The following is a 144,179-nucleotide window of genomic DNA, read 5'->3' on the forward strand; positions in this document are numbered from 1 at the left end:
AATTGAGATCTTTAGTATTCGCTTGAAAGGAGGAAAACATCGTGAGGAAATCGGCTTTAGAACCAAATTGTCCCCGGCATGCGTCAGGCTTAGTTGTTTGACAAATGATTATGAAACATAGATCTGAGGCCAAACCGAATAATCAGGTACTAATTTATTAAACAGAGATCTCAGTTATGTCCTCGGTATAGTAGGGCATTAGACGATTACAAAAAAAAAACTAAATAAAACTCAGTGATGACTGTAACGCAGTTTTGCAGACGTAAATAATGTTACTGTCTGATTACATTAATATATTTTTGTAATTACTTATGCACTTCTTGTACTTTACCTTCTGTAGGTATTTCTTTTTTTATTAGTTCCATATTGGGGTTGCCTGAAAGAAATCGCTTGTTAGCGATAAGGCCGCCCGTTCCCAAATAACTTATGTAGCCTACTTACTTTTTGATTTTTTAATATGTATGTGTATTATCGTAACAAAGTATAAATAAATAAAACAATAATATAGTTAATTGTATAAATTCACTATTAGATTTTTATAGTCAATTCACTGTCATATACGTATTTGTTAGTGAACTATGTTAATGAAATATTTGTCTGCAAGACTTCTAAGTCAATGATTTTCCCTTTTAAGAAGTCCCTTCTAAGTATTGAATTTTGTCATACGGGTGGTACGCGTTACGTCTCGTTTGTGATACTCTCATCTCCTTACACTGTGATATCAGAAACCATTTCATCCGAAGAACCATCCGCGCCCCATAAGTCCTCCATTCATCACGGCGCGAAATTCAACGAAAATTTTAACATTTAACAAATTCCGTGATCGAAAATAAAGAAAAATTTTAATTTAGTGGAAAAAGCAACGAACCGTTTCCTTTTTTATAGCTGGCCAATTGAAACGTTTCCAGCTCTTTGAATAATTCATCTTTCGTTTGAACAAAGACGAAGTGGGCCGCGCGGCGATGCTTTGATCTTTTGTAATTGGAATCGATGCTCATATTAAAAAGAGAAATTCTTTAGATGAAATGCATTGGAGACGATTATTTCCACTGATTTCGCTAAGATGTTTTCTCTTTGTTCGATATAGATGCTAAATATAAGCTGTGTAGCGAGTGAGGGTTTGTTTGGCTCTGTCGAGTTGTTGACGTATCACGCGTCGATGTCAAGGTCAAGTAGGAACCGTAGGAGAGTAATAAAGTGATATAGCCATCACGATATTAGCTTGTGAAATCGAAACGGTGAATGGCTTTAAAAAATGCTGGTCTGGTTTGCCTACATTAACCTTTCTGCATGTACCAACAGTATGAAATTTATCACTTTTTAATGTATGGATTTTATTTATGTTACGGTAATTTGTGTGATAATAATGTTTGTGTTAAGATACTTGCTTATTGCCAGGATGAACATAACTCAACCAAGAACGGATTAAAGAAGCGTGAAATAAATAAAGAGAGGTTAGAGGAACAAAGCTCTCCGCATCATTATTATGAAGCGTGGTGACTTGATGGCTTGCGTATTGATCAAAAATGCACTTCTATATATTTACTCGTATGGTGAAGGAAACATCGTGAGGAAACCTATATATCTTAAGTCTGTTATGGCGTGGGTCGGCCATTATGTCACCTATAAGTTAAAAAATATACATAACATTATAACCTTTATATTAAGCGTAACACGCCACTAAGCCATTCAAAGACGCACTAGAGGCCGAGTACATAACATTATAGAATGATACTTCTTCTTTTTGAGACTAACTCTTTTCTTTTTGTATTATTGGCGCTGCACCCCTTTCTCCATTCTCCCCCGTCTTCGGCAAGCCGCTGATGGTAAGACTAGTAAGGGCTCGGATTGAGTTTTCAAATGTAGAATGATAGGAAAGTATATTTTATTTTTCTTTATTAGAAAGTATATAACAGTGAGGTGGAATCACAAACTGTCCACCAGGATGTCGAACGGATTTACGAGTAAATAATTGACTTATGTACTAATGGCAAAGACATATAGATCATAACAAGAGTATCATTCAATTGCGCCATTCAAACGTCACAAACCAATTGAAACATCGAACTCCATGAAAGTCTCTGATGAAGAAACTTGTTTTCGACGAGAATTCTCAATTGAATACAGGTTGTATTCTTGTATTCGATTCAATTTATTGATGATTATGTTTGATTAGTATTATTTATATACCATTTTAAATTTAAAATTAACATTGCCTCTTGTTATATCAGTAAGAAGTGCAGTTGGTAGCATGTTTATTAAATTAATGATAAAATGTAATGTTTCTTTTCGGATATAGTTTGTATTCCTATATTCGAATTAGGATTTAATGAAGATGATGTTTGATTAGTAGAATTTATATGCATAATTTATAATTTTTGATTTATGTATAAATTTTAAAATTAAATTTCATATGGCTTCTTGTTATATCAGTAAATAGTGTAGCGAGTTTAATCAATTTTGGATAAGATAGTCTAACGTTTTTATATCATATAGATTATAGTATTTTGGTAATAGGTATTTTGATTTTCTACGTGTTTTATTAGGTTCTGTAAAGTAGCCATCATTCAATCATTCTAGCTGCACATGTTCTTGTAGCTTGAAATGCAAATAGCAAAATAAATGTTTAATTCATTCATATGTGAATTAAATTAAGTTATTTATTAAGAGAGAAATCGCGGGCGAAAATACGGAACGTATATGTAAAAACAATTTCAGTATAAGAATACTCAAGACGTCTCCAATAATATAAATAGCAAACACATTGCTCTATCGAAATTACTTTGGCAACTCTATCAATAAAGTCGCGAACTTGTGCAATAACGCCAATCCATTATGTAATAGTTGATTGTCCGAGTTGCCTTGCTTCGAATATCAAAGGTTATTTCTTTTGAGGATTAATATTTTATTTGCGATACTCAGTGATCTATAATCATACATGAAATGCCAAGTTCAAACATATATTGTCTTCTGACAGAAGAAGGGAATTTTAAAGTGTTTAGAACTTGCCAGTTAGAAGCATAGCTAATGAAAACTTTTTGAATTTTAGTTTTAGAACTCTTTGGTAACCTTATGTAGTGCATTCATTTGTCATTTGTTTTTGTGGATTGACGGCAAATCTAAAACTCTACAAGTGAAAATGACCTAACGCGACAATATTTTCGGTCAATGATTTATTATGACTTTTAAGTCGTATTATTTTAGATTATTATTAGAATTTCTTAATGAAGGCCGATCTCGTGCCATTATTTACAATTGGTTTAACGAGAGTAAGCGTGAATACTAAACAAAGTTTTATAATAAAACCATAAATATTTGTGTCTAAAAAAACTTGAACATATTTCAATTAGTTATTTATTTCTATTTCAAAAACAGCAATAACATTAACGGTACGAAATTATTACTGAAAATGTTTAAAAATATCCAAGCATAAATTTTATCCGTCAACTTTATGTGGATAGTCCGCAGAAGTTTAAAATTTAATCCCCGGTACGGGTAAGAGACCAGAAAAGTTAACCGCCCAAAACTTCGTAGAATTCCTAACATGTGTTCGCTGGAATATTTTCGTGTTTTAGTATAATTTGCTAAGTAAGTAAGCGTTAGATTAACATTCTTTATAAGGTTCGTTACTTTTGTATCCAAAATATTATGATACTACACTAGAAATATCAGCGACTCTACAACTTTAGAATTCTGGTTTTCAGATTTGTTTATCTACTTTATGATCATTTGTTCAGCTAATAGGCAAGTTGGTGATCAGCCTCCTGTGCCTGACCCTCGCCGACGGGTCTAAGGTATGCCCGTATCCTCATGATGTTTACCTTCATATTTTGAATGTTAAATGCGCATATATAAAGAAAGTCTATTGATGCACAGTCGGGATCGAACCTACGATCTTAGGGATGAGAGTCGCTCGCCGAAGCCACTTGGCCAACATTGATCAACACTACAGCTGTGTATCTGATTAATCTGATCCTGTTGTCTTTATTCTAACAAGCAAGTAGATTATCACCTTTCTGCCACACGCCATCTAAATTTAAACGAATATCTTTATTCATATAGGTACACAAGCACACTTATGAACTTCAAAATAAAAAAAACAAAGTAATTGTAAATTTACATTTACTACCAGTTTTATTTATTCCACTACATTATTCTACCTCAACCGTTATTCGATAGAACCCCAGTTCGTATGTCAAAAGCGTAGAGTGGGCAAGAAGAACTGGTAAGAAACTTTCCGCCACTCTTTTTAATCGCAAAGTCGAGTCGTCGAGTCGAGTCGATTGAGTCGTCGGGTTTAGTCTAAGTTCCTCAAATAAATATGTACCACAAATGTATGTAAAAATCATAAATTGCTGAAGTTTCCGACAGTGCTTAATTCCAATTCACTAAACTCGTGGGTGTATGATACCGAGGGGATAAATGTTACAAAAGCCTCTTCATGTTAAATGGTAATAATAAATAAATGGGCAAATAAAGGCCTATTTATTTATTATTATCATTTAACATTGTTGGTCTGGAGATATCTAAGCTATCTTCTTTTTATTGCGACTGCGGCGCAAACTAGCTCCTGTGGTCTCTGGCAGAATGACCAGCGCTGTGGAACACTCTGCTCCTCAGCATAATGCTGAGCCAGGGCCATTTACAGCCACAGCACACACGCAATATATGATTGAGACGAACCGAATGAAAAAAGGAAAACCTCTCATTATATCTTTTATTTAATTTTTTCTCTTTGAGTACTGCTATGTTGTGTGTGTATGTGTGTGTTTTATTTGTAATAAATAATATGGCTATGTCTATAATATATTGTCAGTAAATGTACATTAAATTATATATAAAGTATTATGTGAAGTTAGAAATCATATTCTTTATCAGAAGAAATTCATCCATATATTACACTCGGCACGATTTTCAAAGAAAACTCGGCTACAGGATTAAGGGGCGACAAAACTTGTTCGACGCTGTCAATTCGAACGTTAAAGTGATACAAGATTTTCACGATCTCAATACATTATACTTCCGAAGCTAGCTTTGCACTGAAGTCTTTTGAGAGTCCTACTAACATGTGACTTTACAATAGTTAAATCTGACTCTGCTGAATTTTACTGAGGCAAAATGTACTTGTTATTTAAGAGTTCTAATGCCGTAGTAGGTTTAACGAGATATATGGATAATAAGAATCTTTTTATGCTGAATAAGAAATATAATAAGGTTGAACAATTTGGAAGCCCTATCCAGAACTAGGCCGCATCTTAGAATTATTAAAATAACAAAAAATAAAATATGTTTATTATGTAAGATTAGATACAGGTATCACTTATTCCAACGCCATTAAATTTAATAACACTTAAATTGTATATCGATAAATAAAGGCTCATTATTTTTACACAGCACGGCCAGGCACTTTCAATTGTACTGTATGGAGAATAGACCCCAGTACTACGGAACTTCAGTTCCAGTATTAAGCTACAACTAAATGGCAACAAAATGATAACAGCAACCTTCACACTCCCCCTTATTATCCTCCTCCATCCTTATTATATGGTTACCATGGTTACCATGTTGATGTAAAAATAATTGAAATTAATCAAAGTTTTATTAGAAATTAGGCGTTCCCTAAATTTCTTCTTATAAAATATATAATCACTATATATTAACGATACGTTTCCTTTATGATAGTATATTTTAACACGCGTCCCAGGCGTTATTAAGTTAAATTATTTAGTTTAATGGTGCAAGGAGGTGTCCGTAATCCAATCACTATAATATCATTTTTATGGACTTGGAAGGGAATTTATTACTATTATTATTTTTTATAGAATAGAGGGCAAACGGGCAGGAGGCTCATCTGATGTTAAGTAATACCGCCGCCCATGGACACTCTCAACGCGAATGGGTTTCCCGCCTTTTTTTAATTTATTAAGAATCCGATTATGAGTAATCAAGTGTTGCACTATAAAATATTTTTTTATAAATAAACACTTATAAAGTATAGCATCGAGAAATCGGACAGAGACCCAAAAATGTCATTATTGGAAGTGGAATTCTTCTATAATGCTAATTAACGCAGCCTCTTGGTTGGGGAAACGAAAAGCCATAATTAATATATTGTTTAGCTTAGTTTAACTTATTATAGTTAATAACAAAAGTCAGAAGCACTACAACCTTTTTAGGTCTGGGCTTCAGATTTCTGTATAATATTATGTTCTTGAATTTTTTTGTTCTATCATCATTAGCTAGTTTTTGCGCATGCGATGAAAGATATTTCATAGGCATTTTTACACTTTGTGTAACATAATTGTAGTGTAACGTAGCCTATATAAATTTGCAATAATGTATTGAATTAAAAAAAAAAACTTTTCGATCAATTTCGTAACATACTTACATAAAAAATCTGTCCTCTTTGTAATATTAGTATAGATAATAGACGATTCGCTTTAACGTGCTATCAGTTGTTTTAGCTTAATAAGCTTCACCGCCTCATTTACATCAAATAACTAAAAGGATTGTAAAGCACACGATCTCTGTAACAAGAATTTCGCAGACAAATCGCTCGAGGGCACAATGAACTACGTTTATGGGCTAACTGTATTTTCTTTTCTGAAGTTAATTTCGCAAGGTGCTAGAATTGATCCTTTTACACGGTGTATAAAAAAATATAAATAAAAAAAATCGTACACTTTCTGAAGAACCATGAATTGATAACCAAGATTCAGTCAAAGTCTATTATAACGACATCCAAGGCATCTACTTAATTACTATTTCATCGAATATTTGTTTCTCTTTAGGTCTTGGCCTCAGATTTCTAAATCTGTTTCATGATCATTTTTAATCTAATAGGCAAGTAGGTGATCAGCCTCCAGTGTATGGCACACGTCGTCGACTTTTTAGGTCTAAGACATGTCGGTTTCCCCACGATATTTTCCTTTACCGTTCGAGGAAATGTTAAATCCGACATAGTAAGAAACTTCATTGGTTCACAGCCGGGGATCGAACCTATGACCTCAGGTATAAGAGTCGCACGATAAAGCCACTAGGCCAACACTGCGCACTATTTATTTTTACTACTACATTTTATTTATATATTATATTATGATATTACGTACCTACTATAATTATCATATTTCTACATTAACAAAATCTGAATATTTTTTTAGGCAGTCTAAATAGAATTTAGTCTTTGGTTTTGGTCAATATAACCGGTATGTCTAAACTATGCCGTCGTAAACGGTTTAGACATAGTAACTTTTAGTCTATATTCTATTTTTATATTAATTATTATTTTTTGGCTAATATTTTTTGTGATTCGACCGAATTCAAATGTCATACAAACCGAAGGGCAAAGTTTTGTATCAGTATAGTCATACGTTTTATGCATTGAAAAATATAACAACAGATGGCATAACAGATCACAAATGTCACGTTCGAAACGATTCCATATACCTACACATATACACGTCATTTATGGATTTCTTTATTTTTATTTTTAGGTATTCTTGTCTACACATATTATCGAGAATAGAACCTAAAAATACGCAATAAGTTGATAAAATAGAAATTATTGATTGAAAATAATGATTAAATAAATAGCTATTGGTTGATGGAAAGCGTTTATGTCCACTGTATTGAAATACATATTTTTTCAAGTATTATAAATAGGAAATAAAAAAGAACATAACTACACGAATAATTTGAAGAATTATAGCACCATTTAAAAGTCGTTATCCTTAATTACCATGTGCTATAGAATCTGTGCCAAAAATGATGGAGTTCGATATAAAATTACGATCTCACCCAAGGTATGAAAAAGACAAATAATATTTATAAAACTTTATTTCTCATAACAAAATTGTATATCATTTACATGCGAAACAATTTATATACAAGCGAGATATACGTCGCTATTAGCCGTGCAAATTTCAATCTACTAGCTTCAAACATGTATCTTTAATCCGCTTTTGAATTTGTTAAACGCGCTAATATTGCGAATTTTAGACGTTAATTGATAAATAATTAATAATAATTTAGCAAATTCATGTAGTACTACAGTTATATAGAAGACGTCATCAGCTACAAAATTACGATACATGTCTAACAAAATAATTTTTGTTAGACATTTATCGTAAAGTGTATATATTGTAATGTTCAATCGCATATCGATTTACAAGTCTGTAATATGCTATTGAACATCGTGCTACGACCGAAAGAGCGCAACGGTTTTAAAATAAAATGTTTTACTTCGTAAGTAAAATTTAAAAATGCAATTCCCCTTAGAGCATTTAGTTCTAAAAGTATATATTTGTTAATAGCTATCACCAGGTATTGAACACAAGATTTCATTACGCGTAGTGGCCGTATCGTCTTTATAGTGTCATAAACGGGAAAATAACATTAAATTGAAGCATAAAAAGACTTGTGGCATCGCATTCCTGCGTTAAGGTCTGCTTTGAACTTTCATTTTAACTGTATATTAAAATTGGCTGGGAAAATTAAAGAGTTTACTTAGATTATTTATTATTTGTACTACAATAAACTATTTTTGGTTCAACTTCGCATAGTTCATACATGTAATTCTAACTTTTTTTATTGTATGTTAAATAGTGTTTTGCTATATAGTGTAAATGTTAAGATTTAATGGAAACAAATTGGTTTATATGTGGAAAATAACGTAGACTTTATTTAGTTTGAAAAATAATACATCGGCTAGTAATGTTCATAGAGTAGAGAGAACGGCAAAACAAATGAGTAACAGACTTGACATAAAATACAACACAAGTCAATGGAGCAAAAGGCGCGAATTTTAAATATTACAACAGTAAATATAGTATAACATTTATGTGATTAATAGGGCCTAGGTTTTTTTTTCAAGGTCGTCGACAACTTCACTTGCCATCGCAGCCTCGATCTACTGGATTTTCTTGCCACTTGTAGTCCGCCATTCGTTGCTCATGCCCCAACCACTACAGAAATTACCAATTAATGTATTGTACGTATACAGTTTGGCTTACATTTTCTTGTTTTATTGTTATGATCCTAAATTGGGGTATTATAATTCGTAAAAGTACAATTATAAATGTGGTAAAAATAACTTCAAAAATGTCTATCAAAAAATTTAATTAGTAATAAATGACCGATGTACTCTTTGACCGGTATTTCTTGTGCAATTATTATTACATTTAAATAATATAACAACGATAAACATTTCATTAAAGATTTGTTTTTTTTAAACTCCATGTAACTTGGTAACATATACTGTATGTGTTGCCATATTTTATTATTGAAAATCATTACAAAAAAAGTGTGTTAATGCGTTAGAGGTTATACTTTTTGGCGTGACAAGATAAATCTCTTTTCAAATATTGTTATATTACGTTTGTAGAAAGCGACACTAACAATAGCAAAAAGACATTTAATACGTAGTAAGGTATTGACTACAGCTAACTTCAGGGTGTCGGTTTTTTGTGATGTTTTGCGCGCGTATCATAAAAAAAAATACTCCTATCATTTACTCCTAAAGCGCCAAAAGAAGTTAAACTTCAAAAATTATACAAAAATCATTACGTTTGAAATTGTTGTACTTCTGTCTGTTTATAGTTTTTTTTTTTCAATTTATCCCTAATGGGAAAGGCAAAGGACTTTAGTCCATACAGCCAAGTTTATAGTTGTTTCATCCGTGACAGATGACACTGTGGCTTGTCTCTAGGTCCAGTCATCGTGCAAAGCTCCTTGCATTTTTTATTTTGACGTCTCTCAGAGCACAAACCTGAGAATAGACAATAAGTCAAAGTGATGTAACTTTTTACACAAGTCGTACTAACTCTGTGATTCACGGGCCAAAATTCATATTGAATTGTAGCTCCATAAAATAGTTATCATTTTAAATTTCCTATATTGTATTACCACGAAGCTTAATTGATGTAAACAACTCCTAATGGAAGTAAGGTATCTCTTTAATTGTCCATATATGCTGAGGTTACCGCGGTAATTGGAACTAATAATGTTACCGCGCCCCTTTTATACTAAATAAACAGTTGAGTGTATGCAATTTAACGCTTTTAATATAAAACTTGTAAATGGAAATGTAATATTTTAATAGAGTACGATTACTTAATATGGTGCTTGAGTATTATTTCAAAACTGTTTAGTTAAATATCTATAATGTGAAAAATAGTTTCACTTTTACCGTGGTTTCATAAAACCACACAATATTTATTTATACTAAGTATTACAAATTTCAAACACCCCTTTATTTAAGTATTTGGTTAAACGCATTATAAGATTGCTTAGTAATTTAACTAAAGTTCCGCACAGCAAACACGAGTCGTAGATTTAGTTAAGGAACGTAGCTAATATGTTAGTCTGCAGAATAAAGTGCCTCGTTTGCACCAAGACCAATAGTCGGACAATGCATTAGTTAAATGCATACCCGTCTAAGTTATTCCACAATCCCCAGCAACTTGGAACTGTGTTGAAGCAAACAATGTCGGCTGCGAAATGAAACGTCAATGAAACGTCACTATTTCAAATTAACAATCCACAGATTATATTGTCCAGATGGTCGATGGTTTGCTTTGTGTATCACGATAATTGCACAAGGTAGACGCTGTAATTTTTGCCTATAAATTACTAAAGTCACGAGTTATGAATTAATTTGACTATTTATTTATACTATTACTATATACGGAAATACAGTACGATTAAAATAATTAAATTAAAATAAGAGCAGCGGTGACTGCAGAAGTACATACATATACTTATATACAACGAATGGAACAAAGAAAAGTAATAAATCCTTTATACAAGATTTATTCAATACGCCAATTTTAAATAAAAAATTGTTAGTAAAAAAATGTTTAAGGTAGCAATTTTACTTCACTAAGTTTTACTTATCAATTTATTTTTTAAATCACTAACAAATGGCACTACGACTTTTCTGTCTGGGCCTCAGATGGATTTGTTTCGTCATAAGATAGGTTTTAAATGCGCACATAGACGGAAAGTCCATGTTGCACAACCAGGGTTCGAATCTTCAACTTCAGGGAAGTCAATATGACATTGCCATTGCATTATATGGTAAGAAATGCCTTCACTAAAATACTTGAACTAAACTACTTGTTTTTATATAAAATCTTCAGATTTCCGAACCGAGACATGAAAAATTCGTATTAACACTTTGCCGACAAAATATTCCGAAAAATGGGCTCACAGATGAAATAATGAAACACAATCATACTTCAGTATGAGATTGTCAAGTGTAGAGGGCCGACAGGGAGACGATGCTAAATGTAATATTCACAGCTCTCCTATGGTTCGCAGGGGACGCATATACAAACATATATGTTGCTGATTGCTACGAGAATATCCTTATTTCTCGTACTTTGTTCTACAAAAAAGACATTTTTTATTTGCATTCACTGAGCACTTACACAAAATGAAACTGAGATTCTATTTCGTTTTATGTTGAAGACCTGACGGTATTAAATGGCTCGATAAAGTATTATCAACCAGACCATTTCCAAAGCATGTTTCTCATTCTTTATTGTTATTCTATTAAAATATTAGCAGACTCGGCCAAGCGTTGGTGTGGCTACGGTTTATCCGTGTATGTGGATAGACCTTTGTATGAAAATGACAGTTCAACTCTGCCAATATCCGATCCTAAGATTTTAACTTATACCAGTTTTTTTAAATGAGTACAAAGCTGTTTGATATGTTTTAAACATACACATGTATATTTAAATATTATTTGTACGATTTTACTTTATAGGCCTTTGACACTTATGAACGTCAAAAAAGAAATATTTATTAAATGTTTCACATCTGCTACCAATAAATTACTAGTAAGTGTAATATTTTTATTGTATATTTATTTTTTTGTAAAATTTATGTTCACGTAAATATTGTATTTTAGAATAGATTGCAGCTTGTAAAGAGTGTCTCAGCACCGGTTAAACTTTAAATATTTGTTAAAAAACAAATTGTATTTGTAATATTATAATTGCAATAATAGAAATGTATTAGTGCGGATTTTATAAACGGAATATTACACCGGTAAGATGTCTTCCATCGTTGAATGCACTCCTCAAAGCAGACTAGCGAATTTGCAAAAACACAGAGAGACGTTAACTGATATGACTCATACCTCTGTCGTTATTTTAGTCTTCGACTGCTAAAAATTCGTAAGAGATTATTATAAACCCTTGCTTTTAGATAACCCCATAGAAAATCAGCTACGAAAATCTGATGTGATATGAGTTTCTAATTTCAGTAGTAAACAACATTACATACACTATTTGAATAAATGTGGACCAAGAACCAGACATTACATCATTTTATAAACTGATTTTGCCTTTAACAATCTATTAAATGCTACGCTTTTCTGAGAGGGCTTAAGAGGTATTGATTCGTAAATAGCTCTCTCGTTAGCTCTCATAGTCGGAGGATCATGTATTCTACCTCTAAAATGTAAGAATAGGAAAATAAAATCTTCAATCTTAATTTTTATTTTAGCAGCAAAAATGAATATTGTCTTTTTTATAGAACAAATAATGTCGCCCATGAACACTCTCAATGTGCTCGTGCGTTGGCGGCCTTTTAAGTTTAGTGCTGTATTTTTGCAGCTCAAGTTATGTATATGGACTTCATTAATGTTCATCATCATACATATGTTATTTAATTGATAATATTTTTTCCGACTCATTGCCAAATTATCGAAGGGAAACATTGAAAGAATTCTTTGTCGCTTCTGCAACGCAAACGCTGATTTTTATTTAGTTATATAATCATTAGAATGTATGCAGTGTGTAAACAGTGTGAATATAGATATACAAAGGCATGGAGTGATCATATACTGGTACATGATCATCTATCGGGGATTTTCCCTTAGTAATAATTAATTTACAAAGAAGTTTCACTTCTGACATGTGTACTTTGTACGCACGCACTTTTTTTAATTTGTTACTTGATTACTTGAGGGACTAGGTTCGTAAGTAATCGTTAAAACTATTAAATCTTATTTATTTATTTAATTATAAGTAATCTAACAGCTACTTAATACATATTATTATACAAAATACAAATACAATACACAAAGCCAAAACAGATTACACAGATTAAATAAAAAACAGAAAACAAGCATTGAAAGACAAAGTTACATTTAAAAGAAAAACAAAAGGATAAAATTAAAAATTGCAAAATTAAAAAAAAGCAACAAATAATACTAAGAATTTATTAATATCTACTTAAAAAACAACTACTACTTAAAAAAATCGGAGTCTAAAAAATAAAAAATCTTATATTATAAAGAATTAAATATTTTATTTAATGCAAAACTTGTGAGATTAGGTCTGGGTATCAAGTTGATTGATATTAAAAAAAAAGTGCTAAATAACCAACTGAATTATTATTCCTAAAAATACTTGTCATGTAAGGGCCTGCTACATATAATTATTGTATCCGTAAAGCCAAGAAATCGCCAAGCTCTTCCAAGAATTTCATTCGCAGTAAAAACAATATTTTAAATGAAGACATTCTCTTGACGCTCGGGAAGTAATAATCCGACTAGAAAAAGGTGCAATTTGAAAGGAAATGATTCTTACCCAAAGGTCGTGAGTTGTCAAGCGTACATATTTGTTCACACAGGCCAACACATGCATGAAATCCTATTTTACGACCCGTATCCTTCCGTTTAGAGTGCCTTTTGAATGGCCCCTTGAAGCTTACGAGAAAATCTTGCCCGATGCTTTCGAACATTGAAGACATATGCAACCTGATTCTTCAGAGCATGCTTGGTACAAAGCTAGAGAAAAATAAAAGATTATTTACAATAGATATAAGGTAGTCGTGGGTACAATTAATGAATTACTGTTGATGGAATAGGATTGAGAATGCTGTCAGACAAATCAATGATTCGGGCACACATGTCAGTCACTTAACCGGGATAATTTAAATGATACTAAATGGGGTAAGGTAGTGTTAGCCTACTGGCTATAGCGTGCGACTCTCAACACTGAAGTAGTAGGTTCGATCCGCGGCAGAGACATTAACTTATATATAACAAAATTATATTATTTTGACATAAATGGTGGCAAATAAATCCGTATACAACTTGTTTCGATCTAGTGACTAAGTAATATGCATATAAGGATTTCTGCACGATGATAACACTCAAAAATCGTTCAAGGTCAGAACGTCTACGTAATAAGTTTTAGTGTTGTAACATCGCTGAATATAATTAGATACAAACATAAATATCTCTTTTAAAACTCTGTTCAATTCATTGAGCGAATACTGAGTTGATTCAATGATGTATTGAATCTGTTTTGACAGCGTCCATTCAGTGTATACTTAGGACTTCTGAATGATAAGTTTTCTTTGTCGATATGGAACTGTAATTTTTCTTTTAAAACGAGTGGTGCATTTATGTATAATAATTTCAGTTCCATATTGGATGCAACCGCTATTTTTCTGCAAAAACTTTGGTTCTAGTTTTGATATAAATATGTAATAAATAAAGTCTATACTATCGAAACATAATATTTTTTTTTACTCACGTGATTTTTCAAAAAATATTAGTGAAGCCAAGCCAACATTTTGCCCATTTCTGGCTTAGTTTTATAAGCATTGCGATTTCCTTTATCGTTAGAGTTTAGTCGTAGGCACTATTTTCGACGCTTACATTGCATTCATTCGTTACATAGCAATTAACATTTCACTTATATTCTATTGTTTTACGTGAGTGGTTGATATAAAATAAACGTGTATGTACATATGTACACGGGTTAGAATACTTCTTTGGCGTAACAAGATTTTTTCTAAATTTTTATCGTTCGTATTAATCTACGTTTGAAGAAAAACGACATTAACAATAAAAAAAAATTAAAATGTAAAAATTTATTCTCATAACGCGCCTAAAGAATAACATATAACTCCAGAAACTAAAATGTTGACTATAGCTAACTTCATTGTGTCGGTTTTTTTGTGACACCGCACGCATCGTCAAAAGTTACTCATCAGTTTTCCCTATTGCGCCAAAAGAAGTATCAAAAGTCTTTCTATTAAATAAAACACCCAGATAATCCAGCACTGTAAAATTAGTGAAAATATATATAAAACTGCATTTCTGCGTCTGTTTATTTATTTATAAGACTTGCTCATGTTCGTCACACAACATTGGTACAAGAAAAATATAATATTGTACTAATGTGACACTGACTTATAAGCAATGCACATGATATAGTAAATTAGATTTCAAAGTGTGAGGGGAGCAACTTTACATTGATTACATTGTGAGATGACATGAGATTACATTAATGCAAAAATTCAAGTTTTTTTTACCCAGAAAACGAACCTAAAACCTAATAGTACTACTTGAACCAATGATAAATGTCTTAAACAAATTTTATCTCTGTCGTCTACATTATTATTTATAGAAAAGCCTGTAGTGGAATGTGGGAAATATGTTAATATGGATGTGAAATAAGGCTGTAGATATCAGAAACATGGCCTGGGCGTCACAGCGGCTTTAATGTGGTTAATTGCATCGAATTAAATATTAACCTGTTAATATACCAGCGGAATATACAGGTTAATTAATATATATACTATAGAACAGGGACAGAAGGTTCACCTCATGTTAATTGATATATGGACACTTAAAATTGCAAAAGGAAATCCAAAAAAAATCGGTTCTTTTCTTGAAGGAACTATATTTAATTAAACTAATATATAAAATTCTCGTGTCATGTTTGAATTGAACTCCAAATTTATGTGCATATTGGTTAGGTCTGTAGGTGGTTCACAACTATTTTTTATTTTTTAGACAAAATTATTGTTTTATTTTATGACAGCATACAAAAATACATCTACGATCAAACCCTTTTTTTTTATTTGTTCATCAAAAACTATGAACTGGCTATGTATAATTTTGTGGTTAATAAATAATTGTATACAATTGGGTAAGTGACATACATATTAATTAATATAAAATACATCCGATTGAAATGCGGTGGAAACTGTGGCCCCAGGAGGGCAGCGTTTATTGTTGGTCGAATTTTAATGAACCGTTCCCTGTCGCGATGAATACCGATAGAAACGTGGTTCACTGACGAATGCAATATTTCCGTATCTCCGAAATAATATTATAGCAATATGATTAATTCTTGTTGTTTATTTAGTTATACAAACGTATAATGAGCGTCTGAATGCACTTGACCTTACTTATTTAGGAAATAGGCGATTAATCTCGCCATCGCCATCGACATCAATCAACAGTTTGTTTAAATAATGTTTTATAATATGTTTGTAAAAGTATATGTAGCATAAGTTTGAAATTAACGTGGGGAACATTTCAAATGTTATTAAGTACTAAGTACTATAAATGATTGGCCCAAGGCATAGCTTAAATGGGAATAGTATTAAAAATCATTGTATTTTGTATTTAAGAACGAATATCAACAATGTAATGTAATAATAAATAAATAAATAAATTGTCCATGTTTTGATAAACAAAAAAAAAGAAAATCAAGTTTTAGATTAAAAAGCAAGTGGCTCATCTGATGTTAGTGATACCGTCGCCCATGGACACATTGCCAGAAGGTTCGCAAATGTGGCGTTATTTAAAGATTTGGTATGCCCTTTTCTTGAAGGACCTAAATCGTATTGGGTCGGAAATACAACAGCAGAATATTGTTTGTCTAAAACCGATAATGTTTGTCTCCTTAGGCGAATAAAGGAGTGTAGCGCTATTCAATGTATCGCTTTAAACCTACGTAAAACACACAACGATACGTAATTAAAAGTAATAAATCTCTCAGCAGGTACAAAAACTGAAAAGCTTAATAAACGTCTCATGTTGCGGCGTAGCCGTGGGAGCTTTCACACGTGCCATCTTGCTTTTACATGAGATTAGAATGGACAGGCCGACCCCATAATTATTATTTAATTACATTCTATTGTTCTTAATCTCTCAAATATTTACTGTGGTTTTTTGGGGAAATTTACGGGTATAAAAGTTTGTGTTTGACAACAATACATCGACAAGATGAAATATATAGATCAAGTTTTATATAATAGAAAAATTATTGACTTCACCCGAAGTAATATGCAGTCATCTATAATAGATGAAATATGCTGCTAAACCCATTAAGTGCTTTTTTCTCGGATCCGTGCGAGCTTCCCGTTCATTTTTAAAAGCATTGCCATCCCTGGATGTCATGTCCGCGTATTCGGCACTCGACATGCTGTAAGCCGACCACTCGGATACGAAACATGTTGTTTTTTATAAAAATAATAAGGTACATTTATACATATTTCCAAACATTCATATTTTCTTAATCATCATTCGCCAGAAAAAGTTATATATTTATATAAACTTTAATTGTAACACAATTATAATGTATCATAATGCTAAGGTGCATTTAAAACTAGTTGCAAAAAACAATTAATAGCAGTATTATGCCACTAGTACAACAAATAAACTTTATCATTATTAAACTTTACTTAGGAATACACTGAAAAAATAGTACACAAACAGAGTATCTTCCCTTTGATATAATATGTAGTAGTAGACAATTTATTATGTTAAACATCCATAAATTTATTTATTAAATAAAACCTAAGCATAACAATCATATACAGTATTTTTCTTAACCTACATATATATAATAATGATTAAAAATAAAAAAACCTATTTAAAATGTTTCGTATTTATGTAAGTTTACCTTTAACATTGGCCGCATTTCCTCGCTGTATTGCGATACTATTTCTTTGAGCGAGTGAAGCATCATCTCTAGGGTCACCGGTACTATCTACCAGGCACCAATTTAAATCTTTAATTGGCGCCTATGCATTTTCACCGCAGCCCTACTTTCCTCCCTCAATGAATAAGTATCGTAATACAGCGGGGAAATTCTGCCGGCTTTAAAGATACACCGCCACCAAAACGGGGAACCACCGGGACCAAACGTTTTAAACTAATTTTATATTTCTACTAGCTGACCCGGCAAACGTTGTTTTACCATGTTTTTGTGACAAAAAATTAAAGTTTATAATTAACAAAAAAAACATAAGGGATGATTGTAGAGGGGTTTGTAGGGAGATTGAAAATTTAGGGTTGCATGTATCTTTGTATGGTGTATCGTTAATAATTTTGTCTAAAAAATAAATAAAAAAATTTTGGGGTGGACCACCCTTAACATTTAAGGGGATGAAAAATAGATGTTGTTCGATTCTCAGACTTACCCAATACGCACACAAAATTTCATGAGAATCGGTCGAGCCGTTTCGGAGGAGTTCGGTTACTAACCTCGTGACACAAGAATTTTATATATAAGATTAATTTTAAATAAAGTAAAGAAAATTGTGTATACTGTATATTTGATTGATATGTTTAGGTTTTAATAAGCGATAAATTGTAATGTAACATATAATGGGTAATGCGGTGAGATATAATAAATAAACTTTAATGTTAGTAAAGTAGTAATGCTTAAAATTATGCCATAAAACAGAAAAGGTATAGGGCGGGGATGTACCAAGATATTCAGATAATAGCCATGGATAAGAGTAAGGTGGATACAGCTGGAGGAGGCCTGAAGGTAGCTAGGATATAGGATATTTAGGAAGACAAGAAAAAAAGTATGCGTACAAAGTACACTTGTCAAAAGTGAAACTTCTTTGTAAATTAATTATTAGCACTGTGCCCCAATATATGACCATTCCATTTAATTGTATGTCTGTGTTCAGACTGTATACGTGCTACTTTTAACTTAAATAAATTAAAAAATCTGCGTTTACTGCACAAGACGTTATTCTACGGCCATCTGAAATTGTAATATGTAACTACTAAATGAATACCATCAACCAATAGCGTGTATTTTTCGCGATCTCGATTTCGAACTATCTCGCAAATGGTCTTTTCAGTCTTTTCTTCGACAAAAACACTCCTAAAGAAGTTTCACTTAAAAAATGTATATACCAAATCTGACCGGTATATTCTTTATACTTATAGGAAATTAAAAATGGATATAATTGAAAGAAAACACTTTTTTACGGATTATAGTAATGTATTATTGTATTTAAACTTATAATTATTTATACATAATTTTAAATTTAACCGATGTTTCGCGTGCTTTACAACGTCGGTCACGGTGATGGTGGTAAGTTTAAATACAATAATATATAACCATAATCCGTCAAAAAGTATTTTCTTTAAATGTGTAAAAGTTATGTTAATAAAAGACAATACTAGGGATATAATTGTTATTATAATTATAAAGTTTTAAAGTCGCGTAATAATAATAAAAAATCCTATACGAAAACTCACTTAACGAAGTTATTGGAGTGCGAACTTATATGCCGGTATATTGCAAAATCACTATAAAGACACTAGACAGCAAGATAATAAGTGTTATAGTGCGCCGCGGCGAAGAAGTTTGCATAATAATATGATTGTCTATCGGCGTATGGCCTTATACATTATGCATTTTAATAATATACTTGAAGTAAAACGTTTAATAGAAATAGCGATTCAAAAATAGCTGAAATGAAATGAAATAATTTAAATTTGAGGTCCTCAGAGAGTGCCTTTCATTTGATTTTTATTGGACGGGTCGTGTCACGTAAAACGCGCAAAGATGCTGTTCACCAATTATTTTTATTTTTCAAAGTACAGAAATACTTATATCTCTTTCACTACTAGGTCATAGTTTTGAACGATACTAAAGTCATGATTACTATTTACTGAAGAAATAAAATATTATTTATTATATTTATTTATTTATCCTTTATTGCCTTATACAAAAACACACATAACAAAAAAAAATATTAATTAATATTATATTTATTTAGAGAAAAAATATATTGTTTCATTAAATAAAATAAAATTATAATTCATAAACGCTTATGAATAATATAATTAAAAATGATAAATTTCAAAATAAAGTGACAGTGTTGACATCTGATATTTGACAAATCTGTTTCAGATATGTCACAGTCTGGCCTTGAAAGCTGTCATGTCTACAGAAAATAATAGTTTCGCTGGAGTCTAGATTAGTTTTTGCAATATTTTATATTCTAATAATTGTTACAAACTACAAATTACACGTGATAAAAGTGCTTGCAAATGCTATTTATGGCTGCCACTGGATAAAATTAAGTAGCGTAGTGTTAATATTGCCGGGATAAACCCTCACGTGCCGTTCTTCCCACGGAAGCGTTCCCATTCCCGATATTGTACTGTGAATCTTGAATGCAATGCATGCTTTTAAAAATGCAAACTTAGAAGTCTTATTGGTCATTAAGTAGAAAAAGCAGTATCTTTTTAAATGTAAATAATTATTAAGTATTTTTTGTACACACAAGATAACAAGATTGTTTAATATTTTTATTGTTTGTACTTCTACGTTGGTGCTCACAACTTGCAGCTTGTATATTTATTAGGATTACATGCTAGGTGATAGGTTTGATTTCGTTTAAAAATTTGGTAAATTCACAAAAATATGTTTATATTTTTTAAATTAGTTTTTCGCCTTTTTGCGCAAAAAAGTATTTGTTAATAATACATAGTATAGTATACACAATTAAAAACTTACACGTGAAGCTACACTTGAAATATCCAATAAAAATAGGGAAATATAATAAATTTCGGGTGATTTGTAGGCGAATGTGAAGATGTTTATAAAGTCTGCTAAACACTTGTGAAGAGGGGCGCGACTTGAGTGCTCACTCGAGTACGAGTGTGAGCTTCAATGTACTTGAGTGTCGGGTTATTTGCGTTATACATTCATTGAGTGACAGAGATTGTGCATCGTTTGGAGGCTTACAAATCTACTACATATGTCGTCGGCATTTAAAATGACTACTACGTTGTGTACTAAGTAGATTTAAAAAGCTTACTTGTATTATTTTAGAATCCTGTTTTATTTAAAAAAAACCTTGCCAAAGCTCACTACATATTGGTGAAAAAATACAAGATTTATTGTGATTTGTGCTTATAGGCAAACACGAAGAGTAAATACCTCGAACTATTAATATCCTACATTTTATACGCCATAATTTTTAACCTCCTCTAATCGTGTTTAATACTTTGGATAAAATTATCAGCTTGTCGTTTTTAGGTTTTGAATGAAACGAAAAACGTTCAAAAACTTGGTTATTAATATATATAGTAATAATATGGATAAGGAAATGTTATAGATTAGGAATTATTTCTAGCCTAAATGTATGTAGAAATAAAATTTATATAACCCATGAACCTTGGATATTAAGATTCATGAGACACTGGAACTATAACCATAACTTAGGTTATAGGTTTATTATAAATTATAAAACATAATTATTTACAAATAATTATATAAAGATGGTAACAATTGTATTTAAAATTAAATCTTTTTATTATAATGTATCATGTATTCCATTTGTGGCTATGTTCTCGGTGTATTTGTTTGTTATTATATGTATTTTGTGTTAGCTGTAGGAGTACAATATAAATAAATAAATAAATAAAACTATGTTCGTAGTTGCGGCTATGTTTATAACTTAATAAAAGATATTATACGCGATTAAAAGGCCGGCAATGCACCGGCGAGCTCTCTGACATTGAGAGTCTCCATGGGCGGTGGTATCACTAGGTGAGAGTCCTGCCCGTGTAACAATTATTCCCTTTAAATTCTTTAAAGTCTGGTTGCGTAGATCAGTTCGCGCACCAGCAAATATTCATTTTAGCATCATCAGTCCCAGCAACATTCCAAAAACCTTACCACGCTGTTTGTGTCAAAAGATAAGATATTTCAAATAATATACGATAAAACTAAAAGCAATACATAAATTATGAGTCTATAAAACTTTGAAACTTCACACGACAAAGGGATCTGGCGCTGGCATCAAGAGTTGCGAACTCAAAAAATATTTGAAAAGAATTTCACCTCAGCCTAACTCTTTATTTGTACCCTCGAGGAAAGAAGTTAAAAACAGCTTTCACCGGCCGACGCGTTTGAATAAGTTTCGCCGAAGTTTTATTGAAGTTGTAGCTTTGACTGTTTGATATATGTACTTCGGCCGTGGCCCGAAGTTGCACTCATAAATTATTCAATCCCTCCTACACACTTGTCATAACCAACTGCTGCAAGTGTAATTTTTGAGGTTTCATTTTTGGTACGCTTACATGGCTATAGCCGAGTTTTCCTGGGTGCTATATATAATGTGATTGTAAGGTTTATATAAGATCTTGCTTCCTTCATAATAAAACTTTAATAAAGCAAACCAATACTATAATTACTACTTATCTTACTTACGGATGGTCGACGGTACTTTGTCTGTACTGGTTTTATAAACTATATTAAACATAAATTTCTTTGTAGTAGAAAGAACATTTTGACATTAATAAATAACATAAAAAACACCATTATTGTTTTTTAACGAAATCGTATTGATCCTTAACTTGTTCAGTGAAACGTACCTATACAAATATTATTTCCCTTGTAAAATAAATATTTTAGTTCTCCTGGTCTGGTCATGAATAAAATGAAAAATAAATCAGTGGCGCAGCAACCTATTTAGGTCTTGGCCTCAGATTTCTGAATCTGTTTAATGATCATTTTTAAATCTAATAGGCAAGTAGGTGATCAGCCTCCAGTGCCTGACACACGTCGGCGACTTTTTGGGTCTAAAACATGTCGGCTTCCTCACGATGTTTTCCTTCACCGTTCGAGCAAATGTTAAATGCGGACATAGAAAGAAAGCCCGGTATCGAACTTACGACCTCAGGTATGAGAGTCGCACGCTGAAGCCACTAGACTTATAATATTATTACTACTTATCCTACGTATGGACGGTCTTAATTCGTGCCGTCGTCCATACAGGTTTTAAAGCTTGTTATTAGTAGATCCCTATTGATTTAAAAAAACTGTATGGTGTTTAATTGTATGTAATGTGCTTATGAAATCGTATTGATCGTTAATTTGTTCAGTGAAACGTAAACAAGTATTCTTTGCTAAGTAAAATAAATATTACAAATGAAAGCTTACTGTGTTTGCAACTTCCGTTCAGCAACTTTTAAATATAATAAACGCGGCTAGATAAAATAATTTTTAATGAACTCAATTTGTGTAAGTCTATTAAGGTAGATCGAAAGGAAACTTTTCCAATAACGCGGGGTCGAGTTTTCCGGCGTGGAAAATCGAGCGATTTATAGATCTTAATTAGAAGTTTATTACCTTAGTTTTTTCTATAAACACCTGTCTTTTAATAAGTTGATTTAACTGTTCGGAAATTTTGTCCTATGTAAAGAGGTTCTTATCTCCAAAGTTTTTGAAAGTTGAATATCTATTGGATATTTTCACGCTTGACCCATTGTTCGCGCTAATTATTCTGAATCTTTTCTTAACACGGAGAGTCATAAGGCTGCTATGGGTACGCTAGAAAAGGAATAAAGGAAAATATGGAAAGGATGTATGGACTGTTATTCCTTTTTTAACTTTAGTTTTATCACTCAAAGCATTTATCTTTCTCAACACACGTGAATATTTAGTATAAAGCCACGTTTATAAATGACTTAATAAAATGTTAACATCGTTGAGAGGAAAATATATTTTCCTTATTTATTTATTTATTTCCAGTAAATTTTCCTATCTTTACAGTTACAACTAATGCGATAGAATTCCATTATATTACCCACACCAACTAACCTACATACAAACATTAAAAAATTAAACTTAAATTCCTAAATCTTATAACTAACAATATAGCAAGCAACTCTTGTGAACTCAGCCAGCGTACAAACAAATAGGTCCACCTCAATGGAAATTTTGTTAATGATCTGTATTGCTCGCGTGAGTGGCGCTTTGCTAACCAAGTTGGAATGTGCGCTAGGTACATCCAAAAGCTTAGACGTAAGCCTCAGGTTTCTACTTGGTACCCGTAGACCCAGTCTCGTAAGTATTTTAAATATATAAACTGTCACAGCTAACTCTCTTCTGAGGCGTAGCTGGTTGTACCCCACCATACCCAGAACAAACAGGGTCGGGTACATAAGCGGCTACAAGGGATACACTCCATACAGTCTCTTGTAGAGGTAGCGAGTAAATTTATTTTGTACTCGCTCTAACATGAGACTGTATTTAGCCTCATATGGGGCCCACACCATTGCGTTGCACTCCAAGTGACTTCTCACTAGCGCGTTGTGTAAGATTTTGATCGCACCGATGTTCTCAAAGCCACAAGCTGTTCTTAATACGAACCCCAGATTTCTGTAGGCCTTTTTGCATACCATCTCTACATGTCGCGCGAAACCAAGATTCGTATCAAAATAAACTCCCAAATCCTTGACCTCTGAGACTTGAGCCAACGTTAGCCCACTAATGGTATAATTGTACCGAGTGATTTATGTAAAAGATAACGCGTCAAAAGAAGTAAAACTTAAAAAACTAAAGTGTTGACAATCTAGCTAACTTCAGAGTGTCGGTATTTTGTGACGGTGTGCGTACACATCTTAAAAATTTACTTTCATCATTTTTTCCTAATGCGCCAAAAGAAAGTTAACAAAACTAAAATATTGACTATAGCTAACTACAGGGTGTCGGTTTTTTATGACGGTGTTCGTGCGCATCGTAAAAATTCCTTTCATTTTTCTCTCATTTTCACGATAGATGAAATATGTCAAACCTGTTTCTGATATAAATAAAGTTTTAATTATTAAATATTGAATCTACAAAACAAGACCATACTGTAAACAATAAAAAAGGACACATGAAAAAGGTTTCTTAAAAAATATTAAAATTAGAAATATAGAACATGTCAGAAATTGCAAACGACTACATTGTCGAATCGTAAAAGGCTATTCAGAGAAACGTCAGCCAAACAGCAATTTTCTGATATCTAATCCAAAAGACATCGCAAGTACTCGTTAAATTAAGTTACTACAGCGAAAAGCGGGACAATTTCGATTCTCATAGAATTTAAATGAGCTTTTTATTCAAACACAAGTGGAAGGTACACTAACAGACTGTTTCACTCCATTGCGACAGAAACGTATTAGATGTTATGTAAGTCTTACCTGTATTATCTTTTACTGGATACATTATGGATACGAATTCTCGATAAGCAAGGTTGCGTATATATTTATTGAAGTTCACATCATTATATCTAGAGTGTCTAAAAATATTAAATAAATCAGTGGCACTACAACTTCTTTAGGTCTTGACCAAAGTATTCTGAATCTATTTCATGATCAATTTCATAAATCTAATAGCAAGTAGGTAATCAGCCTCCAGTGCCTGACACACGTCGAGTTTTTAGGTCTACGGTATGTCGGTTTCCTCACGATGTTTTCCGTTCGAGCAAATGTTAAATGCGCACATAGAAGAAACTCCATTGGTGCACACCCGGGGATCGAACTTACGACCTCTGGTATGAGAGACGCACGCTTAAGCCACTAGGCAACACTACTCAAGAGTAGAGTATCTAAAGCTATATTTTAAAAAATATTACTTTTCCAATTTAATATTTCATTAGCTTAATGTTTGACTATAATTTAAAATGTTTTGTTAGGAACTGCCCTCTTTATATATTTGAGTTTTATATAGTCTGAAGGTTCATTAAAATATAAATTTCGAGGATACAATTACAATTTCGTACTCTCTGGAGGAATCCAAGTAACATTGAAGCAAGCCAAAAGGAAACGTGGCCAAAACAAACCTGGTAACGAAGCATCATTGCAGATGTGAAGGAGGCTGTGGAATGAAATTTAGAGAGCCCAGATCGATCAGATTCTCACTTGAGGGACTTTCAGTCAAAGGTTTCGTTATTAAAACAACCAGCAAAGGAATTAGAAGTTATTATTTAATTAAATAAATTACACTTTTGAAGCCGGAACTTTAACAATAATTCGATAGATTTATAAAACTAATCTACAAATTATACATTGATATGATTTTCTAAATTCATTTTAAGTTTTGCTACATTATTACTTATCAATACATAGTTGGGAATACTCAATACATTTTATTACGCGCTGAATAATCTATCCGAAAATATGTCTTACTTTAAGAGGCCGTTACATTTCTATTATCTATGGAATTACCTAAATCAACTACGTAATACAGACTATATTATTATTATCTATCATAAGCAGGTTACGTCTGTACAAAATATACAAAGTCTTCTACAGTTTTATTAATATTGTGTCCATGTTTTCGCTGAAACAAAAAAAAACATGTTTTATTTCATATTTATACATAAACAGGTTCAGAGACTTCTTTCTGTATACAATCACTATATAGCGATATTTTTCTTCTTATTATTATTTTTTTGATTTAGCAAACTAATAGTGAATAAATAATTATATTTTTACACGTTGAAATATTGTTATTACCTTTATAATGCATATTTCTGTTCATACTAGGACACGTCTTTCCAGGATACTGAAATAAACAAAAGTGCGATAAATCTCCAACTTCCAATATATTTTGCCGCGTATTTGTGTACGCGTAGTCGACTGATAAGTTTAATTTTTCTTTCTAGAATTTTCCTTTATTTTACCAGGGGACTGGACCTGACGTTAAGTGATACCATCGCCCATGGACGCTTTCAATGGCAAAGGGCTTGCTAACGCGTTACTAGCCTTCAAGGTTGCTCTTTTCTTGAAAGGCTCTTAGTCGAATTGGCTCGACAATATAAATATATAAAAAAAATCTGCGTTTTCCGCACAAGACATGCGACAAAATTGCTATCTAATATTGTAATATGTACTAAACGAATACATTAATTAACCAATAGCGAGCATTTTGTCTCGATCTCTCTTTCTCTTAATCGGTCTCAATCGCTCTCTCCCTTTTCTTCGACAAAAACGCTGCATATCTCCGTGATGTTTCATTATAAAAAATTACCTTCATGCCTAAAGAAGTTTCACTTCAATAATAATTAATTGCAATTCAATAATATTATTCATACCTTGCTCAAGTCAAAGTCGATGTTGGTCCTCACAGCCCGATGGTGTAAAGGCTGTGGTGGGCGGAAGTTGTTCCCGAGGGGAGCTTTCGGGTGCCGAGCGTCACCTTGCATCAAACGCCTCAGGCCATGCAACTAGGGTCAAAGCTCCGTGTAAGTCATAATAATATTCATAAAGTCATTCGTAAAAGCGAATGCTACGTGTTCGTTAATAATAGAATGATTATTTTAAGAAATTATTAATGATTGCGGAATATACAATATCCCGTAAGATTTGAGAAGCTGTCAAAAATTGAAAGGCTGGCAACGCACTTGCATGCCTTCTGTGTCCATGGACGGCGGAATCAAATAACAACAGAAGTCCCTCTTGCCCGTTTGCCATATAAAAAAAAAACAAAATTCGACTGTAGTATCGACAAAAAATATTTTTTTTCATTCGCAATTATAAATCGCATAACATCTAATATTTATTAGGCATTGAACATTTTTATTTTGTTTAGTTTTAATGACCTTTATTAAAAAGTTACAAATCGAGGTATGAACAACACGAGATTACACAAATTTTAAGTCATCACGGCCAAAATAATTGCGAGCCCACTGGCAATCTGAGTGTTTATGGGCGGCGGTTATTACTTAACATCAGGTGAGTGCCCCTATTACATAAAGAAACGAATCAGTCCCATCACCGCTTCTGTGAATTAATGTGCTTTTGTTTAATACGTTTCGTAGATTTATTGGGAACGAGGTCATTCGAGGTCAAAGAAGACTGTTTTACGTATATGACAGTGAAGGGAGACAACCTGTAAAATCTAAAGAATAAGTTTTTTTGAAAATTGCATTTTCTCATATTTTATATTAAGTTTTTTATGTGATTACTAGCGGATCCGACAGACGTTGTCCTGTCTACACGTCTTTAATTTCAAAATTTCAATTTTTAATAAGCCATTTTGATGAAAATTATTATTCAAATGTTATGACAATATCTAACGATCCAGCACATGGTCACACACGATATAACACAATGATAACAAAACTTTTTTTTAATTTCGGGACAGACTAAAATTAAAATTCGAATATTATTTAAAATTTGACACTGCGATGGTAGCGCCGTCTGTCGGATCCAATGTAAAACATTCCAAAATCAACAACAACTAATAAATTGAAAATTAATTAAAAAAACATTGTCCAGCGGACAAAATTGTGAATCTAAACCATTCCCAGATCCCCTTGAACACACACACAAAAAATTTCGTCTAAATCGGTCCAGTCGTTTAGGAGGAGTTCAGTCACATACACACGCACACAAGAAATATATATATTAAGATATTTAATTATAATAAAAAATTTTTTTTCAATATGGTTGAAATTTTGTGTATATAATGTATATAGCTGTCCAAGATTGTATGTCGTTCACTCAAATCAGTGCCGATGTAAGTCAAACCATGATGGCCCATTTTTGTGTTTGTATTTATTTTATACAAATATATTTAAACACGTACGCACTTACACCTAGTTTAATATTATATACTTCGTCCACCGGGTATCTTGGTAATATAGAGCTATTTGCATAGTCACAAGTATATAACTTCTAAACTGAATTCCATTTTAAAGTACAATAGCACAATTTGGAATTGAAAATTCTGTTTGTATAGCGGGCGAGATTAACGGCCCCAGCGCACGCTACCGCTATCTGCGACCCATCGCCATTTCCACATAACACCGATTCCGATTATAGACACCTAAAGGCGAAGTTTGAGATTGTAAAACCATCACTGCCATTCGCAAATTGCGTTTCGAGTTAAGACTCATTTTCACGTACAACTTGGAACAATATTGTAGGAAAGTTTTTGATAATTTGAAGTTATTGTTCACGCGCGAGATTGGATTGTTTTTAAATTTAATATTTTTAGTGTTTTGACTTGTGATGTGGTAATTGTTTAAGTAACAAAGTAAAACATTATGATTATGCATATAGCTCACGTAGTTTTAGCTGTCACTGTCAATGTCATATATAATAATTGTAAGTCAATGTTAAATTATGTTTAAATAATTATAAGTTTACAATAATACATAACTTTAATCCGTTAAAAAAGTGTTTTCTTTAAACATCTGGATAATCAATCCCGTTGTAACCTCAGGGATGAGTCGGAAGCGAACTCTACAAAATAGTTTTTCAAAAATCGAACACAAGAGGAACGAACGAGCGGATCGAAACAAACACAGAAGCAACGAAGCGGTTTAAAAACTTTACTAGCACTTAATTTCCCCAACAAACGGAAAACATAAACAATGATTTATAATACCAACCATACAACGCTACTTTAACTTTTAACACGTACATAATTCACGGAGTCTTTGTCTAAGGGACGCGAGGAGTTTATTGTTACAACAAAACGGCCTGAAACCATGACTTAAGGCCACAATCTAATGTAATAATAATAATAAAGTCTTTATTCATTTTAATGTAGGTTCTATTATATGTTTTGGATTTTCAAATAAAACTATATTAATTTATGAGCAGTGTTTTAATGTGCGACTCTCATCCATGGGTAGGTTCAATATCCGGCTGTGAACACCTACGGTATATGTGCACTTTTTCTGGTTGATCAAATTTTGACAAAGTAGATCTTTTTTTTTATAGAACAGGGGTCAAACGGGCAGGAGGTTCACCTGAAGTGAGTCGCCGCCCATGGACACTCAATGCAAGAGGGCTCGCGAATGCGTGCTTTAAAATCTCCAATAACACAACTCGATTTAATTTGGGACGTTTCTATTATTAAATATTTATGGATGGTACGATACGTGTCAACGCAGAGGCAAACACATGATCACTCGCCCGTATGCTGGAGGAAAATATAGTGATGAGACCGACACTGGTTGATCATCAACTTTCTTATTAGAGGAGCACATACAGAAACGTGCCGCATAGACTAAAAAGTTGGTAATATATATTATGTAGGTTTTATTACTTTTTAAGTTTTATATATCTATGGAGTTAAAGGTAAAAGGGTTGATGATTCGTGACGAGGCCGAGTTGATCAATCACAAAACGCGTTAGACATGCTGCATTAGAGTGGTAAAACTTCCCAGGCATATTCGAAACAGGTCCACTGCTATTATTTCCAGTATCTGAGATCACATTCTTATCACTGTATATTAAAAAGAAAGCAGTCCGAAATTTACAGTAATATCTAATTTACAGTCTCCGCACTGCTGAGTCCACAAACACGCCCTGGATGCGACCGCGAGGGGAACGCTCTTTGCATCTCTATATCTTGTCTGGTACGATCTGATAAAAGCCTTTTGAGAACGCGCTTGAAGATATAGTCCTATTTCAATCTAATTTATACAGCTAATCCATTAACGCTATTAATAGTATTAAAATTTTTACGTACAGACGCAGCGCATTCTTCTAAAACTCTTCAAGGTACACAACGAGTATAGAAAATGTTTTATAGTACAAAATTATTTTTATATATATGTATGAATCTGTTTTTAAGAACAGGTGGCAGACGTGAAGAAGCTCAACTGATTTTAAGTGATAATGCCAGTTGGCAAGTGCGTAACCGGCCTCTTAAACAAAAGCACAAAAGTGTTTGTGATTGTCGTTTCTATCAAAATAAGTATCAATATATCGTGATTCATCGAACATTAAGCTTTGTGTTTTATAAAATTTGATTTGATTCAGCAATTGTGTGTTAAAATATTTTGTACTGGGTGCGCCATCAATGACTTTCATTACCCATGAATTTATGTACTACCATATGATTAAAAAGTAATAGATGGCGCACCCTATATAATAGTTAGTATTCAGATTATATTTCAGGTTCATTCTTCTTATATTTCAAGTCAAAATTTTAATAACATTTTCGTTCCACGTTGGGGACTTCAATGAACAAAGCGATTTCATTTATGTATTTAAAAACAACTGTACAATTGTTTTATGGGTACATAAAAATTATTCAGATTTAAAACACCCTTGAGAAATTTGCAATTTTAAATTAGCGTGTTTATATGAGCAGTGCTATTCTTAATTTAAAATTAACTGAGTTCTTGTTTATGAATATTACCGGTAGGCTTACGCTCACGTGAGCTTTGAACGACTTTTCAGTATAATTTAAAGCACCGTTTGTAGCAGTGAATTTTGAGTTAAGGGCAAAGGATTTTTTTGCACAAACCGTTAAGCGCTTAACCGCAAACCGCTTTGAAAACGTAACGTTTTATTCATGAAAATAAAATTGCAATACCAATTCACCAATTCTTTTTTTAAATCTCGTTTTTTTTTAATATCAGTTTCTTATCATGTTACCTTCAGTCTTCTTTCTTTACTCACTGTTTGATAAAACAAAAATGAGACTGCGTACTTCTATGTACCTACATAAGCCTACAAAAGTGTTATTATTATTTTTAATACAAATAAATACATGGAAACCATTGCACCTTATTCAATATACTTTGTTAGGTATTGTTTTTTCGAATATGTGTATGATGCATATAATACAATATTAAATTGCTTATTTATGATTACTTTCTTTTTTCTTGAAATTTGAAAATTCTTTACCCGGCTTGATTACTCTCAAACACGGAAATTGATGAATTTTGCGTTAGTGTATTATTTGTTACTCATTCGCAGTTATCGCATAACAGTAGCGGTTTAACCGCAGTGCGTTTTCGTGTTGCGCTTGACGTTAAAATTTTCAAGCCATTTTGATGTTTCAATAGGTTTTATGTTTTAATGGTGGTTCTGCCAGGTTATACCTACATATTATAATTTAAACTTATCCATATACATTTATTTTTTATTGCGTATTAATTCAGAAATTTCATTAAATTCATGAAAGTCGGTTTATTTAATTTGTCCATAAAGGTTATAATTCATAGCTTTCCTAATAATTCTTGTTGAAATTTTTATTTTTAATGCTAAAATATCCAATCAAATACATATAATCTTTTGAAACTGAGAAACCATAAGCTACAATCATTGAAAAGTACTCCGGTTGGTAAGTTCTTGGCAAAGAGATTAATCACGATATCACAAAGTGAGAGATAAGAGTTTGATAACGACATTAATAGATGCTAATGTGGAAGTTAATAAAATAGTCACAGGGAGGGACTTTTGTACACGAAGGCATCTTTTAGCTGTGTAACGCAAGATTTTTGTATGGTCATACGATGGCTTTAATTTTACTCTGTAATCTTTTGACCACAAAACTAGGACAGTCGAATGATACAAACAAACAAATTAACGAATATACTTGCAAAAATATATAAAACTTTGCCGTCCTTACAACATGCGCACAACCAGTATAATTGTCCTGATATTTCAGACTAGTCCCGTAGTGAACACACATACAGACATTTACCCTGTATTAAAAACTGATAGTATATAAAAGACATATTACTGAAGATTTTCAAAATTGTTTCTCTAAAAATATATATATATAAAATATGTGTCAGCTGACAACAGGAGTCATCGACAGAGCACAGGAGGACCCGATGCAGCTGTAAGCAAATAAATGGCGGGAGGATGCACAGGATAGGCAGCTCTTGAATTTACAGGTTGCATTGTAATACATTTTTTGGGTTGCAGTGACGGGGTAAGTGTATTATTATTTAATGATTATTTTTATCTCACCTGTTGCTTTGTTATGTAAATTGGTTTGTTAATAACAACCCAGGTGACAGTTTCGTAGCACGCAGGCGCGGTGGTAGACCCATCATACGTCATATAATAGTCTGTATCAGGAAGCAGTCCGCGTACCGAAAGACGATTCACTGGCATTTCAGCACCTGTACGAATAATAATAAAACTTGATACATGACATAAATATAGGTGTGACAATATTAATCTAACTACACATGGTGCATCTTTAAAATATTTACGAAAACCTAGTTCATTGCAAACAAAAGTCGTATACGACCTTCAGTATCCGTAAATGTTTGAGTATGTGTGTTTATGTGTGTGTGCGTATTATACGCTCAGTATCACATATTTATTACGAATATATGGAGTACAGAGTAGAATGGATTATATACATATTTGGCTGTTATCTGTGTGGACATTACTGTCATTGAAATTTAATGTGACTAGTGAATAGTTTTTTTATAGAACAGAGGGCAAACGGGCTAGATACTCACCTGATGTTAAGTGATACCGGGAGGTGTTATGTGGTCCCCACTACATTATTAATATTTCTATTAACCTAATTACTATTTCTTTTAACAATCTGTTTACGATATAAGTTAAGATTAATGAGCTTGTTCGACTCAATGTATCCCTATTCTTAAACGACAAAACCCAAACCTTTAAGTATCAAGTTACTATTTCTTTTAACCATCTGTTTACGCCCATGGATACTGTGAGAGGGCTCGGGAGTGCGTTGCCGGCCTTTTAAGAAATGGTTTAAAGTATCTTACAGCTAACATCATTATTGTAAAACAAAACAGATTACATAGATAAACAATATATATGTATATATATATGACATAAAACAAGAAAGTACATTAATAACAAAAAAATAATGTATTTTAAATAATATAATTAATTAAATTTAAGCTATGTTTTTATAACGGTATTACAGAATTTGTCCCAGAAAATGAAAAAGCGTAGATATTATTATTGAAGTTTAATATAGAAGGTTACATAATATAAATAATAATAAATTAATAAAAAAGTCTTTATTCATTTAAGTACATTTTCTTTTCTAAGTGTAAGATTTGGAAACCCTTTTAAGTAAAAAATACCTGTGTCAGGGTTCCCAACTCTTCCATAAACAAACTTAATTACTGACTTAATATAATAATAGTTATAAGATATAAACTAACCTCCATATTTGATATTTTCCAATTCCTCCGTTAAGACTCTAAGCTCTGGATTTGATAAGTCACCAAGCTAAAAATTTAAATTTAATTTAATTTACTTTCTTCCTTTACACAGTATTACCGAGGGAAATCTGGCCTTTATGATATGTAAACTAATACACAAATCAATATCAAACAAAGTTATAAAGAAAATATTCGACAATTAATAATTTTAAATATTTATAAAAAATGAAGGATTATGGGTCGTTTATCAAAGAAACGATAGTAATTAGCACAAATATAACTTTTATTTGGTAAGAAGATGAATGACAGCAAGAACACTTAGTTACAATCAAACTTCATATAATATAGTGTTGCCACCTAGTTAAATTTTCAAAAACTATTTTACTTAAATTGCTCAATACTCCCACTAAAATTTAAACTAGGTACAAATATAAAAAAAAAATAAACTCCTACTGAAATTAGAGTTGTGAAAAGAAAAACAAAATGTGATCTCTTAAATAGATAAAAGCTTGAGTTGGTAACGCTTTAGTTAACATATCTGCTAATTGACTGTTACTAGGAATATAATTTAGTTTAATTACACCCAACTCAACCTTTTCCCTTATAAAATTAAATTTCACATCTATGTGTTTGGTTTTCTTATGATAAACAGGATTGCTAATTAACTTAATTGCACTCTGATTATCAACATACAATGGAACAGATGTAATATTTTCACCTAAATCTAATAATAATTGCTGTAACCATAATATCTCTTTTGCAGCTTCACAAGCAGCTACAAATTCTGCTTCAGTTGTGGAGAGAGCAGTAGTCTTCTGTTTCTGGCTACACCATGTTATAGGTCCCCCATTCATATTAAAAATATAACCTGTAGTAGACTTACGCGTGTCTACATCACCTGCAAAATCTGAATCCGAATAGCCAGTGAGATCACTACTTTCTCCATAACATATACATAAATCTTTAGTATTTATTAGGTATCTAATAACACGTTTAATTGCATTTACATGTTGTTGACTTGGATCGTTTACATATCTACTCAAAACATTTATAGCAAAAGAAATGTCAGGCCTTGAAACAGAGCTCAAAAATAACAAGGACCCTATAGCTTCTCTGTATGGAAAATTAATAATATTTTCATCCATTTTCTTTGAAATAACAACATTTACATCTGCAGGGGTACTGGCAGGATTTGAATCACTCATACAAAACTTCTCTATTAATTTTTCAATGTAATCTCTTTGATAAATACAGATACAATTATTTACTCTCTCTATTTCCATTCCCACAAAATATTTCAATTTTAATTCTTTTATTTTAAATGTTTGTTTCAAATATTCTATAACTCTTTTAATCATTGAGGAACTGGAAGAGACTACAAGTGCATCATCAACATAAATTATTATGAATACTTTCACCCCATTGAAAATACCTACATAAACACAACTGTCAGCCTGAGATTGCACAAAACCATATTTTATTAAAAACTCAGTGAATCTTCTATTCCAACAACGAGACGCCTGTTTAAGTCCATACAGTGATTTATTAAGTTTTAGGATACAATCATTTTTAAATGAAATTCCTTCTGGTACTTCTATAAAAATATTCTCTTCCAAATACCCGTACAAAAAAGCAGTCTTTACATCAAACTGTTGAATTTCTAAATTATATTTAGCTGCAATAGAAAGGATAATTCTTATAGAGTCATATCTCGTTGTTGGAGAGAATATTTCTTGATAGTCAATATCTTTTATTTGATTAAATCCGCGTGCACATAAACGAGCTTTAAACCGTTTTACCTGATCATTTTCATCCTTTTTTATAGCAAAAACCCACTTTGTAGTAAGCGTACGTTGACCAGACCTCTCTACTGGAGTCCAAGTATTATTCTCTTCATGTGCAAGCAATTCTTCATCAATAGCTTTCAACCAGTCGTTTCTTTGTGGACTTTTCATTGCTTCAGCATACGTTTGTGGCAGTGACAGTTCAATTAGGTTTGCTTCAAAACGTCTATTAATCCTTGGTCTCAAATTTATGTTGCTTTGAATTAAATCATCATCTAATTCTTGAGAAGGTTCATATGTAGGGTCATTACTATTACAACTCAACATGGTATCTTCATTCTCTGATGATGAAGTTTCCACAAGAGTATCCTCTACATTTGTTTCTTGCATTTGATTTTGTTGTCCTAATGTCTTCACTTCATCGTCAATGTATATTTGTGTAATATTCTTCCTTATCTCTGGAACATTATGTTCTTCAAAAATTACATTTCTTGATATTTTAACCTTTTTGGTTTCTGGATTGAACATCCTGTAATTGTTATTATCATACCCAATTAGTATCATTTTCTCACTCTTTTTGTCAAGTTTAGTTCTTAGCTGATTAGGAATATGGACATATCCAATACTTCCAAACACCTTCACATGGCCTATATGAGGTTTGATGCCGTTCCATAATTCAAATGGTGTTTTCTTAGGAGTTTGGCTGGAGGAAGTCCGGTTTAATAAATATACTGCACAATTCACAGCCTCAGCCCATAATTCCAGTGACACATCCCTTGCGTACAACATTGAACGTGCACTCTCCACAATGGTACGGTTCTCTCTTTCAGCACGCCCATTTTGTTCTGGTGTATATGGCGCAGTACACTCATGAATTATACCTTCTTTGCTGAGATAGTCATTGAAGGTTTTATTCACATACTCTCTTCCATTATCAGTATGCAATATTCTGACACTATGCATGTACTTATTTTTGATCAAAGCATTGTATTTCATGAATATGTCCATCACATCACTTTTATGTTTGACAAAATATACATGCCTGTAACTTGTAGCAGCATCCTTAAATAATATAAAGTATCTCATACCTTGGATAGATGTATGACTCATAGGTCCACAGACATCACTATATACAAGGTCACCTGGCTGTAGTTCTCCTCGTATAGATTTGTGAAATGGAAATCTGCACTGCTTTCCATATGCACATGCTTCACAAACAAAATCAGTTTTATCACTGTTATTCAGTTTCAAGCCTTCTACCACATTATCAGCACTCATACTCTTGATTTGTTTTAGGTTAACATGTCCCAGTCTTTCATGCCACATTTTAATGTTATTTTGATCACTTTGAACTAAGTTACAGGTATCTGAGACCACAGCTTTAATTTTCAATTCGTATAAATTATTTTCTGTTATTGTTGCACACATTACCAAGTCATTTCCTTTGTAAATGAATGCACCAGAGTCTTTCTTGATAATGATATATGATTTACGCATTATCACACCTTCTGAGAACAGATTTCGGCGCAAATTCGGAACATACAATACATCATGTAGTTCACTGTTCTCCCACTGTCCATTGACACATCTCTTTATTAACACCTTGCCAATGCCAGCCACTTCCACTGATTGTTTGTTTCCTAATGTCAATGATTTCTGGTTACATTCCAATAGTTCTACAAAGAACTCCTTTCTATAGGTCATATGTGCAGAGGCACCACTGTCTAAAATCCACACATTGTCTTCAGCTTCATGGAATTTGGTTTCTACATTAAACGCTAACAAGTCTGCACCTTCCTGTTGAGGTTTTCTATACTTGGATTTCTTTGGAGCACGACATTCTCGAGAAAAATGTCCTCGTTTCCCACAATTATAACATTCAAATCTGTGTTTACTGTTTTTATTTTGATTTGAATTACTAGCATTTCTATTCAGCTCACTTTGTTTTGGGCTATTTTTACATCCTTTCTTAGCCACAAGAAGAGCGGTTTCTTGTTCTTCTTCACACTGTAAACTAGCTTCTTCATCTAACAAACGAGCAGTGAGATTGACAAGAGTCTGTTGCTCTGGATCCAAAGACATCCACGCTTGACGGAGTGATCTATACTTATGAGGCAGTGTTCCAAGTATTTTTGTTATCACAGCCATTTCACTAATACTTTCGCCACTTTCTTTTAACTGCTTGGCCAATGATTCCACTTTAGAAATGTGTTGAGCTACACTGTCATTTGTAGACATTTTATACTGATAAAACTTTTCATGGATCAACATTTTACATAATTCACTCTTCTGTTCGTATATTGATTCAAGTTTTGTCATTATTTCCTTAGCAGTTTCACAATTTTCTATTAAAGTTATTTGTTTAAAGTCCATCGAAGATGTTATAATAAACATGGCCATGCCATCATTCTTTGTCCATTCAACATTATTTCCAGCCGGTTTAGGCACTGAAATATCAATCCCTTTTGCTTTTAGGGCACACTTTATCTGGAATTTCCATTGCCTAAAGTTATTTCCATCAAATTTTTCTAAGTTTATTGACCGCATTGAATCCATTTTGAGGTTATTTTGTCAATTTCTTCACAATACGATTGTAACTTTTTCTTTGCTATTTTTCTTAAAACTTTCAATTGCAGAATCTACTGGGCCCATAACCTGAAGGATTATGGGTCGTTTATCAAAGAAACGATAGTAATTAGCACAAATATAACTTTTATTTGGTAAGAAGATGAATGACAGCAAGAACACTTTGTTACAATCAAACTTCATATAATATAGTGTTGCCACCTAGTTAAATTTTCAAAAACTATTTTACTTAAATTGCTCAATAAAAAATCTACTGCCCCAACAGGCGACCCTAAATTGACAAGAGTGCACACACACACTGTAAGTGAATAAAATTCACAGACGAAACAAAAAAAAAAGAAACATAAGAAATAAATTAGGAAAAACCAAATTACATAATGCAATATACAAGAAATTAACTAGCTATACGCACTAACAAATAATATAACTTTTCACAGTTCACTGAACAATGAAAAAGGTCTGTTAACCTTTATATTTCGTTAACTAAATTAAGTTTGATGTTTCATATTCTATATCGTAACGTCGTTATTAATTTTCATTAACTGCCAGCTTAGTTCTTCTGAACAGGTAAGAAGAAACAACATTATGGATGGGACGGGAACAACATCATAATTACTGAAAGATATATAGGACGACAAAAGAAAAGATGGACAGATGACGTACTAGAACTGGCTCAAGACAGAAAAAATGGAAAAATATTTCAAATATGGCGAACCCAATACCGTTAAAACGAATTTTATCTTTCTTCCAGAAGTCTGACACTTTTGTGTACGCAATACAGATGCAATCCGTAACAATTCCTTGAATAACAGAACCCCAACTTCTGACACTAATTCAAATTGCATAATTGGCTATGCGGCTTAATTAATTCTATGCAAAACTTACACCAGTAATAAATAATAGGTATCGGAGAAATTTGCTAACCACGTTTGACTTTGCACGCTGGCGATATATGTACACAGCCCGAGACAACATTGAAACTGCCCGCATTACATCGTAAAACGATCGAATAGCTCTTTATATAAACTGACTCATCAAGAAATAGTGTCCACGGGTTATTTATTCAACCTATGTCTTATACTAAATACCAGACCAAAATATGCTATAATGACTTTTTTATCAGCCGCCCATTGCCATTGCGTTGTCACTTGTCGGTCATTTAAGAATCGGAATGCTCTTTTCTTGCCAGACCCTACGTCGAAATGGTTATGAAATACATCAGTGGGCAGCTGATTCCATATGATATATAATAATAATAATCAGTGGTGCTACAACCTCTTTAGGTCTTGGCCTCAGATTTCTGAATCTGTTTCATGATCATTTTTAAATGTAATAGACAAGTAGGTGATCAGCCTCCAGTGCCTGATACACGTCGTCGACTTTAAGACTTTGGGTCTAAGACTTGTCGGTTTCGTCACGATGTTTTCCTTCACAGTACGAGCAAATGCTAAAATGCGCACATAGAAAGTCCATTAGTGCACAGCCGGGGATCGAACCTACGACCTCAGGTATGAGAGTCGCACGCTGAAGCCACTAGGCCAACACTGCTCACTGATTCCATGCCTTGGTGCCTTAAATTACGTTCAGTTGTCGGACAGATGTCAAAGTCATACGGATGGTATTTGTATTCTATAAAATCTAAAATAACAGATCGGATACCAAAAGAAGTCACCAAAAATTTGATGCAAAGTTTTTTTAACATAAATTTAAAAATATATGTGACACAATAATTCTGAACTCATTGATAGTCTAAGAAACTTTGTCATTACGAATTTAAAGCTTGATAAGAAAATATGGCTTGCATGTAAGACGCAACATAAACTAACAAACTTTCTACTAAAGCTGTGTCGTTGTTTAAATTCAGGTATTCCTAACAGCGTGCTAAACAATTACCATTTCTATAGTTGCACTAAAATTTGTGTAAATGCAGAGAAGTTTGCTAACGATTCTGGAAATGAGTTTTGTATCGGCCAAGTTTGATGCATTAATAAATACATCAGTTCAACCTTTTAGATATGGGCCTCAGATCAATCTTATAAGTAGGTGATTAGCCTGCTGTACAAGACACACACTTCAATACACACACGTCAACTTTTTGGGTGTTAGGCAAGCCGGTTTCCATTCGATGTTTTCCTTCAAAATTTGAGTGAATATTAAATGCCCGCATAGACATTAAAAGCCCATTGGTGCACAGCCGGGGATCGAACCTACGACCTCAGAGATCGGAGTCGCATACTGAAGCCACTAGGCCAACACTCTCTTGCTGTATTATAAATTCTTCTTCTTTTAGGGCCTCTCAATTGCTGGAGGTTCGCCGTCAGTATTTGAAGCGTGTCTTTTGCATTCGCAACACGCCGTTTACCCTGGATTTACCCATTATAATTAGTTGAAGGAGATGGTAGCGGTCATGGCGCAACATGTGGCCCAGGTACGCAACTTTCCGTTTTCTAATGTTCTGAAGTTTTTTCATCATTCCAGAACCTTCTCTTTAGAGACCGTCTGGATCCAGCCTTTACGAAGCATGCGACGATTCACGATAGCACCACTCTTAAAATGCTTCTAAGCGCCAGCAAGGGTAATTAAAGAAGATACCCTTCTTTAATTGTCCAAGCTTCGCAGCCTTACAGAACGATTGGCCATATCTATACTATATATAATATTATAAAGAGGAAAGGTTTGATTTTTTGTTTGTTTGTATGAATTGAATAGGCTCCGAAACTACTTGGCAGATTTGAAAAATTCTTTCACTGTTGGAAAGCTACATCATTCCTGAGTGACATAGGCTATATTTCATTTTCAAAAAAAATAGGTATCCTTACTAAAATTACGATAACATTAACATTTGTTTATTATTTGATACAATTCTAACAGATGGCGCTGAGTTAAAGGTAGTTTAGTTTAGGTCCGTGTCGTGGTACCAACGTTTCACATAAGTTCTCCTACGGTTTCCCTTGATTAATTTACTACTATGTAATATAACAAAAACCTTAGCCACAGCAACGCTTGGCCGAGTCTGCTAGTTATGTAATAAAGGAGAACTCGGACTCAGAGTTTAATTGCATTATTTATATATTTTATTAATAAGTAAGTGCTCTGGATGTTGATTACTTCTAAGGTGACTCGCGTATGTCAAAACGATAATATTTAACCATGCTGTTTCCTAGTTTTATTAATCTTAGAAAAAAAAGCGTGTTCCCCAACTTCGAACACATGACCTTGAGGTGAAGAATCACTATTATTTTTATCGTTTACCAATATTACTCAATATCTTATTTAAATTTTTGTGGTAGAAGTTAAAAAATGGACGATTTACCCAAGGTAAATACTAAATCCAGAACTGAAATTCGTCCCAAGTTAGCAATAATAATTTTTAAATGAACAATATTAAACTTTTAACAAAATACAGTCGCAATTTTAATTTATTAGATTTGAATCAGAGGTAAACATTTTTCTTTCGTATTTCAGACAGTTGTTAATTTGAAGTAATAGCATCGGCGGCTAATCCAATGGCGCACAGAAAATTCCAATTTCCTTAATTAACTAGTTTGGGGTGGATGCTATGAAAGGTGCGGCATCGTTGATAACACGATATCGATAACTCACCTCCTATCTCTAGTATAAAACAAAATTCAGTATCGTTGTGTTTACATTTAGATATGCAAAGGATTTGAAAGCGGTAACATAGATTCGGGAAAAATATTTATAGAACATTTTGTGCGTGTCTTGTTACCAATATTACGGAACGTCAACCTCATATCATATCATTAGCGGACCCGACAGACGTTGCCCTGCATGATATTTCAATTTCATAATATTAAACAAAGTATGAAAGTACCGATTCAGCGCCATCAGCAGGGCTGATTTGTGAATCTAAATCACCCAGGGCTCTCCTAAACGCATAAAAAAATCATTCAAATTGGTTCAGCCGTTTAAGAGGAGTTCAGTGTCACACACGTACAGTAGAATTATATATTCTATCCTGTATTTTAAGTTAAATCAAACTGCACACGGTTTGCAAATTTAATTGAAATTGGTTTAGTAGCTTAGGAGTCCATAGCGGACAAACAGTGTGACCCGTGATTTATATATATTAAGATAGTATATTATTAATTACGGATCCTACTAGAACGATTGCGTTCTAGTAAAGTGTAAACAATTATAACCGGTAAGGCCAGCTCTCTGTGCCTAGCAACCCGATTATAAACTCGGGATTCGATCCTAACACTACGGATAAATTATTAACTAAATATAGAAACGAAAATATAGTACAATTGACATAATTAAATGAAAAGGAGGACAACTGGCAGGCTTATCGCTTTCGAGCCATCTCTTCCAGGCAAGCACTGTGGCAAAAAATTAAAAAAGGACACATGACAAAGAAAAGGTGCACATGAATCACGATAATATTAGAACAGTTTCACATCAGTTATTACGAAAGTTAGATATATGATCTGGTAATGATTGTACAGTAGAGATTCAAAGAAAGATAGAGAAGAAGATAGCTGGAATATAATACATATTGTATATTTACGTATATATAGATACATAATGTATCTGCTGTCATATGTGGGATCCTCTGTTTCTTGTATGCATCAATACATTCACGTTATTTGTAAAATTATCATTAAAATAGTCATAAAAACTGTCAAATAAATTTACTCTCCGATTTTGTACTTTACCTTACACCTTACAATTCGCTTAGCAAAAATGTAAAAATGAGCATATTTTATCCAATACAATACTCACCTGTAAGAGTAAAGAAATCGAAACAATCCCCTGAGCTTTGTGTAAAGCCTCCGAAAAGTTTGAATACAGTTGCGAATTGAAACCAAATATTTGAATCTGTAACAAAAGAAAATCTTGAATGTTAAAAATCGTATTTTGAAGCCATTTAACAAAGGTTGTCATAAGGAAATTTAAGAAGTTAAATTGTGTTGTGAACGAAGTTATGTAATTTTAGGATGTACAGTAGGTTACTGTTGTATTGATAAATACAGTAGATTTTTGTATAATCTGTCAAAAAGGTTTTTAACTCAGTTACCAATTTATATATTAATATTTATTGATATTGTTAATTCTAATTAAATTGGCTCCTATAGAAATATTACAATTAAATTAAATTAAATGTTTTTTATTGGGTGATTAAAATTACAATAAACGAAAAGAAAAAAAAATACATAATAAAGTTCCGTAATATAAAAAAAATTGCTGCTCGTTCGTCTTATTACTAGAGAATAGCTGGACAAATTTGTTTAAACGAGGAAACGTAAATAATAAATATAAATTCCAAAAAAAAGTTTAATCTTCAAATAAAAATTGTTCCTACTGAGAAAAAAATTATGTCTTTTGTCTTTTTAAGAATCAAAAAAGTACCACTATGTGACATGCTTTTAATTTCATAAGTTTGTGTTTCGTAACTATTGTAACGTTCCCAATATCTTTGGTCGGTTATATTTTTTTAGGTTATAAGTTTTGACAAATATGAAGGGGATACGAAGTAACCGTCATCTATTTTCATTAAATTTATTTTGTATGTATGTATTTAGGACCATTTGAATTAGTGCAGCACGGCACGGATTTGTTCAGTAATGTCTGAGTGATAATACAATTAGTAAAAATTATACTCGATAATACTATCGTGGGCATTTAATATATACTCAGATATTTTTTCGGCTCAAAGAAACCTCAACAGATGAGAAATCTACTGTATTTTTTCTACTGTAATGTAACATCACTGGTTTAACGTGACTCAGAAGGTATTTGCCAAATAAACAGTATGCTTCAGTTAGCCCGAAGTCGTTTGTTGGGATTACGTACGGTACGGGCCCATGCGTGTAAAACATCTGTCACTTCTTTTGAACTTAAAGGAATCCGCGACGAAATTCCGACATATTGGCTGTTTATTTGTGGCTTAGGGTGTTTGATTTAATGTTACATTTTGACAAGATGGCTTTTTAATGCTTCGTTTGGGTTACATATTTGGATGGATTGGATACTTAAATAACTAAATTATAAAATATATAGAGAGCCTGGTAGATAGTACTGGTGATCCCAGATTGGTGTTTTTTTTTTATAGAACAGGGGCAAACGGGCAGGAGGCTCACCTGATGTTAAGTGATACCGCCGCCCATGGACACTCTCGATGGCAGAGGAGAGAGCGTTGCCGGCCTTTTAAGAATTGGTACTTTTCTTGAAGGACCCTAAGTCGAATTGGTTCGAAATATTTCAGTGGGCAGCTGGATCCACAAAGCGCGGCAAAAACTGCCTTGAAAAATATTCAGTTGTGGAACGGCGAGGGGATACGGGTGGAATTTTGTATTCTGCCTCAACGTCCTTTCCTTGCTCAATGAATAAGTATCGCAATACAGCCATAAGATCCACACTTATTTATTTATTACTATACATAGGCTTAAAATATTGTAAATATTTTTAAAATAACTAATTTAATTTATCAATTTAGAAAATTATTAACTGATTTGAGACAATGTATGGTTCTGCTAACACTATAAAATGAATAAATAAATCAGTGGCTATAACCTTTTTAGGATTGGGCATCTGACTTCTTCTGTTAAATGATCACTTGTCAATCTAATAGGCAACTGATTTGCTTTCTGTGCCTGACACACACCGACAACTTTTTGAGTCTAAGGCAATACTCACGATATTGTGTATGTGTATTATTTTCGTAAAGATTTGTAATTGGCCCACAATGTTATATAATGTTATATATATATATATATATATAGTAAAAGTCTAGTTATAAGTCTATTGTTTTGCAGTTGGGGATCGATGCGACGATCTCACAATATACCTTGCATAATATATTTAGAATACACAAGATTAATTAACGGAAGGAAAGTATTAAACAGAAACACGAGATGCGAGCGAGCTAATTAGCACTAGCGTATCTCAGTTTCGTCAAGTTACGCCTGGTAAACACTTGGATTGATGCGTCCTAATTGATCGCAGACTTGCTAACATTTGTACCGGGAATAATAATTCATTCTATATATTGACCTATTAACGGTATTTTCGTTTTAATTAAAATATGCAGTGTTGGCTTTAGCGTGCGTGCATCTCTGATGTCGTAGGTTCGATCCCCGGCTGTGTACCAATGGACTTTCTATCCATGTGCGCAACTAACATTTGCTTGTATAAGGAAAACATCGTGAACAAACTGGCTTTAAGCCCAAACAGTCGACGGCGTGTGTCAGCTAGGCTGATCACCTACATGACCATTAGATTTAAAAATGATCATGGAACTGATACAGAAATTTGAGGCCCAAATTTAAGATTGTAGCGCCCCTGTTTCGTATGAAAATATTTACACGTAAATTTGAAATCAGTTAGATTCGTTACAGACACAAATTAGTGTAATAACCATATGTATAGGCTGGCATGATTATGTTCAAATATTGTATATATGACCATAAATTTACTGAGTAATGCACATATAGACAGAGTAGTGTAGTTTATTTGTAACTGTCTTAATTGAAATGATTTGGACAGGTGGATTTGATGTTGACTTATACCTTTTAGTTTACTTGCTAGTCTAAGTATGAACTGCGTATAAAATAGCAATTATGTATGTAAATATTTTTAATGAATTTTTTTATAGTATCAATAAGAACAATTGTTTAATATATCCAAGTTAACTCTGCAATAATTACACTAAGAATCAAAATGAATACAATCATTCAACTACTGCCGCACCATCTATATAATATATTAAATTAATATTGTTATATACAGTCATTACATTACAACTTTAGTAATCAATGTTAGAAAAAGCCTCACAAAATATCTTCTTTTGACAGTAATATATTATTTATTTGGAAACAAAAACGAATACATCTATACAATAAAAATAAAGTTAAAAATAAAACATAAAATAAACACATTGGATGTATCCACAATAGGGTTCACTAATATAATAAGCTATCAAATAACAGAATTATCGATATGGGATAATTTGCTTACCTCAGCAGGGAAAGAATATCCATTAATGGCATGTTCCGAACCAAATTGATCGTGGAGACCATAATGTATGTGGATCTCATGAAACTGATACTTGTATGAGAGGGGTCCACCCGTTATATTGATGTGATGACGCGTCTCATTTTCCACTGTGAAGATCACTGAGTGACCCGTATTGCTAATTAATCCATTTATCTGAAAATATTAGATTTTATTATCGACGCAATTTGACACTTTTGAATTTATGTAATTAATTTTACGAAGACAACATTAAAAAAATAAAAATAAAATAAAATAAAATACGTTTATTTTGGAACATAAGATCTTCTAGGTATCACTTATTCCACGTCAATCAATTTGAACTTGTAGGCATCCCTACACATCGGCAATGACAGAGGGTGTAGGCCGAGAGAAAAAGCCGGCGTAAAAAACTCTCGGTACTCTTTTAAAAAAGCAAATCATCAAACAATATTTAAAACAAATATATCAAATTAATTAGAGGCAGCCTGCCCAGCACTAGTCCCAGGCCCTTTTATCAACTAGATAATCAATAACTTTATAGTAAGCCTTTTTACACAGCTTTTCTTTAATACATTTCTTAAATTTATTAAAAGGCAGAGATAAAAGAGCCTCTGGGATTTTATTAAAGAAGAGTATCCCTTTCCCCAAAAAAGAATTACTAACTTTACATAGTCTAGTACGGGGAAATTGCAGCCTGCGTTTGTTCCGAGTATTGACATTGTGCGTATGTTCTAATCTAGTTGTTACGGACAACGAACAATGCAACTTAGAAAGCTAGTAAATGAAGCTGCCAGCCAGATGTTATTCTATGAAACGGTCGGCGGCTACGCAGGTATCAAAAGGGACGGTCGGCCCCTTTTACCAGCGTGTAGTTTTAAGGCTTAGTTTTAAGTTATTATTTGTAATATTTTAGATAGATTTACGCAGCCGTGCCGGACGGACGTTAGTCATAAGCTTGCTTCGCTTTATAATTGTGTTTGACCATCACTAACGTTCGACCAATATACGGAACAATTACTACTCCATTTCGAGTTTCATTTCCACTATAGCGGCGGTGCTTCAGATCGAGGTGCTGTACGCTTATACTAGTATATTTATCACTATTTTTGTATATGACCAAAATCAAATTCCCAGCTGATTTAATATTAGGTACTTAACGTCATCGGTTGTAATGACATTTTTTTACGAACAAATGAGTAGTGTATCGTTATAACAGATTTTGACTTATTTAAAATTAATATGTTTCTTTTGATCACAGTGGTTTCAGACGAATTAATTCGATTGTAGCACGATGTTCTATAATCTATATCCTAGAGTTTTATCGGTAAATTACTCTTTTAATGCCAAAAATTCGTATCACAGACATTTGGTAGATGTCTTCTATAAAACTGTAGTACATCATTTTCCCTTAAAGACGCAGTAGAAATTTTTATATGTATGTTTACCACCTTGGGTGTTTTTGACATTTTCTAGCCTAGTTCATCAGGGATTAGTTCTACCGGTGAAATTTTTCAATTCAGTTCTGTAGTTTACGGTTTCTATGTAAAAGAATCAATTCTTTCCCCTTTATAATTTTAATTCTGATAATCTAAGACAGTTAAATAAATATAAGTATCTTAAAGTTAATTAAAAATGGTCAAATAATGTTAAACTGAATTTGAAAAAACACTAAAACATCAAACAAAAAAAAGTGAATGCACCAACTATGACTTAACATAAATTTTATGTTTAATAAAAATACTTGTATATATTATTTATTAACTATATAATCTATATATAATAAATTAAAACATGAAATAATATATCGTTTTCAAAACCGTGAAATGGTTTTTTAAATTAATAATTAAAATAGCTTACCCTATGCTTATCTATATGTAAAAATCTTAAGTTGGGATCGAAGAGCAACTTCTCCGGTTCCAGGTTTACCGGAGACTGTCTGCGGCCTTTGTTGCATAGAGACCATTCTGGGTTGATGAGCCCCCAGAAGGCTGGACCTGTCGACAATCGTAATATTAAAGAACCTTCAACTTTCCCATACATTACTATTAATATGTGTTTTTCGGTTGAATTGCGAAGCGACAAGAGGTAAAAAAGAACAGTCTGTCTTCTTACAAAGTCTGCTGTCTACATCGCTTGACTTCTGTTTTACTTTTCTTTCGTGGAGTATGACTTATGGTGAAGGGTTATTTGGAACTCGGTACTGTACGCCCACAAAACCCCATCAGCTCGAGGCAGGACACGGTAACAGAGTAGAATTTTAGCCCCACCTATGACTGACTGATTGTTTACTAACCTAACCCATTACTATAGTAGGGGAGCCCAAGAGGGGATTTCGGGATTTACTCAAGCGCGGCAGATTAATATACAGGGGGATACCTTGTACCCGGTTAAGTACCTCCACCAAATATGAGGTCCATATATAAGGCCGCCCGTGAAGGATACAGGATCAGATTAGTAAAAAAAAATTGGTCATCAGACATTCTCGAGCGCGTCAGATTAAGGTAGTGTGAGTTAATCACATCCTAAAAAGTGTATATTCCACTAATCTGACAATTTGAGAGTGACGTAAAGAGAGGGGAGGGCAGCAAAGTTGTAAAAAAAAAACGTCATCTTGACATTCTCGAGCGTAGCTAATTTTTTTTTTATTTTGAATGAAATTATTCAAGAATATTGAAAAATATATAATCTGACGATTTGCGCAAGCCGAAATAACAAAATTTCGTCGATAAAGTTCGATATCGTTCGGTGCGATAAACGCGTGCAGCTGCGTGATGCCTACATTTCCTTCTCCGCGTTTCCCTCAAAATTAGATTTCATGTGAATTTGAACCGATTCGGACCGATAGATTTTGAGAAATTTTGAAAAATCTAAAAAAATAACAATTTGTTTTTTTGAAAGTGTTTTTTTGCAATAACTTTTAAACGGCTTTATCCATCAACTTCAAAAAAATAATCCACCTTTAAGCTTGAAAAAACGGCGTCGATCGCCACCAAACTGGTCAAAATCGGTTGATTCGTTCGAGAGATATCGTGAACGAAAGAAAACCGAAAAAAGTGTTTCTATCATTATTTCGACATTTCATATCGGATTATCGTTTTTGATGAAATAAAATAATTAGAGCTTAAAAAATGCGTCGATCACCGTCAACCGCGGGAAAATTGCTTGATCCATTCAAAAGTTATTGGGGTTTGAAAATTTCAAAAATAGTGTTCTATGAAACTTCTATCAGACTTTCGAGGTGGGAGAACTCAAACGCATAGAAATATTATTTCTTTGAACTCAGCGAGCTCATAAGTACAATTTTAAGCGCCCAGGAATGGAATTGCAGGGATGGCCTTTAGGGTGAACCGTTTTTCTAATATTTTTTTGTCAGATCAGGCAAATCCCTCTAGATAATCGTCAGATTATGAGACAGTACGTTTAGAATATAAATCTGAACCATATATATCTTAATCTGACGCGCTCGAGTATTTCAAAATGGCGAATTTTTTTTGCACATTATAATAATGGCTGCGAGTTTGCGTCAGATCGAAATCGTCAGATTATTGAATGAGAGCTTTTGTTTTGGTGCACTTAACACCCCCTTAGAAAACCTGACGCGCTCGATTAATTTTTTTTTTTTTTCATTTTTAACCCTTACGTACAACCACCCCCATCATGCAAATGATCAGATTAACATACGTACATTATTAAAAATACGTAGGATATTGATGCTATCAATATCTGACGCGCTCGAGTATGTCCATGCAACAGTTTTTTTTTACATATTTAAACATCTATAGCCGCTTTCCCCACCGATGAAAAGGTATATATCATATAACATTTTTTTCTTCTTATCATCTAAGCTTTGCAACCCAATAGGTCTCCACGACGCTCGAGTAAATCCCCATTTAGCATCGTGGGCTCCCCTACCACTAGAACCATCTGGTATTTGTATATCGAAATATAATTCCTCTTTGTTACCGTCTATAAGTTCCAATAGATTTTCTGTTTAATATGCTGAGTTTAGATTGGTCCACCATTATATTTTTGTACCAAAGAAATAAATGATTATTAAATGAATTATAAATCTCGTTTGTTAATTGTATATTTTTACTAACGTAACCTATGACAAGAACCTACATATAAAGGCTTGTATACTTGCATTCCGTTTTGTTACTTTATATACTAATATAGAGTTCCGAAGATTCCTTGTAGTTACGGAAGTATGCCAATAAGTACTAATACGATCCGTATCTTCAACTCAAGAACGAACGAACACTATTTCTGGTTCACGACCTTATTAATATTGCGAACAGACAGAACGCTTGTTAACAAAACCACTTGCATTCCTACCCACACACCCTCCCATATCATACTACCCACATTTATTCTTTTATTTCTTCATTTTTATATAATAAATAAGTTTATATCTTCAGTTTACTATCGTTCAAAACGTTAACAAATGAATATAGATTAATCTAGAATCAGGTCTATTCAATTAAAATTCCACGAATTTGAGTGAAAAAAAATCGAGAAAAATTGTCTGCCCTACGTGAATAATTGTTTTTATAAATAAATTCCTGAACTTCTATTAGCAATAAATATTATAGTACATACCTTAATATATATTATTTTATATATAAAGGGAAACGTTACACCGCACCGATACTAATATGCCGTACAGTACAAACACAAGAGTTCAAATCATACAAAAACACTCAACTGTGTAAGTAATAATAACAATTTAAATATCGAAACAATTGCAAGTGCAATAAGCAATACGACACACACACAGTTAACACTCTTTAATCAAAGTTGGCGAGCAGCCGTCGATAATTATATATTTTGAATATTAAATTCATATTAAAATTGTGCTAATCCATAAGATTGATTTGCTCCAATTCAAACAATTTGTATGACTCAAAACATAGCGATGAAAAAGTATGGCGGAGTGTTTCTTGCCAATTCTTTTTGCCCGATCTACGCCCTTAACTGATAGTAAATAAAAATTAAGAATCAATTTCTCATTGTTGACGTTCATAAGTGTACTTGTTCACCTATATGAATAATATCGAATTAATGGTAATAAGTGTGACTTTATAAGTAAAAACTTTTTTGTATAAAAAAAGCCTTGGATCGTCTATTGTATTGAACTCAATTCAAAATGATTCAAATACTGTCAAATACAGCGGTGATTTCTCATGAAAATCCTACGTACTTAGTTGATACATTAGACCAAGGTTTTCGCGTCTGGCAACATAAGAATTCTTGAAAAGTGTAAGTGGCGTCTAGAAAAACGCTCACGTATCCAAGGTATTTCAATATGTGAGAAAACAGCGGAAACGTGGCCAAAGTGCTTTGGATCCCGTTCACAGTTTTATTATTTACGGCCTTGAAAATTGCACGAACACAGCAGTTGTGGTCACGCCTACTTTATTGCGTTAAGTGAACTTTTGTATACTTTTTGGCACGGCAAAAGTGCAATTATGTCACTTGCACACTTCTAATTAAACCTTTGTTTAACGTAAAACGGATATTGTTTAATCGGCGAATCTATAATTGTTATAAAAGTCTCTGTTATTTTAAAAGTCTCACAGCAATGTTGCATATTACAGGACTACTTATAAATATAATACTTAATAAATTTGTTTCTTAATTTATAAATTTAATCAATTCTATTTTAAATTGTTTTCATATTACACACATATCATCTTTACTAACCAAAACTCCGTGACTTTGAATTTAGAATTATATAATTCCAAATTCAAAATAAAGTAGCAAAGTATTGCCCAGAGAATTTCAAACGTAGAATGTATTAAAGACTTGAACAAAACTGTACCATATACACTGATTACTAATGGTGTTGAATATTACAAGAGATCGGAGGGTTTGGAGGCTCACGCAACACTTTGCTAATACCCACTGGTAGATCGAACGTCAATACATTTTTAACGAACGTCGACGATATTTTATTAAACACCTTATCGGAATCCTTTGATTTAAATGTAATTTGATTAAAGTTCATCGTGCTTAGGTATTCATGGGTCAAAGGGTAGACTGCTAACTGATAGGAAAGACTTAATGTATGAAATATCGACAGTCTATGTAATGGGCCTATTAAAAATATAAATACTAGCGCGCGGCTTCACTTGCGTAGATACTGAGCTCGTGGTAGTGGCAAGTCTACTAAGAATTATAAATATATAAAATTTTTGGTAACTGAACTAAAAAAACTGAAGCCTAGAACAAATAAAGTAGCTGACTGTAATGAGTCTGTTAGGATTATTTTAGACATAAATTATATGAAGATATCTCTATAAAATAAAAATAAATCAGTCGCGCTACAACCTCAGATTTCTGAATCTGTGTCATGATCATTTTTAAATCTAATAGGCAAGTAGGTGATCAGCCTTCTGTGCCTGACACACGCCGTCGACTTTTTGGGTCTAAGACATGTCGGTTTCCCCACGATGTTTTCCTTCACCGTTCGAGCAAATGTTAAATGCGCACATAGAAATAAACTCCATTGATGCACAGCCGGGTATCGAACCTACGACCTCAGGTATGAGAGTCGCACGCTGAAGCCACTAGGCCAACACTGCTCTATACATATCTCTATATTGAGAGTAAAATTTATGTCGTAAACAAAACTTGAGGTAAAATGTAGAGGCACTGGAAAGCTCGCGGAGGAACATAAATCAAACTTTTACTGCACACATAACGTGCATATAAAATTGGAGTAAGACTGAAATTTCTGTTACGGATAGTATGATAACACACCTCACAATTTCGCGAGTAACGCAATATGAATGCAAGATAAATTGGCCGTATAAATTTCATGTCACGTAAACCGGGAAAAATGTTATCGGCACGGAAAAATTGATACCGGAAACGTTATATTTGCGGTGCGTTTGCGGTAGGTCAATGAATTGAGATATTCACTTCATACACACGATTCGCTGTTTTGCGTTTTAATTTTTATGTTTTTAATTTTTTTTTTTAATAGAACAGGGGGCAAACGGGCAGGAGGCTCACCTGATGTTAAGGACTATAAGTCGAATATGTTTCAGTTGCAACGTGTTTTATGGCCTTTTCATTCCTAATTGATTTCCCAAGACTTGAATGTTGAAATTCCACTTCTGTGATTGGTCGTTGCCTTGAAAAACCAAGCGAAACTGAAGTCTCTTTTGTAAAAACAAATCGTACTATAAAAATTGTATCAACTGCTATAATCGTGGTATCACTCTCGAAGGCTATTGAATAATCAAATCAAGTTCTATAAAAAAAATTATATGCTATTCTAGGAAGTTTTCCGCCTCCTTTAAATTATTTTTATTATGTGTTGCTAATCGATTTCTTATTTTTCATATTTAAGTCTACTTTTTATGCAATGTTAGCTTTTAAAGTGTTGTTGTTCTTTAAGACAGTACATAAATTATAATGATAAATCATTTGTATACAGATTCTGTATTAAATAAATGATAATCTAATGTGTTTTACTAAAACGGAGTATCAAGCTTTAGCCAATGAAAGAAAGCCATCCATATGTGATCAAACTAAGTCGAATCTAGACTATTCTAAATCTTATCTCTTTAATATTTTGTGCTATTTAGAATAGTAGTCTTTTTTGCTATTTAGTCTTTATGGCTTAGCGATTTCCTAGAAGCGTTTAAGAGTGTGATTAATTCCAGGAACATTTAAAAATTTTAAAGTTTTTTGTAGTCATGATTTAAATTGCATGATGCCCTAACAATACAAGATATTTTTTAAATAAATTGTCTCTGGACTGAGACATTATTACACATTAAGATCTAGCCTATATGCCAGAAGTTAATATGTATAAATAAAAAAATAACCTACTATAAAAATTTAGTAAAAATAATTTTATCACAAGAATGTGTTCAATAACACTACTTCCAGCCTCTATCAGGAGGAAGACACTTCGTTCTTGTGCACTATTTTTTTGTTACTTAAGACTAACCTACACTATAACTAACAACGAAATACTGATACACTTTTTTTTTACTTATTCTATATATTATGAGAAGGAAATATTTAATTTGGCTCACTTAAGACTAACCTGCACTCAAACGAAATACTGATAAACATTTTTTCTTACTTAATCTATATATGAGAAGTAAATATTTAATTTGGCTCACCTGAAATCCCGTCATAGGTCCACCATTCCTCCCAGCTGACGCCGTTGACGGCTGCAATCATACCTCTAATTAACTCTGTACCGTTCCAATTATGAATTTACTGAAAAACCCGCAAATCTTGAACATCAATTCGTACTTAACACGATTTTGATGAATGTTTACGAGAAGTTGATTGTATGGTTCGGGAATTTTAATTGTATCGACGTTAAATGTTAGGTTGGTAATAGGGAAATAGTATACGCCGCGTTGGTTAGATAAGGCCGGCAACGCACTCGCGAGCCCTCTGCCATTGAGAGTGTCCATGGGCGGTATCACTTAACATCAGTTGAGCCTCCTGCCCGCTTGCCCACTGTTCTATAATAAAATGTAATGAACTACAGTACAAAAAGATCAAATATATTTATTCATTTATTTATGTGTTAATGGTTAAATAAATAAATAAATAATCGTTTATTATAAGAATGCATTATGTCTAACATTTAGGAACTCTTTTAAGTAAAAACACCTGTGTGAAGGTTCCTACTTAATAAACTTAATAGTTAATTACACTCTTTTTTGTTTTTTCAATCAACATTTCGTTTATTTTTAAACTGTTTATAATATTTTCTCTAACGCTAACTAAAAGCATTCTGTGGATGGATAGAACTGAATGGGCGAGTATGGGGGTGGATGTGTGTGAATAAGTGGGTGTAATTTGTAACTATATGTTAGGTCTCAGGAGCATCTCCAATTCTGTGTAAGGTGTTTTAGCAGTCTATTAACCGCTTTTTTAGATTATTTATTATTAGCCTATGTATTTTATTATAGATAAAGTGTGTTGTTGGATGGTGAACTAATTGTGTATTTATTATGTACTGAGTTATTTACATTGTTTAAAGTGAATATTTTGAATCTTATTGTTTATTTTGTATTTGTAATTTGTGGTGTTTGTTTTACATTTAAATGTTTAGCTATCCTCTTGTCAACGTCTTATAATCAATAAATTGCATTGCCATGCAAAATGTCCCACCCGCCCTATTGATACATCTAATAGATTGAATAACCAAGCGTTTATCTTCCAGTTAATTTGCTCGAGTCTCATAGAGATTGTCGATAATGTAATTTGTATCATGTGTGAATAACAAAACAGATTCCATTTTGTTCCATATGGAGTAGAGATTCCCCATGGCCCCGAATCTCAACAAGCAAGTGCAAGGCAAGTGCACAGGCGCTTATATTTTTTTTAAGTTGGCACCCAGTAGATAAACCGGTGACCCCAGAGCTGGTGTTTTCCTTATAGTCTAAGATCCGGGATTAGAAAAATTATTGAACTCATCTGTTATTGAGGTTGACTGAGAAAGTAAATTAGTTAAATTTGTTGTTAATTACTATTAATTCCAGCAGGCTGATGATGGCAGAGGTTGTTTTTATAAGTTCATGATATTGAAATCAGCTTATAAAATTTTGTTTTCATCTAAATAACAGATGAGGGTATATTTTTCTAATCCCAGATCTTAGACTATTACTCAACGAATAAGTATACAGCGAGTAAATGCAACCAGCGTTAAAGGTACACTGCCATGGAGACGAAACTTTTTACATTTGCTTTAATTTTCAAGGTTGATAAAATTGTAAATAGTGTATTATTGATTATTATTATTATCTAGGTTTTAAACGATTTCCTCTAAGAAAGTTACAAATGTGTGAATGTATTGTGAACTGAAACCTGGATTTTCAGTAAGGCGTAAATTTAAGTAAATTTTACTCTCACAAATACTAGTCACAAGTCCATACTCACAAGTACTATCAACAATACGAATCCTTGCTAAATGATACACTCCTAGCGTACATGTCCTAACGCATAGTAATATTTTACTTTATTGCAAACATTTTATAGAATAAAGACATATTTGATTTACAACCTCCACCAATACTTTCCTGTCAACGTCAACGAATTATTTATTTGCATACTCTGTTCCATTTTAATTGCTAGCTCATATTTCACTCATACAACATACTATAAAACATTGACACGAGGTAACATACGACAAAAACATAGCCAATATATAGCCTTATCTTTTGTTAGTGCTTAGGCGTTCATCTATTCTGTAGCCGTAAGCTCGAACTCTGACAGTAGCCCTGGGTTTTTCTAATTAACAATTGATTTCCTTTAAATATTTAGAAATTTTATTTTAAATTTGAAAAATAATAAATAAAATGTTTGGGTACAACGTATTGAGGCACGAAAGTCATTTCTTAAAATTAGTAATAGAAGCTCTTCTTCTTCTTTTTCCTAATATACCGTGAGGAAACCGGCTTGCTGAAAGAGGAAACTGGTTGATCGCATACTTTCTTAAATATTGACAAACGATCATGAAATACATACATACTTAAAAAGGTGGTAGCGCCAGTGTTTTATTTAATTTTTTTACGCGTTTATTCGTTATCGAATATAAAGTATTCAGTGGTGTGCCTAAATCTGTGTGCAATTATCCGACTAGTGCTACGATTTAAACAACTCCTTCTGAAATGCAACGCCTAACCAGGAAGGGAGTCCATGGGCTGAGGACACAAGACAGACAATGTCATTTGAGAGTTCGTATCGGATGACATTGTTTATCGTAGCCTTATATAGATATATAAGGCTTGTATTTAGCTACAGAAACCAATTATTTCAAATTATATTAATGACGTACACTGTGCACTAAGCCATAGTGTACCTACATCTAAGAATATTTAAGAAATAAAATTCAAATAAAAAATTAATTTACGATAAATATCTCAATTTCTGCAAACAAAATTCAAAAACAGAAGCACGATTTTCAAGAGATTAAAATTCTAATTTGAGTTCCCTTAATTAAGATTATATTAGGATTATTATACTTATAATATTTTGGGAGCAATTAATTCAAAAATTCTTACGAAATTCGGCCCGTAATTATCTGAAGTATCTTTTATTACCGGATATTCGGATGTTAAATTATTTCGGCTTTATCAATTTTGGAAGATAATTGGGAGTGACTATACATTTCTAGAACATCGAGGAATTATGGAGTACTCTTCCTCCAACCTAGAAAGGCTGTAAAACTCAAAAATAAATCTGATTTTGAATGATATAGGGGAATAAAATTTAAAATCTTTTGAGTTAAATATTATTAATCGGTAGGATTGTTGTTTAGTAAAATTAAGTATTAACATTATAAAGGTTTCTATTATTATTGCCATCTTCATTTATCATCGGCCATTGCTCTAAAGTTATTAATTCCAATAATAATTTAAATTTTATTTTCTATGAAAAATAGTTTCTGTGAAAACGGTTCACAAAGCGGATCATACAATTTCAAAGAACATGTTTATAATTTAATGACCATCACTTGATAAACTTAAATTTATTTTAAATGTACTAATACCCCTAATTGTATTAGTATAAATCCTTGTATTTTCATACAAGTTAATTTATATATATAAAACACTATCATTAACAATACATAAAAAAATCTCCATATAAATATGAAAAACCGTTAAAACTTATCAATTATACATTATAAAGAATAGTTCACTGATGCATACAACAGGGACGATCACTCGAATCACATGGATGTATTTGCGATGCAGGCGGCGCGTCCAGGGTGAACTTCGAATGCGAATGCAAAAATTTAAATTAAAAACATAAATCAGGCGTGTATCGAGTAACTTTCGAGATATACATTTCAACTGCATGCCTCGTAGACGTACTTGGCATATCGAATTTTTATTTGAGTATTATAAAGTCACAGAACGGATTAATTGGTGTTTGTGGTAGAAAATTAAAAGCAATCAGTGGCACTACAACATGTTTAGGTCTGGGACTCAAATGTCTGTATCTGTTCTTTGATTTTTAATAAGCAATGATCCTGTGCCTTGACGTCGATTTCTCGGTCTAAGGCAAGCCGGTTCGATCATTACATTTTCCTTCACCGTTCGGGCGAATGTGAAATGCGCACATAAAAAAAAATGGTACAGCCGGGGATCGAACCTACAATTCAGAGATGAGAAATTATATATTGCCCATTTATTGATTAAGGCTTATCATATTCACACACACAACACATTCATTGTTTAATTAGATTTAATATTTAGAATTTTTTAAATATTTATAATTAATTTATAATTTATATTCTTTTTGTAAACATGTATGTACCACGGGAGAGCTGTTATATTGTCACTACCATATTATGTAATAATCAGAAATAGACATAGACATAACATTTATTAGTATCACTATACAAACACACACACACACACACACACAGAAACATACAAAATAACAATAACAAAGAAAAAAAGAACACGAGAGATAACAATTTTATTTTAAAGAACAAGGTATGTTTTAAGTATATAATGCGTGTGTGATGTGGTTGTAATTGGTCTGGGCGCAGCATTATGCTGCAGAATGTTCCACAGCACTGGTCATTCTGCCAGAGACCACAGCAGCTAGTTTTATTATTATTAAAATTTATTATTATTATATTTAACACGCTGTTCACACAAGTAGAACATTTAGCTTAATTCAATAAAAAATTGCCTTCTGTCTCTTCTTCTAGTTTATTATTGACAACCGTGACAACACAGCTCTCTACTCCACTCTATTGGGGTTGTTGACACCCATAGTTATCTCACATAGAGAGGTTTCGAGAGATTCTCAAGAGGTTTAAGATAAAGCGGACTTAAGTTAAATTGTTATAATTTAGGTGGACTTACAAGCCTATGCTTGGACGGAGCTCGGTACGGCTTAAAGAATTATACAGTCGGAAATTCAACACCTGGGTCGCTTAAATTGATCCTATATTTAGTTATGTTCTAGATAACTTTGAGTTTTTATATAAAAATATTATAACTATGGATACTGTATATAAAGTTTTAATGGTTAAATATATTTGTAATAGTTTATCTCTTATTTTTATGATTTCCAGAATTCTATTGGGACGTGTAATGGTTTCAGAGCAAAATTGTTTTGATTACTTTTTGATTATTTAATTTATTTACCTATTCTACATAGAAGAGTTCAGATTGAGGCCTTCCTAGTAAGTAGTACCTGGCAGATAAGCTTTGCTGTTCTTTAATTAACATATTTTAATTTTGCGTTTCATGTACTTAAGTAAGATTTTGAAAATAATTATAAAATTCACTGATGTTTATTAGTAATCAGAACAATCAAATATATAGTATAAAGATATCCAAACTGCTATCTGTTATCTAAAGACGAAACTTGCTTACTTAAAAAGTTTAATAATTGTTACTATAATAAGCATATTATAACAGTTTTAATATAGCAATAGTGAAACAAGTTTTAAATCAACCCAGTTTTTGCGTTACTTCATTATGAACATGCAAATCATTTCTCTACATAATATAAGTGCATATATAGCATATAACAACTAAATATAGTATACTAATGAATGGGAATTGTATTATCAAATCAAATCAAAAATCATTTATTCATATAGCTAACATAAGTACACTTATGAATGTCAAAAAAAGAAATATATGTTAATTGCTTCTAATTTTACATTTACTGCCAGTTCTCAAATCAAGGGCGTAGAACAGAAGAGAAGAACTGGCAATAACTCCGCCACTCTTTCTAATCGCCAATTTTTTTTCTTTTACACAACATTTGTAAGGAGCTGCAACCATTACTAGTATTATTAGTTATTGATAGATAGATTTAGGAATATAAGTTTAATTTTTTAATGTTTTTATCTAGAATAGTTGGTGTGGGATTTTGGAATTCTATCGTAATAGTAATTACTGTTAAGATAGAAAAATGTATCGAAATAAATAAATAAAAAAAATGTTCCATATGACAACATGTAAAAATATTAGAAGTATTTTACCATTCACTGTAGGTAACTTTAACCGACAGCTAAAATGCACTAAAATAAAATTTAATATTGCATCCTTGGAACAAACATAAGATTGAATTCTTATGCATTGTTGCATTTTGCAGTCGCGTTTCCTACGTGATGGAGAGAAGGCTTCGCCAGTCAGCGAATGTCTCAGACCCCTCAAATCTAAAGGGGGAAAATCAAATGATTTCGTGTGACGAATTTTTAGCTTATAATTCAAAGGATTTTAAGAGCTATTTTGAGTTATTTATTATTATATTATTATATAAACTTCTTGTGATATTTATATTTGTTAAGCATTGAGGTTTAAATAATCTCAGTGTTTTTGGGAAAGGTTTCATCACTAACCATTGAAGTATTTCTGAACCAATTCCAGTTCTTTCAAGAAAAGACCATATCTACTCTTGATAGGCAGAAATTGGCAAAGTAGTTCATAAGATGAATTAATATTATTTATAAAAAAACAAAACTTTGACTACATCAAAACAGCCTTATTATTATTAAAACAATTAAATCATTAATTGTATCAGGCTTTTTCATATCTTACCTCTCCAAGTTTTTAATTGTTGAATCTAAAATTAAAAATATTATTTAAATAGTGGCGATTCGCCCCGGCTTCGCATGGGCAACCGAGAACCAAAAATCTATCTTTTTGTAGGTAAAAGAATTTTCGAATTGATTTGGTAGATCCAATGATTATCGCCTACAACCAAATTTTTTTTAATGATATTATCAAATAAAACTAGTACACAAAATCAAAAGAAATGTAAACACTGATTTAATAGGTTGAGCCAATAGAAAATATGCGCACTTGCGTACGTTAGTTGAGTGTACGAGATAAAAAAACAAATGAATAAAGTAATATAATAATTAAGTATGTTTTCAAACACTATATAACATAGACTGCAACATGCTCAAGTGGTATCCTAATAACGGATGATAGAACCCAAGATTCTTACTGAAATCACAACGCAGTGGCAAGAGACAACCTGGTAGACCAAGGCTGCGCTGGCGATGCACTGGATTGACTGGATGGAAGTGTAATTGACGAGGCTCATGCCCACAAGAGGCTGATGCCATAGCCATTGATGATGATGATGATGATGACAATACATAACTCCCCTTTATCACATAAGGATAATTCTAAATATATTTTTGACAAATGTAGACAAAACAATCTACAAATCTCTAAATAGCCATCTTTCATATGAAATTTTCAGTTAAAAGAAACAATTCAAACCCATGCAAAATAATTTCATTAGTTAAATCTTGAGCATTAACGAGCTCTTTGAATTAAAAACTTGAATATTTTAGTACGATACGTCTCGACCAGGTGCATCAATGGTGTGTTATTGTTAAACCGTCCCTAATTTCTACAAAATAGGGTTGATATTCGTTAAGCAGTAAGCGAAGAGATATATCACTTACGTCACTGAGAAGGGAAACTGATTCATTTCCGATGCACGGTTGGAGCTCTTTGTGGAGTACGTCGGCTGCGAATTGCTCACGTTTTCAACATTTGATTGGGACATCAATACGTCTAAAATATTGTTGCATTTAACGTCATCCTTTCAGTACATTTGAATGATTTACAGAGTTTTGAAAATGGAGTGTTTGGTTCGTAATTTCGACGATTTTGAAAATAGAATCTTCTGTATTTGACTTTTAATTTAAACTATTTTGAAAATAAATTTTTCGTTATTCTACGCATAACTTAGAAGATTTTGAAAATGGAATCTTTAGTATTTCACGGGTAATTAATACTATTTTGAAAATGGAATTTTCTGTATTCGACTCGTAATTTAGGCGATTATGGAAATGGAATCTACCGTATCAGACTCAAAATTTTATAAGATTTTGAAAATGGAATGTCCTTCATCATTGTAATGCTAAACGATAAGTTATTAAAAGCAAATCACCCAGCCTTGGTAAGACCAGTTAAAGTAAAAATCAGTAGCGCTACAATCTTTTTAGCTCTTGGCCTCAGATTTCTGTATCTGTTTCATGATCATTTGTCAAAGTAATAGACAGTAGGTAAGACAAACAGCTTCCTGTGTTTGATACACGCTATCTAGCTGTTCCACAATACAAACAGTCCATTGGGGATTGAACCTACGGCCACACGGATGAGAGTCGCTTGCTTAATCCATTAGACCAGGATGATTCACTGTCGTCAGTTAGATAGCAAGTAACGTCCCAGCGAAACGTAAAATATTTGTACGTATACTTTCATAAGTCTAGCGTGTTCACGTAATATGTATTGTGATATGAAATTCAGTTAGAATTCATCCGCCCCAACGAAGCTTTTGTTGGGCGAGCGTCAAGTGCGATGCGATCGTGGGCAAAACGTAAAGAACGTCCAATGCACCGTGAAATTGCCTATCTTCCACGTGAATTTATACATCGATGACATTCCAATTCGCATATACATCACCATAACAAAAAGAATTCTTTAGAATAGCTGGTATTACTTTTGTGATGGCCTAAATGTCTTGAGACCCAGTGCCAGTAGCGAGCTTTTGTTTTTATAGAACAGGGGCAAACGGGCAGGAGGCTCAGCTGATGTTAAGTGATACCGCCGCCCATGGACACTCTATGCCAGAGGGCTCGTGAGTGCGTTGCCGGCCTTTTAAGAATTGGTACGCTCTTTTCTTGAAGGACCCTTTCAAGAAAAGAGCTTTTACATATTAAACCAATTTTATATTATATAAAGCTGTAATAATAATAATAACAATCAAAAAACATCTCATGCCATTTACATATCAATTAATCTATAATATGAGTTAACAAGTATTTGACATGAATTATATTAATAAGCGTATAATTTTGTATTTTTTTATGTATCGACATGTTTAAACTTCCCATAAATATTTCAATATCAATATTAGCCAAACCGCTCCCGGCATTCTCAGTTTTCGATCAGCTATCTTTTATATGTGTAACATACGAATATACAGTATTCTCCAGAGAATGATCGCTGGACAGAAATTTTGCGCTGATGATAATTGCCGAAACTGAAGACTACTTTTATAGTAAGACAAATCGTACTATAAAAATGGTATATTAAATAACCAAAGACTAGACTACGAACTTTTCAGTTCACCTAATTTAGATAATACATTGTAATACCGCCAATACACTTACAGTACAGCTTATTCTCAATAACGAAAGCTCTGCAAAATATGGATTGTCGCTTATGAAACAGTATTTTCGATACCGCATCGATGTTACGTATTCAAACCAAATCGCACCGGTGTGGCGCTCCTACCTATGCAAATTCTACACTATTGCATTTGTGCTCCCCAAATATCTATAATAGCGATCATCGTAATGGAATTTCCTGTATACATATGGAGCGTTTTATCGCTTTTGCTAAAGGACGATTGCGGTACAAAGTTGAAATAGTTTTCGTAATAATATTGAAATCTATAAATGTAATTTTTATAACAATACTAGCTGCCCCCGCGAGCTTCGTTTCTCCTTAATGAGATTTTACTGAGCCTACCTGTTTAGTACATACAAACATGGAAGATTTTGCTATGCTATCCCAGAGACAGTTCGGTTTTCCTGAATGAAATCTTTTTAGGCTGTTCTGTAAATTTTTCTATGTATAAACCTCAGAGTTCACAACATAAGTTTTTAATAATGGAATAAAAAATAGGGGTTGATTGTAAAGGGTTATAAATTCAGGGTAATATGCATTTACTAATGCTGTTTCATAAAAAAAAATATTTTTTTTTATTTAAAATTAAAAAAAATATCAGTGGATTACCCTTAACATTTAGGGGGATGAAAAATAGATGTTGTCCGATTCCCTGACCTACTCGATATGCACACCAAATTTCAAGAGAATCGGCTAAGCCGTTTCGGAGGAGTTTAACCACAAACACCGCGACACGAGAATTTTATATATAAGATATTTGCCTTGTTTTTAATGAAATGTTAACTACGTTACTTTTCCTGTTCTGCATTCATCTTTAAATCATAATGTATATAAAAAGTAAGTTAGTTAAGAGCAGTGTTGGCTGACTCGCAAGTGAACTACTCCTTCTCCTCTGAACACTGATAGTAAATGCTGTAGAAGATGCGGAGATACCTGAGAAAGTGACTGGACTTGATATTGTCTTTAAACGATGTTCTTAGATAAGCTAATTATATTATAACTAAAGACAGAAGGCTAAGTAAGAACTGAATAAATTGACCGACTTAATCGCGAATGGTCATCGCAGTCTACGCGGAGCCAGAGGTTAGATAGGTCCTTATTTATTTATTATTTATTTATTCTTTATTGCCTTATACAAAAACACACATTTAGGGTTGCCTGGAAGAAATCGCTTGTAAGCGATAAGGCCGCCCTTTGCCTTATATCTTTGTAACTGTTTTTTAATTTTTTTTTTAATTTTTGTTATGTGTGTCCTTCAAGTGTCCCGAGGCGACGAGAACAGATATCCTCTCTGACGTACGCAAACTCCTGCCCATGGTACAAATGATAGTTCCAATTTGTACCCCAGCTAGGAGAGGTAAGAAGTATCAGCCGGGTGGCGAAAGACGAACAGGGATCTCACAATTATTGTACGTTCCGATTTTCGTAAAGTTTTGTATATCATTCACTTTTATACCGTTAATGAAATACATACTAATCGAGACCAGAAATATCATAAAGAAATTGAATTCTAAATGTGCATGAACAATGCTCCAAGTTAAATTAAAGTCTTGTACAGCTCTCGTCCGTTTGAGCTTAAGACCAGCGACACCTGCGGCCAAAACACTACTGAAAACAGAATTTACGTTCCTTTTGTGACTTTTATACAATTTATTTTACATATTTAGGTACTGCACGTTCATTCATAGCTTTAATTCGCCAGATGTTCAGCGTCTGTTTTCATTTGAAAGCGTTTTAACGTGGAATAAAAATTATAGCTTCATGTCTCGTTGGGCATTTGGATAACTTATTCGGTTTACTAAATAATTTAATATTCTTTGTGAATGTGTATTATATTACTTTTACGTACTGGATGGCATATTATCGAATGTTGGCGTATAAAGATTATTACAGTGCTAATATTGGCTTATACGAAATGTGGGTTAGTGGTAGGAAGGTAATTCAATTGGACTGACATATTCACCATAACAACATTGTTTTCCTACACCGTTCCAGCTAATGATAAATGCGCAATTATAAAGAAAGTCCATTGGTGCATAGGCGGGTATGGAACCAACGACCTTATGGACGACAGTCACATACTGAAGCCACTTTTTTTTAATGAGGTGAAAATGTGCTTTCGCAGGCCCGTGACATATAATCAATGAATAATCGCTCCATTCTAAGCCCTTTTCTTAAAAACCTACAAAAAGTTTACAACCTACTCTAAGTCGTTCTGAATATACATCTGTCTCTTAATCGGCAGCTGATTTCTGCATCATGGTCAGCAAGGAAGCACCTGGAGCGGATTATTCCTTCCTAACGCTGTCTACTGCCTCTTATGAGTTTACAGATTTGAGGATAATGAGTTGATCACCAAGTTCTCATCGGCTCTGCGCATTGTAATGCCCAAATAAAATTTTCATTTTCAATCATCTCCAGCTACATTAAAACAGTTTTTGAGATAAATTAAACCAATGTCTCGTTTTGAGTCAAATAGGTAATAAATGGTCTCTTTAGATATATGTTATATGCTCTTATTTTTATCTTATATCTTTAAACGAGCAATTCTTGTATATATTTATATATATAATTGGAATCTCGGGATCGGCTCCAACGATTTTCATTAAATTTAGTATACGGGGGGTTTCGGGGGCGATAAATCGATCTAGCTAGGAATAAATGATAGAAAATAACAAAAAGGTGGTGTTTGAGTAGTCCCAATTTAAACTGAAAAATGACATCTATCGGCGAATAATAATACTATTTTTTTTAAATTGCTTTAACGACACAACAACACTAAAGCTATTCCAGCATATATAATCTATATTGTTTATATTTCATTATTTTATTAGTATGTAATTCTTACTTATATATAATTTCCAAAAACACAATTTATAAAAAATTAAAAATACCGAGCAAAGCTGGGCCCATCCAGGTACTTGCAATAATATTGCAAACTAAATATACACTTGTTAAGCGAAATATTTTTGAAACAATTACAGTATAGTGATAAACAATACGAGTGCAAACAAGGTCATAAAACACGTCCAAGGAACCGGCCTATATATAATCTGGTTAGTGATAAATTGGTAAATAGCACGCGAGCGACACAGCTGCTTCCGGTTTCCCTCTGACGCCTTCATACCTTTAGGTGTCAGCTATTTCTGAGCACGGGTTTAATTTAAACCATTTAGCCTAACCTAACTAAGAACGTTTGGTAAATGATAACGAGAAAACTTTATTATCAACAGATTGAATCGAAACTGAAATAAATTTATCGTATAAACATTTGGTACAATTTTTCTTAAAAAAGTGCGTGCGTACAAAGTAAATGTCAAAATTGAAAGTTCTATGTAAATTCATTAGGTACTACACTACACTAAGGTACAAGCCCACAAAGTCAAAGTCAAAATTTATTTATTCATATAGGTCACATAATGTACACTTATGAACGTCAAAAAGAAATATTAAATGAATCAAATTTTACACTTACTGCCAGTTCTCAAAACAAGGGCGTAGAACGGAAGAGAAGAACTGGCAATAAATGGATGAACATACCAGTATATTATATCTCCGTGTGTAAATGTATAAATGATAACATAAATAATTTTATTTCTGAAATTCTGAGTTTACTGCACAAGCCGTTATGTGATAGAATTGCTATCTAAAGTTCTCTAATATGTAACTACTAAACGAATACATTAACCAATAGCGTGTATTTTTTCTCGATCTCCCTTTCTCACTCTCTATCAATTGGTCTCAATCGCTCTCGCCCTTTTCGTCGATAAAAACGCTGCACATCTTCGTGACGTTTCATGCGTAACAATTTCAAAAATTTCCTTCAAAAAAAATTTACAACAGGGACGGCCTATGTCCTGATATTTAAGCCTTGGTTTAAGCCTTTGGTTGTGCTGCGAGCCAACCGCGCCATTTATGCGACAAGATATTATACAAGTGACTTATAAATATTAACAATTTTATACAAGTGCTAAGTATGTCACTATATCAAAAACGTTTTAGAATATAATAGTCATAGTTCCGGCTGAGTCCCGACTGAACCTTTAACTTATCCCTAAGTTCGCATGCCTGTACCCTGGCACTGTAAGTATTTTTTTTTTTCATAAATTTCCAATATCCCCAATTCTTGTGATGCGGGAACTTATTTTATACACATATTTCTTACAAAAGTATACATATATAAAAAATCATAATGTAAATATATCCATATATACTTTTTCGTAAAGCGAAAGATTTTTAATTTCAGTTTAAAGCCCAAAAATCGATAGTTATTAAAGGTTACATATTTTTTTATATAGCAATATTAATTAAACCTAAATATTTTAAATTAAAGTTTAATGACGAATGTTAAAAAACTGTTGAATGACACTAAGAGTGTTCACTAGCACTTATGCTTTAGTATTTAAATGTTAAGGCTTTTTGTTTGTGTTTGACGTATCTGCTTGTATATTATGTCTGTCTATAGCTTCTAAAAAATTGGACTTATTATGATGAGATTTCTTTGTAAGAAAGTCGACGTATATCGTCTGTCTGTGGTGTTATAGCTACTAAAAGAATGTACCGATTATGATGTGTTTTTTTAAGAAAACAGTTATCGAGTTATTTCTAAATCTTTTGAATTTATAACTACTTAACATCACATATTCTAACGAGATTTGCTGGTTAATACAGAGTAGCAAAACTTAATTTGTTAATTAATAAAATACTTACCAGTAAATGATAACAATATTTGGAGAAACGTGGAGGCTGTTGCAACTCCAAACAGTCCGTGCATTGTCTAGGCACCGCTGTCACTAGCCCATGTAAACTGTCACATTTGAAATACTTCACAAGTCTCTCAAGCATTCCATGACATTCCGCGCGATTTCAAAAATGGAACATCCGATTTCTTTGTTTTATACCTGAAACAATATACGTTTTATTTTTTACTTATGTACCTAACTTTAATGACGTTGTGGTTTATGACATTTTCCTTTGAGTTTGTAATGTAGAGGGAGGGTAAAAATTGCTGAGTTTTTTGCCTGTTCTTCTCAGAACAAGGCCTCCTGGTAGTTTTGCGAACGTATGGCGTAGTCTTGCTCTTTCGCGAATTTTTTAAACGTTTTTGACATTCACATGCCCTCAGACGTATCTAAACTGAATAAGCGAATTTGATTTGATTTGATTAGGTTCTTAATATCGTCATCGACTGTTACGCCCATCGTTTTTTACGACCAAATATGACTAATCGCTTCGATGTCTATGTCCCCCTAACAATACCGTCTACGATGCCGTCGTAAACGCTTCTGTATTTGGTTAAACTTAATACTATTAAAATAGACAACTTATTAATATTACAATTAAAGTAAAAACATAGTATAAACAAAACCAAAAGCCTAAACCTTTTTTTTAACAAATTATTATTGTAATGTAATTCTTGTGAATTCAGCCAATGTGCAACTAAATATATCCGTCTTACATGAAAACCGTCTTCAATGTGCGTAAGACTCGTAAATGGGGCTTCTCTAAGTAAATTTGTTCGCTCGATTCACGGCGTACTAAACAAAGGTTCGTATTATGTATAATAAAGTTATATTCTTACTTTTCTGTTGATTTCCGAGAGTTAACTGACTGATGCTAATTTGTTACAGCTATACGATATGCAGGTTGTGTTTATATATTAGAAACGGCCAGGCGGCTCACCTGATGTTAAGTGATACCGCCGCCCATGGACACTTATTGCCAGAGGGCTCGCGAGTGCGTTGCCGGCCTTTCAAAAGGTACGAACTTTATTTAATAATTTTATTTTTCACCAAAATCTTTGGGTTTTTTTCCAAAATACTGTCAATCTGTAGTAGTCGTAAATATATAAAATAAACGCTGATTAAGCCGCAGTTAATAAAATTTATTATTTAGATGTGTTTTGGTTGACATATATATGTTGAGGGAAATCATGTAACACTTGAACGTACCGTGGTATGAGCTTTAAGCTGGTTTTATCACGCGAAAGGGTCGTTATACCAAATACCAATGGTTGTTTGATTTGAAAGTTCGAGGGCACCCTCCAGAACTATACGTTATCTTGTAAGAATTGATTTGTAAAATTAATAGATAGTTAGTGGTTCCTTACAAACATTGTGTAAAAAAAAACTTGGCGATTAAAAAGAGTGGTGGAGAGTTTATTACCAGTTCTTCTCTTCTCTACGCCCTTGATTTAAGAACTGGCAGTAAATGTAAAATTAGATTCATTTAATATTTATTTGTTTGACGTTCATAAGTGTACATTATGTTACCTATATGAATAAATGAATTTTGACTTTGACTTTGAATAATGATCTTATTATATATTTCACTATCGAAATATTTGTATGTTCGCAGAGTGTTATAAGGGCCTGGGACTAGTGCTGGGCAGGCTACTTCTAATTAATTTGCTATATTTGTTTTAAAATAAGTATTGTTTGATGATTTGCTTTTGCTTTTAAAGGAGTACTGAGAGACTTTTTACGCCGGCTTTTTCTCGGCCTACACTCTCTATCTTCTTTGCCAATGATGCCTACAGGTTCAAATTTAATGACGTGGAATAAGTGATACCTTCATGATCTTTATTCCAAAATAAACGTATTTTGTTTTATTTTTTTATTTCAACTTTATTATATTTTACTTTATCGACATTTGTCGACATCACAGGAGAACGAAGAGCTGGCAGCTACCTCGTACAAAGAATAAGTCTAGCTATTCATAGGGGGAACGCTGCCAGTATTGTCGGAACCTTGCCTAAAGGGACTCCTTTTAATAATATTTTTAATCATTAAATTTTAAGGTTAGTTATTAGGTATGTTTTTATATATTTTTACTTTAGTATTTTATTATACATAATATCTACTTGCAAGCTATTCTGGCGTTGCCAAAACTAACTGCCAAAGCTTTGGTTACATATTTTATGGTGGAAATGTTTATCTTAAATAGTCCTACAAAAAAGCCATGTAGATATCTTATGTTACCCATTATAGCCAAAATAGTGAACCATTGAACCATTACTACAGTAAAAATTGATAATTTTATTCAAATGTACACGGTAGTAATAAATTGATTACATTACATTTAATAGTGATAATAGATACTTTTATCGCTTGTGATATATATTTCACGCTACATAAGGATAAATATTATTTTTATTTATACGCAAATGAAGTCGAGGGCACCAGCTAGCTATCAATATAAATAAAGTGTTAAAAACTTCGGCATTCGAAGGAATGTAAAATTTGAAATTGTCTTTGATGTTTTATCGCGATTTTCAGTAATTATAACTGCGGATGAAATAACAAAAAATGTCAATAACGTTATGTTAAAAGACTTGAATAGAATGGGAGCAGTGCAGAGTGGAATGTCAGGGAATTTTTTTTTGAAAAGGTCCGCTATTTCAAAGCCACGTCGTCGCATTGAATGCGTTTTAATGAAAAAACACGCGCCGATTCGCTACAGCCAAGGGAATTAAATCCTCCGAGCGGCTCGCGATTTCAAATGCATCGGAATTTTCATTTGGCCGAATATTATTTTCATAGATTCCCCTATATAAATGACTATTGAATTATTTATTGTTGAAGACTTCCTTTTGGCGCGTTAGGTAAACATGATGTAAGTTTTTCACTAAAAAGCAACACCCTGAAGTTAGCTTTTTACATTTTAGTTTTTTTAAAGTTACCAACAAAGTAAAAGTAAGGATATATATGCCTGCGTAAGAACTGACTACTATATTCACGATATTTATTTATTTCTACAAACGTAGAATAAGGCTGAAGATAAATAAATAAATAAAAAAAAAACAAATCATTTATTTCAGACCAATTAATAAATTTAAAAAAAATTAATAAGTTACATAAGAGCAGTGTTGGCCTAGTGGCTCCAGCGTGCGACTCTTCATACCTGAGGTCGTAGGTTCTTCCCCGGCTGAGCACCAATGGAATTTCATTCTATGTGCGCATTTAACATTTGCCCGAACGGTGAAGGAAAACATCGTGAGGAAACCGACATGTCTTAGAAAGTCGACGACGTGTGTCAGACACTGGAGGCTGATCACCTACTTGCGTATTAGATTTTAAAATTGATCATGAAACAGATTCAGAAATCTGAGGCCAAGACCTAAAGAGGTTGTAGTGCCGCTGTTTTATTTTATAAAAAGTTAATTAATAAGTAAGTTAAAGATAAAACTTTTGAAAATTTTTTTATCTTTTAACGCCAAAGAAGCATTTCTAACGCGTGTACACACACCTTAAATGCCTTTATGTAAGCTGTCCTCTCATACAAACAAGTCATATGTTAGGACATTGGCACTCAAAGGATTTCTAATAACGATGATCACTCCTTCGTATGGTATTGGAATACTGCCTTGTTTTAGACTCAATTATGTTAATTAATCGTATTGGAAATTAGTTTTTTTTTAGGTTTTAGAAGGCAGGAGGCTTGATGTTGCGATGCCGTCGCCCATCGACACATTCCCAGAAGGCTTTTAAGTATTTGTACGCTCTTTTATTGAAGGACTCTAAGTCGAATTGGTTCGGAAATACTTCAGTGAACAGCTGGTTTCACATAGTGGTGCAAAAACTGCCTCGAGAGACACTCAGTTGTCGAACGACGGTCGTCGAGCGTGGTATTTATTTGTAATAAATCATTCAAACAATTGAACAAATGCGGAACAAATGTTAAAAAATATTTATTTAATTTTAAAATTATGTACATACTTTTTAATGCACTATATTTCCTTATTAACACTGTATTTTAATATTATCAGAATAAGAGTGATTTTGCCGTTACCTCGCGGAATAATAGATTTATTTTATGATCATATGATTGATATCATAAAAATAAATATGTCACATTTGTATAATAATATAACATAAGTTACATCTAAACAAATATGGAATTATAGTTTGAAATTATTTAGTCGGAGTAAATTGGGTATTTAATGCTAAAAAATGTATTATAGTAATTTTAAGAGAAAACTATCTAGATAGTTGCATATTTTTTTAAGAAGCACAAAATATTTGTGGTTTTTTTTTAATTTTATAAATGTTCGTCGAAGACCTATGGAGATAAATTGGCTATGCCAAAAATTTAACTTGTATAGGAAAAACTTTTGTGGAACAATCAAGGTTTATAATAATTTACCAAAAACATTCAAAGAACTTACAACTACCTACTTTAAAAAAATATATATAATTCTATTAATGATTATTTGCGTGAAACATTATAATTAATATTAATTCGATAACTTCATTTATTTTAATAATGTGACGGTGTAGTGATAAAATAATATAAGGATTCACTACAATTTAATTGTAACTTCTATTCTATCTTTTAAGACAATTTTGCACGCCATTTTGTGTGGCAGAATATACAAACTAGGTTGTACCACCATAACAATTTGTACCATATTCTTGCAAATAAATTATGATTATTACTAGGTAATTAAAAAAATCTTAATCATTTTACAAGTTGCAGTCTTTTAATTCTTTATTTGTATTAAAAATAAATCTGTTTTTTACCTCTTTTTGCAATCATTATATTTATTTTCAAAACTATTTCTATGCGATAGACGATAATATTTCTCATCTAGAAGGAAGAAGGTTATTATGTCTTACTTATAAGCGACATTAAAATGCAATACAACCTTTATTAACTGACTGTATTAATAAGCCATTTTTTTAATAGCAAAACTTATCTAATATTCAGTATTTAAAGGAGAATAAAGTCTAGCGTTTCTCGGATATCGGTTGCCTATATATAATTAGGTATGTAATGTTAAAAATGTTTTAATTAAAATATATTTTAATAAGCAAATAAAATAATCATTATGATTACTTATCATCGCATAATTGTTATGAATTAATACTGCATCATTAATGTATATTTTTTTTTTAGTGAAAATTTTCATGTAGTTGAATGCACTATTAAAATTTCTATAAACATTTGGAACAGAATAATTGAATTATTATTATTAATACAATAGAATATAAATTCGATCAATGAACTTGTGTAAATAGTTAATACTTACATAATTTTTAAAAACTATTTCAAAATGGTTATTCTTATATAAAAAACACAGACTAGATGTTTAAAGTTGCGTTATTTTTGTTAAAGATCGTAAATCTAAAAGTTCCCGCCATTTTCGAACTTAGTTATACACGTCTTATCTCCATGACGCGCGCGACGCGACTGAAAACATGCTCTACGGAGGCTTGCAGTCAACACGTCCTGAATGGTCTATCTTTTAACTTTTTCAACTAACGTATTATAATAAACACCTCAAGTTGGATAGCTCGTCAATAGAATGTCGTCTTTAACACGTTTGTTGTTAAGGTAGAATTTGCAATACACCAGTTTTGTGTTACGTCATTTAAATCGCGTTGATGCTGAAAACTTGTCGTGTTTAATTCGAAAATGGAATAAGTGAAGTTTTCAAGAATTTTATTTTAAACGTTTTGTCTTTGGAATAAGGTTTATAATTGCGGTATCATAAACATTGGGATATATTTAATAACATGGATATTGCTGAAAAGTTTTCGTCGGCGGAAAGGGATGAATATAGATTTAAGTGACAAAGGGAACGGCCTACTATACTGTGGTGGGGATGATCTTAAAGTACAAAGATTTGTTTAAGAAATCCTAAAGAAAATTCAATAGTTCGAACAATCGCATTAATATAGCACATAGAAATGAACTTTAAACATCAATTGTATTAGTCAAAATTTAATTCAAACAACACTATGCCCATATAATATGCCAGAATATATAAGAAACGAAAACTTACACCTTTACAAATGTAAAGTATCTATGAGAAATAAAATAAATCAGCTTCTTAGGTTAACATATTTCTGCATCTATTTTATGATCATTTATCAATCTAACAGGTAAGTAGGTGATCAAACTCCTGTGCCAGACACAAGTCGTCGACTTTTTGGGTCTAAGACATGTCGGTTTCTTCACGATGTTTTCCTTCACCGCATGAGCGATTGTCAAATGTGCTCATAGAACGAAAGTCCGCTAGTCCGGGGATCGAACCTACGACAGGTTCGATCCCCGGCTGTGCACCGGCTCAGGAATGAGAGTTGATGCCACTAAGCAAAGGATAATATAGATTACATGATTTTTCGAATTGCACTGTCTCAATACACAAGGATTGTATTTATTTATTTATTTATTAACACTTCGTTGCATTACATAAAAGGTATAAAAAATATATTAAACATAAATTAATGAAAAGCAACTGGCGGCCTTATCGCTTTAGAGCGATTTCTTCCAGACAACCACTGTGAGTAAAGGAAAAAACCACTGTGAGTATAATATTACATAAGTAATATTTTTTAATTTGTTACGTAAGGTCTGGCCCTCAGATTTCTGTATCTGTTTCTAATACACAAGTAGGTGATCAGTATCCTGTGCCTGACACACGCCGTCGACTTTTTGGTAGTGTAAAGAACAAACTTTTTAAATTATTGAAATTATTAAATGTCTTATTTAAGAGTGATGAGCAGTGTTGGCCTAGTGGCTTCAGCGTGCGACTGTCATACCTGGGGTCGTAGGTTCGATCTCCGGCTATGCACCAATGGAGTTTCTTTATATGTGCGCATTTAACATTTGCTCGAACGGTGAAGGAAAACATCGTGAGGAAACCGACATGTCTTAGACCCAAAAAGTCGACGGCGTGACAAGGCACTGGAGACTGATCACCTACTTGTCTATCAGATTTAAAAATGATCATGAAACAGATTCAGAATTCTGAGGCCAAGACCTAAAGAGGTTGTAGTGCCACTGATTATTATTATTATCTATATATATAAAAGAAAGTCGTGTTAGTTACACCACTTATAACTCAAGAACGGAAGAACAGATTTGGGTGAAAATTGGAATGGAGGTAGCTTAGAGCCAGGAGACGGACATAGGATACTTTTTATCCCGTTCGACAGCGTTCCCGAAGGACTTGACATGAAACGTCAGTCACTATAAAACGTGGTATAACAAAAAAGAATAATAAAACGCAAATGATAGCTATGTAATTGACGTATAATGACAGCTATGTAATGACGTATATATGACAATTTGATATTTGTAAGAAATCAATATTCAAAATATTTCTATTAAATAAATAATTAAATGTAATGATAGTGCCATTGCCCATTCGTATAAACAGTGAAGAGAACTATAAAACTCGATATGGTCGTATGTATACAGTTCGTCCAAAGAATGATGAATGTTTCTATTTGTTGTTGTTGTCGAAAGACGCATTTAATCGAGTATTGGAACGGGAACGTGAATATGATCACCAGGAATTAGATTTAGTAGTTCAAACGAATGTAACCCTGTTGAATTACCAACAAAAGGAAGTTTATGATACTTTAATGAAGGCAAACGATGATGAAAATGGTGGTTTATATTTCCTAGATGCCCTTGGTGGAACTGGCAAGACATTCCTCATGTCATTAGTTTTAGCAACTGTTCGGGCGAGATCCAACATAGCGGTTGCAGTTGCTTCTTCTGAAATAGCAGCCACATTGTTAGAAGGATGCCGTACGGCTCATTCAGAATTAAAATTACCGTTAAATCTTCAAACTATTGAAGAACCAACGTGTAATATTGCAAAACACTCAGCAATGGCCAAAGTTTTAGCGGCATCGAAAATCATCATCTGGGATGAATGCACAATGGCGCATAAACGTGCATTAGAAGCACTTAACAAAACATTAACAGATTTACGCAATGACTCGAGATGTTTTGGAGGAGCAATGATTTTACTGTCTGGCGATTTCTGCTAAATACTGCCAGTAATTCCAAGATCTACGACTGCCGACGAAATAAACGCTTGCCTCAAATCGTCAAATCTATGGCGCTATGTGAAGAAACTGCAGCTGACAACAAACATGAGAGTTACATTGCTTAATGATACATCTGCTGAAGATTTCTCGGAGCAATTGCTGACTATCGGTAATGGTGAGGAAGTTCTTATTCCGAGGATCCCGATGATCCCAACCGATATGCCGTTTGAATTTAAAAGACTTCAATTTCCGATACGTCTTGCATTTGCCATGACCATCAACAAATCACAAGGCCAATCCTTAAAAGTTTGTGGTTTAAATCTAGAACATTCATGTTTTTCCCATGGTCAATTATACGTGGCATGTTCACGGGTCGGAAGACCATCTGCGTTGTTTGTTAAGTGAAGAGTAACCTATGTACTAAAATACAGAAATAATAATGAATGATTAATGTAGGTATTTAATTTTTTTGTATTTTGTTCCAATAAAAAAAAACTGCTTATTTATTGCCATTAAGGCGAAACAAAGTTCGCCGGGTCAGCTTGTTATTATTTAAAAGTGATATTTAAAAATATATTAGGTATGTATTCAATTTTTTATTTTATTTTGTATTAGCGACCAAAATACAATCATACATATTAAAACACACACACATTATATAAACACGTAAACTCAAACAGGGGCTGACCCGAAAGTTGAAATTTTAATTATATATTTATAAACGTGTATTTGAGTTATGGCTTTGTGTATTTATATACTAACATTAGTTGAACGTAATGAATAATAATTAGTAATTTATTTAGGTACTTCAAACAATTCAAAGGAGGTTTCTCTCCAAATCTTATTAGCATCTGGATGCAGGGAGAAACGACTTCCAATAGTTTAAAAGAATATACTCCTCGATTAAAGAAAATTAAAAAAAAAATCCAATATTTATGTCTTGACTTGCTTTAGCTATCGCGGAATATGGTTAGGAGGAATATTAAGAATATCCATACCGCAAAATTACCTGTGTCATGAGCATACACACACACATACACACTTTCCTGTACTACATCACACAACAGCCGAATTAGATACCAATTAGTTTAATGTATTGAATATATTTATTGTTTGTTCCCTTTTAAACCTTTTTGTAGATAAATATTAAGTGTTCCATCTTTGGCTATAATTTAAGGGCAATTTATTTATACGTCCTAAAACAATGTGTCTGCCTAAAACATACAATAAAATATGACATCACAATATTTAACATACATATACACTTCAATTATTTTGGACCATAAGTAATCTAACAAAGGAAAATTGGTCTAAAAAGGTTTGTTATTATATATATTTTTTAGCTCTAGGATTGCGGTTAAATAAATATCAGTGTTGACAACTTAGTTCCAATAGTAGCTGCAAAATAGTTATAAGGAACTAAACTGGTTGGCTGACTTTTTAACGGATATAAGCGAAAGTTGTTACATTATTTTATTGACGTTTTGAGTGCTTTTCAGCAGTCGTGGAGACGGGATTACGTTGTTGTCTGACACTACTTGGCGTACACAGAAATGTATGTTTCATGTTTGTTTTACTAATAAATTTGGTTTTAGGCTTTGGAGCATGATCAGGGTTGCTGCGTACAAAAATTTAGACTCTCATAAGTCTATAGGAAACGTTTATCTCTTATACCAAATTGGTAATCTAGTGTGAGATGCTTCTTGACGATGATAGACGTCGAGAAGTTTGTGATATAGTCAACCTCTTGAACTTTAAAACAAATACTAGCTTTTCCAACTCAATTTCACCGTAGAAATGTAATCCAATAAAAAACCAGAAATTCTTCTATTATTTATGTGTAAACTGACAGCTCAAGTTGGGAAATCTCGGAATGTTTTTAGGCACGGAAAAGCCTTCAAAATGTCTCGTTATATGTTATTACAGCAATATGTTACACAGTCAGCGTCTACAAGCCTTCATAAACGACAAAGTATTGCACAAAGTTAAGGTCATACCAAAACGTTGGTTATTAGATTTTGCTTTTTATAAGTTACAAGCAGTGTAGGGCTGTGGCTTAAGCGTGCGAATCTCATCTCTGAGATTGTAGGTTCGATCCCCGACTATGCACCAATACACTTTATTTATATGTGCGCATTTAGCATTCGCTCGAACGGTTCACCGTCCGGAAAACTTGAGGAAACCGGCTTGTCTTAGACTCAAAAATCAACGGCTATTAGATAGAAAAAAAAATCGGTTGCCTGTAAAGACAGTTTTCTGACCATAGTTGAACGTGACAACGTCGTAAGAAAATATTTATGAAATGTTGCATTTCTTTTTAATTTAATATATTTATATAAATATAGAGAAGGAGATAAATGGAAATCACAATTGAATTGATCAAGTTACATTTATTTGTACGCATATATACAATTATGTAATTTTTTTAATAAAACGAATGATGCCTAACGTGGAGGCTGGTTGTGTCTCTTTGTTGCTCTCGCTCTTAAGCGGAACGCTTCAGAGCGAGGTAACGCCGCATGCATCATGTTTTTCGTGCGTGCTCCATCCGGGCGTGCGGGCTCCATCGAATTATAAGACGTTGTCACGTCTAAAAATAATTATGAGACATATGCAGAGATCTGAGGCCCAGAATTAAAAAGGATGTAGCGCCTGTCTTCTTAAAGGATGGTGATGGTAATGGCTTGGTGGCGCGGAAAAAATGCTGCACTAAAAATACTGAGTTGTTAAAAGAATCTCTCCCTCGACGTCTGCGTGACTGAAAACAATGTTAACATAGTAAATGTATAACATTTATTGAACTTGTAAGATTTTTAATTTCCGCAAATCATTTTATACTTTAACTTCATCAAGTGATGTCAAAGGATGACAATGAAATTGTTTCGATATGAACAAAGTTTGTCGTTTTGTTCATTAACAGTTTGTATATTGTTTTAAATTGTATGAAGTACGAAATATGGGGCATGGGGTTGACATTTCGGCGTCCTGGATGATGGTTTTTCATAACGTCTAAAGCTTTTAAATGTTTTTGGTACACACTTCGGATTCGATTTTTTTGCACTCCTAATGCCAGAGGGTTCGCGTGTGCGTTGCCGGTAATTCAGGAATTGGTACGCTCTTTTCTGGAAGCGTTACTTGGTCGATTTTTCTCTCCGGCTTCTACGAGCACTTACTTTATGTAATTTCTTTATACGACCTGACTACTCAGAGGAAGAGTAGAGGACCATCAGATTTGTAAATGAGGTTGGGGCTGCGAGTAGATATTAACCTAGGCATGGGCAACCGAAACTATTAGTGAATTGCTCAGAAATTGGCGTGTGCGTGCATCACCAGAACATGCCAAAACTTCTTTGCTATGGATTAGCTATACTGCCAGATCACATATAACCTTGCGCATTTAATATAATAACGCCTTTGTGATGCGAACTTACGTCACATATAATATCCATCAATGTGCACCAAATGTTGTCCTCCTATTAAAACCTCATTATTAAAATATATTATAACGTTATCAAATTAATATTATTTATTTCCAATAGAAGTAAATACATAAAGTCGGATTTAAAACTCTAGTAAGAAGGTCTTTGAATGTTTAAAATAATAATAAAAAAATAATTATTATAAACATTGATTGTTAGGAAATATAATATGTCACAATATCCATCAATGTACACTACAAATGGCTACTGTATTATTCGTCCTTATCCTTGAGTGAAAATGAATAAATGTAATACAGCAGAGCCGAATTAGAAATTCAAAGTGTTTTGGAACATGCCGCTTCGAAAGTTCAAGTTGCATTACGATGCAGTTTAAGTCTATTTCAGGGAGCTTGTTTATGGTTTTAGTAAGCTTCGTGGCAAGGCTCGACTCTAAGTTAGTGCGTTTGAATCCTGGTGCGTTAATTTTTGCGTACACGTACAGTGATTAAGAAGGTTACTTATTTTTATTGGTTATTTATTTACTCGTTTATAATTGCCACAAATTTAGTTGCATGTATGTTAGATCGGAAGCAGTGTTTGCCTAGTGGCTTCAGCGTGCGACTCTCATACCATAGGTCGTAGGTTCGATCATCGGCTGTGAACCAATGGACGTATGTGCGCATTTAACGTTTGTTCGAACGGTAAAGGAAAACATCGTGAGGAAACCGACATATTATCTTAGACCCAAAAAGTTGTCGACGCGTGCCAGGCACTGGAGGCTGATTACCTACTTCCCTATTAGATTTAAAAATGATAATGAAATAGATTCTGAAATCTGAGGCCTAGGCCCAAGACCTAAAGAGGTTGTAGCGCCACAGATTTATTTATTTTTTATGTCAGATCTGAGAGAACAACTGGAAATATAATATGTCAAAACAGTATGGAAATAAACAGGTGTATAAGGCTAATATATTAAATAAATACAAAATCTAAAGACGCATACACGACATACCGAAAACTAATTTGGAAATAAGAAGCACGAATGGAACAATACTCACAAAGTGGATTCGAAAGAGAGGCAGGCAGATGTGAAGATGAGAGAACAATATAAAGGTAGTGGGTCCTATGAGGATTTGAATCGCAAGAAAACGCCAAGATTGGAAAAATGTGAAAAAATGGCTGTGCTGGAAGGACAAGCTAAACAGCATTTAAGGCTTTTTTTAGTAACTGCATCAAGAAGGACACACAAAAAATTCGGTTGTCTGTAAATTCGGTGTACTGACGATAGTTGAACATGCCAACGTCATAATAAAATGCAATGCTTGCATTTTCAAAAAAAAAAAAAATAATTTCATTTGTTTGTAAAATATTTTGTATGGATATAGAGAAGGTAAATGGAAATCACAATTGAACATCAAGTTTCATTTATTTCTACGCATAAATACAATTATAATAAAAATTAATAAGAAATAGATATGTCGAACGTGCACGCGCATTGTGCCTCTTTGTCGCTCGTTCCGCGCTCTCGCTTGCACTTCAAGCCTTAAATAGAACGCCTCAGAGCAATGTAACGTCGCATAAGTTATGTTTTTTTCATGCGTGCAGCCGGCTCGTCACGTCGAAAAATAGAAGAAAAGAAACATGTTGTACAAATAAGAACTAATGTGTGTGTTTAAGTGCGGACGGCGTGCAAAAATCAAGTTTATAATTAAGGGCGCTTTCAAAATGGTGCACCGTGCACCACTTTGTAAATCTATGTAAAAGGCCTGCAGCGCGCTTGCGAGCCTTCTGTCCGTCTTCCTCCTATAACATAAAAAAAAAAACAAATAAATAACGTGTGGTGGCAGCGCCACCATCAGGTTGAAAAATTTATCGATAAGGTTGAGACTCGTCCAGCGATATGGATTCGAGGTCCTCACAGCAATAAAATTAAAAAAAAGAAGGAAAGAAATATGCAGTACATTTATTTAGCTGATTCGGTGTACCTAATTATATGTATAATATTAGTATAGATAAAATACAATTGCCAACATATTGTTAAGCATAGTCTACATTACGTACATTGTGGTTAAACGTTTCCACATTTTGTGAAATATGTCAAGAAAATAATGGCATAGCTCGTGGGCCTGTCTCTGGCCGCTTTAGATAATAGTTGGAATTCGGACTGTTGTATATTTTTATTTAGTTTTAAATCTGATATGTTTATTTAGTTTTTAATCTAGTTTCGAGATTTTTGATATGTAATTTCTATTTACTATCACATATAAAACAGAGATTATAATTTTGGAAGTATTTTAGCTTTGATGTGAGCACATAATAATTTGCGCCTATTCTATTTTATTTGCGCCTATGCGGTCTTCACATAATATAACAAATGTATACAAAATATTGTGAAAACTATTTTATAAGAGTAAGTATGGAGTTTCTTGCCCATCCTTCTCCATATGAAACTACATTTTGAAAATTAGTATTTTTTTTAAATATATTTAGCTTGTAATTTTGACTTTCAAACGTGGCTTTTTGATAGGCCTAATTGAAATAAATGATTATTATGAAATATTGTCGACTGCATATTGGATAGTAAGACTGCAAAAAGTTGTTTAATAAAACAAAAACTTGAAAGATTTAATAGCGGCACTTTAAAAGGATTGGTATTTGGTACGCCTTTATTTGGGTCCTATTTTTAATTTGTTTAATAATAATAAGGACCTGGATGACCGCGCTTAGCTCGGTAGTTTTTTTTATTATTCGTGTTTTTTGGAAATTTTATTTAAGTAACAATTAAATACTAATAAAATTATGAAATATGATTATAATTATCGAATAAAGATAATTATATTCATATTTAAGTTTTTATTTGACTGACATCTTTAAACGAGCAATTCTATGTTTAAGTTGATAAAACACAAATAAAATGACATTTTCTAGAAATGATTCCTAGCTAAATCGATTTATCGCCCCACGAAACCCTCTGTATACTAAATTTCATGAAAATCGTTGGAGCCGATTCCGAGATTCCAATTATATATATATATATATATATATATATATATATACAAGAATTGCTCGTTTAAAGATATAAGATAAGATATAATCATTATACTATTACATAGCTAAATTAAATATAAATTACAATCACATTATGAGTTATATTATCATTTTTGTAAATTCTTATTTAATTTTATCATCACATCATTACATTGTTGGACTCCATCCGGTAGTCAGGTCAGTCAGGGGTGCTGGCTGATCACAATGTATTGCCAATTGTGGGTGACACATACTATAATTTTGTTGTTTTTAAAACCAATAATTATATCCTCGACTTGCTATCATTACAATAAATTAATTGTCTACATGGGATTTATTTTCTCAATTCATTGCTCCGTTATTGCTTGCGAGAGAAATAAAAGTCAAACATTGTATGTATTAGAAGCTTATAGAAATTAAAAACATTACGCTGGAGTTCTTCACAATGCATTGTTGATAAACAGAATGCGAAATGATGCGGTCGATTCAAAAGAAAAATGACATCGCTATTTCGACAAAGGAAGCCAATCATTTAGAAGCCTTAAGTATACACTGAATGGACGCTGTCAAAACAGATTCAATGCATCATTGAATCAACTCAGTGAATTTAACAGAGATATTTTTAACTTCAAAACAAAAATCATTTATTCATATAGGTAACATGTACACTTATGAACGTCGGAAAAAATGAAATATACATTAAATTATTCTAATTTTACGTTTACTGCCAGTTCTCAAATCAAGGGCGTAGAACGGAAGAGAAGAACTGGCAATAAACTTTCCGCCACTCTTTTTAATCGCCAAGTTTTTTTTGCACAATGTTTGTAAGGAGCTGCAACCATTACACCATGTTCCATATGACATCTTGAGTAATGAAGAATAATAAAATAAATAAAAAATAAAGATTTGTCTATACTATTGCGTGAATCAAAACCAGAGTATCACGCACTCTAATACAAATCAGTGATTCTAATTTTATGGAATAGGAGTATAACGAGCAGGCACTTTGATAAACTTGATAACTATCGCCCATAGACACTTGCAACGCAGGGGGTGTGTGTTGCTGATATTCCAGGGTACGCTCTTTTTTTAAAGGCCATATAAGGAAGTGCCTGTACTAGCAGCTGTCGTTCTTGATGCGTTCTTTCTTGGGTTCACAATAATTATTGTATTTCATCGGTTGCCAAGTAGACGGAGTAGTTGGAATTCGGATTGTTGCTATTTCTATATTTTTACTTAGTTTTATATTTGATATGTTCTATCGATGTTTATTTTGAGATGTAATTAGTATTCAATACCGCATATAAACCATAGATTACAACCTTTGCTCCAATTCCCAACTTAAGTATTTTGACTTTGCTTTTCTTTTGATTACGAACTAAATTATTTTACCTTTCAAGAATAGGACTATTTAATAGAGATCATGGGGTAAATAAGTTGTTTTACAAAACAAGCCTATTGGATAAACGGCGGTAATTTTAATGAATATGTAGGCTTTTTATGCTATTATTATTATTATATTTGATGGCATCATGAAGGTAAGAATCATGGTAATGTGTGTAAGCTTAGACTCCAGAAGTGATTTGTGATAGTTTCAATATTAATCTACTGTTAGAAAACATAATTGGGAAAGTAACAAAAATATATACAATTAAGTAAAATATGTTTATTATGGAATATTTAAAATAAGGATCACTCATTCCACGTCATTAAAGTATCGGTAGACAACTCCATTCATCGGCAAAGAAAACAGAAAGTGTAGGCCGAGAGAAAAACGCGTAAAATCTCTCGGTACTCTTAAAATAGTAAATCGACACACAAAATGACTACGACACTACACATGTGTTTTAACAAATATCACAAATTAACAGAAGTCTATTTAGCACTAGTCCCAGTCCTTTTTATCGACTAGATACTCGTTTATTTTTAGTAAACCTTTTCACATAGCTATTTCAAATGCGAGACCAATTTAATTAGGCATTATATAAAATACAATACAACTAAATTCTCGTGAACTTTATCTCGGTACTCAAGTAAGTTCATAGGGCGAGGCGGCCCACTCTTGTACCTTTTAATAAGAATCCTTAAGGCTCGAGTGGCATTCTCAGCAATATTTCGGGTAGGTCATTAAAATTAATAAGCAAACACTTATAAAACGATTACTATGAAAAATAAAGCTTATTGAATATTATTTTTTGTAAAGATATTTCACAAAACCATATTCTAGAATGAAATTATAGGGTACCAATTCTTAACGCACGCGCTGCGATTGTTTGATTTTTTTAATTTTATTGATTGTTTTTAATTTATCCAGAACTGAAATGATGTTTATCCAAAATCCTACGCATATTTTTGAAGTAAAACTGCGGCGCATGTGGGTAATTTTTTACGGATCAAACGTCACGAAGGTGTGCAGCGTTTTTGTCGAAGAAAAGGGAGAGAGCGATTGAGATCGATTAAGAGAGAGTAAGCAAGGGAGTTCGAGAAAAAATACACGCTATTTCTTGATGTATTTGTTTAGTAGTTTCATATTAAAACTTTAGATGGCAATTCTATCGCATAACGTCTTCTGCAGTAAACGCAGATTTTTTATTTATTTATATTAGTATGTATACAATGTAAATAAAGTTAACGTGTCTCCTTTGTACGCCCTTTTTTATACAAAATTCCCTGTATCTTTGACGTTTGTGGTGCGGGAATTAACCACCCCCAACTTGCAGGAGGCTTGATGTTAAGTGATACGGCTGCCTATAGACGCGTGTGCGTTGCCGGCCTTTTAAGAATTGGTACGCTCTTTTCTTGAAGGACCCTAAGTCGAATTATATAAATATATAATTCTATAAATCTAAATACGTCTCCAGTTCGTTGAAATTCTCATCCATAAATTAGTAATACTTTGTAAGTTGTTATCACAAAGAGTACATGAGCGAAATAGATAAAACACAATAACAAAGTTCCTCCATACACTTGTCGATTTTCAAGTGAATATATGTGAAAATTCAAAGTGGCCGCGCTCAAAAATTCCTTTATTCTTGAGAGGAAACGTTGTGATCGGTGAAGTTGCCTTAAAACTGATATAAACATCGGAGCGACAGCCGTATTACAGCTATTAAAGGAACAATCACGAACCCGTATATTTAAATAAACGCATAAAAATCAAGGTTCATAGAACTTACAATCAGTTGTATATGTCTAGAAACATTGGTAAACCACTACTTTTGAACTAATGTTACGTTGATGTTATGGAATTATAATGACAATGGCAGCGGACAATAATATAAATGACTATAAAGTTACTATTATTAATGACTATTACTAGTCATTAATTTATAGATTTAGGCACATTGACAAACCAAATAAATAGATAATATAATAATAAAACTGTATTTACAGTTACCTAATTTGACGTTGATGTTATAACATTATATTGACACTAACACCATTGCTCAGACATTAATAATAATGACTATGCAATAACTATTAACAGAGACTATCAAATAGTCGTTAATTTATAAATCTATTAATATTGGCAAATTGAATAAATTGACAAAACCTTGACATCGTCACGGTATAAATCGAGTGTAAAAAGAATAAGAGAGATATAGCAATCATAATAATAATTCTTATATTTCATAAAATAAACACAACTCTTCATTTAAACGCTGTATTCGATGAATTCAATGCACAATTAATAAATACATCAATAGGTGAAATGTTTATTTTACTATTACAACGAAAATTGGTTCGCATTAAGTGTTACATCGCAAATGGCTGGCTATGACTGCGAGAATCGCATGAGAATCGTGCGAATTGTGACTAGCGTAACTTCATAATACCTCCATCTGTCTCCCAAGAGGGCGTAGACTCATTCGAACACACTTCCGGTGCATTCAGAGCCAAGAGACAGCCGCTTCTAGAACACAAATAAAACAATGCACTTGCTTTGAACATTGTTATTACTCTTTGGATTTTATTTATGTTTTCTTAGGTTTTGTTTTAAGATGCTAGTAAGGCGATTTCGTTAAATGACGGCGAGAACATTGGGTTCGATTAAGGATGTCTCTCTCATTGGGTATTGTGTGTTTGTTAACGCTACAAACGTGTCAGACCAAACAAGGTCGTGTCAACCAACAAACCAGCAATTTTAGTATTACAAAATTATATAGGAACAAACTTGAAAAAATAAAATAAAACGCTGGCGCTACAACTTTTTAGGTCTAGGCCTCAGATTTGTTGTATCTGTTACGTATTTATTTATATCAATGTAATAATAAGGTGATCAGTCTCCTGTGCCACACACGCCGTCGTCTCTTCGGGTCCGTCACCTTGGGAGCAAATGTTTTATACGCACATTGATCCATTGGTCGATCCGAGGATCGAACATAGGAACTCCGAGATGAGAGTCGCACGCTGAAGCCACTATGCCAACGCTCCTCTAGGAACAAACTTTATATAATATAATATCCTTACAAAAGTTATAAAATCATTTCATGTGCACATAACAATCAAATATTCAGTATGTACAATTTTCTTTAACTACATAGTCATGATAAAAATGATAACAAATATAAAGAAAATTAAAACATATTTAAAATTTCAGACCCCGTGGCAGCCAGAGTTTTAGGTACACACCTAAAACTCTGGCAGCACTTCCTCGCTGTATTGTGATAGTTATTCGTCGAGTGAAGAAAGCACTAGCTCTGGGGTCGCCGATACTATCTACCGCGCCAACCTTAATCTTTAATTAGCGCCAGTGCCCTTGAACCTCACATCCCAAGAGTATCTACTCCAAATTGAACAAAATCGAAGTTGGAGGAAAGACTTTTTTAGCCGTTTATTATACACATATTACAAAACATTATTTATTTAATGAAAGATATCAACAAAAAAGTCCCCTGACAAATACATACGATAAATCAAATCATACATAGCGTTCGCAATCCTCGCAAATATGTAGTGGACTAGCGATATATGGTATTCATAACAAAAATGTGATATTGCACCTGCCTTACACTTGACATGGGATGACATTACATGCATCACCTTGACAGGTAGAGTAAATTCCTGCTACGTGAATAAATAATCAGCCTGGTACAAAAAATATCAAGTTTCTTATAGACATTAATATTACCTTATTTTTAGAGTAGTAGTAGTAGTACTTAAAATTACTCGGAGAATAATAATAATAATAATTTATGTATTGCAAGAGTATGGTACAAAATGTTATGGTGGTACAATTGTTCGCATATTCTGCCTCACACAGCGCGCGCAAATTTATTTTAATTAAAATTTATATTATTAGTCCGAGTCAATTCTTATGAAATAAGTATCGTATGTATCATACTTTATTAAAGTTGTATCAATTACAATGACTCGTGCAAATAATCATTTATTGTATAGACTAATTAGTCTGTTCAGTTCAAAATATAGAATATTTAAGAAATGTTTTATACATATAAGGTTCGTTGGAGGGACTCAAGTAAACATGTCCATGTCCGTATGTATATATCTTGTATAATACCACTTAATAATTATAACACATTTCTGTCATAGACCAAAGCGTTACACATACATTATAGGTATCTTATTTAATAGTGACACCATATTTATTTATTGTAATCTTAACCAAAAACAAGTGTTTAATCGTGTAATAAATACGCTTCCATATAATTTGTATCATGACATTGTTATTTTTTTAAAATATACATTAAAGTATTTAAATAATGTAGTTTTCATAATTATCTTGGCTTGGATATGCTTGTCGTTAAAGTCAGCTAAATGAAGGACGAAGTTCTCAATAACCAAATCCAAAGTTTATCTTTAGCGCCATCTGTTGCCCAGATGAAGTTTCTACAGCTTATAGATTATTGCAAAATTTGACGTTGTTTTTCAATATTAACCTAAATATAAGATATTGAGTTTCATCGTCGGACGTCAACGCAGAATACGTTTACCCGTATCACCTCGACGTCCGCCATTCCACAACTTTTTGAAGTGAAACATCTTCAGGCGCATCAGGGTAATTTTTTTGCGGGTGAAACCTCACGAAGATATACAGCGTTTTTGTCGAAGAAGAAAGGAGAGAGCGATTGAGACCGATTAAGACCGATTGAGAGAGATTGAGACAGGGACAACATTCGTTTAGTAGTTACATATTGGAACTTAAGATGGCAATTCTGCCGCATAATGTCTTCTGCTTACTGCTTACGCAGATTATTTATTTATTTATATTATCATTAGTACGTATACAGTGTGAATATTCAAATTCATGGAGTGATATACTAGTATATGATCATCTATTGGAGCTTTATATTAATAAATGTACAAAGAAGTCACTTCTGACATGTGTATGTTGTATGTTCGCGCGTATTTTTTAATGTATTTTTGCCGCGCTATGTAGAACCAGTATTATCCACTGAAGTTTACCGTACCTATTTAATTTAAGGTCGTTCAATAATAGAGCGTACCAATTCTTAAAAGGCCGGCAACGCACTCGCGAGCCTCTTACTTACCTTAAAATTAGGTGAGTTCAAAATACCATTTAAGAACAGTTATGAATTTATTTTATTATTGGCACAGATTGGTCCATATCCTCAGGCGACAAACATTCTACTACTGATATTTAGAATATTTAGCTAAAAGTAATTTCTAACAAAATATTGATAGTATCAAAAAGAAAATCCAATCCGAAAATCGATTTAAATGACATAAATTTCCATACTACTCGGTTTAAAACTTAATATTACAACGTAAGTAATCTTATCATAGAAATATTATTTAATGTTAGTTTAAATTCTCCTTGCATATTCCAAGACGTATAAATTAAGTGGCCAGTGTTATTTAGCTAAGTTGTACCCGCTAACAGAGACATTTTGGCCGAGACACTGTAATATATTAAACGTGGGCACGCAACAATGCCGTAATATCACGCGGCCATTTTTATGAACTGACTTTTGACCCGATGAAGGTATCTTTTTTTTTATACAACAGGGGGAAAACGGGCAGGAGGCTCACCTGATGTTAAGTGATACCGCCGCCCATGGAACTCTCAATGCCAGAGGGCTCGCGAGTGCGTTGCCGGCCTTTTGAGAATTGGTACGCTCTTATTAATTATTCTTTAATCTTCTTAATTAGCAATACTAATTAAGAAGTCAATTTCTTCGTCAATTTATTTGTAAAACGAATTAAACGTGTATTTTCTAAAATGCTTCAAATTACGCCAATTTACATAACTACTTTGAAATTCTTTTCTATAAACAAAACACTATCGATATTAATATATATAGTTTAGTATATTTTAAAATAATATTATTTTTCTTAGAACTTTTTGGATTTGCAATAAATTTTCCAGTGGAAAATAACTGGTTGAAAAGTTAATTAAAGCCGTGGACGGGTCAACTCCTGAGAGGTTTAAATTATTGCGTTGCTCGTTTTTCACATGATCTAACTGCTATCCCAATGTACTTTTAAATAAGTAATACTGTAATCTTAATATAATCTATGTTAGGTAATAATCTTTATATGTATTTTATGTGATTATATTTACACGAACATCTTAGTGCGTTAAAAAAGATTCAGACAACTAAGATTCTAAGATTCAGAACACTAACTCACAACCGATCGACAAAAATGAATTCGTAGTTTATATTACTCCTGTCTGTTAAAGATTGAAGAAACGAGATTGAACACTAACTCACAAACGTTTGAAAAAAATGAATTCATAGTTTATAATACTCCTGTCTGTTAAAGATTGAAGAAACGAGATTGAACACTAACTCACAAACGTTTGAAAAAAATGAATTCATAGTTTATAATACTCCAGTCTGTTAAAGATTGAAGAAACGAGATTGAACACTAACTCACAAACGTTCGACAAAAATGAATTCATAGTCTAGGAAAATTACTCCTGTCTGTTAAGTACTTAATGGATTTTGATTTATAATTTGTTTGTTATTATTATTCCATTTGCCTTTGTATATGTAAGTAGTTTTGCATTTCTTGCGGTCACCTTATCACACACACACAGTTGTTGCCTGGACGATATCGCTCAAAAGCGGTAAGGCTTCCATTTGCAATCCTTTTTATTTAATTATTTTTATTGTATTGTATTTTTGTATACTTCCAACGAAGTGTTTAATTTAATATACCAAAGGGTTCATCTTAGTAATGTAGGATGTTGTGCGCTTTCTTCAACCTAGCGTGTGGATCCTCGAACTGTGAACCTTTATCTGATATATAAAATTCTCATATCACGGTGTTTGTAATTAAACTCCTCCAAAATTGCTCAACCCATTTTCGTGAAATTATGTGTTCATATCGGTTAGGTCTGCGAATTAGACAACATCTATTCAAATATATTTTTTTCTTAGACAACATTTTTTGTTTTTATTTTTTATTTATACAGCATACATATTATAACTCTTAATTTTGTTGAAATAAAAAAATTTTCCTTAGAAATTACGTACAGGATAAAACAGCTTTTTGGCATATAAATTTGGACATTTGGAAAAGTGAAGGAGCACAGAGAAAGAAATTCTTATATAAGTACTTAGTATTATCGGTATACCTTGACCTTTCGAACTTAAAAAAGTGCTTAACGTCTACAACAAGAAATACGAGAAAACGTAATGACGTCATTTCCTATCCCGCACTGCAGCTAATATAATTTCCAAAGGTAGTATAGGTAACACATAAATTTTACAGCGATAGTAATAGCCTACTGTTACTCGAGTATGATTTAAGGCTCGAGCAAGCTGAAAATGCAGACGATAACCGTCTCGGATTTCCCGTTCTATTTTTAAATTTATATTGAAATTAAAACTAGGATACAATAACAGAATATAATCTTAGAAATAAATTCTTCTTTATAACAGAGTATTAAAATCGATAGAACGATGTTTCATAAAAAAAAGGAATAAACAGAATAAAGAAAACAACAAGGCATCTTTTTTTTATAGAACAGGGGGCAAACGGACAGGAACTGACAGCTCACCTGATGTTAAGTGATACCGCCGCCGCCCATGGACACTCTCAATGCCAGAGGGCTTGTGAGTGCGTTGCCGGCCTTTTAAGAATTGGTAGCTCATGTTTCTATAAAAATAAATGAACTAAAGTGGAAATGGGTGGGGCACATGGCAAGAGGAACAGATAAGTATGAATAATATTTTTCACGCCTAATTTTGGTTATAACACGTTTGTTTTCCTTACACTGTAATTACTTACAACAAAGGAGATTTACGCTGCAATAAAATGCAACAATGCAAATACGGAATGCAGCTTAATCGAATTTTATTAGAGGTTTAAATATAAGAAAGTCTAGGAGAGCTTATACAATTTACGCCCAACTTTGCTTAACTGTGTCTATACAGGCGTAGTACGTTATTTAACTAAACTCACTCACGAGTTCAGATCCCACGATTATTTATTTATTTACGATATCATATTCAGTACTAAATCTAATGATTATCTTACAAAATCGTTCATGTAAAATGTATGTCAATTAAAGTAAAGATAAATCATACAAAAAATAGAAATAAAAAATTAAAACATATACATATAATACATTAATAGATAAGCAATAAAATAAAGTTACTAGACATATTGTGGTACTTAAAGCAGAAAAAAATCATCAGCAAAACAGCGAATTAGGTTCGAGAAAGGCACCCAACAATGCTTTCTCTTAAACCGATCAGCCCACTTCCGCATATATCCGGAATATATAGCTCCGGATAAGCTGTGTTTAATCCGTTAAAATCGCGAAGAATCCGAAGAGGTGCCTGAACTCCTAGGTTGAAAAGCATAACGATTAAGAGCTGATAGTAAGGGCTAGTATATCAAAAATGCAATAGGTTTGATGGTCATTCTTAGTTCTAGTTCCAGAACCAACGTGGACAGGTAGATCAGGCTCTAGATTGAAACAAGCTTCAGCATGCGATTGAATCATGGCTAATGGACGTTCCTTTCTATGTTCGTTTTAAGATTTATATTTTTGCTGAATTTTCAGTAGGTTTTCCGTACTTCAATAAGTAAATAAAAAAAATATACCGAGATTTTCTTTTTCTATTGCCATGCGATCCTGGTTTGAGTAACGCCCTATGTAAATTTATGTACATAAACAGTTTACAATTGCTCTAACGGTGATAGAAATAACATGTAATAATCATGAAACAGATACAGAAATCTGAGGCCAAAGCCTAAAAGATATTTTGTTCTTACAATAAAGTTCACAAATAAAGTGCGAGTTTACATGAATTACAATCTGTTAATAATTATGGCTAATAAGTAATATTATGTTGACTTAATTTTATACGATACTAAAGAACAGCTAAAACTTTGGTAGTGTACATAAACGTGTCATATTAGTCATAAGTCATAGTGTTCTATAATATTTTGACACTATGTGCATATGTCTGATATACCGCACTTGCACTTCACTAAACTAGGTTTATTAACTTACAAGGTTTAGTTCTCTTTAGGCGTCTTATCACGAGAGGTTCGTGTCAAGAATTTGGATTGCCTCAGCATTCACACGTCTAAAAATATTGTAGCTTCACAGATTTATTTATTTTTGTTAACGTTTATTATTTATTCGTCATTAGTTAAATGTAGTAAAATAGACGTCTATCACTAGAAAACAAAAAGTAACATTTTTACCAGGTGTCTCGCAAAGCAATACAAGTAAAAACAAATTAGATAAATTGTTCGAGATTACAGTAACATTTTAACTGACCTCTCCCGTTTCGTCTGGAACAAGGGAACTGTTTTTGTTTGGTTGCATTTACATTTGTTTGTGAATAAATTGTTGTTTCTTAGTTTCGTTCAAAGTAAAAAAAATATAAATTTATTCTTACCATATACAAAAATTATAAAGTTAGATTAATTTAGAATTATTATCAGAAAGCGCTGGTTTAGATTTTAATTTTTTTTTATTAATAAAAGCCAACGCCTGGTAATGATACATTTGTACAAGAAAACAACTTTTAATATTACCGAATTCGACTTAGGGTCCTTCAAGAAAAGAGCGTACTAATTCTTAAAAGGCCGGCAACGCACTCGCGAGCCCTCTGGCATTGAGAGTGTCCATGGGCGGCGGTATCACTTAACATCAGGTGAGCCTCCTATCCGTTTGCCCCCTGTTCTATAAAAAACAAGCAGTTATAGTCTATAGTCTTTTGTTACAGTACTTACAAGCATAATTGCGCAAATACTAAAAAGCTATACAATTGGTGCACAGCCGGGGATCGAATCTACGACCTCTGCAATGAGAGTTACTAACACTGATCTTTTCACTTCTTATTTAAATTGATAACATACAAAAGAAATTGTTTTTTTAATACCAGTTATTTAAATACTTATTTGTATGTATTTGAATATTTTCTTTGTAAGTTTAATTTGGTATTTAAATAGCCTTGTAGTATTAGTTTCATAGGTGTATACAGCCTTTGTCCGTTACTTGGTAAAGGTACAGGAAGAGGAAGCGGTTTATCTGTGCTCCGGAACTTGGGAAAACGTACCCCGCGCCCAGGGCTATGACTTGCTAGTTTCTTTGACTTGCACATTAGGAATGTACTATCAATTGACATTTTACTTTTTCAACACATTATATTTAGGACCTGGATGACCGAGCCTAGCTCGGTATTTTTTTTTATAAATCGTGTTTTTGGAAATTTTATTTAAGTACTAATAAAATTATGAAATATGAATATAATTATCGAATAAAGATAATTATATTCATATTTAAGTTTTTATTTGACTTAGCAATTCTATGTTTAAGTTGATAAAACACAAATAAAATGACATTTTCTAGAAATGATTCCTAGCTAAATCGATTTATCGCCCCCGAAACCCTCTGTATACTAAATTTCATGAAAATGGTTGGAGCCGATTCCGAGATTCCAATTATATATATATATATACAAGAATTGCTCGTTTAAAGATATAAGATATAAGATAACGGAAAACTATGTTCTGTTATATTCGCGAAGAATTCGAATGAGAGACGCCTGACAAGATCAATTGGTTGCTGATGTAATTTTACATATATATAAAGAAAACACTTTTTTAACGGATTGAAGTTATGTATTATTGTAAATGCATAATTATTTAAACATAATTTTAAATTTTTCCTACGTTTCGTATGCGTAGCGACGGTGACTGAACACACACTAGATAGGCCTAATAATTACATACGCTTTGACCAACCTAAGTACGAAAGAAAAAAGATTATTCCCAAGATTGGTACGCGAAGCCATTGAAATAAAAAAACACGCTTATTTCAATAGAGAAGATGGCCTAAAATTATCAAACAGCTGGGATCAAATAATATCCAAATTAAAATCTCAATCAATCCGTGAAAATGGAGGACACCGAGAGCAATTTCTGCAAAAACTCTTCATCTTTTAGTCGATATCAACTCCAGGGAAATAAATACAGATATTGTAACTTTTTCTATAACTGTGATACTTTTTGACATTCAACACCTTTTGTCTTCAGTCACCGTGACCACGCACGCTGTAAAGATAAATTTAAAATTTTGTTAAATAATAATAAGTTTATACATACATGACAAGATCAATTGCTTGCTGATGTAATTTAACATATTTTTGTAAATTTTGTTTTATAATTCCACAAACTGTAATTATTTATTTTTATCTCACACACTGTTTTATTGTTTCTTTAACTCCTTAATTTACAATATTCTACGGTTTCGATATTTTCAAATATGTGACGAACATTTATACTAACAATACAATAATATACCTGTATAGTAGATTTATTCTAGGAGTACATTATCTTCACATAAAATTATTTAACTAATGTTCACAAATATTGCAAATCCTATTTTAAAAGAGAAAAAGTGTGGAGTTTCTCGCCCATTCGTCAACACACGAAACTACTTTTTGAAAGGGGCAACTAGAATCTACTTTAATATTTTATTTAACGTTTAAAAGTGCCATTTTAGGTGGTCTAATTGGAATAAATGGTTTGACTTTGACCTGAACTCCTAGCTTGTTTTTTGTGTAACGCCGTAAATAGCGCAATTATGTTTTGTGTAAAGTGTAAATTTTCGCATTCTCTTCGCATTTGTTTCTCAATGGTATTTCAATTATTGAACACTTGGAATTCGTTTAAATTTCGAAATCAAATTTATCGCATTGTGTATTTTGCGGGTTAGGAAACGATATAGTAAACTAACGGTTAAAACGAATCGTTATAAATGCGGATACCTTTTAGCAAAATTCCAAACACAAATTCCCAATTCGACGTTGGTTTACAGATCTGTTTGACATCGACAAAACGAATAGAGAAAAAAATGCTGCGAAATGGGACAGCCCGTCCACGCTTCCGAACGTAATTTAATCTTGTATCGCTTTGAGTAAGGCTTAAAAACAGTATCACACGAAGACTGAAAATATATTTCTTAATTGTTATGGCGGGATTTGGAGGAGGCCCATGCCAAAAAAGGGCACACAGATGCACCAGAATTAGATTAAAATGGAAATTTGTTTAAATGTATATAAAATATATAATGTAAAATTTATTTATTTATTTATTTATTAATTACAGACATGGCTAAACTCACAATAAAATAGAGTATAATATATACAATACAAAATTAATTAAAATAACATAAAACACAGTTTATTCTAACCCCTAATACTCTCCAAGTATACCCTCAAATCAGAGTACACTGCCGCCATACGCTCACCAAATAGGTCACTCTCCGGTGAAGAGTCGAGAATCCCATTTAACATCGAGAGTAGTCGAGGAATGGGAGCTTGTTGACGCTGGACAGTGCGAGCCGAACGCACAGCAAAGAGGTTATGCCTCCGGCAGCGGTAATAATTGTCCGGAACGTACAGTCTGATGATTTCCCCCATCAAGTATGCGCTTTCCGTTTCGTTTTTAATAACGCTTAGACCAAACCTTACCACAGCCAAATCCCTACGAAGCTCTAACGAATTGTACCCCAATACCCCCATCAGGCACTTAGTAGGGTAGAGGTAAGGAAAAAAATTGTACCTTCGTTTGTACAGGTTTCTAAGGAACTTCTTTTGCACCCTTTCAACCATATCCCCATAATACTTTTCATAAGGGGACCATATGACGCAACTGGTTTCAAGAATTGGCCTTACCAAAGATGAATATAGTACCCTAGTGGCAGTGTCCGATAGACCAACTGAATTTCTCAGGACAAACCCCAACCTTCTAAATGCAGCATCCGTTATCATCCGAATATGCTCCGCAAATGAAAGGTCAGGAACAAACAAAACACCCAAATCGCGGACTCTGTCAAATGTCTGTCTGAAAATGTATCTGAATAAAGGCTATTATTATTATTATTATTATTATGAGCTGCAGGAGTGCGCTACAACATAGACTTCTGCGCAACGCGCAAAAGTTATTTAAAAATCGAAAGAAATCACTTAAAACTATATACTATATATCTATACACAGCATTGTATGTACGCATAGACGTAATTTAGAACACTAAAGCTTTTTCCTAATAATCTATTTCTTATAAAGCCGGCAACGCACATGCCTTCTGGCAGTGTGAATCCCCATGGCGGTATCACTTATCGGCAGCTGAGAATCCTGCCGGTTTGCCCCGTTTAAAAAAACACATACCGTATTGGCTCTACATACACGTAAATAAAATTTGTTTATAGAATTAAATTTTTGCTAATTTTAAGCGTATTTCAGTCATAACTTTAACGAAATAAGCAGACAATATCAATGTTTTATAGTATCAGATCTTATTATAGAGTATGTCACTATTGTAATAAAAAAAATAGATTTTATCTTTGCAAAGTCAAGTCAAGTCTTATTTTATTAATTTTTAATAATTTGTAAGACGTGTCAATTAACATTTTCATGATGTTGATTGTATGAAAGTGCTATACTATACATACGTAAGGAGTATTCTTGAATATGGTTGCTCGGTTTGGTCAACTAGTTACCTATGATTTATTGCTACTACATAAAATTATCTGAAATAAAATGAATTGCAGGTCCATTGTAGAAAAGTTGCCCTTCTCTCTGCCTACCAGAATCGTAATCGTGCTTTGTTTGGTGTTACTCACATCAGCACTAACTATGCAAAAAACTCAATTTTGTATCTCGCATCCCGAACATACAACGACCACTATTTAAGGCCTTGATTTGTCTAGGCTATCGCGGAATGTGGTTAAAAAGTGTATTAAGAATATCCATATTGCAAAATCACCTGCATCATGAGCACACCCCACATACACACCTTCACGTACATAACCTCACTTTTACACCATCACACAACACAGCCAAATTAGGCATCACCTAGGTTAATGTATTGAATACTGTGTTCCGTTATGTTAATTTTTGAACCTTTTTGTAGTAATATGTTTGATTTATTATATCTATATTTTCATTGTATCTGTTTGTTATTATATATATTTTATGTTATCGGTAGGATTACAAAATAAATAAATAAATCAATTGTCAGTCAGAAGCTAGATAATTCATATTTATGGTCCTTGTAATCTCTTTTTACTAAAAGGATGAAACTAATTTGTGACAGAAACACAACAAATCTCCAAAAAGTGTAGTTCAAACTTCTTTTGTCTAACGTTTTAACTGTAATTATTTTACTTTTACTTAATAACTCTGTCTTATGTTTTCCATTAATTTTCCCTTTTTAGCATACATTTTACATATGTAATGAAATATTTACCAAAAAGTAAATCAGTGACACTTAAACCTTTTTAGGTTCATTTGTCAATTTATTAGGCAAGTAGGTGATCATCGTTCCTCCTCTGCTTGACACACGCCGTCAACTTTTTGGATCTAATACAAGCCGCTTTCCTCACGATGTGTTCCTTCACGAAAATCAATTTTTTTACAGCCGGACATCGAACATACGACCTTTGGGATGAGAGTCATATGCCAACAATGCAGTTAATTATATATAATTCATATCATTATTGTTGTAATAATAAATATTAAATATCATCAGTGATCGAATAAAGTCGAAAATCGCACACAACTAGTCACTGCTATTGTAATATGTAAACAGTTATACAAATCACGTTAATTGAGTTACATGCATAATACTTAGATATTTTAATTAGTATACAAAGGCAAGCTTAATTACTTCGAAAACCCTCTTCATTATTACACCAATGAATTTAACCGTCGAACTCAAGGCAATAACTAAAACTAAATACGTTTGTAACAAGTTGTTTGTTGTGTTATCAGCGTCGGGCCAAACGTTCGCACACACAGCTAACTTATTGTAATGAAAACTTTGAGGTAAGATATTCGGATTTGAATAGAATGTAAAAAAATATATGGTTAAGATTATAAATAAGCAAATGTAAATAGTTTATTAAAACTCAGTATTTACAATGTTCTTAACTTACATAGTAATAATAAAAATGGTTAGAATTAGCATACATATTTTTATATACATATATTTCCATATATTTCCTATGTTGTCGTCGAAGGTTTTAATAACTTACGTATTTCTGAAATAAATAAATATTTCTTTTAACAACTTTTATGTACAATTCAAGAAAGATGCCTCCTAATGTTAAACATTATTTTCAATAAATTCGTCTCTGTTACTTTTATTCCCGTAGCTTGTTCTATTTTATACCTGTTATATCCATTAGACAGTCGATCAGAACATGTAACACCGTCTTTTTCTAATTGATACAAGGACAATTTAACCCTGAACGTGTAACGCGTAACGTAACGTAACGTAACGACAAAAATGACGACCTTTCCACAACTGGGTAATTAATCACGTTAGTTTATTTTTACAATTATCGAAAAGGCTGAAAACTATATCTTCTAAATAATGAAATATCAAACATTTAAGCATGTGTGTGTGTACCTAAGACGTAGAGTGTAAATCAGTGAAAACAAATGAAGATCATCAGTCAGGGCTAGGCGCCCGGGCCGTCGTTAGTGGTTGAAACCTCGGGCGATAAATCTCCACGCCTTGAGGACAGACCTATAAAACATGATCGGTTTTGAAATAATTTATTCATTAGACAAAACAGTGTTGTTAATAGTTTAGTCATTAATAGACGAATAGACTTTAAATCTCAAATGAATTATAATATTCTTACCTAAAGTAATTTAATCCATGTTTTTTTCCTTTACTCACAGTGGTTGTCTGGAAGGAATCGCTCGAAAGTGATAAGGCCGCCAGTTGCTTTTCATTAAATGATGTTTAATTTTTTTTCTTTTATTTAATGCAACGAAGTGTTAATAAATAAAATAAATGAATAAATTATGTATGAGGAAGATTTCTGTGGCATTGGAAGATAAGTTGGCGGTCCTGAACTGTTTTCACTGGGTGTTGAAACCAGTACCTGGTATATAAATTCTGATTTTATTTTAACGTTTATTTATTATGAAATTTAAAGTGTACTCATTCCTCAAAGGCTGGCAACGCACCTGAAAAAAAATGGGGGCGTCCATGGGCTGCCTTGAATGCCCACTTGGGCGTCCCGTAGGCACGTTTTCCCTCCTATTATAAAAAAAAAAATTATTACCTTAAAACCCCTCTAAATTGACTACATATTTTCATCACTCAGCAATAGTATGCAGTAATGTGGTGGCGCATTCTCTTTTGCCCCATATACATTAAGTAGGTAAATAATCATGATTTGTGAATTGGAACAAGTCATAAAGAACGAAAGAAAAAAAATTAAAGAGGTTTTAATATGGAGCCATGTTTCGACAAACTTACCCAATCTATTTTTAACAATAATCATGTTAGGTTTCATTAGAACACAGCTATTACACAGATGTATAAACAAAAAAGTATCTTAAAAGCGTTCAGGTGGACGCTGTCACAAAACCTGAAAGCTAATAGATATATGGTGGAAATAGACAAATGGATGACAATATATTTTATTTATAGCCAGTTACATGGAAACAAAATGTTGTCAAACGCTGCAAATGTATGAAAGCTTTCCGAATAGAATATCTTGAAGGTATTTTAATATTTGTTAGTATCACTAATAATTACAATATCTTAATTAATAAACATAGTTGACTAAAATTGTGACGGCTAATGGCGACGTGTATCTCGCTCGTATATAAACATATTAATATTAAGTTTCTCATGTAAATAAAATATTTCTGTTTTTGTAATGAGAAATAAAGTTCTTTAAACATTAATAAACACAGCAGAGAGGCCAGTGATGGCTTGGTGGCTTCAGCGTGCGGCTGTCAATCTTGAGATCGTAGGTTCGATCCCTGGCTGTGCACCAAATGGACTTTCTATGTGCGCATTTAACATTCGCTCAAACGGTGATGGAAAATGTTGTGAGGAAACCAACTGTCGAACGTAGACCCAAAAAGTCGGCGTGTCAGGCACATCATCATCATCTACTTGCTGATCATGAAGCAGGTTCAAATATATGAGGCAAAGACCTAAAAAGGTTGTAGTGCCACTGATTATTTTTTTTATTTTTTTAATAAACAAAGAACATGAGTAAAAAATAAATGCCTCCAAATTTACTACCAGTTCTTGAATCAAGCGCCTAGTTGTTGCAAAAAAGTGGCAATTACGAAAACACTATTTAAATGAAACAGTAACATTAAAACCAAGGTTAGAAGAGAAGAGAAGACATGACTTGTTAACGATAAGGCCGCCCGTTACATCATTTGTAATTTTTATGTATGTATTGTGTTATTTGTTTTTTAATCTGTTTATTTATCTGTGTTTCTAAATCTAAATAAATAAATAAATAATCAAAACTATAAGTAGTTGAATCTAAACTTTTCTCTCATTTTGTGTTAATTTACGCTTTAACGGGTGTGGATGTCGATAACAAATAGAAAAATCACTGTAGGCCTTTAAAATAACAGTCATGATAAATATTCAAAAGCACCGGAGTATTGAAAACCGCAAACGTGTGTACTAGACTTTTAATCTCCGAGCACCAAACGTGCAATACACATCGTGTAATCGCCGCTTTCATACCCCACCTATTTTTAATCTTCGCGTTCATATCGCTCCGTATATTCTACGCATTGGATATACACTTTTAATTGAAAAGCGATTTAAAATTATTGAACCCAGTGTATAGCAATACACGAAGAATTTCTTTAACTGTTTGTTAGACCTAGTACATGATTACACATTTTATTCATTTACACACTGACTCACTCATATACCCACTCCCACAGAAATAAAATTAGGTATTATGTAATTATTTTAAAAAGTTTAGAATTTTGCTTATGGACGAGCTGGGAACCCTGACACAGGTAATTTTTACTTAAAAGGGTTCCCACCTAGGAATGAAAATGTACTAAAAATGAATAAACACTTTTTATTATTATACTGTTAACATTTAGGGGGAAATAAAAATATTACTTACTAGCTGACCTGGCGAACTCCGATCCGCCTAACAGTCAAAAACATTTTTTTTGCTAATACAGAAATGTTTTATTGCGAAAGTAAAATGGGATTACATATTAGGCCTCTTTTCTCTAATGCCAATATTGCGATACAGTATGTTAAAGCACTCTCTGAAATACTAAATTTTGTATAAGGTAACACATGATCGAGATCAAAGCCTGGTTATGCATCTCCTCATTCACCACAAGATCGGATTTTTTTTCGTAGTTTTGTCAAGAGATTCTGTTTGCATTCGTAAAATTTATTTATTTATTTATAGTTATTCGATATTTCATTACTTATTCTGCTATTCGGAGCGCTGAAGAATCCAACAACAAAAAAAACCTAACATTGGTCCTGCCGATCTTGAATTATAAGTGGTGTAACTAACACGACTTTGTTTTGTATATATTTCGATTATATTATTACCCCGCCCCTCACGAACATATCGAACGTTTTTCTATGTTACCATATAGACATTGTTTGCTATTGCGGAATTAAAACGTACAAAATTTTCCAATAGTTCTGTCCATAACTATCCTAAGAGTTCAAGAAATAATTGAAAAAATCGTATTGGTACTTGGTTCCAATGCTTACCAACAAATGTGTAAATCATTTATAACGATAGTCATTGGGAACGGTATGGATATTTAGTTTTAATGCAAAAACGTTGCAGTATCTATAAATATTATTTTGTGTAGGATCGTCCAGACACCGAGGTCATTAACCCTTTTACAGCCGCCTACACTTAAACCTACTGACTAAATAATATATATTTTGTAATCTTACAAAATTAATTATTAATTAATTAAAATTCTCGTGTCACGTGTTTGTTATTACACTCCGAAATGGCTTGACCCATTTTCATGAAATTTGAGTGCACATTGGCTAGGTCTGTGAATCGGACAACATCTATTTTTCATCCCCCTAAATGTTAAGGATGGTTCTACCCAAAATCTATCATTATTTTTAGATTTTTTTTTATTTTTTTTATGATACAACATACTATAAAACATATGATCATTTCTTTTCACCCCTCTACGATTTTAATTTGTTAATTAAAAACGTATGAGTATCAGAGATGAGATTTTTATGGAGAAAAAAATTGCAGAATATCCTAAAGAGTTTTTTTTTTCTGGAAAACAGTCTCTGGGCTAGCATAGCAAACTGTTCCTTGTTGGTATGCACTAACAAGCTAAGTAAAATTTTATACAGGAAAAACGAAGTTCGCGGGGGCAGCTAGTAATATATACATATTTTGTAACATACATAATACATTGTATAAATATTAAAATTCTACCAAACTAAACATCTTCTAAGCACTTAAAATAGTTTAATGGTTCGATCAGACAAAACAAAGATATCCCGTGAGCTAACCAGACATTTCCTATTACCCTCTCTGATTGCATCTGCGGTTCGTACATTCACTTTTTTGCTCCCCTATGAACGAGACAGAAAGGCTTTTAAAATATAATCTACGGTTTACTAAATGTAATCCGAGAAATGTGATATGGAGAGTTTTACGTTTTAATTCTAAATTGAATTGCTATACTCATTGAGATTATATTTCTTTTAGCAGCATAAAATACACGCTTCTCTATGTACGACCGAAATATATACATTATGTTCACTTAGATTTTCACAGATTTATCAATGTGGCGGTGGCGTTGAATGTCGGAGTTTCCGAAATATTTTGGTCCTTCGAGCCGGATAGAACAAATATATGAGAATTGGTTTATTAAATGCTAACCATGATCTATGTTATTATAAGAAAGGTTAAGATTTTACTATTTATAGTATTGTTGGCCTAGTGGCTTCCAAGAGTGACCTTCATTCCTTTTGTCATAGTTTCCTTCTTTTTTAGCACTAACTGCTCACACAAACACAGTGCACCATACACTAATACAAGTCATCTACGCTCTTTGGTTGGTCTGAAAAGGCAATAACTAGTGTTAAAAAATATTTGTAGCTAGCTACAATACAATTTATGAAGATATCGACATTTTCCACTTTACCAAAGAGGTTGTGAGGAAATATTTAAGGAAGCAAGAAAGAAGGCTTTGCAGAAGTAAATTTTTTTTATTATTATTAATTTGTAGTTTGTAGAATGTCCAATTTCAAATTTCTTTTAAGTGCTTTTCTTTTTCCGTATCTATTCAAATTAATTGACTTATGTTTTCTGTTTCGTATATTTTATTAATTTATTAATACTTGCACAAGGAATATAATACAATTGACATAAGTAAATAAAAAAATTTAGATAAGGTACGCGCTAAAAGTGCAGAAACTCATAAGACATATAGTGATTAAGACAAAAATAATGGAACAAAACAAATCAATTAAACCATGTAAACTTTTGTTATGTTTATCAATGTAATCCGTTTGAACTATATGTATAGCCGTAAGATTAATTATAAGTAACAAAACGATTTCATATGTAAATTCCAGAAACGAAAATTGCGAAATAAAGCGAAACGGCTAATTGCAAATAATTGGCAAAAGTTTAAATTTTCATTTGTTTCCGTTATAGGAAATGCTCCGAAAGTTAACTCGTAAAAACGTCCCGTATGTCAATACCTTTTGAATAACGGTAATGGAAATACGAAATAAAACAGAAAGCAAAGTATGATTAGTGAGTGCCATACGACCCATTGCTTTTACGGCCTCAACGCGTTGTATATTTTAACGTTCGTTCATCGCACAAAAATTTACTATTTGTTTATACTGGTGAAGCTACCTGTAAGTGAGAATTCACCTTCGCTTATCACCAATGCGAGGAATTCTTAAAAGGCCGGCAACGCGCTCGCGAACCCTCTGGCATTGAGTGTCCATGGGCGGCGGTATCACTTAACATTACGTGAGCCTCCTGCTCGTTTGCCTCTTACTCTATAAAAAAAAATATCCTATTACGCAACGGTCTCAGATGTCGAGATACTTCGTAATACAACATGGTAGAGGAGCATAAATTGGAGCAGGTTGGAAGAAACCTTTTCTCTTTAATTACCTTTTGAAAATTTGTGTCAATGAATAAATGACGTTGATCATTACTATTGTAAATGTTAAATCAGTAGTATGGGTTCAGAATGCGACTCTGAGATCGTAGGTTCAATCCCCGGCTGTGTACCAATAGACTTTCTTTGTAGGTGTGCATTTAACATTAACTCTAACGGTGAAAGAAAATATCGTGAAGGGCAGAAGACACAGATGATCTGGTTGTCATTATATTGACGAATGATCATGGAATAGATGCAGAAATGAGCACAAACCTGATTGTTTAATTATTATTATTAACAGATAGTCATTGTAACAAATACTAAACAAAAATTTCAGTATACATTTACGTTACAAATTGTGGTAAATATAGAAACCCTATAGCAAAACAGTAATTTAGCCAAACATTGCTCATGTCGATAACAACATTATAATTCCCACAAACTCCAGAAAATGTTACTTTAATCACTTTGTTCGCCTATTAGGGACCTTGTATCCGATAGAATTTGATTTACACTGAAAATTTCAGTGTAAGTAATGTAAGCGCTATAGTTCCTATCCCTTTAAATTTAATACATATATTCGGGGAGCAAACATGCAGAAGGCTCACCTGATGATAAGTGATCAAAGGCAAAGAGCGTTGTTACCGGCATTTTCAAAATTGGAAGGCGTTATTATTGAAGGACCCTAAGTCGATTAGTTCGGAAATACTTCAGTGGGCAGCTGGTTCCATGTAGTGGTTAGTTGGTTCCAAAAACTAAAAACGCTTAGTTTTCAGACGTCAAGGTGAAGATCAAGTATAATGTAACAAATTTGGGGGGGGGGAGGGTTGTGTGCGATTTTATGATGCGGGGAGATTGAATTATGCGTTATTGTTAATATTATTTTCGATTTTCCAATACCTAACACATAAATGATAATTTTTAGGTATGTATGAATGTATGTATACGGGAAATTCGTGCGTGAAATTCTGGCTAACTAAGCCAGCCTAACTCCTTCCAAAAGCACAGAAGCTTCCTGGGCACTTCGCAGGCTTCACGAAGCTACCTCACTGTTTCGAGGATTTATGTACGTTGTTTAGCCACAGCCTCGCATTCCAGGACTTCGTGGGTGACTGTTTCCTCTGCACTGAGACAGCCTCTACACATGGGGCTGTTTGTCGCGCCTAGGCGCGACGCCCAGCGAGACCCCACATCTCTTCATCAAGCCACTCGGAACAGGACTGGTCGCTTGTTTTATTTTAAATTTGCATTTCATGCCATGCCTGACATAATATGTATTTAGGCCCTTAAGAAATCTTCCTCACATGCCACACTAACGATCACGTGGCCGGAAGGGTTTCGGAAACCGATGTAAACAAGGTACAACTATAATAAATAATGTATGATCCGTGCCATATCGGGGGATACATTTTCATGATGCTGCGGTTTGATATCCTGGATCCTTAATATTAGTTTATTACTCTTAACACAGTGTGTACAAGATTTACGAATTCCTATGTATTATGTTCCACATTTTGAGGTTAGTTTTTTCTACTTTTTATTTTTTTAAACCTAACCTAACCTATTTTATGTGGAAATATAAACATTGGCGCTGCAAGCTTTTCAGGTCTGAGCCTCAGATTTCTGTATCTGTTTTATGATCATTTGTTAATCTAATAGGCAAGTAGACGATTAGCCTCCATGTGCCTGACGCACGCCGTTGACTTTTTGGGTCTAAGGAGAGCCGGTTTCCTCACGATGGTTTCCAAACACTTAAACAAATTATTCATTTATAACCATTATAAGTTAGACTACCAGTCACTTTCTAAGCGGTTTGATCCCTTGGCGTTTCGTAGAGATGTGGGGTCTCTCTGCATCTTCTACTGCCTTTACCATAGAGAGTGTTTAGAGGAGTTTCTCAGATTAATACCTTCAGCTGCGTTTCATCAATCTATACAAAATACCATCCGTATCACCTCATCGTCCGACATTTCACAACTGAGCGTTTTAGCCGCGTACCACCATATGAAGAACCAGCTGCCTCTGAAGTATTTCCAAACTGATTAAATTTAGGGTCCTCCAAGAAAAGAGAGTGCGACTTAAAATGCGAGCAACGCATTTGCGAACCTTCCGTCAAAGTGTGAGTCTAGGGGTGGCATTATAATTTTACATCATGCTGCATAAAAAAACTAATGGAACACATTAATTGAGGACATTTCCCGAAGCTTATCAAAACATATCAAACAACTTCATATACCCTAAATTAAAAATTTAAGAAAACATATCCCTCACAAAGTTATGCCGAAAATACAAAATTTCATACAACACAAGGACCAATTTATAACTCAAAAACGTCCAATACACGGCAATAACCATTTGTGTCTATAGTTTTCCACTTTCCTCAGCCTGTAACAACAATAATTAAACTAAAGTAAAATATTTTTTTATAATAGAGTAGATAATTATATTTTTATGACAGTAATTTAACGATATAACATTATTTTAACGGATGGATTTATGGATTACATAATAACGTAAGTTTTCATAATATAATTAATGTGTTTGACAGTTCTTTACCGAATTTTTATAGGTTAGTTGGTATACAATAATTGCCAGAATGAAATTTCTTGTTACCGATTATTTATTTGATATTTATGAAAACTATTATTTATGTAAGCTGGATGTACTCTCTATATCTAATTATAAAGACCTGTATATCTTGGAAGTTATAGAGAAATTACAGCAAGTAATCCGATACCATTAGTCTAAATGTATTTATTACTGATATCACCTCATCAATGTTTCATAGGAATTTTGTAGTTTTATACAAACGACTTTTTAATCTGTCCTGTACTTCATTTAGCGGCTTCACAACTTTGCTTACATATGCTTTTATATTATAGCTTATCAAAACTGGCCTAAAATTAAATAGTATGGTCACTTGAATATGAAAATTTTCGTAACGAATAGGCACGAAGAAGCGAACAGGGCCAGAAAACTCGATCCCACAGCTTACTATAATCGCCGCTAAAAATTACGACGCTGACAGAGACACCAATGCATGTCTGTATGGAATGGAACTGACCTCCGTTGAGTAACACCACGAAGGTTAACGTTTTCCCAGTTTTAAAAAAGGAAGTGGCTTAAACGTGCGACTGACTTCCGGGATGAGACCGGAAGTCAAAGTCTATTGCTTCAATTAACTGGTCATTATATGTGCTCTTTACACTCGTACGAAGGAAAGCATGGTGAGGGATACGTTTTTGTTAGGAACAAAATGATTACTATAACTACTTATTATTTCACTCATAAATGTAAAAATAATATGGTACGTACGTAGACAAATGATAAAAAATAACATTCATCTAGTTTACGACAAGACATAGAAATGAAATTGAAAATTCAAATTTGAAAACACAAATCGTCGATGTTGTGTGTGTGATACGAGAATTGTAGCAAAATGCGGTTGAAATAATTTTAAAAAGTAATAATCAGTGAAACGTGCACACATGTTGTACAAATATTTTGAATAGTACGCTGGCAGAAGAAGCTACGAGATTATTTTGTGTATTGTATCTCGCAAAACAATATCGTTGAAAGGAACACAATATTTATTCAAATGGCTAAAGAAAATAGAGACTGCACATCTTGTAACAACCTTTGTAATTTTACAAAGCGATAAAGGTTGTTTTAAATAAAACATTGATAGTTTTAAAAGAAAATACAAAATAAAATGTGTCTGCAGCCAATGAGGTCGTTTGTTCGAATCCTGGCAGTGGTAATTCTGTCTGGTATATGTATAACACTCATAGAGTAACATAGTAAGGAAATCAGCATGGCTTAGAATCAAAAAGTCGGCTTGTTAGGTAATCGGCCTATTAGAAAAAAAATCATCACGAAATATGCAGAAATCTTAGGCCCAAAGGGTAATATTATATTCTTTATGTTGTTAATGCAATTATAATTTCCAAAAAATATATTTATATTATTTTTTACATAAATAGAGCTTTTTCTAGAAGCTGATGTTTAGTCCGCCCAAGAACACTAACACTGCCTAAAAGTTCGCAAGCGCAATGTTTTAGTTTTAAAAATTGTTACGCTTTTTTCTTGATAAGTCTAATTTGTTTGGAAATTCAGTCGGCAGCTGGTTCCACATAGTGGAGGTGCGTAGCACAATTTGTCTTGCAAAGCCTTTTTGTTCTGCCTCTTCATCTGATGATGGAACTCAGCTCATCTGATCACTCATCATGATAATGCGGTAGAAGAAGGCATATTCTACTTGTCTACTAACCCGTCGTTGAATACGGTCAAGCGGTAGGGGCTGGTACTCTCCCCAGAAGTGATAACAGTACTGCATGTGAGGCCGAATTTGTGTGGTACCATAGGGATAATATAAGTCTTATTAATAATTATTATAATTAGGGCCTGTTTCACAATGTCCGGATAAGTTCCAAATTGCTATTTGTTACTTATTGGTATGATAAATAGTATTTTTGCGTTTCACGACTGTCAGATAGCGCTATACGTCATGAAATTCGAAGTATCTTATTTGGAACTTTTATCTTTCGAATAATTTATGTGTTGCATGGCTATTTGGCACTTTATCCATACATTGTGAAACAGGCCCTTAATATTATAAACACATAGATACATTGTATAAACACTTACAAATACCCACTGTACGAAAAATTTACGTAGACGTGAAAAATCGTTATACAATTTAATATAATGCTAAATCCCTCTTAAAGAACATCAACAATTGAAGTTTGAAGATTTAAATTTCGACAAAAATGGTCCGTCTGGGTCGGGGTAATCGCAGCTTGTTAAAAGTTTTCATACAACAAATGTTTATATTTCGAACTAAAAAGCAAAGTAACGTTTTGTAAGCCAGCAAAAAATCAGCGGGAGTTGCGGTGACCTCTCATTAACAGTGACTGAGCGGTCGTTGTCACGTCGTGGGTTGAGCCCCAACAATTTGTTCAACCTTAACGAATTCGCTGAAGTAATGCTTTTCATAAATTAATATTATTTTTGTTTGCATATAATCTGTATTGCCAGGACGTGACTGGTTGTTTCGAAATTTAAATTTTACTCGAAGTGTATTTGATTATTTTCGACATAAGTTTGCCAAAAATCTTATATTAAGGGTCTGTTTCACAATGTCCGGATAAGTTCCAAATAAGCTATTGGTAGGATAAACACTATTGTTGCGTTTCACGACTGTCGGATAGCGCGATTTGTCATGAAAAGTGATGTTTCTTATTCGGAACTTTTATCTTCCGAATAATTTATGTGTTGCATAGCTATTTGGTACTTTATCCATACATTATGAAACAGACCCTAACTGTATGTAATTTTTTTCTTTTATTATAAAGAATAACATAAAATCTATAGCTATATATACATGTATATCCATAATAATGTAGTTATCTGCTGCATTGTTTTTATAACGCAATGCACCTATTTTATTTTAGTATAGTATTTTTTTGTTCATATAATTATCAAATTAATGTATATAAAATTAGTAGTAGGTGTTAAGGTAGAATAATGAGTGGGAGAAAATAAATAAATAATAATAAAAAACAAATGTTGTAATAACTATTTTAAAACAGTAAGTTAATTCACCCATCCTTACTCTTTCTTGCCCATTCCTCTACATAAAAAATTACTTTATGGAAGGGGCAAATAGAGTATTTATTATATTTTTAACTTGTAACTTTGCCCTTTTTAATAGGTCTAATTATAATAAATGATTTGACGTTTTATTTGGTGTCAGAACTGGTGCGACGCCATTTTGAACTCAGTGTATTAAAAATGTAAATATATAATTTGAATTAAAGCCAGAGTTAAAAGGATTAAAACATTTTGTCTAATTACTCATAAATCGGAAATATTTTTTTCTCCTATCACATTAACGGGTTTAATTACATCGTTCATGTGTTCATATTTGTGGACTGTTGCTGTATGGTTAACATACCATACAATATTTAATAATAACGCGTTCACTATCACACTATGTCTATGAACGGGGACGAGATCTCCAAGTGGAACTGGATAGGCCATATACTCCGAAGACAATCCAATACCCCGCTGCGCTTGATTGGAGGAAGGAAGTGGATACGTCCCAAGCAAACCTGGCATACAGGAGATGAGTCAAAGATAAAGACTAGGAGCGAGGTGAAATACGAGACTTAAACGCGATGGAAATTCTCTTTAGAGAGCCCCCATACAGGCATCATAGGATACTATTTTTTTTTTATAGAACAGGGGGCAAACGCGCAGGAGGCTCATCTGATGTTAAGTGATACCTCCGCCCATGGACACTCTCAATGCCAGAGGGCTCGCGAGTGCGATGCCGGGCTTTTAAGAATTGGTACGCTCTTTTCTTGAAGGACCCTAAGTCGAATTGGTTCGGAAATACATCAGTCGGCAGCTGGTTTCACAAAGTGGTGGTGCGCGGCAAAAACTGCCTTGAGAAACGCGCAGTTGTGGAACTAAGTTACTATTCACGTAACCTTTATGAAATTAGTTTATAACGAAAAAAAAATGTAACCGAAGCATGCTGATAGTACATCATTGTCTAAGCACAATTGAGGCACAATATTGCTGTAACAACATGGACGGATGTTTCCGCTTGATGCATTTTTGATGTTTTTCTGATGTGGGTCTATCGCGTCGTTCTATCTAAATGTGATGAATATTCAACGCGTTGGTTTTAGATAGATACGTTTAAATTAACTTCATTTTATATTTATTGCCGAATATAGATAGTGTATAACGTGTTGTATAGTTTTTTTTTAATTAATAGATAGGAATTTAAGTCATATTTTATTTAGTTACATTTTTTACGCCAGAATTAAAAATATATTATCAAACTTCCAAAAAACGCGGTGCAGTGGCCATCCAGGCAACACTAATAAAAAAATAGTTAAAGAAAATATTTGTGAAAAAGTACAAAAAAATTAAGACTTACAAAAGACATCTAATACATAAAGATAATAAAAGAAGTCGCTATGCTATACGCTTATATATTTTAAACTACCTTCTTTACGCATTTAGTACACATATATATGCGGGTAATATCTATTTATCTTTTACAATGTGATATACCAATTATAGTATAAAACATTGTAAAAGATGTTTTTCTACAACATCTAGTAGAACTAGAGCAAGCTACAAAAAAAGCTACAAAAAAACATTGTAAAAAAACTTTCTGTAAATGTACTATATACTTTAATTTTAAATCCAGCAAAATTCTTTATTTAAATGCCTAATTAATTTGCAGCACTTGTTTATGTACTAAATATACTTGAAACTTAATAACGATTCTTATTTTAAATCCAGCAAAATTCTATTTTAAATATCACAAATTATATCTTTACAACACCTGTTTATATATTAAAATTGGATAGGTTCAAAATTCTTCAAACTTAACCATTCTAATTTTAAATCCAGCGAAATTCAATTTTTTAATAATCACTTTGCTACACTGGTTTGATATTAAATTTTGATACGTTTTTAAAACATCGCCTGTAAGTCTTATCAATACTTTTGCCATTATTTAAAAATTTCACAAGGACAAGAGTATCCGAAAGAGCCCATCAAATAAAAATTCTGTGCATAGATAAAGGGCGTTCGACTGTCGTCAACTAAATTGAATTTTGTTGGGAGAAATTTCGCATCAAATGAATGTTTAGGTATACATTTAATTTACGGGGAAAGCTTCTGAAGAGATTAAAAAAAGGTTAGCCGTTGTAAACAGTATTTTTCTAATCTATTTAATTAATGGATATCGATACGAGATTTGAAATAACAACTCTGTAGCAGACATTTTGTTTTCAATAGAGTCTACGCACTTTTAACAGTAACGAAAGCAGTAATACATACAACAAACTTCAAATAACAAATTGTTTTAACACTGGTCACATTACAAATGAATTCATAATAACAAAAATAAATAATAAAAATGCATTTTTAGGTCAGATTTTTGTATTAAGTTCAAGATTATTTGACAATCTAATAGGCAGGGAGGTAATCACCTGGACCTGAAACACGTTGTCGACTTTTTAGGTCAGATCAAGCCTTCCTTACGACGTTTTCCTTCAATGTTCGAGAAGTCGAACGAAGAAAGAAAGTCTATTGGTACACAGCCCGGGATCAAATACTAAGCCAAAAAATTTTTACACTATTTTACCGCGTTGTTTTGACAATGACAATTAACATAGATTGTATAAGACGGCACACATTATTAGAATTTTTTATGTTCCATTTTCAAAATATCTGATTTATACGATCTATGTGAGACAGGGCGTAAGAGGACGGCATCCGAAACATGGCACATGAAGAGCTGAGTCAACCCGTGGCTTCTATTTACACAATAAATTGTAAATTCCTGAGTTTCACTACGAACGGCTACTGACTTGGCTTTTTACTTGTTTTTAAAAGAAAACAAATAACCTACAATTACACACCCAACTTTTTAGTTCATTAAATTAGGTTAAATTTTTCTTAATATTCGAAATGTATTTTGAAAAGTTTTAAACTTTTGTTTTCTTAAAGGAATATTAAACGTAATTAAACTAATTGTAATATTAAAATGTAAAGATTTATATGAATATAATAATGTGTATTGTTTTTCGATTTGATCATCGTTTTCATGTCTCTCACAATAAACAACAATGAATAAATACTAATGAAGAGAGAGAACTAAATAAATACTTGTTTCATTATTATTATTTTTATAGAAACACGGGGACAAACGGGCAGGATGTTTAGGGACACTCTCAGTGCCAGAGGGCTCGCAAATGTGGTGACGGCCTTTTAAGAATTGTTACGCTATTTTCTTAGGCTTCTAAGTCGAATTATTTCGGAAATACTTAATTGGGCAGTATTTTACTTTGTATGACTCTTGAGTATTAAATCAAATCAAATACTGTCAACAAAAAAAAAAGATTAATTATTTTAGAATCTGTTTTAAAAAATAGTAGATATATTTTCCTCGTCATATATATGATTGGTTATTCACGTGCATACGCCCTTTCACCAAACCAAGTAGTAGAAGAAACCTTCCCCGATCTCTGAAGGTATTAAATTGATGTTGCATTATCGCCTTTGTAATCAGAGAAACAAATGGCCGTAGTTAGTTGTGCACCGCAGAGGGCAGTATCAACGATTTATGTAGCACTGCCTGAACGTAGCTTATGAAGAACCACTTAAAGCCTTAATCCGAAATTGCTTTGTTTATCGTAATATATATATACTATATGTAGATTGTATTTATTTATTTATGAGAAAACGCTTAGACAATATACAAAGCCAAAGAAAATATTGAAGAATGTATACAAATCAATCCAAAATGACTTTGTTTATCGTAATATATATTTTGCCACTATATGTAGAATATATTTATTTATAGCTTCACCTGGTATAGAAGAAACAATTTGACAACATACAAAGCCAAAACAGATTACATTATTGAAGAAAATATACAAATTAAATGCCTTAATCCGAAATTGCTTTGTTACGTTATATATATTCTGTCACTATATGTAGAGTGTATTATGTTTTCTATAATCTTACATGTACATGTACATCTTACATTATAAAAGAAAACACTAAGAAAATATACAAAGCCAAAAACCGATTTTGAAACAAAATATACGAACATAACTAAAAAAATATAATACTTTTTGTGCTAGGTACGAGGCTTTAGCGCAGAGGAATCAGTCACCGACTTAGTCCTGGAATGCGTAGATGTGGCTAACCAACGTACAGAAATCCTTGTAGCAGTATGATCGCTCCATGAAGCCTGTGAAGTGCCAAGAATTCTACTGTGCTTCTGGAAGGAGAGAGTCCAACACCTTTGACCTTGTTTTAAATTTAGTTTAATAGTGATTTAGTACGTGAGCCAGTCTATTATGCAGCTTTATCTAAAACTGTGGATTAATATAAGCATGAATGGTGCAAAAGCTGACACAGCCACAGATTAGTAAAAATTGGAATATGTCATAGACATAGACAAGTGGCGCGCTTCTTGCATAGTAATGAAAAATGATTCTAATTTTAAAATCTTTTATATCCTGACATTTTATTAGACAAAATTGGAAAAAATGGCGGCTAAGTTTTGTCCGAATCATGAAATTTTCTTTAAATATATACGAGTTAAGATATAAATAAATTTTAGAATATACCTAGATTTTTATTCATTTTCACTGTTCATATAAAATTGAAAAAGTGAATTGAATATTTCATTTCAATCTCGTATGGTCCACTGTCATCCGATAACATTCGATTACATGCGGTGGGAAGGCTACACAATACAGTCTAGGTTATTTCGAAATACAGTATTTAATTTTACTGTCTATCGGCCGTTATACAACTTATTACTTATACGATATGAAATGTAAAATGAATTTACAATCTAATTCCAAATTTAAAATAAAATTTCTCAAGAACGATTGACTATATAAAACCTTTTCCAAATTTAAATATACTAAACCATTCGAAATTCAAAAAAATTAAAAAACCGAACCTACACGATGACAATATTATGTTTGACTCTGAATAGCATTTCCAAATTCAAAATAAACATTTGAAAATGGAATGAAAACCATTGACTATATAAAACCCTTTCTAAATTTAAATATATTACTAAACCATTCGAAATTCAAAAAAATAAAAAGTCGAACCTTCACGATTACAATATGATGTACTCGATTGCATTATAGCATTTCAAAATTCAAAACAAACATTTGAAAATAGAATGAATACTAAAGAACTTACATATTGGTACATTATAATAATTAAAAGTTTCACGTAGGAAAGCAGCTAATTAAAGCGACGTACGGTACACGATGTGAAAGCAATTACTCTACTCGTAGTTCGCTCTATTCTCACAGGATATACATACTCGCTTCACTTGCTACTTCATATTTTTAAAGCTTTTGTAATTAACTTGTTAATTCTCAGCTTTTATATTAATCTAGTTAAGCTCTGAATACTGTAGGATGATTCATTATATCGTCGTTATTAAAGGTATTATAAAGGATTACATCAATATTTTTCTAAGCTAATTGGCGATTATACCTTGACTAAATACTCTAATTATTCATGAATATTCATCAAACAAAGCTTTAACCACTGAACTAAATACTGTTGAGGACACAGTTTCATATCCCCGGGCCAGAATCTTAAAGGCCAGCGATGCACTTGTTAGCCCTTTAAAGGCTCCTTACTCCGTAGGTAATACTAATAATTGTAGGTCACAGGAAAATTCATAAATCAAATGTGGCCAAATCCATATTACAAAAAATATATAACCTATTTCTAAAGTTATTCTCTATTTTAATTTTAAAATTAAAACCTCAGCATTAATACGTCAATTGTCATCTAAAAAATCGAATCTAGCTGGCTGTGTTTCAAGCCACGTCATAAAAAAATAAAGAGAGAATATAACCTTTTTCTAAAAAGATTTTTTATTTGAATTTTTAAATAAAAACCTCATACAGGCATTGTAATCTATCCATGCACATTTTTAATACCGCATCAAAGAGATTACGGTCAGCTGTTTCATATGGATATGGATGATTAGCAAATGGTGAGATTTCATTCCAATGTTCATTCCTTTCGATTGGCAATCGACATGAGCGGTAGAGCCGTCTGCAAACACAATAGCGAATGCATTGAGACTCGAATGAGAACGATTGAACCGCGAACGAAGATGAGAGTTGTGTAAATAATAACATTCTATATGATTTGTGGTTTTTTGTATGCGGGCTTTTTATTGAAATATCTTCATGGTAAGGTTTACATATTGTTTTGACTTTTGCATTTTTTTATTTATAACTTATGTATATGCTTAGTTTTAATAAGCTTTGTGTCCCGGCTTCGCTTAGATTATTTGATTAAATGTGTAATACTTTGTGGTACATCACTTTGCCCTATTGTCAATAGCTTCTGCTTCTCTTTTCAGAGTACGTGATATAGAGATTTATACAATTTTTTTATCTTTAATTAACCATCTAGAAATTCAATTAACTCTCTGATTTTACTACTTTGCTGTGACTTATATATATTACTATTCCTATTGATATATTCATAGGTGGGGGCCCGTTATATTGCCTTCGCTACGCTCTTGTTACAGTAAGTGACGAACTTTCTTAATTCTTAATATTTCGGCTGTGCAGTTACTTTTATATCGATTGGTTGCTCCACCGGAAGGCTCCAAAAACAGGACATACTTGAATAATATACGTATCTGTCTGAATTGTTTGTGGCGAGTTTGCCTGTATCACGGAGTCACTTGCTACATTGAAGTGATACAGAAATGTGTAAACCTAAAAAGGCGGTAGGGTACTGATTTTTATTATACGTGTTAACTAAGGTGGTAGTAATAAATAAATAAAGAAACAGATGTACTGTATATTATCCCCAGAGTCCCATCTGTAATAATTCACACACGTCTTAGCGAAGGTTTTTCGAGATGCTCGTGATATGTGTTTTTAAATCCTTTTCCGTAATAAATTATTCTCGGCTTGAGTGCATGGAGCGAGGAGATCTTTTATGTTACACTTACAACTAACGCTTACCTCACACCGCTAAAACAACGAAATCCTTTATAAGTAATGTTATCTAAAATTATTAGACGAAAATGACTTAGGCCACAAATTATGTAACTCTTATCGGGACATGGAGCATTTGATGAATACCTGCAAATTCGTCACAAAAAATTCAGACAGATACGCATATTATTCAAGTATATCCTGTTTTTGGAGCCTTCAGATCAGTAACCAATCGATATAAAAGTAACTGCACGGCCGAAATATTAAGAAGTAGGTAGTGTGTCACTTACTGTAACAAGAGTGTAGCGAAGGCATTATGACGGGCCGCCACCTATGAATATAGGAATAATAATATATATATGTCACAGTAAAATAATTAAATCAGAGAGTTAATTTAAAGTTGAACTATCTTTCGGTCAGACAGATAAACGTTTTCGACGCTGCTTTATTTAAATCAAAATGCTAGCAATTTGATTTAATATCGATCTTTTATTAACTATGTAGAAATTTGATTAACTCTATGATTTAACCAATTACCAATTCTTAAAAGGCCGGCAACACACTCGCGAGCCCTCTGGCATTGAGAGTGTCCATGGCGGCGGTATCACTTAACAGGTGAGTCTCCTGCCCGTTTGCCCCCTGTTCTAAAAAAAATACTAGGGCTAGTGACATAATATACAATACAACATTTTTACCATTAAACCATCAAAAACTGCACGAAAAACCTAATAAACCAATTGAATCTACAAACACCGATTTGGACATTAAAAAAATATATTAGTCGTGGGAAATTCACCATTTTTGTAAGAAAATTATGTTAAAAATAAAACAGTATAAAAGACGGGAATCATAACATTACGATTTATCTGAAATGTCATCAAATTTCGATGAAGTATCCGATGGCGTACATATTCCGAGAAAGACGTCTTCATTTCTGATCATCGATCATGTGTGACGGGAGAGGGCCTCTAATTCTGATCGATCATATATGTATTCATTTCTTTGATATATATTTTTACACAGATTATAAATCAGAAGCAGTCTATAATGCATTTGGAATAATGGTTAACGATCATTAATGTTCTAGCAGTTTATGTCTGCCTGGTACTTTGCGATGTAAATATTTAAATGCGATATATTTATTAATTTAGCGCATTTTTAAATATTAAAAAAACAATGCCACATACTTGGCCGGTAAGAGTGTCGCTATTATAATTGTTAGTAAATAAAAATTAATATCATAAGAAGGTCATAATGAAGTCACACAAGAAAACTTAATAATTTATTGAAAAGTCTTAATAAACAATGTATACTACTATCTAAAAAATACACTCATAGTCTAAATAAATGTGACACAAACTTAGTAAGAACTGATATGATAGGTTTGTTACTTACTATTAATATAATAAATTTTAAGATACCTAGCAATCAAAACCGTTCGATAATAATTAAAACTTTGCCATTGTAATTAATAGTTTTAATTTTTATAAACCAAAATGGCAATAGTAGTAACAATTTTTGCCGCCGGCCAAATAAAGTATGTGGCAGTATTTATTTATTTAGTACTCCTACAGCTAACATAAATTATATATAATTACAAACAAATACACTGAGAATATAGCCAAAAATGGAATACATGATACATTTTACTAGAAAAAGAATTGGAAAAGGGAATAAACAAACAAAAAGTATTTAATACATTTTTATCTATAATTATTTTATTTATATTACTTGCCTAAAGGGATTAATTTAATAATATATTTTAATTATTAAATTTTAAGGTTAGTGTTCTATTTGTATATAAAGTGTTTAGATATAGACTTTAAATATGTGGAAGGTATTACTAAATTACAAGTGTATTTATATTACAAGATGTTTAGAAACAGTAATTGATGTTAAGTTATTTTATGTAAGTCCAAAGGTACTTAAGCATAAAAGGAAAGAAAATTTTCAAAGATATTTGTTCGTATTAAAGGAAATTTTCCGTTAGCCCCGTCTGAAAGTGTTTCAATTTCACGGGGCGTTTGCCGGACGTCAAAGACGCCCAAAGGTGTCGTTTCAGAAGCTACGCAAACTTGTACTACATTTTTGTGTTACGGTCTTATTTTACAACGATGCAACTATAGTTATGTCGTGAAAGTTAAGAGCCCTATAAAAATAATATAGTGATTGGTCGGATGGATCGGTGGATCGTATCGCAAGTATGTCATAGGACCAAAAATATCCTCTACACCATGACATGGAATGAAAACACGCGCCGATTTTTGTTTTTAATGCGCAATTGCACCAAAAAGTGTAACACGACTTTAGTTAATTCTATTGACAGCTATAATATCATTGATTGACGATATACACTAGTTTTGTGAAGTACTGGGGAATATTTAAGAAACATCGTCGCGGCCGATGCCACTCTGATAATATTATTTATTTACACTTATACAAAAACATATATATAAAAAAACAGGTTACATAATATATTAGGCAATGAATGGCCTTAAAAAAAGAAACGACTACACGGAAAAGTACAAGAAGTGCATAGATAATTAACAAAATAAAACTCAAAACATGTAACTATGACTAAAATAGACAGTAATACATGTATATAAATAAAAATGTGTCTCAAACATATTCTCGAAGACAGTTGGACCTCGGACATGACTTGAACTCTGATATTACATACATCTACCTTAGCAAATTACATAAAGTTATATAGCTACTAAAAAGGTATATTAATGCGAAACCAAATCGGCGGGGGCAGCTTCTAGCAATTGTATCTAACTAACGCCCTAAGCTCAATAACATTTATTTATTTGCTAAATACATGCTGATACATTATCCTTACTAAGGCAACACAATAACGTCGAAGGAAATATATATAATAAATACATAAGTTACACAATATCGCTACTGTGAACTCAATTTGCAAACATATAAAGCAACGTCTTTGTTTACGGGGATCTGTGTAACAGACTGCTTCTGTCCCTTGTTATCGCAAAGAACCTAGGCCTTCGCTGTATCGTCTTCTCATTCGGTACGCTCTTGCCAGAGCGGTCTTGATCGCTATGTGGCTTCGCTGTATATCATCTAGGTAAAAAGAACCCGAATTCAAAGACAAACATAAACTTAAAATAACTATTCATTTCCGTGGCCAGTGAGCAGTGTTGGGCTAGTGGCTTCAGCGTGCGACTCTCATACCTGAGGTCCTAAGTTCGATCACCGGCCGTGGACCAATGGACTTTCTTTCTATGTGCGCATTTAATATTTGCTCGAACGGTGAAGGAAAACATCGTGAGGAAACCGAGATTTCTCAGACCCAAAAAAGTCGACGACGTGTGTCAGGCACTGGACGCTGATCATCTACTTGCCTATTAGATTTAAAAAAATATCATGAAACAGATTCGAAAATCTAAGGCCAAGACCTAAAGAGGTTTTAGCGCACCACCTATTTATTTTTATTTTTATTTCCGTAACCAAGTACACTTGTGAACGTCAACAGAAAAGATGTTAAATGGATTCTAAATTTAGATTTACTACCAGATCGCAAGTCAAGAGTATAGAATGTGCAAGTACCTACAACTAGCAAGAAACATTCTTCCACTCTTTTTAATTAAATGATTTGAACTGAAGCAAATCAATCCCAAGGATAAAGATCTTTAAAAAAGCTTTATTGATTCATTTACGTTTTTGGAGAGTTTTGAATTTATTCAGTGATAATTCTCTAAGATCGTACGCTTAAATTAAATATGTTTCTACTATTATACTGGTGAAATTCACTTCACCATTTGTTTCAAAATCGTTTATTTTTACATAAAACAAGGCTTCAAGAATATACTGACCAGATAGTGTCATAATAGTTATTCCCTTATGAAATACCTTAGCACATACGGCTGTGAAAGTAGAAGAATACTTGGGTGTGCTTATGAGTACCACTACCATTTGTAAAGAAAGGATTCTATTTAATAATATTGAATAATATGATAATGTATTACTGAATGGAACGGATTTAGTTCTGGCCATTACGCATCCCTTCACACGTACTATCATTATTCATTTTGACGAATCATTCATATAAATCTTCCTAAGCCCTTTCTCCTTAAATGGAAAATATACACGTTATTTGAGCTGCGTATTATAATGTATTTATATTCTTCAATATATCGACGTAAATGTCAGAGTGAGAGGAAATACAGATACAATACATTTAATTGCAAAATGTTCAAACAAAAGGAAACAAACAAATAAAAATTATTCAATACATTTAAATAAGTGATTGGCTGTGTTGTGTGATGGTGTAAACATTAGGGTAAGTACATGAAGGTATATATGTGGGGTTTGCAGATGATAATAAATAAAATAAAAATTTACTTCACTCAAAACAAACATTACATTCTAAATACAGTATTCACTGTGGTGTGTCAACCTTATATGATGCAGGTGATTTTGCGCTATTATATAACACACACACACATTTTAACCATATTCCGCGAAAGCTTAAGATGAAAATAAAATAAATATAAACTTAAAACAAACATTTCTCCTCTATCAGCTGGAGGCATGGGAACCATACGCAAATACATAGTAGAAATGAATGTCAACAGAAAATATAAATTAATTCTAATGTACATATGTAAATAAAACACGTTCGTATGTTAAAAAGAACATGGCATGTCTCAACTCCATAAATAGAATGTTAGGCAAAAATGGGATCACCTTTTATTTATTTATTAAGTTTACAACATCATACATATTACTAAATCTACTGATAATTTTATAAAATCTTATATCTAATATGTATGACAATATGTGTAAATATAAGTTATGCTAAAAAAATACAATTACCTTTTGACTTGTCTATAAATTAAACATCAGAGAAACGGATGTAATCTATGGCCGTCAACCAAACTTGTTGATTAAAATAACACGTTCACCATTACGCGTTTAGTATGTAAAAATATGAATTTATTTTCACCATTAAACACACTAACTTAGTACTTAAAACCTAGTACGAGAAAGTTGTAATGGATGGTAAGATACAGTGCAAATATGTCAAAGTTTGTTGCAACCCAAATAAAGTTCACCTCCTGTGACGTGGCTAAAGCAGGCTTTTACGGTATGAGTAGCTTCTACCTTAACTTTTAACTTGTTCGTAAACGTCGATTCTTGAATCGCTTAAATTGTGATTGCTGAAACAAATGAAAGAACGTTCTACGTTTGTTTTATTCTGTGCTCTTTTGTTTATTGTTAGGAACCGGATATGTTGCAAAGGTTTACATTTATTAATAAGTGATAAGTCAATAGATACATTGCTAGAGGGCTCGCATTACCAGGCTTTCACATCATATATAATGCTATTTTTTGTATTATTGATTGCTTGCCAACGCTCGGCACCCATACATTGGTAAAAAATACAATTTTTATTGTGACAAGCACTTAAAGGCAAACATGACATACATTTAGAGCTCATACAAATATCAATCAAAATATATATCTATATATATATTTCGATATCGGTATGTTAGCTATATTAAATAAAATATTACACATCTAATTCGTACATTATACAGCGGATCATATAAATATTAAGTTCTTCTTTGTAAAAATTTCGTTTTGTTAATAAATTCTATCGTTTGTACTATCTAAAGATATTAAAAAATAGCCTTGGAGGAAAACATATTTCATACTTAATATTATATAGGGAAAAGGACTATTTGTATTGTTTCATATTATTATATTACGAAAACTCTTTGTTTGTGTTTACCAAACATAAACAAATACACGAAAAACTGATACAAAAATAATTCCTTATTTAGGAACGATCAATATAAGGTATATTGATCTTAATGTAATATACAATAAGCTGTAAAAAGTCATCTGAAGTGTAGCAGTGGGGTATTCTGGACTATACTGGTTTTCAGGCTATATAAGCACGGCGCGCTGTATTGTCGGGCGGACTTCTTCGACGCTCGCATTAGATATTATATATGCTACTTATACTGATTGTTGTCGAATTTGTGGTTATTTGTAGTTTAATAATTAATAGAAATTGTGTGGTTAATTTCGTGTAATCTAATTTGGTTATTTTTAGTAATTTTATTTGTTAATTTCTTACTATACTAGGTTGAAGATAGAGAAAAGGAGTCACGGGTGATGATTGCCGTGTATGCTTTAGAGTTAAATATTGTTTCTTATGTTATATGAAATTTGCGAATTTTGTTGTGATGTTATTTGAAATGTTTTTGAAGATTCCGGAAATTCCCTCAAATTAGGCTTTTTTTATAGAACAGGGGGCAAACGGGCGGGAGGCTCACCTGATGTTAAGTGATACCGCACCATGGATAATTTCAATGCCAGAGGGCTCGCGAGTGCGTTGCGGGCCTTTCAAGAATTTGTACTTTCCTTTCCTGAAGGACCCTAAGTCGAATGGGTTCGGAAATACTTCAATGGGCAGTTGGTGTCCAATTAAAAGATAATAAAAATAGGTTATGATTTCTTTTATAATTATCCTGTGCTATTTTTATTTTATTTTACAAGAATAATTCATAACAATCGTAATAAACACTTTAGCAAGCAAATGGAGTAAACTTAAATTACAGATTAAAGATAAAACAAAAACATCGACACAGTTCCAATTCCAAATTCAAACTCCCGAATCTCGTAAAATATTGGCTTAGTGCCACCAGGGTACACAATTCAACTCCATCCTTTGCTAGTGTCTGAGTGCAAAGGCGTGTCGATTTGCCGGACGGAGTCGGCCTCCGTGAAAATTCAACGCCCGCCGGAAAATATGGCCGCTGATGGAACCTTAATGTTTCCGACTTGAAACGGCCAAGCGGTCAGCCACGGCCTTGGAACGATCCCTTTACTTGCTACAAATTGTTTAGAGATCGACAATGCTTCGGAAATTTATTTTGCGATCTCATTAGCGCCAGTGCCGGACAGGCGAGACGTGTGATTGGCACTACGGAAATGATGGCCTTATCTCGAAAAGGTATTTGTAACGAATATTTGGTGATATCGTTCACATTAACCCTCGAAACACATTTCTCGTAATTACTGAAAAACATTATGATGTTTTATTGCTTTTTGGTGTCGTAGAGCGTCGATTAACCTCCTTGGCCAGCTTCTCTCCTGGTATTTTGCTGCTGGTATTTTTTTTTACATAATATAGGGATACAATACCGATTTCGATACTCATATAGAAATATAGTCCATACTGGTACCGATACGAACGTTTATATTAATTTATTGTAATAAAAGTAAGAATTAAGAGTAATTATTAAATTGAAATAAAATAAGTAAGTGTTTATAATTAAAATTAACATCGGTGAGTTATATATTAATATCGGTTTTGTAATTCAATAAAAGAATTAAAAAAATCAAATATTTTACTGAATTTGGTATCGAAAAATACTACGCCGTAAAGCAAAAAGTAGAAAAATCGGGTTAGAGAGAAAACAACTGAATAAGGCGCGGGGATCAAAGAAGATGCCAGTTTTCATTACTTTTTTAAAGCGCGAAATATGAAAAGTTTCGTTGTATCGGCAAATAAAATATCGCCGATTACGATATGTCGGCAGAAATAAAATATCACCGACATATCGGTATCGGATGCGTATTACAAACCTAACATGGTATTTTTATAATTGGCGTACTGTGTAGTTAATAATAAAAATAATTACTAATTTTATTATCAAAATCAACAACAAATAAATAAAGAGCCTACGCGTAGGGACACTTGTCTCCCAGAGGGGAAAGGATTCCTTAACGTTAAGTCAAATAGAGCGGTAATAATGACTGTTTTTTCACGCATAAATAAATATAGTGTATCTTTCCGGTACTGCGGCATAGTACTATGGATTAACAATATTTTACCATATAGTTATAATAGTCGTATACAGAGTTCCTTAGTAATAGGACTTTAGTATAAGTAGTAATAGTAATAGTAGTATTAACATAACTTTTACACATTTAAAGAAAAACACTTAATACTACTACTAATTATAAGTTTAAATACAATAATACATAACTATAATCCGTAAAAAGTGTTTTTCTTTAAATAGGACTTTAACTCAAGCCTTATCGGATTTATAATAATAATAATTTATTTATTGCAAGAATATGGTACAAAATATTAAGGTGGTACAATCGCAAATCGTTCGAATATTCTGCATGCAATGCCGCGCAAATTTATCTTAATTAACGTTTTACAGTCAAAGTCAGTTCTTGATTATCGCATACTTGAAGCCATAATATGGCTCTTTAGCTTAATGTCCAATAGATCTACTACACTTATATTCTTTATAAAAGTTTCACTTAAATTTAAGAACCCTTCAATCAGTCAAGTTACTATTCCGCGCCGCGCCCTAATTGTATGTTAGTTAGAAGCTTAGGTTTATATTAATGCTAGTAGACACCCAGCTTCAAACAGAGAGTTTAATTTTATGCACATTTGTTATGTGATTTTGTTTTTCCTAATTAATTTACCTTCTTTTGTATTTTATTTGTTTCGTCATATTTTATTCCCTTTTTGTGTCTCACTGTTGTCAATTAAGTGTAAAATATTTGAGTATCTGTCTAACAACCAGCGCCGAAATGAACTTGTGCAAGAAAATATTGCTTTTCTTTGTGAAAAATATGAACATTCTGGGAAAGGTTAGCAATCTCATGCCTCACAGGTTAACATTGATGGAGACGTAAAAAATATTGCGCTATACAAACATACAGATTGGTATTTGACGGTTTTCTTTTCAGTGCACGAAACGCCGGAAACAATTTCCCAGTGATGATACCGTCGGGTGAAATAAACCGAAACATCGAGTGGGAAAACCGTAAAAACGATTCTCTGAAAATTAACTCAATCGACGCCTTCATGAAATCCCAAGAATCATTTATGACTTTGGAATCATTTCTTTTATTTATTATAATATTAATACTAGCTGCCCCCGTGAACTTTGTTTCTCCTTAGCCTACCTAATTAGTGCATACCAACATGGAGCATTTTGCTATGATACCCGGTTTTCCGGATTGAAAACTTTTTAGATTTTTCTGTGATTTTATTCTATATAAACGTCAAAGTTTAAGTTATAAGCTCTTAATAAACAAATAAAAAATAGGGATTGATCATAAAGGGTAGATAAAAATTAAGGGTTGAATATAATTATAATTATAACGCTGTGTCAAAAAATATAAAAACAGTGTTTGGGGTGGACACCTTCTCAGACCTACTGAATATATTGTCATTTGTCTGTCTAGCTGTTTCGGAGGAGTATAGGAACGAACATTGTGTCACGAGAATTTTAAATATTCAATTTTTCAGACAAGGCTATTACGAGTAATACTTTTAAGACATTTTGTAACAATTTTCTGACAAAAAAAATACAAATATGAAATGAACTGTAGGTTTTTCTATTGTATTTACCCTGTATATAAACAAACATTAATATATACATTATACACGTATACAGAAACGAAAGAAATCATTACGTTTTGTTGCTTAACGAATAAGCATCGGAATATAGCGAGGAAATTCTAACAGTTTAATAAGGTACAGGGGACCAAATTTTTCGAAATAAACGAATAAAAAAATTTACTAATTGTTTTATTTCCATACAAAAACATATGAAATGTAATTTATTAATATCGTCGTTGAAGTAATAAATGATAATTTCCGTTGTAAGACCAATGTTAAATAATTGATAAATTAATTATTTTTATAGTTTATATAAATAATAAGCGTTATATAAGTTATAAAGTACCGGAATATTTGTGTTAGAAAAACGATTTAATAAACATTATTAACATATCCAAACCAAAATCGATAACATTCAGGAAGGACTAAGTAAAATTTATCTGTTATCTCATTCTCAACTCACAATCATGTAAATTTTACGTTCCGCATTAACGTCTGGTGTTTTAGAACTGCGCGTTTTTTAAGTCAGTTTTTGCTGCGCACCACTTTGTGCCCACCTGCACACTGAAGTATTTCCGAACCAATTTGACTTAGACTTCAAGAAAAGAGCGTATCAATTCTTAAAAGGCCGTCAACGCATTCGCGAGCCCTCTGGCATTGAGAGTGTCCATAGGTGGCGGTGTCAGCATCAGATAAGCCTCCTGCACGTTGCCCCCTGTTCTATAAAAATTAAATAATTTATAAAGCGCATTCAATTTAATTAGTGTATTAATAAACGTACCAAAAGCCACTTAAAGCTTACTTAAAAGTTTTTACAAAGTGAAAAGTCGAAATTTTCTCTAGTTAAGGGCGAAATGAGATTTCCCGCCACCACACTGAAGTGAGCATCAACACTTATTAAAAGAGGATTAACTCGTTAAAATTCGATTGAACTTTGACCTAACCGCTTTCATCAAAACTTGAATATTAATTTCTTGAACGCAAACTTGCCGATGTCAATTGTAGCAATGACATTTTATTATCAGTGCAGTGATTTTATTAGATTGTTACAACATTATTCTAAGAATTAAGGAATCGCTTTAATATCTGGCAGTATTACAAGAACTGCAAGGGAGTGTTCTTGGGTTTAGTTAGATTGAACTAACTAAATTACTTAGGGATGGACCTTAAACTACTAAGGGTTCTTAAAGAAAACAGCGTACCAATTCTTAAAAGGCCGGCAACGCACTCGCGAGCCGCCTGGCATTGAGAGTGTCCATGGGCGGCGGTATCAGCATCAGATGAGCCTCCTGCCCGTTTGTCCCGTGTTCTATAAAAAAAATACTTTTTCTTTTATTTTTTGTAACAAAATCAACAAGATTTTAGATATTATATTTAAATAAATATACATATACAATATACAATATTTAAAACAATACAATATTTAAATAAACTGTTTTATATTTACTAGCTATAATTTTATTATTTATAACGATAAAAGGCCGGCAACGCACTCGCGAGTTCTCTGCTATTAAGTGTTTATGGGCGCGGGCATTACTTATCACCAGGTAAGCCTGCCCGTTTGCCGAAAAAAAAATTTAGTAAAAAAAAATATCCAAGGTTTTCGTTAATTATTCAAATGATTTATTTTCTTTCAATTATTGTAAAATATATTTAAAACTTATAACAATAGAAAAAAACTTCTTCCTATTTAAAAATTCGACTCTGATGAGGCAGTGGAGATTTTATTGATTACAGTCCAAATGTTTTTTTTTATAAGATAGTAATATACTATGATTAATAAATGTATTCTATTTTTGAAAAAAACTACTTTTTGTTCCTCCAATAGTTATCTTATCACACTCATAGGCTTCAAACGAACAAAGCTATTTTAATGAAACATTTTCGTATACACAGTATTCCGTGCGTAGAGCACTATTTATACTTAAATAATTCACGTAAAAAAATGCGCTAACTAATGATGCATTACGTTTTCATGGTGTATTTTGTTTGTTTTTACGTAGCGGTTACGATGGCGAGGAGGGCGATATTTCTTTGGTCAAACAAATTGCGGTCGGGCGTTAGTTTGATTGAGGGTTATTTGTTGCTCCTACAATGAACATTAGCGGAAACCCGTGTTGCCGACGTCCATACATTCACCTAATGTATTTTTATTTAAAGTTTAATTTAACAGAAGTTCAATACTGTTTTATTATCAGATTTTGTTTTTCTTCTGTTTTCTTCATATATTGAGAGTTATTTCTTTTCTGTTTATTGTCTATCTGTTTGGGCCTAAGATTTCTCTATCACATTAGTCAATCAAAAAGGCAATTACCTACCATCTTTCTACTTGCCTGACACCGTCGACTTTTTGGGTTTTGGCGATCCAGTTTCCTCACGATGTTTTCTTTTACCGTTCGAGTGAATGTTTAATGTGCATGTAGACAGGCTTTAGATTCTGACTGCTCTCAAAAATCATTGATCAAATATTGTGTATTAACTGAGGATGAGTTTAGATGTATTTATCGTTATAGGTTTATTATAACTGACTAAAGACGTTGCAAAAAATGACGCCAAAATAACGGACGCAGGCTACACTTATTTTATACAAATTTTAACAAAATTTTTGTTAAAATAAAATCATTAAAACTATTTTAATAAGTCTTTTTTTGAGGTACCAAAACGACAACGAGGTAACACAGACACAGCGCACGCTTGTGACAACTCTTAGCTACACTCTCAAATACATGCGCACACGCTCATTCACATATACTAAAATTCTTGACTTGGGTTTGATTAATTATTGTAACACTAAACCTACTCTCAAAAAACTGTTTTGATCATGAACCATGCACAAATGACATCTAGTTAGTTATCTAGTTACCTACCTACAAAGCTCCCTAGGACTAGTGATTTACGAATATTGCTATATATGCTAATATTTTTAAGCTATTGCATAGATGTTATCGCGGACTTTGGCGACCGAATCAAGAAGTTCCGTAACGAAAATTAACCTAACACACGGTGACGAAATGCCGGCGAGTGACGGCGAGCAGCCAGGACGCGTTAGAGTGAGACAGAACTAAATAGGCGTGTTATTTATTGTTTTTGTAGAATGGACCCATTTATCTTTATAAAAAGGGGCAAAAAGTAGCTGGTGCTATCAGATATATTTTTGTGTCTTTTTATAGGTGTCCTTCAATTTAATGAAAATATAGACGAGTCTAAGTTTATACAAAAACAATCCGCGAAACAATTAAACCTCTAAACGTATGGATCGTAAGTATCATTTGTTAAATGAAAATGTCCTATTGTGTTGATGAGGGTGTCCCGACCCTTACATATCGTGATAATTTAAATACATTTATTTAGGCAATCAAATTTTTTGTAATTAGTTCTTACCAGTTCTTTTTTATATAATAGGCGGCAAAAAGGCAGAAGTCTCATCATGCATCTAAAATGCTCCATGGCGAGTGCGTTGCCGGCCTAATAACATTTTTATATAAATAAATCGTTAATTAAGTAATCACGAAATATTTTTTTACGATTATTTGTTAGTGCCTATAGAAAATAGAATATAGAATAGAAGAAATGGAGACTTTAAAACTTCATTTGAGATTTGTTTTTTTTTATATAGAACAGGGGGCAAACGGGCAGGAGGCTCACCTGATGTTAAGTGATAACCGCCCATGGACACTCGCAATGCCAGAGGGCTCGCGTGGCCTTTTTATAATTAGAACTATCTTTTATTGAAGGACCCTAGGTCGAATTGCTAATTCAGAAGTAAAGATGTCTATGAACGGTTGTCAATAAAACAAAGGCTTTACTAAGTTAGATAACGTACAATTCGAAAATGCTTCGATAAATCTATGAGAAGCAACAGTTGTTTGATCAACTTTGATCCAACACGAAATACACCAATTTCCGTATCAAAGCGATACAGCCAACATGCGGTCGTCTGTTTAGGCATGTTACTGACAATACAGATTCTTTAGTCTGTGGCTTAGTGATTTTTTCATATATTTTTTTATGTAGGAGGACAGAAGTTGCACATTATATTAAGTAATCCCACTGCCCATGGACACTCCCTCACTCAGATAGCTCGCAAGTGCAAATTTCTGCTTTTAGATGCGACGTCTGTCCGGGAGAAGGCGTCCTCCAACTTTTTCCACCCAATTTTTTTTTTACCATCTTCATCCAAAGTTTTCTAGTTGGTTTTGGAATTAGGACTTAAATTACTTATCAATAATCCTAATTTGTATTGTAATGTTCAATTATGCACTTTAGAGCACTTTTTGGGAAAATTAAAAAAATATGTAAATAATTAAGGCATACAAAAGTCTAATTAAGATGTACATACATACATATATGTATTTTTTTTTTGTTAAACTCGGCAAGAATGCGACGAGCACGCTTGCTATATCCGTGTGATTATACAGAAGCACGTAGATCGGATTTACTAGATATTCCTACTTCATAATTTCAAAGTTCATATTTTGCTATTTACACACGATAATCCACATCAAAATAAACATTTATACTTAATCTAATTAAAAACTGTTACAATGGAAAATTAGAAAAATATTTTATTTGCATTTGAAATTGTTATTTTATATGATTGTGCATTGAGTTTTCTCATTTTGGCACCAATACATAAATATACATAAGAATGAATCCCTATTTCTCTTAGTCACGGCATCACACGTTTGTTGAGTTTGTTATTGTCATGAGGAGGTTCTTATGAAATAAAAAAAATCGCAAAAAATCGCAAAAAATTAGAAAATTTAAGAATACTTTACCAGCATAATATTATGTAAGCCTGACTTTTGTTACGATGGCAAAATTTTGTTTCAGTGCGGCTAGCATTTGTCGATAATAGCATTATTGATAAATAAATCACAAAGGCAGTCGCTAATTGTTCGAGGCACTATTCTTGAAAATTGCCAGTAATATACCGCCTGTTCACGGGTCGGAATACCAAACTATTTATAGATCAGGGGGCAAACTGGCAGTAGACTAAACTGATCTTAAGTGATACCATCACGGACTGGACTGGACACTCACAACGTTAGAAGGCTCGCTAGTGCGTTGCCGGCCTTTAAGAATTGGTACGTTTTCTTTCTTGAAGGACCCTAATTTGTTTGGAAATACTTCATACAGACTTTCAAATACAGCCCTAGTTTTCATTAGGAATGCATACAATACCGTTATATCGGCGATATTTTGGATGGTTGGTTGTGCCGATATATCCAAACAACGATACTTTTCAAATTTCGCGTTTTAAAAAAGTAATGTAAATGTTTTATACAGACAGACTTGGGTCATAGAATTTCGCACCAAAACATGAGAATGTTCTGTTTTTTTAAACAAAAATCTTATCAATGTTTATTTTAATTATTGAATATTTTATTTTAATGTAATTATTACTCTTAATACTTAATTTTATAGTATAACTAAACCTTTAATCTTATTTGAGGTTTGTTACTATTTATGTTTTGTAATAAAAATTAATATACCAAACTTGATACACTTTATCTTAATTTCATTTTATTTCACTAACCGCTAGCTAGTATCGGTATCGACGATATTTCTACAAGAATATCGGTATAGTATCGGCAAATAGGCGTATCGATGCATCTCCAGTTTTAATCTTTGACATACCCATGTAGAGTATAAAAAAAAATTATTACGGATGTTCGTTGGTTTATTCTTGAAGCCTTGTGGTATGTACAAAAAAACTTAAACGATTTTAAAACAAATGGTGACTTTCACCAGTATAATACGCGTAATAAAACTAATTTAAATGTGCATTTATATGGAAATTGTATTCGTTTTTACAACAAACACCCAAGCGAAATTAGAGAACTCTCACTAAATAAATTCAAAGCCCTTGTTAAAAGTAAATTAATAAAGCCTTTTATAAATGTGACGAATACTTAAATGATCCTAATCCTTGGGATTGATTTGCTCCAGTTCAAACAATTTGTATTAAAAACTTGGCGATTAAAAAGAGTGGCGGAAAGTTTATTGCCAGTTTTTGTTACCCGCTCTACGCCCTTAACTTGCAAACTGGTTGTAAATGTAAATTTGCAATCAATTTAATTTGTTTTTTTTTGACATTCATAAGTGTACATGTTTACCTATATGAATAAAGATATATTGAGTTTTTTGGGTTTTGATATCGACGGTATTTCTATAAAAATATCGGCATCGGTATCGTATCGGTAAATAGGCGTATCGATGCATCTCCAGTTTTGATCTTTGGCATAACCGTGTAGAGTATAAAAACAATTTTTAATTACGGATGTTCGTTGGTTTAATATAGAAACAGTGCAGCGTATAAAAATGTCGAGAGGAAAGCATTCATGGCCGGTTATTTCTACAGGGAGCCGTATAAGAACGGAGCAAACCTCTCTACCCATTATATCTGCAGTAATACGGTCTGGCTACGGAAACAATATTAAACTGTGTATATTGGATATGCTGATAAAGAACAATTTTTATATAGTATGGAACTTAGAAACGCCGTGATAATTTTTAGATTTTTTGTGGAGTTATTAATAATAATTAAGTATTTAATAATATTTAGATAAGGATTAAATAGCTAAATTATCGTAAATAAGGAATCATATTTTAAATTAAACAAATGTAATCTATTACTAACTTTTATATAACCATACATTTAACATCTTTTTTAATAAAACTATAGGCAAATGACATAACCACTGCATTAAGTGTTACTCAATGCTTGCGAGTGGGTTGCGGGCCTTTTAAGAAATGGTACAATCTTTTCTTGGTCACTCCGGTGATCGTCGATTTTTAGGTTCGTTGAATGCGGTTTAGTGAAAGAGATTTCCGGCATCGATTAAACCACGAATTAGTAATTTGTCTGGATTATCTGGAAAGTGAACCCCACGCTGAAGTCTAGTAATCTGAAAGATATTTCAATTTTAAAATATAATCCTTGATACAACCATATCGATCAGTTTAAATTTCAAAGATTCTTTATTTTATTGCACAAAAATTATAGTCGTACATACAAAGTACATTATTTCCTGGAATATAACAAAATTATAACTAGAGACGTTTTTAAAGTAGTTTTGTTTTTTAAAAACTTATAGAACAGATAAAAACTAAAGTTATTTATTCGAAAGGTTTTAACAATACCAAACTGTATTTAACAACGGGGTAAACTACCTGGGAATTATGTAATATTTAGATGAGATTTGCATTTTTGACATGCCTAGATTGAATATAACTGAAAATGGGGTACACCGAGAACAAAAGAGTGGACAGCCAACAAAACGAACAGTCAATCTTAAAGATATTTCAAATATGGAATATAATGCTTGGGACAACAATATCGATCACTACAATTCTTTTCTATAATAAAGGATAACGTATCGTCTGGGTTTCCTGATGTCAGCCAACTTTTATGTAATTGCCAGCGCGTTGGAGCTCTATAATCCCTCTCGCATTCATTAGCGCGACGTAAATGCAACTTATAATCTCTTGTCGGCGATGGCCATGCAGCTTCAACGCTCTGGGGAGAGGTATACTGATCAAATAGCTTTATTGTACTTTATACACTGGCTTTTACTTGTTTCATGCATGTGTAAAGTATTACAAGCTTCGAACGTGTGGATTTTTTGTAATTTTGTAGACTTTCATATGTTTTTTATAGAACATAGTAAAACTCACCTGATGTTATGTGATACCGCCGCCCATGGACACTCTCAATGCATGAGGGTTTTTAAGAATTGGTACGCTGTTTTCGTGAAGGACCCTAAGTTGAATTGGTTCGGAAATACATTAGTTGACAGCTGGTTTTACAAATAATAATCGTTTAAGGATAAAACTGTATCGACGCGTACGTCCTAAAAATTTCATGGATAATTACAGTATATTTAGTAAAAATTGTATGAAATTATGTTCGCTAGTTTTTGTGTTTATTGCGTTACTAACTCACATTTGAGAATATAACACGAAACATATTAACTACAAACATAGTAGTAGGACTTTTAAATAAATTTAATATTAACATGGGAATTGGAGACTTTAGCCGGTGAACTAAGAATGGAAAGTGCTTATATATGAAAAAATAGGTAGTAAACAGTACAATTTGTTTAATTCTTCGCTTTGAGATCTCTCTTTCTCTTCGGTAGCTCATGTCTGAGCGCCGTAGCCAGCAAGGAAACATCTGGAGTGGATAATCTGATTTCACCGGTTTCTGTGAAATCAGATTATCCGGAAACTGTTAATACAACAAAATTTAAATCAATAATTAAAAACAGTAAAAAAATACTCAAAACATTATCTATTTCTTATATTAGTTTATATTGCGAAAAACATTAAATTGTAAATCACTTGTGTAACTTATAATAGTTGTCTGTATTTTTACACACAGACAACTCATATCAAAAATATACCCACAATCGAATTGACAGCCTACTTCGACCACTGATAAATACAATCTAAAAAATAATTTATTTATTTAATACTTCGTTGCAATAACATAATAAACTTGACAAATATAATGAAAATGAGGGCAACTGGCGGCCTGGCCGCTTTCGAGCGATCTCTTCCATGCAACCACTGTTGAAAAAAAGTAAAAAGTAGTTCTACAATATAGTAATAATAATTTTATCCGTTTCATGCACCATCTCTCAAGACATCGGTTTCCTAAAGATGTTTTCCTTCACCGTAAGATCAAGTATTAACACACAGACAATCCAAGAGTGCACAGGACATAAAATAAAAAAAATAATTAAATACGTTAATTTTGGAACAAAAGATCATCAAGGTATCACTTATTCCACATCATTAAATTTGAACATGTAGGCATCACTACTCATTGGCAAAGAAGACAGAGGGTATAGGCCGAGAGAAAAAGCCGGCGTATAAAACTCTCGGTATTCTTTTAAAAATCATCAAATAAGTTATTTTAAAACAAAGATAGCAAATAAATTAGAAGTAACCTGCCCAACACTAGTCCCAGGACCTTTTATCAACTAGATAATCGCTAACTTTATAGAAAGCCTTTTTACACAGCTTTTCTTTAATACGGGCATCGAACCTACGAGCTCAGATATGTCAGACGCACTCCGATTTAAATTGTGTTGTTTTATTTCATTTGTAAGATTTAAAACCAACTACACTAACCCACATTCGTCGTTCTATATTTAAAAAACTAAATAACGAGCCTCTTCAATTAAATGAATCCTTTTCGTTATAATTTCTCATTTCACTATTTTCATGAATTCACCCTTCAATTAAATTACCCTTTCAGACGGCGAGTAACTTGTTTATCTGATCTTAAGCAATGAAAAGCACGGATTATTTTTCTTAACGAATCTTCTAACACTTTTGATTTTTAGGTGTTTCACTTATACATACGTGTTAGGTAATGTTGACTACATTACCAGATAAAACAAAACACGACTCGGACGACTACTCGGATCCGAGAGCTAGAAATGGCAATGGTTTAAAAAAATTACGGTACGCTCGCACGGATCCGAGTAGGTGGCACCGCTACTATGACCCCGCTCCACTCGGATACGAGAAAAAAGTTGAATGTGTTAAAATCATTCCATCCATCTAATGATAACTTTTTAAAGGCTCAAATGTACTACGCGAGCTTTGACTCCCATCAAACATGTTTTAAGCGTATAGGTCTCACACATAAAATGATGAGATTCTAAATTTAAACTAAGGTTTAAGTATCTGATCTAAATTGTAATCCAATTTTCGTCTTTTAATCAATGGTTATTAAATTATCTGTGACACATCAAATATAATAAAAAAACAAAATGGGATAAAGAACTAAGGAACTTCATAATTCTTGTTGATATTAAGCGAAAAATGCAGTTATTATAGGCACGAATGTTTAATTTGAAATTCTTTATAACGAAGACACTGGGAACGCAGACATTGGACGTTCTTATGAATCTGACACTGAATTCTTAGATTAAATTCATAGCCTTAGGTGCTATCCGTTACAGCGCATCGTCCACACAGCGAGAGAATGAAAAATGGGAGTATTATCCCGATTTCACTTGTCAAGTTTTGCACAAGGATAGTTTTTGTGTTGAATTGTTCGCGATCTTGTGCTTGCATTATGAATTTATTCAACTTGAAGCATTTTGAATTGAGAATGTTTTTGTACTTGATGTTTCAAATATTTACTCTTTTATACTGTATTGTGCCTTATGTCACTAACAAAGGCTTATGAGTGTTAGAGATGGTTTGTCTTGGCTGTAGCTATCAGAGAGAGAGAGCCAATGGACTTGCTATTATTTAAAACTCCTTGTCTGAAGGAGGAAAACATCGTGATGTGATCGCAGACCATGGACACCCATTTTAGTGGTCACATCGAAGGAGGTGTATGCCCTTGTTTTAGAGGTCGTATCTCCCAATGAAAACGGGCATCATCTTGTTGAAAAAATATCAAGAACTAGATAAATAAATATAAAAAGGCCGGCAACGCACTCGAGATCCTTCTAGAAATGTGAGCGGCGGTCTCACTTAACGCCAGATAAGCCTTTTGCCCGTTTGACCATCAATCAAAAATACCTGAAACCAAACTCTAGGCTGGTACAACTATTTTTAGCAGAATTAAGTTTGAAAACGATTGTAAAATGTACTTTAAACCTTTTAAACAAATTAGAATCACAGCTATTTATCCCCAATGTAAATAATGTACACTATTAAACGAAAACCAATTAATATATAGTCCGACCGATTAAGCATTATCTGTGCCATTTAAAAGCTCCAAATATAAAGATTGTGATAGTCGCTTCAGCAATTAAGTGGTGATGAAACTTAATTAAAATTTGTTGATCACGGCTCGAAAGCGATTAAAAGTTTAAACGAAGCGGCGATATCCTTAACGAAACGAGTTTATTTACGTATCTGCATATCTAAGATGTTTGATGTATTTTAATAGAGTGATTAAAAACATAATTCTTACTAGGGTTGCCTGGAAGAGATCGCTTGTTAGCGATAAGGCCGCCCGTTGCATCCCTTGTAATTTATATATACTGTGTTATTTGTATTTCTTTAGCAACGAAGTGTAAATAAATAAAATAAATAAATAATTAAAAAAACAAAATACACAAATTAAAACCAATGTGTAGTATGGATAGCTGTTGACGGCAAGCATTTGTTCTTATTAATAATAATAAAAACTTCATGATAGATAGGTTGCGACATTTCATATATCGCTAGTTCCCACATGAGGGAGTCAGTGTGACTAGATAACAAATACAGGTACAGGGTTCATAATTAAAACAGATTTTAAACATTTTATACTACTAAACCTATTTTTTAAATATATATTTTTTTTAATATTATATTTATTTAAAAAATAGGTTTAGTCATTAATGTTTCGTGGGTAACACTGAAAATGTTTAGAACTGGCTAGTTAGAAACATTGCTTATGAAAACATGTTTTTAATTTCAATTTAAGAACTCTTTGATAATCTAATGTAGTATATTGCATTCGTTTGTCATTTGTCACTTGTTTTTGAAGTTGTTGTAAATCTAAAACTTTTGTTCACGTGAAAATGAACCTAACGCGAGAATATTTTCGGTCAATTTATTATGACTTCCGTTGTGGGCTTACTCAACAACAAAGGTATGATGGGCTGCGATTAGTATTTCTTAATGAAGCCCCATCTCGTGCCGCTATTTACAATTGAAGGAAGATCAGGGAGTGTCCTATTAGCAGATACAGGTAAGCCTAGGCATTGGTAAGATTCAAGTTCAAAAATTTATGGCGTCAGGAATCTTGGTACCAGATGGATTCCCCCTACTTTAACCGAGGACCAGAGACACCTTTGCCTGGACTAGTGTCGCCAAATGTTAGATTTCGATAGTTAGAGTTCTATGACTCAAATGCTCAAATGCATTGACATCGTCACCCGAAACTAAAAGACAATCAGCTCAGTGAGTGTTTCCTTTCGAGAATTTGTCAACTAAGTCTAAGTTTAATGTCTTTAAATAACATTAAACACACTATATTATTATAAATGATTTTTTTTTATAGAACCGGGGGCAAACGGGCAAGAGGCTCACCTGATGTTAAGTGATACCGCCGCCCATGGACACTCTCAATGCCAGAGGGCTCGCGAGTGCGTTGCCGACCTTTTAAGAATTGGTACGCTCTTTTGATGAAGCACACTATATTATTATAAACAACAGATAACTAATAAAACAATACCAATCATAAATAACGTTTACATCAGGTGCGAGCGCCGAACAAGTTAGCGATTTTTTTAAATAGAATCGCACAGTTGGCCTTTTCAGCAGCTTTGGCATTTTCCCTCAATGTAAGAGACCACTCCGCGCACTATGCTTTTATTGCCTGAAAACCAACTCAGTTCATAATCCTCACGCATCACTTGAAATTTCAACTTATACAAATATTACAAAGGGATTACAAAAAATACAGCAAAATTCCCTGCCTGTAATCGAACGGGTAATTTGAAAAAAATATAAATAATTATTTTAACAGATTTAAGAAGTAACGACACGTATCGTACACGATATCAATTATTGAAATAGTAATAGAATTGGATTTGCATTTAGTCCCATTATATGGACTAAATGACACCTTCGTAACCTATTAAGAATATAAGTGTTGACCTACTGCACATTATTGCAAACGAGAATATTATATTACAGTTTATGATTGTGGGAAAAAATAAAAGATTCATTTTGGCTTCAAGTGATTGCTAAAATTTGGTTAGCGTCTAATTAACTAAACTATACTAACTACTATACATATACGTAATTCTAAATGTTCCTACAGAACAGGAAAAACATTAATAATTAAAAAAAGGTGATCCCACGATACTGCCTATTTAAATACAAGTTATTTTCTTTGTGTAGTAAATAAACTTTAGTCACTAGGGATACATTAAAGGGTTGTTATATAAACTTGACTTGTTCGACCAAGTTATGTACGAATTTATGTTGGGTCTATACGAACTTAATGTCCTAGTGTAGATTTATGAGGTTTCTTGGATTTACACTGAAGCTTGCTTAGTTTTTCATTAGCTTTTCTTTTGTTACGAGGTTTTAAGTTTATATTTGCCGCGCACCACCACTTTGTGGAACCAGCTGCACACTGAAGTATGTCCGAACCAATTCAAATTAGGGTCCTTCAGGAAATGAGGGTAACAATTTTTAAAAGGCCGGCTACGCACTCGCGAACCCTCTGGCATTGAGAGTGCCCATAGGCGGCGGTATCATTTAACATTAACAATATTTGATGTTTCGTATAATTCGATGTATGATAGTGGAAAAAAAGAAAAGACAAAATAAAGAATACAGCGTTAAGAAAAATAACTAAGGTAACAGATGATACAATAACAATAAAAAAACTAAAGTGGAAATGGGCGGCAAACATACATGGCAAGAGCAACAGAGAAGTGGAGCAAAAAACTACTTAACTGGTGTTCAAGAACGTAAAAGAGGAAGACAATTCAGAAGGTGGACCACATTAAATAAAAAGCAGGTGGTACATGGCAGAGAGTGGAATAGTGCAGAGAGGAATGGCTTTGGAGGAGGCCTCTGCCAAAAAAGGGCTCACAGATACACTAGAAGAGGATTGAAATTTGTTGAAGGTGCGTGCTTATTTTCCTATTTATTTAATATTTATTTGTTGAAAAAATAGTGTTAGTAAAATTAACTTGAAATCTATATCGCCCTTTACGGTACGTATACACAGCGGTATGTAGGATAGGTTTAACAGGTGTAAAGTTAAGTGCCGTCGCATGGAAACATCTAAAGAGTCAGTGCATGCGACTAATACTTTAAAAATCTCTTCCAGGCAACCTATGTTAAACAATAGCTAACATAAGTGCAAAGAATAACCAATTGTGACCAATTTGTGTTCCATTATCACATTAATTTATGTATCCTTCTTACTTAACTTAATTCGTATGTATAAAAATTTAAACATTTCAGCCTAGATACATTTATCTCGTATGTGCGTTTTCTAGTCGCTTATCAGTACATTCAAAACGGAAAAAATAAAACTGGCTGAAAAACATCTGAAAGAAAAAAATGCAACGATTTTCCTGCCGCTTACAGGCTGTGTAAGCAAAGGCTAGACGGCGTTAGAAAAAATATAAAAGATCAACCAAAGCTGGCCGGATCGTAAAATCATGGGATTGTTTACGGAACCTTTCTATCCAATGTGATTCAGCTTACGTAGAATACAATGTATATAGCGCAATAAATAAAATAATTTTGCTTATGCTGTGGTAATCGAACTGGATATATAATTTCTACTAAAGGGCAAATATTTTATATGGGAACTAGCGGATCTGACAGAAGTTGTCCTGTCTACACGTCTTTAATTTCAAAATTTCAATTTTTAATAAGCCATTTTGATGAAAATTATTATTCAAATGTTATGACAATATCTAACGATCCAGCACATGGTCACACACGATATAACACAATGATAACAAAACTTTTTTAAATTTCGGGACAGACTAAAATTAAAATTCGAATATTATTTAAAATTTGACACTGCGATGGTAGCGCCGTCTGTCGGATCCAATGTAAAACATTCCAAAATCAACAACAACTAATAAATTGAAAATTAATTAAAAAAACATTGTCCAGCGGACAAAATTGTGAATCTAAACCATTCCCAGATCCCCTTGAACACACACAAAAAATTTCGTCTAAATCGGTCCAGTCGTTTAGGAAGAGTTCAGTCACATACACACGCACACAAGAAATATATATATTAAGATTAAGATAATTTTACTTTTTAAATATAGAACGTTAAATTTATTACGTTTTAAAAATAGTTACTTGATACCGCCGCCCATTGACACTAGCAGAGGGTTCGCGAGAACGTTTCCGGATAACTATAAATTCGTTACAGACTAAATCTAAATAACAACATTTATACAGTATTTACAATTTTCTAAACCCACATAGCAATCTATATACATACATAAAAATGTATTCCTATTCGGCATCACGCATGGACGGCTGGACCGATTTCGCCAATTCTTTTTTGTTGTGGTTTTTAAAAGACGGTCGTAGAAGGTTTTTATGAAAGGGAAGATGAAAAAAATTGCGCGGAAAATTTGAAAATTGCACAATACTTAACCATCATATTAAGTAATGCTGACTTTTGTTAAGATAGCAAATGTATGGAGTCTTTTAATTTATTCAAATATATATTAAAACAAATCGCCTAACAATGCGACATGTGGCAAAAATATATTTCCTTTGATAGTCTTTTCGTTGCAAATTGTTGATTGCTCAGCTGGCAAATACCAAAACTGTATGGACGAGATGGAAAAAGATATATATGCTTGTAAATTATATGGTATATAAGAACTTATTTACTATATATATTTACATGTAAGATGACGGTAGAAATATTATTAATTTCGTTCAAGCTTTATACAGAACAAGTGTGTTTGACTTGAATATATCACCTCCCAAACATATACATGTATAGTAGTCGGTTTGTATGTTTATTTATAAATGATTGAAAAAGAGTTTTATACGGCGCTTAAGTTCACCCTTCTTTCTCCACCTTTCACCAAGGGCTCACGTCGAAGGTTTATTTCTTCATAATTTTCATGGACCTATCACTCCAGACGTGTCTCCGCAGAGTCATCACCATGAAATGCTATCAACAATTTAATATGCACTGCATGTGGAAATATTGCAGTCTCACTAAAGTACTACTCTTTCGTCTCTTTCTGTCATATCGTGATGAAAAAGGATAGATGTATAGGCGAAAAAACTTTAAAAACCATATTAGTTCCTAGCAAGCCTGGAGCCAGTGACAGGTTGATACCTGTCACTGGCTCCAGGCTTTAGTCCATAACAATAGTGGTTATAATATTGTAGGTAATTTTAATAGATATGTTTTTAAAGGCCCCGTGAAAGTTTTATCTAATGGCTGCAATTTATGAGTCGTATGAGGAGGTAACGAAACTATGTCCACGTTATTTTCCCTAGCAATATCTATTATATCGATATTGTGAGTATGACTATAGTGTCCGTCTAGTATCAGTAAAACCCTCGATTCAGGAGTCGGGTTGGTGTGTTGAATAAAGTGCTTGAACCAGTCTGTAAAGATGTTCATTTGTATCCACCCTGATGGGTGTGCAACTCCGACTGATCCTGGAGGACAGCCTCTCATTAGCTGAGCACTCATATTTTTTTTGGGAAAAATAATGAACGGTGGCACAAAATGACCAGTAGCATTCATGCAAACAACTATTGTCATCAGAGATCCTCTTTCTGCTGAAGTCAGTGCAGCTACCTGGCGTTTACCTTTGTGGCCGATGATTTGTGGTATCTTACTTTGTACTATTGTGAGGCCTGATTCATCCACGTTGTAAATACGATTTGGTGGATAGTTATTCTTAGCGTAAAGCTCTTCAAGGAGGTTGAAAAAGGCTTCCACTTTTTCTTTATCAAATCCAAATGCTCTGGCAAATGATGTACCAGTTGGTCTTCTTATCGAAAGTTTATCTTTATGACGATTTAAAAATAACTTTAACCACTTTTTTCCAGCCATACCTGATTCACCGAAGGGATTCTGCAAATTGTTTCGCTTTGCTAGCATGAACGCCATACGGCGAAGATCAGTTCTTGTTAAACCGTGAAACTTACTCTCCATTATTAGTATGTATTCTACTAGCTGATGTTCAAGTTCGGAGCCCAAGATAGTTTTTCGTCCTAATGTAGTAGCTGCTGCCACTTCTGGAGACTGTTCATCTTTTTGGCAGAGACGAAATAAAGTTGTCCTAGGCACTTGAAAATGCTGTGCCGCTTTCAAATACCCCATTTTCTTTTCCCGGACGAATTTTATAGCTTGTGCCATTTTTTCTTCATCCCAGGTTTTTCGTTTGGTTGATTGTGAACCGGACATTCTAAAAACAAACATTACATATATTTTTTAGCAAGAAAGTATCTATCATATGAAATATTATATCTAATTATGGAATATTCCATAATTAGACACCGACGACTGTCCATATTTGGATTTTTATACTAGTTCAAACTCTTCTAAATATTTTTTTAAGTCACAATATTTTGAAATTAAAAGATCACAAAATGGTGAAATAAACATAATACCGATATTATTAATAGTATAACACTTATGTATACAAACATATCAGCTGGTAATACTCATTTATTACTTACCTTTAAAATTTTCCGCACGACAACAAAACAAAACACGCCTGCCACACGTGAAGTATTCGCGCAACTGACTCGATGGTGTGAGTGCGATAGTTAGTAGACCGAATGGAACAGAAGATGGTCGAGTGTTGC

The 144,179-nt window shown here is 32.9% G+C and overlaps 1 protein-coding gene across 1 annotated transcript; it reads right to left on the reverse strand.

Annotated features, from left to right (window-relative positions):
• Positions 1-25,854: 25,854 nt before the first annotated feature.
• LOC110998522 (carbonic anhydrase-related protein 10) lies at positions 25,855-73,483 on the reverse strand. The gene is made up of 11 exons (XM_045633152.1): positions 73,335-73,483; positions 68,015-68,205; positions 54,278-54,328; positions 47,994-48,130; positions 46,119-46,310; positions 42,885-42,980; positions 33,769-33,835; positions 32,579-32,733; positions 26,947-27,078; positions 26,369-26,417; positions 25,855-26,192 (listed from the first exon to the last, which is right to left on the reverse strand). The coding sequence occupies exons 2-11, from the start codon at positions 68,076-68,078 to the stop codon at positions 26,170-26,172; spliced, it is 966 nt and encodes a 321-aa protein (XP_045489108.1). The 5' UTR covers positions 68,079-68,205; positions 73,335-73,483; the 3' UTR covers positions 25,855-26,169.
• Positions 73,484-144,179: the final 70,696 nt, after the last annotated feature.

This window comes from Pieris rapae, chromosome 22 (genome assembly GCF_905147795.1).
Source record: "Pieris rapae chromosome 22, ilPieRapa1.1, whole genome shotgun sequence".
Classification (NCBI taxonomy): domain Eukaryota; kingdom Metazoa; phylum Arthropoda; class Insecta; order Lepidoptera; family Pieridae; genus Pieris; species Pieris rapae.

Coding starts and splice junctions, on each gene's coding strand:
- LOC110998522 (XM_045633152.1), bottom strand. CDS start 68,078: ATGCACGGACTGTTTGGAGTTGCAACAGCCTCCACGTTTCTCCAAATA. Junction 46,311..47,993: donor TACATATAGATAAGCATAGG/GTAAGCTATTTT, acceptor TAATATTTTCAG/ATAAATGGATTAATTAGCAA. Junction 42,981..46,118: donor GATATTCTTTCCCTGCTGAG/GTAAGCAAATTA, acceptor CTTTTGTTACAG/ATTCAAATATTTGGTTTCAA.